Raw genomic sequence first — 144,179 nt, forward strand, 5'->3', positions numbered from 1 at the left:
AGATGAAAGTGAGGAAATGTCTTTCCGAATGCAAACCATGAGTTGAAGGAGGCACTTTCAGATCATTATGAAAAATCTCCAGTGTTTCTTTTACTTTACTTCTATTGTTTTCAAAAAATATATTGTGCATTTTGTTTTAGTACAGTCTTTACGCATCATAAATTCTGATTCTAACTTTGTTGGGTATCCATTTGCTAACTGATGTTTACACAATGTATTCAAATCATTAAAGTTTATACTGCCATTTCTCCTTCACTGACATGCTATCCATGTTATTGACACTATTTACATTAATCCCTTTCTTGTAAATTATACTTGCCATATTATACAGCCTATCTTCTTTCAAAGAAATTGCAAGTAAGTTATTGTCTTTATCAAAAACCTTTGAGAAATTGCCTGCATATACAGTTTTGTGTTTTCCCATTTTTTTATTTTTTTATTTTTTTTGCATAGCTAAGCAAATTTTTTCCCATTCCTTTGACATAAAATACATTTTTCATTTTGATTGGAATCTTGTCATCGTAAACTGCAAAATAACTAGACATATTTCCTACTTTTGTAGCTTGCAAAACTCCGCCATCCGCAGTTTTTACATTCACAGCTCTTTTAAGGTTATGCACAGAAAAATAATTTTCATCATTAACATCATCATCTGTTCAACCACTACCCAATAACCAATCGCTGTGTTACCTGACACATTGTTACACAGTACTGTAGGCTGTACATCTGTTACAAAACTGCTCATGCTGGTTCCACACTGTTGATATCCTCAGCATCCAGATTGATTACTACCTCTTGAACCATAATGTTCACTCCAAACATGTGACCAGTTGTTGTTGTTCACACTGAGCTGATCGCTTTGCCCATGTTTCAAACTAATGTGGCCACCTCCTCGATGATTGCCACCATGTGTCCATAAATTTCTGCTTGTTCCTAACTGGTGACAATGCCTATAGAAATGTCCTGGTTTGCCACATCCATAACACAACAGCTCCTGCTAGCTCGTACTGGTTTTCCTTTCAGTATGAAATGCATTGTATCTTTGTCCTTTTAATCCACCATCTGAAGTTTACTTTTAGCATATTCGAATGTCTGATCTTCCTGCAAAACACCAATCTTATCCCCATTGCAGCTCAAGGATTCTGGAAAGGTTCTCAACATGTAGTTTATCTTTCCTTTTTCGTCACTTTCGCACCTGCTAATTTCGATTCATTCAATGTTTTTTTCAAAAATACTAAAGAAAGTTGACATGTCACTATAGTCTTTTAACCTCAGTTTATCCAACTTGCTTCTGTACAAAATTGTGCTGTTGTTGATTCGAACTTTTTCATTGTTTCTAATGCAGTTTCTTTATCACTCGCAAATTCTTGTTGCTTGTTTGAGATTTCTCCATGTATGTAATTCATTTCAGACATTTTTTATCGCAAGTATCTGCTTTGTCTATGCTTGTTTACTCTCTTGAAGTCACTGTATAGCATTATTCCATTTTCATATACATATCCATTCTTTGTTTCCAGTTCCCTCAGTCTTCTCCATCAAACACTGGTGTCTTAATATCAGTCACGTCCAATTTCACAAAGTACACTTTCCGAACAACAATCATCTTTTTAGTTCAAAACCAACTACTGCTTTTCACAATTACACTCTTCTTTTTTAGTTTACAAACACAGACTGCTACCATGTTAAGAAAATCTAACGTAGAAAAAGGTAAATACAAATACATCTGTCCTTATATAGTGAAAACATCCATGGCATGGAACTGAAGCTGGGTTCACAATGCAACAAATGTGATGCCACAGGATCTGGTTTTCTGTAGCGGCATTGCAGGTTACCATTCACACAGAATGGCACAAAACCCACCACTGTGGCCGAGGTTGATAACACAAGCTTGTGGAGTGACACTCGACTCAGAGCAGCCAGATCAAATCCTGGTGATGGAAAAATTTTCACTGCCAGTATTTGCTCAGCAATAGAGGAGTGGTGGCGGTGTGAAGTTCGTAGTCATCAGACTTTGTGCCAATATCCTGGTTTAAATACCAAGCCCCTCTGCAGTGTCTCATGACGTTAGGGCATGTGACATTGTTGATGGTGATCCACTCATCTGATGGGGACGTTAAGTTTGGAGGCCCCGCAAGGAGTAGGTTACATGCCAGCACCAGGTTTCACCCTCTCCTTTGTCTCATCATCATCATACAAAACAAACATTATTATCATTACAGTTCGCTCTACACACACGCACACACACACACACACACACACACACAAACGCACACACACACGCGCGCGCGCGCTATGTACATGTCACGTTATTAATGTTGTGTTGGAGCATGTAGTAAATAAAAATTCTATGTAGTTGCTCAGGGGTAATGGACGTCATGGGATACCCATTAATATTTGTTGGACCTCCTTTTTCCTGGTGTAGTGCAAAACCTCAACATGGCATGGGCTCAACATGTCTGTGGAAATCTGCAGCAGAAATTTTGAGCCGTTCATAATTACGAAAGTGTTGCCAATGCAGAATTCTGTCCACAAACTGGCGTCTTGATTATGTCCCATAAGTTCGATAGGATTCATGTTAGGAAATCTGGGTGGTCAAATCATTCACTCAAATTGTCCAATGTCCTTCAAATCAGTCATGAACAACTGTGGCCCAGTGACATGACATCATTGTTTGGGACCATGAAGTCCATGAATGACTGCCGTACATAACCATTTCCAGTCAACGCTCAGTTCAGTTGGAGCAGACAACCCAGTCCATTCCATGTAAACACAGCTGAGCCACCACCAGCATGCACAGCGCCTTGTTGACAACCAGGGTTCATGGCTTTGTGGGCTCTGTGCCGCACTTGAACCCTGCTATTAGCTCGCAACAACTGAAATTGCGGCTCATATGACAAGGCCATGGTTTTCCAGTCGTCTAGGTTCCAACTGGCATGGTCACAAGAACAAGAGAAGGGTTGCAGGCGATGTCATGCTGTTAGCAAAGGCATTGATCTTGGTCGTCTGCTGTTATAACCCATTAACGCCAAATTTCGCCGCACTGTCCTAGCGGATATCTTCGTTGTACGTCCTACATTGAGTTCTGTGGTTACTCCATGTAGTGTTGTTGTCTGTTAGCTCTGACAATTCTAAGCAAACGTGGCTGCTTTCGGTCAGTAAATGAAGACCGCTGGCCACTGTGCTGTCTGTGCTGAGACATATTATCCGAAATTTTGTATTCTCGGCACACTCTTGACGCTGTGGATCTCGGAATACTGAATTCCCCATCGATTTCATAAATGGATTGTCCCATGCGTTTAGCTCCAACTACCATTCTGCATTCGTAGTCTGCTGTTCCTCGTCGTGTGGCCATAATCACGTCGGAAACCTTTTCACATAAATCACCTCAGTACAAATAACAATAATAATAATAATTTTATTGTCATTCGGCCACTACAGCAATAGACAACGTCATATACATACTAAAATACAATTAATAGTTTGAAAGAAACAACAGGTTTCTTGTTAACATTATAGTATTATATTACAGTTGATAAATTCTCTTATGTCATAGAATGGGTGGAGGACTAGCCAGTCATGAATTGTTTGTTTGAATAATTGTTCAGGTAATTCTTGAACAGATTGAGGAAGTTTATTAAATAATTTGTACCCCATGATTTCGTAGCTGTTGAGTGACTTTGACAACCTGTGGTAAGGAATATAGAGGCACCTATTCCTTCTTGAATTGTGGCTGTGTACATTTTCTCTGGTTTTTGTTTCTGGTAATTTCTTCTTCGTATGAATTAGAACATAGTATATGTACAAGTTTATGACAGTCATGATTTTCTGTTCACAGAACAATGGTTTACAGTGTGCCTTATATGCAGAACCTGTAATTATCCTAATAGCTTTTTGTTGCAGTATTAATATGTCATGTACACAGCTAGAGTTCCCCCACAAAATAATTCCATATGTTATTATACTCTGAAAGAATGAAAAATAGGATGTTCTAACATATTTTTCAGGAACACAATCCATAAGTCGCCTTAACAGGTAAATAACTCTAGACAATTTACCACTAATATATTGTACATGTTGACCCCAAGATAATTTATCATCAATGTATACCCCCAAAAATTTGACATAACTTGGATCGTCTGACAGAAGCTTGTCTCTAAGACTACAGACCATCTGCTGTGTTTTGTTTTCATTCAGCAGGAATCCATTTGCCTTGAACCAATAGGATGCTTGGTCAATTGTCTTTGCTGCACAAGTTTTAAGGCTATTGAAATCCTCACTAGCATGAAGAAATGTTGTATCATCTGCATACAACACAGTGGTGGACTTGATAAATGACGGCAGATCATTTATCATTTTCAGGAACAAAAAGGGGCCCAGCACAGATCCCTGCGGAACACCTACCTTGACTTGCTCTATACTCGACATTTCTCTCCCTACACAAACAACTTGCTTACGATTCTGAAGATATGACTTTATTAATTTAAGGCTGTTATGTCTAATACCATAGAATTCCAGTTTTTCTAGGAGTGGCTTATGCTTTACACAGTCAAAAGCTTTGCTTAGATCACAAAATGTGAGTTGAGCATAGCCCTTATCCTCAAACACTTGATGTAAGTATTTGACTACAAAGTCTATAGCATCCACAGTAGACAACTTTTTCCTAAAACCATACTGAGATTCACTAATTATTCCTAATTTTTCAAAATAGACAGATAGCTGTTGGTAAATTACACATTCCAGTATTTTAGAAAAAGCTGGGACTATGGAGATTGGTCTGTAACTGCAAGGTGAGTCCATATCTCCCTTTTTATATATTGGAATTACCCTAGCCACTTTGAGTTCTTCGGGAAAATATCCTTCAGATATGCATTTATTTATAATTCACGGACACTGTTTGATATCACAAACCATGATGTTTATTCGATTTGTTTTTCGGTTACATATTAAGTTTATTTATTTATTCATCCAAAAAGCCTTTTAATATTTTTGAGATACATCATTGCTTCTCAAATTTTCCACACACACGCCTACAGAAAATGAAACGTAAGTTGTTGTTCTTGTAGTTTTGGAAGCTGCGAAAGGGTACCTGCCGATCAGTGTTTCCACTTTTTTCAGTAATAAGATGAAGACACACTTATATCGGATGCATTACAGCAGTAGTTACTACACGATAACTGCAACAGAATGCTCGTGTTTCGCAATATAGCCACCAGGGAGCAGTGGTGGAAGGAAAGCGGCGCAACAATCTCATACAATGAAGTTGAACTTTTTGTGGCATGGCAAAAGTTGCGTCTGTGAAGATGCCTCACTAAAAAGTGGGTCTACACGCAAATCCAGTGTGGCACTAGCTGTGGTGACACTTCCGTTGCATCTGTCTACCCGGCTTAACTGACGAACTGTTGTGCATTAAAAATATATTACTCACTGTTGATATCTCTATCGACACAGTACTATCGATATAGATGTACCATATGACACAAACCACTGCTAACTGCTTTATTGTTATATATCTTATATGAGTTAAGCAGAGAGATTGGACATTTTGAGAAAATTAACAATGATACAGGCAGATAACATGTAACGCCTAATGAGGCAAAATAATGAAGCAAAATACGAATATGAATGTAGTGAATAAAATATTTGGTGGTTCTTGTATCTTTGTGCTATCAGCTATTCTGCTGAACTTCGACGAGAAGAGGTTTATTGATCCTATGAACGCCCTGTATCTCAGTAGTAATTACTCGCTTGGAGGTGTTTAGGATATACGGGAACAAAAAGCTGCGGCCTTCAGAAGTAAAGAGTGCAACTTAACTTTGCCTACGACAGTACAATTACGTGTTGCGCGGAGAAGCATTTCGTGCGGGTTGCTTGAAAGGTAGTAATGACAAATGTCAGTGAAGAAATAGGCTGATGTACCTGTACGTTTAAAGGAGAATGCTAAATCTTTCGATGCTTACGCTCCAATAGTAAATTGACTGACGCGTTTCATGGTTGTTAGTGTGAGCGGGTTGTGCGACTCGGTTCTGTTTTGTTTGTGAAGAACGTTATGTAATTTTGTGAATCACTGAAGTTGACGATAATTATCATTTTCGCTCTTAGAAAAAGTTGAAGCAAAATGTTTAAATTATAAAACCCTCCATGCCCTTTAATCAACCAGAACCAAGTGCGTCTGTACCACTGTGCAGTAATGATTTTTTTTTTTTTTTTGGGAATGTTAGTTTTACTTAGCCCTTTTGAATCGGGTGTCTGCGAACCTATTCATTCCTTTTTCAGTTAATGATGCATAAGGTATGATGATGTATTTCCGCACTGAGCGGAATGTGCGCGTTAGAACGCGTTTCACCGATCCAGGTAACACACTGGTAAGACTTTACTTGCATTCGGTAGGACTGCGGTTAAAATTACCGGTTTGGCCATTTACTTTAGATTTTCCGTTGTTTCAATCGTTTTAAGTCAAATGCTGGAATAGTTCGTTTGCAAACGACCGGCCGATTTCCAGCTTGTCCGAGCCTGTGCTGCATCAGTAACTACTAGACATTAGCACTTAATAAGACTTAAACCCAGATGTTCCTTACATGATTCAGAAACTATGCATAATATAAATTGCTGTTTACATACCACTTATTTGATGCCTTAAGTTAATTTCCTCCGTTAAAAATCATGGTTAGAATATGAATAACAATCTTGATATCGTGTAAGATAAAAATCAGAATTAAAGAAGATGAACAGAGAAATGTAAAACTTGGAACAACTTTCGTGGATAGATAAGCCTTCCAGACATTGTGAAAGATTCATACCAACATTCTCTGTCTGTTAGTTTTATTTATAATACAAACTGTGTGCTACATGAAACTGCAGTCAAATATAGATGGAAACAGTTCCACATCGCAGCAGCAGGAGACCATAAATACAGCCATGTAAACCAAATCTGTGACACATAAATAATAATGGTAGTGGGTAATTGTGCTCTGATGTAAGACTTGTACTTATGAAACTTGCTAGAATATTCTTAACTAATAAAACTTTCTACTAAGTTACTATTATCTTTTAATACAGAACTTTTAAAAAAATACACTTAAAATATTGTTTAGCATCAAGGTTTGATTTCTTGTCTTCAATTAACCAATTTGATATTTTATGTACGTTAGATTATTGAGATCCCAGCAAGAGTGGAGAACAATCTGATACAAAGTTTGCATACTGTATGTAGCTACTGTTTCAGTAAGTTAAAACTGGATTGTGATCTTCTGTTGAAAGTTTCTTTTGGAAAATCTCTAAATAGATATTATGAAGTACAGTTTTTTTTCCCCAGGGTTTTAGACTTCGTGATTAGAAAGGCACTTGTTTTCTGAGCATCATCTAAGATACAATGTTTAGTGACCATGATGATGATATAGCAATGGTGTGCAGAAAGGGCAAGAATTTCACTGTGAAAGCCAGGAAAATATTAGTTTGGTAGAACTAATAAATCGTCACTGACATTCTACTTAAAATATGAAATTGAAACAATTAGATCAGATCCAACAATTATAAAGATTTGTGGCCGAAGCTAAAATGATCATAAGTTGCACTCTATGTAAACATATGAAGGTTAAAAGACTACAAAGAACAATGTCAGCTTAAACATACCATTTGAAAAATGTAGTGAAAACAGTGACTATCATTCTAACTAGAAATGAACAGCACCACAGTCATCTTTATCAAAGATTTCTTACACAATGAACAGCCTGTGTGATGGTAAAATAAAGATGTGCACCCAAATTTATAAAGAAGAAAATAATGAAGACACAGCATCAAATAAGGTCCTGTTGCAGGATCCAAGAACATATTTCCACCTCCTAAAGTAATGTTCGTGAATGAAATTAAACTTCTCATGGAATATTAGTCCATGTCATGAAAAGCCACGCATAAAACATAGCCTCCTTTTTGCACAATCTGTATCTTGCAAATAGTAGATGCATTGAACAGGTAGACTTTTGCCTTTGTATGTTACTGAAAGCTAACTGGCACTGTGCAAAAATGTTGCACTCTTACAGAGCATTTTGGCTAATATTCAGTTGGTTTAAAGAATGTTTTACCGTTAGATCCCAATATGTTATACTGGATGGTGAATTTTCGGCAGAATGGAAAATAACATTGGAAGTTCCTCAAGGAAATGTAATAGGACTGTTTAATTTGTGCACACACAGATATTTATGAAAAAGAAAATTCCCTTGAGAAAACTATACAGCTATATCACAGAAAGGCTGGCCAATACTTAACATCAGGTAGAAAAATTCTCGGTTTTGGTGGTATAAGACAAGGGTCTTTCATCAACATTGATCTTCACCTCAGTGAAGCTCTCATTCTAATGTCAGTGCATATAAAACCAGCCCACGCGTGACAAGACCTATTGTTTGACATCAGCAACCCATGCTGTATCAGATGCTCCCTTCCCTACAGCCTAGGCATGAACAGCAAACATCTCTAACCCCACCACCAAATCCATCAACCCATACAACAACCACCTCTCCCAGGTTTACCTCTTGTGCAACTATCGTACAAATCTTATTCACAGAAAAATCTCCTGTGTAATCTCCTCCTTTTACTCTATGACTAGCACAACTTGCCTTGAGACATTTTGAAATGGCTTGTTGTGTCACTCCCACTAATTGTGCTAATTCTTCTTGAGTTTGACGTGAGTCTTCACTCATCAATGTCTCCAATTCTGCTTCTCTGAAAACATTCTCTCTGCCATCACTATGCCGGTCTACAACATTAAAAATCGCTGTTCTTGAAGTGTTGAAACCACTCATGACACGTTCTTTCATTACTTGCGTCCTTACTGTGTGTACTTGAGAGCATTCGATGAGACTCAGCCGCTGTTTTCCTCAGATTGAAACAAAACAGTAACACCTCCTGCAAATGACAAGAATTAGGCTCATAAACTGACCTTTTTGATCAAGAACAACTTTATGATGCAGACACAAATCGACTAATGTTTGAATGAGGTTATGTTGACTGAGGTCCAAGCTAACTGTCTGATGACTGCGATATGTTTCTTTCGGCCACTACTTACCGTTGTCGCCACCTATTGCCGGAAGCAAAGTTGTACACCTTGTATAAATAATGTTCAAATGGGATCAGTAGAAATATCCATTTGCTGATGATGCTAGTGTCTGCAGGAAATGTTTTTAAAATTATAATTTTAACTGATCAAAAGAGTGGTCCAAATTAGTTTAGTGTTACATTGGCTTAAAAGTACGTGTTAACAGGAATTGCATTACAGAAGAGTTTTCCAGCAGTGCCTAAGTAGTGCAGCTACATGTTGGTTACAGACATAGCTTGTATGTGAGGTAGGGCAAGTGAGCATAGGGAAACCGAAACATAAGGGCATTCTATGAAAACATTGAACATCAAACCGCACAGGGGTGTGTTAGTACTATACGTACTTGGCTTACTATCAGTCACTAATGCAGCTGACAACAGCTGATACCAAAATAAAGTGCAAAAAACTTGATAGTCTGGATAACCACAGCCACAATAAGTCATTGAGAAATAAAATCATTTCAGCTGTAATATTCTTTTATCGTTAGGCGCTACTGGTGTCTCAGCATATACAGGTGCTTCTTCAGATGCTAATCTACACTCCTGGAAATTGAAATAAGAACACCGTGAATTCATTGTCCCAGGAAGGGGAAACTTTATTGACACATTCCTGGGGTCAGATACATCACATGATCACACTGACAGAACCACAGGCACATAGACACAGGCAACAGAGCATGCACAATGTCGGCACTAGTACAGTGTATATCCACCTTTCGCAGCAATGCAGGCTGCTATTCTCCCATGGAGACGATCGTAGAGATGCTGGATGTAGTCCTGTGGAACGGCTTGCCATGCCATTTCCACCTGGCGCCTCAGTTGGACCAGCGTTCGTGCTGGACGTGCAGACCGCGTGAGACGACGCTTCATCCAGTCCCAAACATGCTCAATGGGGGACAGATCCGGAGATCTTGCTGGCCAGGGTAGTTGACTTACACCTTCTAGAGCACGTTGGGTGGCACGGGATACATGCGGACGTGCATTGTCCTGTTGGAACAGCAAGTTCCCTTGCCGGTCTAGGAATGGTAGAACGATGGGTTCAATGACGGTTTGGATGTACCGTGCACTATTCAGTGTCCCCTCGACGATCACCAGTGGTGTACGGCCAGTGTAGGAGATCGCTCCCCACACCATGATGCCGGGTGTTGGCCCTGTGTGCCTCGGTCGTATGCAGTCCTGATTGTGGCGCTCACCTGCACGGCGCCAAACACGCATACGACCATCATTGGCACCAAGGCAGAAGCGACTCTCAGCGCTGAAGACGACACGTCTCCATTCGTCCCTCCATTCACGCCTGTCGCGATACCACTGGAGGAGGGCTGCACGATGTTGGGGCGTGAGCGGAAGACGGCCTAACGGTGTGCGGGACCGTAGCCCAGCTGCATGGAGACGGTTGTGAATGGTCCTCGCCGATACCCCAGGAGCAACAGTGTCCCTAATTTGCTGGGAAGTGGCGGTGCGGTCCCCTACGGCACTGCGTAGGATCCTACGGTCTTGGCGTGCGTCGCTGCGGTCCGGTCCCAGGTCGACGGGCACGTGCACCTTCCGCCGACCACTGGCGACAACATCGATGTACTGTGGAGACCTCACGCCCCACGTGTTGAGCATTTCGGCGGTACGTCCACCCGGCCTCCCGCATGCCCACTATACGCCCTCGCTCAAAGTCCGTCAACTGCACATACGGTTCACGTCCACGCTGTCGCGGCATGCTACCAGTGTTAAAGACTGTGATGGAGCTCCGTATGCCACGGCAAACTGGCTGACACTGACGGCGGCGGTGCACAAATGCTGCGCAGCTAGCGCCATTCGACGGCCAACACCGCGGTTCCTGGTGTGTCCGCTGTGCCGTGCGTGTGATCATTGCTTGTACAGCCCTCTCGCAGTGTCCGGAGCAAGTATGGTGGGTCTGACACACCGGTGTCAATGTGTTCTTTTTTCCATTTCCAGGAGTGTATATACATATAAGTGAAAAACAATTATGTATAAAAATGTATAATCCCAAGCTAAGATGAAGCCATAATGATAAATGTACTCACTGGAGTCCATGTGTGATACACATAACATGTTAGAGGTAGATCCAGAATTCATAGTCACTCCGATGGAATGAATTATCCACAAAAAAGTATATGTCCTGAAAGTGATAAAATATGGTAGGGACCACTCCCGTAAAACCTATGGAGAAGGGTAAAAAAGAAAAAGAATAGTGGAGAACAATTTTACATAAGGGCACAATGCATAAAAAGGAGGTGTCAGAGACATCAAATGTCACCATGTAGATCTGATCAACTACTGTCACTTCCTATCTAGGTGACTGTTTCATTGGCTAAAAAGTTTTTGATTGCCGTAATAGCATCATGTCAATGAAAATGGACTGCTGTGTATGGGTTCCCATTAAAATCTATAATCGAACATGAAAGCAAGTATAATCCATAACCTGAAGGTTTAGGTAGCAACCCAAATAACTTTCACATGGCATGAAAATCAGGCAGATGGAAAGGGAGAAGCTGTTTGTAGTGCAAGAATGACAATATGTAAACAAAATTGTACCAAAGAAACAGGCTGACATGCTGCAGATATCGAAGGGACATTGATGACTGATTCCAAGAAAGGAACTTACCAAAAATACTGGTGGCCATTATTGTGCAAAAGTGCAAACCAGAATGCCCAAGCACTACTGAGAAACACAAGGAACTGACCAGCAAGCAGCAGGGGCATGTGCGATGGAATGTGCACGCAGACACAGAAGTGGGAACAATATGGAACTTATGTGTCAAACTCTTGCAGGGTAGATAAGAGGGCTGGGTGGATCCCTTGCAATTAACTTGAAGTACAAATGTTAATATGTCCCAGAGTGAATCTAGGGTGACATGCATATGATATCTACCTCTTCGAGATTGTTTAAGGTATTACCTTTATTTTCCCTGTGCAAAATCTGTAAATTATTTGAAAGATTCTTAAAAGAATGACACTGTTCCAAAAGGTGAGAACTTAAGGCTGATTTTGAATGTTCCAAGTAGACATACTCTTCGAATCTAACATCAAAGCTTCTGCCCATCTGACACATATCTCAGTGAGCAGTTGTCACATGTGGTATTGTACATAGCCATAGTTTTGAGTTTATCACAAGTGATGTGTCCTTTGTGCCTATATTTTTGACCTACAGTCATGGGTATAAAGTACGCAGCCTCAGTATTCTTCAGTCTTAAGCATCTGCCAACTTTGTCAGAAATCTTATTAAGATATGGTATTCTGTTATATGTACGCGTGCCAGTTCTGTCTTGATTAGCATTGGTGAGTATTATGGTCTGTTGTAAAGAGTCTTGAAAAGCATATATGGTAATAATATATATATATTTTCCCCCCTAAGGATGTCGTTATAAATGGAGTAACAAAATTTCCATCATACCCATTTTGATGCCATGTGCAATTTATTTGTGTTTGACGTGGATTACACCTGCTTGTTACAGTGCATGTTTGATTCTAGGTTTTAATGAGAACCCATACATGGCAGTCCATTTTTATTGATGTATTGCTATCATAGTGGTCAGTGGTTTTTAGCCAGTTGACTGTCACTTAAATAGTGTCTGATAGCGATTGTTTGCCTCTGCATCATGACGTATGATGAATGCCTCTTACACCTCTTCCTTAGCCATTGTGACAGTATATAAAATTTCTCTTCATTGATTTTACCCTTCTCCAAAGGTTTTAGGACATACCCTTTTTTGTGGATAAGCTATTTGATGGGACTGGCTATGAAAGCTGGGTCTTCTCATAATATGCTTTGAATATCATGACTTGATTCTAGTGAGTACATTTTTCATTACAGTTTCATCTTAGCTTAGAATTATACATTTTTCTACATAATAACTTTTTTGTTTATGTGCAGCTGTAAGATCTGTGAAACTGGTACTGCCTAACAATAAAAGGAGATTACACCTGAAGTGACTTTATTTCTTACCAAATTAATGGTTAATATTACTGGTCTTAGTGTCTTCCTTCCTGACTTGGCAGCATCAGTTGTGCCATCTCCTGCCTTCATCTAGCAGCACAACTTGGTCACTGTTGTTTGGATTATTTGCCCTTAACTGTTATACATATTGATAATCCAGATATTGCACTAGATTGATTTGGGATTGCTCTGTCAGATGGATATACAAAATTTCATTTAATTTTTTTTTTTTAACAAGGAAAAAACTTCCCATTGATAATGAGCTTTGCAGAAAACACTTTGTGATTAGTATTCTTGGACTGACTCCATTTACACACTACAAAATGAAAACTGCAAGTATCTGCCAAAATACTGGGGAGAATTGTCTGATGACTGTCCAAAGAGACACCCTATGGGTGTCCTTTTTTGAAGGCGAAGTTAAAATTGGTTTGTGATTTCAGTGGCAGCGGGTACTATTGCCAATGTACAGCCATCCATGCTTCACAAGGAACTGCACACACCTACCAAACAGGCAGCACTGCCAGCACTTTGCACTCAAGAAAGAACTGTGATTGGATGGTCGTTGGCCACTACCACTCGACTTGCTGAAACATCAGTCGCAAAGCAATTTTAACCAGAGTATAGTGAAAGGTATCTGCATGCAACCTTGCACAGTCTGCAAGTTTTTGTTGACCCTACAGCTCCCTAACCTTCTGTCTTTAGGAGTCTGGAGATGTTCAGAAACAGGATGACTGTGTCAGTCATGAGGAAACACAACACTGATAACTGATATTTTTAATGTAGTAATGTATACCATTGTGTGATTATGTTACTCCCTAAAGCAATATCAGTTTTGACTGTATGAAACATATACAGCTTAATTGTATTTTGCTTGTCTCTGATATTATTACATATGGGAGGCACAGGCTTGTTCCCTTCATTGTTTTTCTCTCTACATGGCACTGTATGTTAGTGTCCGAGTGCCTTTTCCCCACACTATTTCTGCAAACTGATGATGACAAAGTGCTTACTGTGTAAAAAATGCTTTTGACTTAAGAAACCACGCGCTAGTCTGGATTTGCAGGCATTTGGAGTTATGTTCTTCCCCAAGCATGACAAATTTTTTTGCCACTGTACCATCTTGTTTGACCAAACATCTGAATCAGCTGTGATTGTTACAGTTTTCTCCTCACTTATTGGCCCCATGCTAACAAAACTGTACCTCAAAATTTTTAATTTATTTTGCTTCAGAGGTAAGTGAATCTTTCTATTTTTCAAAATAATACAAGTGTAAATTGTGTAAAGAACTGCTGCAAGTGCCAGATTAACGTATAGTGCTCAATTTGTAAAAAGAAGTTGAGTTTTATTAATTTTTAGGTTTGTTAGTACCTGAGGTGCCCTTGCATCCAGTTTCACCTTCGTGTACTCCAGTTATCTAAAACTTCAAAACAGAATCCTCTGAGTGTGTTACAGTATATTCCATTTTCAGTATTGTTTCTGTAGTTTATCATGTAAATTTGAAATTATATTGTGCAGATAAAATAGTTGTTACTCTAATGTGAGAGGTCAGGAGTGGCTTATTAACTCAAAAGACATTAAAATTTTAGTCATTAAGCTTCATAAATTATTGTTATTATTATTAGTATTAGTCTTTATAACACTTGTCCAAAATTTTTACTGTGGTGATTATGAAATACTGTTGAGTAAACTTTGCAGAAGGCTGCTTTTTACCAAATTGTATAAGTGTAGAAGAGAGGGCAGGTAGATAACTCTAGTAAATCAAAGGTATGTGTGATGTATGAGGACTGTTCCACTGTGGGATGGATGTGAAAGAGAAATTTCTGGCAAAATATCAGTTCAGTAATGAGGTGAAGTGTCCACAGAGCATAGCACGACTTGAGATCACAGGAAGTCACAACATACCTTCTGAGTTCCTCAAACCAGTCAAATGTTTAAGGATTTTGAGCTAATGTCAAAAACTGTCATGTAAGACATCACCAAATATCCACACAAAGCATTATTGGCACCTTGCCCAAGACAGTATTAATTAGCTGATAAAAGTGAAAACTATTGGGCAGTAAGTGTTACATCTCGTGCTTGCGCTTTGTTGCCTATGGTAGTATGCAGAATAGGAAAAAAAAATTGAAGAGGTGCTGGTCATATAGGCCTACCAGTTTTATCTCAAAAAGTTAAACCTACCTGAGAAACAGTTGCCCTTTTTTTGCTGACATTAGGAAGAAAATCAGAATATTATCACAACATTTGTGGACGGAGATAAGCCTTCAACAATGTAAGGTGGTATAAGATCAAAAAAATGTGAGATGGACATAGCTTAAAGAACAGGAGGAGGAAAGTGATCTGCGTTTACCAAAATAAAATAGGGTAATAAATATGAAGAGCAAAAAAAAATGTTATTTAACTTGGATATTGAAAAGTAATGAGGGACATGAAAGTATCAAAAGGAGGAAAAAAGTGAAACTTCTTGGCAGATTAAAACTGTGTGCCGGATCGAGACTCGAACTCAGGATAAACGTGTTGGAGGAACAGATACCAATGGTAAGGTTTGTGAACTATATTGTTCATCTTTTGAGAAAGTTAGGAAGACATAAAATGTGTAGAAAATGAATGTTTCACTCTCAACTGTGCAGTGTGGTGCTTATTAAAGTTGTGTGTTGGATTGGTACTGAGTTTTGTGGAAAATGTGCTTACTGACTGAGTTACTGAGAACAGTAGGAGAGAAGTACTTGCCAACTTGAAGCTGTGAAGATGAATTTTACATCACACCTGAACAGAACAGTTGCTAAGAAGCTGTGGAGATGGGATGTATGTCATGCCTGAACAGATCAGGTGGTAAGAACATTGGCCACAAAAGGCAAGGGCCCTGGTTCAAGTCCTAGATAATTCACAGTTTTAATTTTTTGGTAAATTTAAGGACGCGGAGAAGATATACTAATTATGATGGATGCAAACACAAGACAAATATGGCTTAAGGATAAAAATAAGCTGAGATGAGAGTAATAAAGAATAATAAAAAGCAGAATAGTGCCTTGCTTATGATCAGAATTGAGGGATATCCAGTTGTAGAGGAAATGACTGAAGCAAGAAATAAATCAGAAGTTGGTTGATGCAAGTGAAGGAAAATTTATTGGACAAAATACATGTTGTAGTAGTAAATACTAAAAATTTGTGTCTTGAAATGCAGCAGTATATGAAAGTAAAACATGCACCTCAAGAAAGTCAGTGGGGGGGGGGGGGGGGGGGGGAAGTAAAGCCTTTTAATCAGACGATTTAGAAGAATAGTAAAAGTTAATTTATCAGACAGAAAGCACAAAATGAAATCAGTAATAATAGGTAAGAAAAGAAGTTTGTGGGATGCTAGAAGAACAATATATGGCACAAGCAGAGTTCTGTCCATAGGAATATTTTTTTGGCATCATCTAGGCCTACCAACTCATGTGAAAATATGCTTGTTTGATTTTATGATCAGTCATATTCATCCATGCATGTAATTGCCATCTCGATGCATAATCAGATCTTTCAGCAAGAAAAGTAGCCCAACTGTGCAGAAGTATACACAAATGGCTGGAAGGGCATGTTGAAGACTTCCTAGTGCTATGTCAGATTCCAAAGTCACCTGTTCTTAACTCTAATGAAAATCTGGGGATAACCTCAAATGTGGTGTTCACTTTGTGTATGTTCTGCCACATACCCTTCATTACACGAGGGAAGCATGTGAGGAGCATGGTTCCAGGTTCTTACAGGCACCTGATTGAGTGATTTTCTTGTAGTCTAGTTGTGTGCACTGCAAATGGCACTTTTGACACTACAACAATAATTTGGCTTGGCAGACTAGATGTAGCTTTTTTGCATGTAGTCAAAATGGAAGATTTAGTGGAATGCATATGGAAAGAGTAAGTAGAGTATGTATACAGAACTGTGTGAAGGGTCTATTGAATACACATTATGATAATAAATACAACATACAGATGTACAGTGCATACACAAACACAATTTTATCATTTTACAGCATTGGCCACAATATAGCCACAGAGAGGTTGGAAATTTTTTTTATTATATACAGATGAAAGCCACACTTAAAAACTACTTTTCTGCATAGTTGCCATTTAAATTAAGGCACTTATCGTAGCGATGGATGAGCTTGGAAATCCCTTCATCGTAAAATTCGGCCGTCTGCGCCTTCAACCACGTGGTTACCTCTTCTTTTGGGACAGAAAAGGTGTGATTTTTGTGGATTTCCTGGAAAGAGGCACTACAATAAACTCTCAAAGGTATTGCCAAACTCTGCACAACCTCAGAAGAGCAATACAAAACAAGCGCAGGGGAAAGTTGGGCTCAAAGATCTTGCTGATTCACAACAACGCCTGGGCCCACACGGCAAATGCCACTCATGAAGCATGAAGTTCTCGAATCTTTTGAGTGGGATTTGTTTCCTCATCCGCCGTACAGTCCCGACCTGGCACCGAGCGATTTCCACTTATTCCCAGCAATGAAGAAGTGGTTGACTATGCAGCATTTTGATGACGACGCACAGCTTCAAGAAGAGGTAACCACGTGGTTGAAGGCGCAGGCGGCCGAATTTTACGATGAAGGAATTTCCAAGCTCATCCATCGCTACGATAAGTGCCTTAATTTAAATGGCAACTATGTAGAAAAGTAGTATTTAAGTGTGGCTTTCATCTGTATATAATTAAAAAAATTTCCAATGCTTTATTTATTTTTAATTCCAAAACATAATGTACTTTGTGGATAGCCCTCATAGAAAACATACAGATATACTCCTTCAGCTATTTGTAGCTGATACATAACTTTGTAAACACATTTTATACAATACTGTTGTAATGTTACAGAATTTGGAGCTAAATAAGTTCTCATTTTATTCATTCATTCACACATTTTATTATTTAAATCCAGTCGAGAAGCAGAGCCTTCAGGGATGTGGAATGATTCAAGGGTACATTAGCAGGCATCCAGTGCAGGCCACATGAATTAAGTATATCAACAACCAGTCATAACTGATGACAACTACACACATTACCAGTTATAGGATTTTTATAATAGGAGAAAAGTAGCTCCTACGAGCAAAAAAGTCGCAGATGATTTTATTACACTCCTGAGTTGCTATTTCTATCTGGTACTTCAACAGCGTATACAGTGTGTTAAAGACAAGTATTGCATATTTTGAGGGGTGATAGAGTGGATCAAAACAAGAAAAATGTCCAGTAAACAGTGGTTCTAAAATGCATACCGTAAGAGTAATTAGCACTTCTTCATCATAACTACTGTGAAACACGTTTTCTGCTGCAAGCTCTTGGCTGTTATGAATGACCTGCAGAATGCAGTAAACAAATGGAACACATTCTTCTGTAACTGCAAAACAGCAGGACTTCTAATGTAACCTGTCTGCTGTTATTACTATTTTATTACTAGATCTGTATCATTCACCAGTCATGACTGGATAGGCTGCATCAAGATTACACACAAACACATGAGTTTTTACAGTTTTTCAAATACCATACCAAGAAAATTGTTCACAATGACGACATACACTGATAAACCAAAACATTATGGCCACTGCCCACTGAAACTTCAAATGCCACCTGGTGGCATTGTGGGCATGTGACATAGTAACAAAAGTAAGTAAGGTGGAGCAAACATGGATGGGGGATTGCCCTAGCGAAGATATGGGCTGCAAATGGGGAAATCCGTTGAGATAAGTGACTGTGACAAAGGGCAGGTTATTATTACACAGAGCCTGTGAATGAGTACCTCAAAACCAGCAAGGCATGTCGAATGTTTACGTGTTACTATTGTAAGCACTTACAGAAAGAGGTAGGACAGTGAAACTACCATGACTCTTTACAGATCATAGGGTTCAGAGGCTTGTCTGCTCTGAAAAATAGGATAGACGGTGATGTGTGGCATCTCTGCCAAAAGAGCATAATGCTGGTGCACTTACAGGTGTGTCAGAGCACCCCATTCATCACATATTGCTGTACATGAGCTCCACAGCAGACCACCCCTATGTGTTCACATGTTGACCCAACAACATCATCAATATGATTGGAGCGGACAAGGGACCACCCAGAGTTCGACAGTCGATCAATGGAAACGTATCGGCTCTCGGGTGAATCACAGTTTTGCTACACTAGATTGATGGTCATCTCCACAAATGTCATCATTGAGGTGAACAGCAATTAGAAACAAGCAGCATGCCATGGGTGCATGCTGGCGGGAGCAGTATTATGCTATGGGAGGCATTTTCCTGTGCTTCCATGGGACCTGGGGTAGTAATAAAAGACACACAGACATCTGTGAACCACCTGCATCCCTTCATGCTTGATGTCTTCCCCGACAGCAATGTCATCTTTCAGCAGTATAATTGTCCATGTCTCGGAGCCAGAACCATGCGCCAGTGATTCGAGGAGCATTGTAGTGAACCCATATTGATGTTTCGGCAACCAAATTCACTGGATGTAAATTCTTTGGAACCCATCTGGGTTGCTATCAGGCAACATTATTTATTTATTTTATTTACACATAAAGTGCCATAGGACCAAATTGGGGAGCAAATCTCCAAGGTCATGGAATGTGTCAGTACATAAAATTACAATGTAAAAATAATAACAGATATAAATAAATGGTTTATGAAACCAAAAAAAAGAGTCAAGCCATAAGTTTAAATAAACACAATCAATAACACAAAAAGAATCAGCTTAATTTTTCAAGGAACTCGTCGACAGAATGGGAGGATTGACCCATGAGGAAACTGTCCAGTTTCAATTTGAAAGTGCGTGGCTTACTGCTAAGTTTCTTCAATTCTTGTGGTAGCATATTGAAAATGAATGCAGCAGTATATTGCATACCTTTCTGCACAAGAGTTAAGGAAGTCCGATCTAAATGCAGGTTTGATTTCTGCCGACTATTAACTGAGGGAAAGGTGCTATTCATGGGAATAAGGTGCTATTTGTTAACAAGAAATGACAGCAAAGAATATATATATTGAGAGGCCAATGTCAAAATACCCAGACTCATGAACAGGGGTCGATAACAGATTCGTGAACTTACACCACTTATTGCCCGAATCACACATTTCTGAGCCAAAAATATCCATTTAGAATGGGAAGAGTTACCCCAAAATATAAAACCATACGACATAAGCAAATGAAAATAAGCAAAGTAGACTAATTTTCGTGTTGAACGATCACCTACTTCAGATACTGTTCGAACAGTTAAAATGGCAGCATTAAGTCTGTGAACAAGATCCTGAATGTGGCCTTTTCACGGCAGTTTACTATCTATATGAATAGAAATTTGAACTGTTCAGTTTCACTAATCATATGCCCATTCTGTGAAATTAAAGCGTTGGGTTTTGTTGAATTGTGTGTTAGAAACTGCGAACACTGAGCCTTACTGTGATTTACCGTTGTTTATTTTCTACAAGCCATGAAATTATGTCATGAACTGCACTATTTGGAACTGAGCCAATGTTGCACAAACATCCTTTACTACCAAGCTAGTGTCATCAGCAAACAGAATCAACCTGTTATACTAGATGGCATATCATTTATGTAGATAATGAACTGTGTATGCAAATCAGCAACCCATTGTTTATGTGAATTACATGGCCTGTATGTAGACATCTAATGCCACATACCTCCACAAACCCACCAACAAACTGTCGGATCCCTGATACACAGAATCAGAGAAGTATTTTGTTCCAAAGACAGACAGACAAGCTATTAAGCAGATGATCATAATGTTATGGCTCATCAGTGTATATAACAGGTGAAAACAACATTGTTTTGTCCAGTCAACTTTGATCACTGTTGAAAAATTCTCTAATAGAGTATAATGGATGCTGTTTCAAATCCTGTGCAATTTCTCTTTTGAATAATCCTGGCAGCAGACAGAATGTAAATTCTTTGGTCTTTTATTATTATTATTATTAATTATTTTTAAGCATTCACATGTCCTTGCAACCTGGAGTGTTTCCCTTTAACAGCAAGCTATAATTAATGTGGCTGTGAAATAGTGCATAATACACTGTTATCAGGTAATGGTCAGTAGGTATATTACACTGGAGAGCTTGAAGCATGTGTAAACTGTGTGCTCATTCATTGATCGTTTGCTGTTAATCATGGAGCCCAGCAGTTTGACAGCTCTCCTATTATCCTGGCATCCAGCTGAGGCTGCATATCAGATGATGCATTGTATCTTCATTCATTTTATTTTTGAGAAACCACTCTTTGATGTTTCAAAGGGCACATCTGTTGCTTGTAGAGCTTGTGCAGCAGTTTTTCCTTTGGCAAAAAGGGTGGTGTCATCAGCAAACTTAACATTTGGTTGTTGCAACCTATATCATTGACATCAAAACGATATGAGAGAGATCCCATGACAGATCCCTTGGTGTTTGCCATGCCCCAATTTTTGTTCTTCTGAGATTGTTCCATGGACTGACAATAACTACCTTCAATTTTAAAGATAAGCATGAGGAGGTGCCATAACACTCCAGCTTATTAAGCAGAATCTTGTGTGGGATGCAGTCAGATGCCTTGCCGATGTCACAGAGTGTCAGTGCCCCACTTTCTCTGTCCTCAAATCCCTGCCTTATCTTTGTAATTTAACTGTTGCTATAATTGTTGACTTTCCTTTGGAAAAGCCATACTACATGTCCTGGAAGAGGTTATTGTCTTCAAAGTAACTTAGTATTTGGCATTTTATCACAGACTCTATTACTTAAACTAATATTGCGATTATTGAAATTGATCTAAAACTGGACATTTCAAATGGGTCACCTTTTTTGTAGACTGGTACTGTCTGTGCTAGTTTCAGAAATTCAGGACCACACCAAAGGATGATCATTTGTTGATTACTATGGCTAATGGCTGGGCAGGCTCTACAATAATTTTCTTCAGGACTCTGCAGGACAAGCCACAGATACAAGGCATTTTCAGAAAGTAAGTACACTGTGACCATAGTGGGCAATGGTTTTTTGTTTCTTGAGGATTGACAACACTGAGTGGTAGACTGGAGTCTCCTCACCAAAGCGAGAATCACAGGAACACATTAGTACGTAAACTCATGTTGTAGTGCCAAGTTGTGTGAAAGCTGTCAGTAATTAAAACCCCTCCAAGTGCTAGCCAGGTGTTCGAAGATTTTCAACAAATGAGGATGTGATGTAAGCAGTTAATGGCTATTTTGAGGAGTTAGACAGTTTTAATTATAAAAAGGGTATTGAACTTATTGAACATTGCTGGGAAAAGTGTATAGAACTGAAAGGAAATTTTGTTAAAAATATATACATTGTTTCCAAAATTTTTGTGTTTTCTTTGTTGGATCGGGTACTTATGGGATCACTCTCATACATTTTAAAAACATTTCACAAACTTATGAAAATACAGACTGGTTCCATTAAAACTAATGTATACACTGCATGTACCCAGAACTCTAAATGTGGCCATGGGGCACAACAGGGGAATGTGTCCTCATTTGTTTACTGCAATTTGTAAGTCATTCATAGCAGCAAAGAACTTGCAGTACAAGTGTTCATAGCTCTTACGGTATGCATTTCAGAAATCTGTTTACTGGACATTTTTGTCTTCTTTTGGTCCATACTACCACCTCTCAGAATATGGAACACTTTTTTTAACACTGTATTTGTAACTCTGCAGGTGTCGGAGGACGCTAGGGTGGTTCCTCTGAAAGGGCGTGGCTGCTTTCCTTCTCTACCCTTCCCTAATCCGAGCTTGTACTCCATCTCTAATGACCTCATTGTTGATGGGACGCTAAACACTAATCTCTTTCTCCTAATGTACTCTAATCCACACATTCTGATAAATTATGGGAGGTGTAGCTAATAAGGTTCTCTTTTACTTTATTTTTGAGTGGCTTGGTGTTTCCAATTTCCTGCTTGGGGCTTACTAGCAGCCTGTTACAGAACTTTTCCCCATATTATAAAACATCATTCTGAACTCTAGACAGGGATGTAAATCAATTTAGGAATTTTTTATAGTTCTAGTATTGTAGCTAAATTTGCTTTTTTTTTATTAACTACAAATTCCATTTGGAGGTCAGTATGAGTGTAAGAATCCCTTGGTTCCATGAAGATCAAACAATGGAAAATCCAGGATGGAATGTAACAATATTGCTACTCACCGTATATCGGATGTGCTGAGTCTCAGATAGGCACAACAAAAAGATTATCACAAATAAAGCTTTCAGCCAGTAAGTGCTTCGTCAAAAATAGATCACTCACACACACACACACACACACACACACACACACACACACACACACACGACTGCAGTCTCAGGCAACTGAAGCCACACTGCGAGCAGCAGCACCACTGTATGATGGGAGTGGCGACTGGGAGGGTTAAGGAGGAGGCTGGGGTGGGGATGAGGAGGGATAGTAGGTAGTAGGGTAGGGGTGGCAGACAGTGAAATGCTGCTGGGGATTGTGCAGGGCGAGGTGGAGAGCAGGTAAGTCAGCTATGTGCTGTCGGAAGGGTAGAAGGAGGACAGGGGAGAGGTGAGGAACAGAGGGGTGTTGGTGGAAAAGGAGAGAAGTAGAAAGACTGGGTGTGATAGTGGAATGAGGGCTGTGTAGTGCTGGAATGGGAACAGGAAAGGGACTGGATGGGTGAGGACAATGACTAACGAAGGTTGAAGCCAGTAGGGTTACAGGAATGTGGGATATATTACAGGGAAAGTTCCCACCTGTGCAATGCAGAAAAGCTGGTGTTGGTGGGAAGGATCAATATGGCACAGGCTGTGAATCAGTCATTGAAATGAAGGATGTCATATTTAGTACCATGCTCAGCAACAGGGTGGTCCACTCGTTTCTTGCCCACAGTTTGTTGCTGGCCATCATGCGGACAGACAGCTTGTTGGTTGTCATGCCCACATAGAAAGCAGCATAGTGGTTGGAGCTTAGCTTGTAGGTCACATGACTTTCACAGGTAGCCCTGCCTTTGAGGGGGTAGATGATGTTTGTGACTGGACTGAAGTAGGTGGTGGTGGGAGGATGTATGGGACAGGTCTTGCATATAGGTATATTGAGCCATGAGGTAAGGGACTGGGAGCAGGGGTACCGTAAGGATGGATGAGTTTATTGTCTAGGTTCGGTGGGTGGCGGAATACCACTATGGTAGGGGTGGGAAGGATAGTGAGCAGGACATTTCTCATTTCAGGGCATGACGAGAGGTAATCGAAACCCTGACAGAGAAGTTAATTCAGTTGCTCTAGTCCTGGGTGGTACTGAGTTATGAGGGGAATGCTCCCCTGTGGCCAGACGGTGGGACTTGGGAGATGGTGAGAGACTGGAGAGAGATGGCATGGGATTTGTTTTAGTACAAGGTTGAGAAAATAATTACAGTCTGTGAAGACTTCACTGAACCCTCGGTATATTTTGAGAAGGAGTGCTCATCACTGCAGATGTTACAACCATGCTGCCAAACATATCATCCTTCATTTCAATGACTGCTTAATAGCCTGTGCCATATGGATCCTTCCCACCAACACCAGCTTTTCTGAATTGCACAGGTGGGAACTTTCCCTGCAATATATCCTATATTTCTGTAACCCTCCTGGCCTCAACCTTCGTTAGTCATTGTCTTCACCCATCCAGTCCCTTCCCTTTCCCATTCCAGCACTACACAGCCCTCATTCCACCATCACACCCAATATTTCTATTTCTCTCCACTCCCCACCTCTCCCCTGTCCTCCTCCTAACCTCCCGACTGCACACGGCTGCCCTACCTGCTCTCCACCTTGTCCCTGCACACTCCCCAGCAGTACTTCACTGCCTACCACCCCTACCCTACTATCCCTATCCCTATCCCTACCCACCCCAGCCTCCTCCTTACTCCCACCCATTCGCCACTCCCATCATGCACCGGTGCTGCTACTTGCAGTGTGGCTTGTTTCCTGAGACCGCAGTTATGTGTGTGCGTGTGTGTCATCTCTTTTTGATGAAGGCCTTACTGGCTGAAAGCTTTACTTGTGACAGTCTTTTTGTTGTGCCTATCTGTGACTCAGCGTCTCCGCTATATGGTGAGTAGTGACTTTCCTTTTCACAAATTTGGTTCCATGAAGAGAAGTACCACAGAAGTCCATAGAATAAACACTTAACCTTAACTGCATTGCCATGGGAGAAGGAGAATTAAACCGTAATACAGTAACACGCAAATGTATACAGTCCTACTGTGTCGCACAACTATTTGTAAGTCATAGACTTAAGCTGTTTGTAAATAATATGTTTGTTTGCAAGATACATGTTGAAAGTCTAATCAGAAAACTACAGAGAACAAAAAGACAGGACTATAAGAAACGCCACACAATTGATTCAGTGCATAAAAGACGTACAAGTTCCAGGCACGCCCACCCTCCTGTCATTTGATGTAGAAAATATGTATTCCAATATACCAATATCTGAAACAAGAAACATTTTAGAACAAAATCTTAAGACACACAGTGCACTTTCACATGAATATATCAAAGAAACAGCCAGGCTTCTAGAGCTAATAACAGAATAGAATTATTTTCAGTTCAATAATGAATTTTATTTACAAAGTGAAGGATTGCCAATGGGGTCTCCAGTGTCTGGAACCATAGCAAACATATTTATCAGTCATGTAGAACAGATTATGTTTAACAAAATAGTGTCAAATGGGTACAACATCCTATGCTGGATTAGATATATGGATGTCATCTTGTGCCTGATAGATGAACCAAACAATAAAATTGACCAGTTACACACAGACATAAATTCTGTTCATGATAAGATACATTTTACAATAGAGAAAGAGCAAAATAGACAGTTAAATTTCTTGGACATCACCATAAAGATTCAAAACAACCAACACACATTTGCCATATACCGAAAACTGACAACAACATTATACATGAGACATCATAACACCCCAATTCTCAAAAGCAGGCAGCACTTAGATAAATGCTCCACAGACTAAACACGGTACCATTAGATACAGACAATTACAAAAAAGAAATGAATACTATAATACAAATAGCCACAAACAATGGATACAAAGAGAACATAGTAACAAAGCTGAACAAGAAAATCAAGAAACAAAATAGGGCAAACACCCATCTGTCACCAACACGAGGACAAAATCACACACAAGCAAATACACAAAATACAAGAATAGAAACAACATAAAGTATGAAAGAAACACAGTAAAAGATGGTACACAATGACATACAACCACAAATACACACACATTCAAAAAACTCTCTCTCACCCACACACACAAAATTGTTCTATAGGTTGATAACACTCACAATGTGAACAAAACTAAACAAATAGCCATAAACACTGTCGCAGTGTTAAATGAAAAACGGTTAAGAAAGTCAGTTGTAAATAGTGCAGTGCAGGAAATAAAGCAAAATGACAAAAACTGCGAAGTGCAGATGTGCAATGAAGCCTGTTGACACCAGCCACTGCTAGCAAGAAGGGAATGAGTAGATTATGTAAAGAAACACCGTAAATAGCTTGCAGACCAACTTTATAAAGAAAAAGCTGTTTTTGACCCAAAACAATAAAAAAAAGTACCAGTACAAATGTGTATATCCAATTTACAGAACACCACAGAAGATGCTTTGTAAATAAAAGCAAAACATATCTGGTGTAATTCTTTTTAATTAGATTGCAGTCAGCTCAAGACAGATAACCTATGATGACAAGTGTTTGTAAATAATTTAGGAGTAAATGTAACAAATCACTGAATTGTAGATGTGTTGAGTCATTGACAGACACATCAACAAGACTAAACAATTTATTAGCTTTTAGATAAATTCTGTCAATGACTTAATGTCTCTGCTATCCAGTGAATTGTTTGTTATCTTTAGTCCCAAATTATTTACATTCTACTGGACATTCCATTATCATACTTCAGTCATGGGCAAATGTCTATAAGGTACATTACATATGTAGAATTGTGGACAGTTGGGAATGTGAGTCTCACGGGAAGCGTGCAAGGGATAAGTCCCTGCAGTCGCGCTATTCATCTGTGTCCTCAGTGGCTCAGATGGATAGAGCGTCTGCCATGTAAGCAGGAGATCCCGGGTTTGAGTCCCGGTCGGGGCACACATTTTCAGCTGTCCACATCGAGGTATATCAACAACACCTGTCGCTAGCTGAGGGTTTCAGTTAGTCATCAGTAAATGTATTAATTTTGAGGTCTTTAATAAGACCTGCAAGACATTCAATTTTCAATTCTGCATAAAATTTTAATAGTTTTTTATTCAGAATGAATGCTTTCTTGATATTAGCAACATCATACCAGGAAAGTATCTTGTAAGCCAATACTTTTGTCTGGAGGCCTGGGTAGTGAGCAGAATAAGGCTGAAATATGTTTTTTTGGTGTGCTGATTCCGGGTTAGTTTACCATTCACCTGTACTACAAAGAATTTTACCATTAATTTTCATTTAACAATGATCAAAATTATGTATTTATAAACCCTGCAAGTAATCAAGTTATTTCTTGTAAACTACTTACTTACCTATTCAGCTATTGCCTTCCCTGTGTCAATAATGATTATGTTCAAGGCACTTATTTATGAACTTGTGATTTCAGTGAACTTTGCAGATTTCAAAATATCTTTTAAATACTGTGATAGGTCAAAATCAGGAGCAGCGGAAGCACAAATCCTGTGCAGTGTCATATTTTATATTTGTTGTACTGATTCCAGCAATACAAGTGGAGACTATTAGTATCATCAGTACTACTGTATAAAGACAAGTCATTGATTAACATTATTATTAAAGAATTCAAATAGTGTTTGACTAATTCTCTTCAAATTTTGACACGATACTCTACTGAAGGTTCAGACAGACATGGGCTACATATTTGTAATATACAGGGTTGTCCATTGATCATGATCGGACCAAATATCTCATGAAATAAGCATAAAATGAAAAAACTACAAAGAACAAACTTGTCTAGCTTGAAGGGGGGAACCAGATGGCGCTATGGTTGGCCCATCAGATGGCGCTGCCATAGGTCAAACAGATATCAACTGGGTGTTTTTTTTGTAAATAGGAACTCCCATTTTTTATTACATATTCGTGTAGTATGTAAAGAAATATGAATGTTTTAGTTGGACCACTTTTTTTGCTTTGTGATAGATGGCACTGTAATAGTCACAAACATATGGCTCACAATTGTAGACAAACAGTTGGTAACAGATAGGTTCTTTTAAATTAAAATACTGAACTTAGATACGTTTGAACATTTTATTTCGGTGGTTCCAATGTGATACATATAACTTTGTGAACTTATCATTTCTGAGAACGCATGCTGTTACAGCGTGATTACCTGTAAATACCACATTAATGCAATAAATGCTCAAAATGATGTCTGTCAACCTCAATGCATTTGGCGATACGTGTAACTACACTCCTCTCAACAGTGAGTAGTTTGCCTTCTGTAATCTTCGCACATGCATTGACAATGCGCTGACGCATGTTGTCAGGCGTTGTCGGTGGATCACGTTAGCAAATATCCTTCAACTTTCCCCATTGAAAGAAATCCAGGGACGTCAGATCCGGTGAATGTGCGGGCCATGGTATGGTGCGTCGACGACCAATCCACCTGTCATGAAATATGCTATTCAATACCGATTCAACTGCACACGAGCTATGTGCCGGACATCCATCATGTTGGAAGTACATCGCCATTCTGTCATGCAGTGAAACATCTTGTAGTAACATCGGTAGAACATTATGTAGGAAATCAGCATACATTGCGCCATTTAGATTGCCATCAATAAAATGGGGACCAATTATTCTTCCTCCCATAATGCCGCATCATAAATTAACCCGCCAAGGTCGCTGATGTTCCACTTGTCGCAACCACCATGGATTTTCCGTTGCTCAATAGTGCATATTATAACGGTTTACGTTACCGCTGTTGGTGAATGATGCTTCGTTGCTAAATAGAACGCGTGCAAAAAATCTGTCATCGTCCCGTAATTTCTCTTGTGCCCAGTGGCAGAACTGTACACGACGTTCAAAGTCATTGCCATGCAATTCCTGGTGCATAGAAATATGGAACGGGTGCAATCAATGTTGATGTAGCATTCTCAACACCGACATTTTTGAGATTCCTGATTCTCGTGCAGTTTGTGTGCTGCTGATGTGCGGATTAGCCACGACAGCAGCTAAAACACCTACTTGAGCATCATCATTTCTTGCAGGTCATGGTTGATGTTTCACATGTGGCTGAACACTTCCTGTTTCCTTAAATAATGTAACTATCTGGCGAATGGTCTGGACACTTGGATGATGTCATCCAGGATACTGAGCAGCATACATAGCACACGCCTGGTGGGCATTTTGATCACAATAGCCATACATCAACACAATATCGACCTTTTCTGCAATTGCTAAACGGACCATTTTAACACGGGTAATGTATCATGAAGCAAATACCGTCCACACTGGCAGAATGTTACGTGATACCACGTACTTGTACGTTTGTGACTATTACAGCACCATCTGTCACAAAGCGAAAAAAGTGATCCAACTGAAACATTCATATTTCTTTAGATACTACATGAATATGTAATAAAAAATGGGGGTTCCTATTTTTTAAAAAACGCAGTTGATATCCGTTTGATCTATGGCAGTGCCATCTAGCGGGCCAACCATAGCGCCATCTTGTTTCCCCCTTCAAGCTAGACGAGTTTCGTTCTTTGTAGTTTTTGCGTTTGATGCTTATTTCGTGAGATATTTGGCCTGGTCACTATCAATGGACCACCCTGTATATGATATAAAGTATGTATCTAATAGTATATAGACTGGAAATGTTCTTAGCAAAAGTCTTGAAAAAGTTTTTGACCAATTTACTTCAAATTTTTAATGCAATATTCAAATGAACATTTGGATGTGTATATACTATATATTTTTATTATCTAAAAATATATGTAATATATAATATGGGTCTTAGCTAAAATATAGAGAAGTTTATTTATTTATTTATTTTGACCCAACATCAACACAAAAAAAGTTTTTTTTTTGTCCAGTCTTCTAGATAAGTCAGAGCCTTACTTACTAGAGTTATATATTATTGCCTGGCATTTTTATCTACACAACTTTTTCTAAATTTAGTTGAGAGAACAATGTTATATATATGGACAATTTATTATTGCAATACTTAGATTAAGGAATCTACAGTTTGTGACACAGTCTAAGATCTGAGATTACATATATTTTTAGATAGATGGTCTTCCATTATATGAGTGTACTAAATCTAGGCGCTCATCTATTGAATATGAAGGATTCTTTAGGAGCCACAATTTTAATTTCTTTCTTAGTTTGTAATGGGCAATTTGGAGGTAGTAGGATGGAAGCAATTCAGTAGTTTTATGCCTGCAAAGCGAGGGCTTTTCTCATAAAGTGTTGTTCTATGAGAGATGATGTGGGGTCTCTCTCTACCTCTAGTGTTGTGATCATGTATTTCTTTATTAAGTGTTTGTTACTGTTTACTGCCATAATGACTATCTTCAGTACATACACATTATGAATAGTTAGTATTTTAAATTCTTTAAACAAATTTCTGCAGGACTCCCTGGCAATTTTCTTTCCCATAATTCTAAGTGCCTTTTCATATTACCTTTACTGCTGTATCCCCATACCTCTATCCCACATCTTAGATGGGATTCAAATAGAGCAAAATATATTTGCCTGAGAGTGGTGATGTTACAAAAAGGTGTCAGTTTTCTTAGGACATATATGGTAGTACATAGCTTTTTGCAAATTTCAGTTTCACTCTGCATCAAGTGTCAGGCCAAGAAATTTGGTCGAGTATTGTTTTTTAATCTGAAACTAAGGAAAAATTGTTAGCCAACATGCTTCAAATTTGTACACAATATTCTAATAAAGATTCAAATGGACATAGGCTATGTATATTTTTTAGACAATAATGTATAGGTTTTCTGTTGAAACTGACTATGAGAAAGAAAATGTTGTGCTGTGAAAGTGTGCTGTTTTGTTTTCTTTCTCACTTTCGGTTTTAACTACAACAGCAGAGCATTTAAACCATTAGATGTATTGTTTCTCCCATATACATTCTTCCTCCCTATATATAATTTTAAATAAAAATTGTACACAACTGTGCACTGTTTTGTTTTCTATCATAGTCGCTTTTTAACACAAAATGTGAAAGTGATATGCATGGCTTATTGCCTTATGATTAGGACACTACTATGGAATCTCTATTGTGCAAAAGTCTGTAATGCTATCCATCTGCAGTTTAAAACTATGCAATATACTCTCAATGAAACTACTGTCCTCATAGTTAGAGCAGCAGGAGAGATCTCTCACATCCAGTATACCAATGATCCAATGATCCCAACCAGTTTACCCATTTATTTTAAGCAACTTAAATTCCCAGTCAAGTTTTTGTTGGCTGTGGACAGAGAGAAGAGGGAGAAGGATGTGGAGATAGGGGGAGGGGGAGATGGACAGAGAGAGGATGAGGAGCTGATGGACAGGGAGAAGGGGGAAGGAAAAGCAGACTATGACATACAACCAATTCCAAAACATATTTAGCAATTGCAGGTTTTGCTAGTAATAATCTAGTTTCCTAAGTGAGTTGTATGATCTCTACTATATCATAGAGAACTGTAATTGTGGTCATATGCTTATCTTTATGTACATAAATGTGTGGTCTTGCTCACATTTTAATTTATTTGAACAAATAGAACCTGTTACAGATTTGCAGCCATAATCAGTTAAAAATTCAGTGACAGAAAGAGTGTGGAGTCATAAATTTGACTGTGTGTTGCTGAATTTTTATGATATGGTGGTGGCCGTAAAATCAAAACCAGTTCTGTGTTCAGGTAAATTAAAATTTGACAATTGTACAGTTTATTTAGACATCATGGTTGCATATCTCCTCCAAAGGTAAAATATGATCTCATTTTATAAACAGATAACAGTCTTCGACCAGTTGCAGTGATAGCTCAAAATGAGAATGAGTCTCACAAACATTTCTAATATGGATAATTATCACTGATTTAATATTTTAAGAAACGTCTTTACTGGTTGTGCCCTGAAAGCTTGTTTATTAGCAATGCCTGTAGTGTCTACCTAAGTAAAATCTATATTTTATAGTTTTTTTTTAGTTACACTGAATCTTGAATTTTCTAGCTTCTTATGTTCTTTCTTACCTTCCTTTTCCTTTTAGGCTCAGAAATGTAGAAACTTTCAGTTTCTTCAGTGAAAAATTGTATCTTGTTGTTTATACAAGTAGTTCTTCCAGATGAAAAAAACTTTATATCTATTGTTTACAGCCATTCATTTGTGAGTTCAACAATAATATATTGTATTATGGTGTTTCTTAAAAGTCTCTGTTTTGTTTAACAGATCAATAGACTGTCCAGAGAGAATAATCGTGATGTCTGAAGTCAAAAGGAAATTAGTTTTGGGTATTGATATTGGAACAACATCTATAAAAGTCTGCATTGTTGATGCAGCCACAAAACAGACATTGTCTAAGCAGGCAAAGGATACTCAAGCAAATGTGCCTAGCGACCAAGGGTCAGAAGGAAACAAGCAAAATGTACCTAAAATTATTTCTGCACTGAATTTTTGCATATCTAGGCTTCCAAAGGATCAACTGAAAGATGTGAGTGTTTCATTGTGTACATTTCATTTATTTTATGGGTGTATTAGCAATTATATTGCCCTTAGAAATTAATGAGTTACTGTTTCAAATGTATATAAGTGAATTTGTTAGGTAATCATAAGAAGCTGAATTACTTCTAACAGCGATGCATCTGTATGCAGTTTAAGGTTTTAAAGACTTATCTAATCAGAAGTACAATATATTCTATATCTTCTTTTGTAATCAAGGAAAAACAAAAATAATTACAACTCAAAAATGTTATTCTAACTGACAACACTGACTGTCAGCCAACAACACATGTTACATATGTAATCCCGCTGTCTGCGGCATACTGTTGTAACACACTTGTTAAGAATCCTTGTTGTTTACATAAAATACAGCTTAGTTGGCAATGGAAGTCGTTTTATTTCAACAAATGACTCAGAAGTAGCCTCTTGAGTGTGATGATATTCAATCAAAATGTGGACCACACAAAACGGCAATGATGACATGTGTAAGTACAAAATGAGACAAAAACTTATTTTTTAACTTGAAACATATGAAAAAAACTGATGTGAGCTTTAAATGTGAACATTTTTAGGTTAGGCTTTACCGTGACTGTTACTGACATTAAATGAAACAACAAGTTCACTGTTACCAGTCACTGTTTTATTTATTTCCACGACGCGTTTCAAAGGTTTAAACTTCCATCATCGGGTGGATTTACATTAGTAAGTATTACATTTGTGTGTGTGTTGTGTTACGATTTTTGGAGGAACTTGTGCACTGCCTTCAATGGTCACAGGTTCCTTTTGCTGTCGTAACACATCACATGTATACTGCCACATTTGTAAACAAATATGGCTGATGATGGAGGTTTAAACCTTCGAAACACGTCGTGGAAATAAATAAAATGGTGACTGGTAACAGTGAACTTGTTGTTTCATTTAAAACTGATGTGTCTGTTTGTTAGAGCATAAATCATAACCATGTAATGTGCGATTACTCCAAATAGCCATATGTGACACAGTTAAAGATTTTTTTAAGCTCCAGTCTTCTAGCAGAGCTATTCCCACTGAGTTGGGAGTTTGGGGAGAAGTATTATGAATGCCAGTGCATCACATGGCAGCTTCTCTGGCATGCTGTAAGCAATCCAGATCAAGAGATCAAGCTGGCAAAGGGGTGCACTTTTTGTTTGCTTGTGAAGATAGTCATGTTGATGCCAACCAATGGGTCCACTGATTTTATTTGGTTGGTTAATGTAATCGGCTGCTGCCACAGCATGAGGTTGTTGTTGTTGTGGTCTTCAGTCCTGAGACTGGTTTGATGCAGCTCTCCATGCTACCCTATCCTGTGCAAGTTTCTTCATCTCCCAGTACCTACTCCAACCTACATCCTTCTGAATCTGCTTATTGTATTCATCTCTTGGTCTCCCTCTACGATTTTTACCCTCCACGCTGCCCTCCAATGCTAAATTTGTGATCCCTTGATGCCTCAGAACATGTCCTACCAACCGGTCTCTTCTTCTCGTCAAGTTGTGCCACAAACTCCTCCTCTCCCCAATTCTATTCAATACCTCCTCATTAGTTATGTGATCTACCCATCTAATCTTCAGCATTCTTCTGTAGCACCACATTTCGAAAGCTTCTATTCTCTTCTTGTCCAAACTATTTATCGTCCATGTTTCGCTTCCATACATGGCTACACTCCATACAAATACTTTCAGAAACGACTTCCTGACACTTAAATCTATACTCGATGTTAACAAATTTCTCTTCTTCAGAAACACTTTCCTTGCCATTGCCAGTCTACATTTTATATCTTCTCTACTTCAACTATCATCAGTTATTTTGCTCCCCAAATAGCAAAACACCTTTACTACCTTAAGTGTCTCATTTCCTAATCTAATTCCCTCAGCATCACTCGACTTAATTTGACTACATTCCATTATCCTCGTTTTGCTTTTGTTGATGTTCATCTTATATCCTCCTTTCAAGACAATGTCCATTCTGTTCAACTGCTCTTCCAAGTCCTTTGCTGTTTCTGACAGAATTACAATGTCATCGGCGAACCTCAAAGTTTTTATTTCTTTCAGCATGAGGATATCCAGAAAATGTGAAAACATTGTCAAAAAAGACATCTGCCAGTTCTACGTGGAAAGACATTGAGCTATGTACATGTATCTAAAGATATATCAACTTACATGCAGACACTGTAGTGCCTAGAGACAGTCCTTTGATGGATGTAATTGCCAAATCAGTATTAAAGCTGAACAGGGAATCATCTGTTAAGAAGATACACCAGTACTGATCTTCTGCCTAGTGTCCATGTTTGTACTGCAAATACTCCCTACTGTGATGAATGACACAGATCTCACTGGTCACCTCACATAAACACTAACTTCATGAAGCATTCTTCTTTCTGATAATACACTTCTTGAATTGGAGAAAAGGCTAATACTGGGATGGGGTGTGGTTCTATTCTTTGGAATGCACAGCTGGACGTATTGGAGACTGGAACTTGGAAAAGGGCTGGAACTTGTTGCAGTCCTTTTCCACTTGAGGCTGAATTTTCTGGATTTTAAAAATTGTTACGACATATTATGGACAACAGAAGGATGTACATTAACCACCTGACCACTTCTGTTTAACTTTGCCTTCCATTTTTAAATGGCTACCCATCACAATTTTTCTAGTAGATGATATCTCAGCACAGTCCAATCAAGTTAAGTATCTGTGTTGTCTTCCATCATTCTCACAGCACCAGCCAATATCCTACTACTAAACACAAAGCTGTTTCCCATATAGACGTAATGCAGACAGATTACTGTGCCATTGGCTTGCATATAGTGTTTTGAGTAGTGCTTTAATAGTGACAATGTGCGTAATATTTAGGTTAGGTGCTCTACATTTTTCTGAGTAAATGCTCATGTGATTTTCCCTAATTTATGAAAGTCAGTGTGATAGTTACACAGAAGTTGTCATTCACTTATTGTTCTTATTGACATTTAAGGTGGAGCATATTGGGATTTGTGGACAGATGCATGGTGTTATGCTGTGGACTAGTCAGGAAGGAGAAAAAGCTTGGGAACGAACAGAGGTGTTTACTGGTTGTAGATATGAAGCTAATGCCAAAGCTGTATCGGCACTATATACATGGCAAGACTCTCGTTGTGACCCACAGTTTCTGGCTACACTGCCAAAGCCTCAGTCACACCTTCATGTTTACTCTGGCTATGGATGTGCTACACTGTTCTGGATTGCTCGCAACAGGTACCAGAATAAGCTGTTTTTTCATACCTATATTTTTATGTTGTTTTAAAAGGATTTAACTTTGTTGTTGTTTTAACATTAGTAGTTTTAATTAATTTTAGACTTAGTAGATTTTAAAGTATTTTCAGAACTCTTTAGAAAATCTTCATAGTTTTACAATGTAGACTTACCTTATAAAATGTGGGCTGTCAGCTGAAGTTAAATTTTTCTGTGATAAGCCATACTGGAACAATTATGCCCTGGATAAGCCAGTATCATAAGTATTATGCGCTCACATCTTACAGGTAGTGGACTGAGGGAACGCAGGCATTTAAGTAATAAAAAGAAATAAAGTAGCCTCAGGCTGCTAGAATTGTTTTATTATTTCATGATCAATTTTGAGACTTTATGCCTCATCCTCAGATGTACCTGATCAATGTTATGTATTAATCTCCTATATCACAGCAGGCAGTCAGCTGAATTATAGGTGTGCCTGCTCTACGTCCATCCACAATACCACTCAAACAACACCTCATTGTTGAGGTAGAATGAAACTTGTAGGGATGTTTTCACTGTTTATCAAACAAAATTTGTATAATAACAATGGTTTGAGAAGAAGACAATCCCTCACAGCATAGCGCAAATGCTGAGCAGTAGATAGACATGTAAAAATGATGTAGAAACAATGTGTCAGCAACTTCCATTCTTCCTAAAATCACCTATATGTGGGGGACATCTGAACATAGTGATACACTTGCATGTGGGCACTGAACAGAAAACATCATATACTATAGTTAAATTCTTTTATCTTGGCGGCTCGCGCATGCCCGCCCAGACGCGGGAGATTGCTGCGTTGCCAGTTGCACACGACGCACGCGCCAATAGAAGCAGCGCCATAGTATAGCATAGTTCGCAAGCTTACCTGTAGGGGGGAGCGCGCAGTTCATGAAGTAAAGCTACCACGGCCGCATTAACCCTTTCGCTGCTACAAAGACGTGCTCCCTGCATTCCGCACTGTGGGCGATTTTGTCACTGCACTGCTCGCCTGTACAGACACATCGTGTTCCGACTGCTTTGACACTCTTATCAATCGATTCCACAAAAACAATTTGGCCCAAAAATTAGATTTTTACACATCTTCTTGACTGATAACTTCCCCCCATAAATGACGTAATTTTGTTTCTATGTTCAACGCAGTTATTATGCAGCATTAAATATAGTAAACCATTGCACGAAATTTTGAAGAGTTCGCAGAGGTAAAAGTCCATAGAGTATACAGTAAATTTTATATGAAATTTAGGTATCTTGTCCACATTTCACTCTCAACATTTTGGCAACTAAAATCGACGATACGGAAAGTATACGCTATGGACTTCTACCTCTGCAAACTCTTCAAAATTTCGTGCAATGGTTTACTATATTTAATGCTGCATAATAACTGCGTTGAACATCAAAACAAAATCAAGTCATTTATGGAGGGAAGGTATCAGTCAAGAAGATGTGTAAAAATCTAATTTTTGGGCCAAATAGTTTTTGTGGAATCGAATGATAAGAGCGTCAAAGCAGTCGGAACACCAAGTGTCTGCACAGGCGAGCAGTGCAGTGACAAAATCGCGCACAGCGCGGAATGCGACGAGCACGTGTCTGCAGCAGCGAAAGGGTTAATAAAGAGACAAAGCACTAGAAATTTCAAAAGATTGCATTCAAACGAATATAATTGGTGAAGGCACTTCGATATTGTTTTTAAATAATGAAAATATTTAGCACCACACAAGGTTTGAACTCATAACCTATTGGGTAGCAGCCCAACACCTTAACCGTTACGCTAACGCACCTCGTCTGACTATATAACGCCATGAGTGAGTACATAACGCAATGAGGACTATAATACGTCACGCAAAATATTGACAAACACTGTTGGTATGACTACGAATTACTCACGCTTCGTTGAAGTACAGTAGGAAATAAACAATTACCGCTGTTCTTTATTGCAAAAAAGCAGTTCGTGAGAGTGATACAAACACCTTTCCTTGCTATCGCCTGAATTAGGAGTCTTATTGCTTGTTTGGTTTAATTAATTAATAGAATATGAAGCAGTTGGTATAAAGAATGCTTTTTCCAAACTTTCTGTAAAAGAATGTCTGCTATCAAGACATTGCTTTTGTTCTATTACTTTATTTATGACTGAACGTTTCTAAAACTGAAGACACTCGTCCATGCTCTGCACTGCTGTCGAGATGTGGCAACGTCGTTCTCTGTTCATTGGCTGACTGTGTTTTGTGACGTCAGATGCGCAGAATGAACCTAAACTCGGCCGCCAACATAAATGACGCGCACTTTAGGGTAGAGGATATATAACGAGATGCAAGCGGTCCAAGGGCAGTCAGATGTGAACATACACACTAAAATTATAACTGAAATAAGGTTTGGGGGTAGGTTCTGGGAAGGGGGCAGAAGCAAATTCAGGATAAGGATGATCAAAGCCAGGTACTCGTAGTTATATGTGTGCAGGGGTGGGCGACACATGATGCACAAAATGTTTGGGAGTTGGGCTGCAGCCTACATAATCGTAGCTTGGACAAAATGTCCATCACCAGAGGTGGGTGAAAGGTCCACACATGCAACAGGACAATGCATGAACACAGTGCAGTGGAGTCACCTGGCCAGTAACGTAACACTGAGATACATGTTAGTTCATACTGTCAGGGTCATCCTGTGGATGAGCTGATGGGTGCTCCAGGGGGCAGTGTTGGAAGAGCCTTCTCTAACAGGCTAGGACTGGAATTGGTTAGGTGGACAGGAGTTGCACTTGAATTCTTCTTTGATTGTTGGAAGCAGGTATTAGATAATAATGCACAATGACTTTTCATTGATTTGGCAGAGGGCAGAACACTACTTTGAGATATGCGGGAGTGACATTGTGGAGCATGTTTCTCATTTCAAGGCACTGAAAAATGTAACTTACAATGGTATACTTGCTTTGTATTCCTTGGTTAGATTTTGATTAATCATTTACAAACAAGAAAACTACTTGGTATCTGGACAAAGTGCAACATAGAAGCATTTTTTGTCAGTGCCAAGCAGTATTTTTCTAAATGTTCAGTCAGTTGCTACATAGTTAGTTGTTTCTACATATACATCTACTTTTACAGCCATACCCTGAAAACCAATGTGTAGTGCCCAGCTGAGCATATGTTCCAGTGTACCAGTTATTATGGCTTTTTCCCATTTCATTCACATACGGAGTGCGGGGAGAGTGGTTGCTTAAATGCCTCTGTACTTGCTGTAATTAGTCTCATCTTGTCCTCACAACCGCTATGTAGTCATCAAGAAGGCTCTCCGTTTATTTGATTGTTAGATGTATTTTCTCTTCAGAATATATTTTTGAATTATTATTTTATCATATAATTGCTGAAGCTATGTTGTACTATACACAGATGAACCAAAAGCGAGGCTGCTCTGTTATTCTACCTTAACATCTCATTAATGTATGCTTGTAAAATTAATTCATAGTGTTTGTTGAAATCTTCAAGATATAGCAAAAGCTGTCAGATTATGGCAGTAAACTTTAACCTTTTTTGACTTCCCTGGTGCTTTTCAAGCTGTTCACAGCATGTACTTAACAGAACATCAGTCCAACATGTTAAGTGACACCCTCTCCACCTACAACAGCAAGAAAAAGAAACATCCACTGCGTAAGACAGCAGAGCAAATTTACATTCAGGGAAATGGTCTTGAAAATACAGCATCTGACAAGTCCTATATCATATCTACAGTGGCTTATTATATGCCATTTTGCATGCTGTTGAAGCACATGACCTGGTTACTGCCAAGAAAATGCTCTATTCATTAAATGATATCTTTTGTACCTATGGAAGAGACCAGTGACTTGATATCTAGATAAGCTGGTCACACTGGCTTTAAAAGCATCATCAGATTTTAAAATTAACAGTGCGGTTTAGGACTGATTTTGTTCTCTATTATGCATCCTGTGCATCACTGTTCTTTGTAAGATCTAGTGATGGCTGAAAGCCAAAACTGGTCATCTCTTATTTTGATTTTGTTCCCTGAGTATGTCTTACGCAAAACAAATTGTGCATCTGTACGCTTGTCAGTGAAAACGGGAGAGAATGAATGAAAATATAATATAGCCATTATACATATTTTATAATGTTTTGCTAAGAACATCATAAATTCAAGTGATTCTGAAATAAAGTGTGTGTTAGCAGTTTGTTGTCATCCACGAGCGTGCGCTGCGAAAGAGCAATACTGTGAACTTCTGACAGAGACCGCCACAGGCAAGTGTTTATTGAAACCCTGCCATGTTGTGCTTGTGCTCAGTTATCATATAATTACTGCTTGCATACATTTGCCGTATCTTATTATGTTCAGTGTATGTCAAGATTAGTGGTGTACACGCCACAGTCTAATAAGATTGTGCTACCATTCTTTGCTATGTAGTGTATCCAAGTTGCAACACAAGTGACAAGTATAGGATTGTTCTCCACATGGTTTTCAGTCTCTGATTGGTTCTCCATTGCGTCTACCATGTCTGATGGTGTTACTGATGAGTTTTTACACTGGCTGCTTGATCAGCAAGTGGTTCTTATTGCAGCGTTGCAGCGTCTCAGTCCACAGCAAGAGGCATTCATCACAGCGCAACACAATCAAAGCCACTTATTGCAAAATCTTGCCACAGTTTTGATCTGTTCAGGTCTATCTTCATCTACATCACCTGCCGTGTTGCCCCTTGCACCTCATGTTTCATCTGTTGCTTTCCCTTTTTTGTTTATCCCCCACCATTTCTGACTTAGGATGAGTCTGTCAAAGAATGGGAAGCCCACAAAAAACTGTTGCGACAGCATTTTCATGTGTTTGGATTGACTCATGTTACCTTATGACATGCTTTTTTCGTCTCTGTTATCACCTCGCATGTATCAACTCCTGTGCCAACTGTCCCCCCCCCCCCCCCCCCCCCCTCCAGGACCCGTAATGTGTGTGACTTTCTTTCGAAATACTACTGTAAACGGATTCAACATCATTGCCACTTAAGTTCTATTGGTATCACAGGAAACCAGAAGATTCCTATAAAACATGGGCAGCTGAGCTTCACGGTTTAAGCCATTGTTGTCACTTTGTCACTGGTGCACGGAAGGAGTCATATGCTAGTGATGCAATCATTTGGTTGACTCCCGATCATGAGGTTGGTGAGTGGGCCCTTCAATGTGAGAACCTCCCCCTCTACAATGTTCTGAATATTGCACAATATTTTGACCTTTTGAGGGCTGTTGGTACTTAAATTGAATCAATAAGTGAGGTTGCAGAAGTTCAACCCACTTCCCCCTGCTGTTTGTTGGACAGTTCACAGGGGGTGATATGGTGGCAGTGGTCTGTGTGTGTGTGCAGAATATCATGACAGCCGGGTCAGCTCACTGTGGCAGCCACAGTCGCAGCAGCAGCGCAGCTAGACCAGTAATGAACAACAATGCAAGTGCTCCACACTTCCCTCTTGTCCATCCTGTTTTGTCACTCATGATAGACAGGATGCCCTAATTGGTGGGCTGTTTGCCACCAGTGCAACAAAATGGGCCACATGTTTGTCATGCAAAATTCCAACAGCCTATTGCAGACGCTGACTTGGATGTCATTTGTGTATCAGCAATCTCTGTTGCACCCAATAAGCTTTTTATTGATATCAAGGTTTATCAGAAGGTTTTGCATGTGCAAATTGACATTGTTGCTGCTATGTCATTACTCAACTTTCTAACGTAAATTGACTTTGGTTCTCCCCCTTTAGCACCAGTGTCATGTACATATGTCACCTACAATAAACAAAGCATGCCGATGTTAGATGATTTATTAGCCCGTCATATATAAATCTGTGGTTCATCCGCTGAGTTTCCTGGTGGTGAACTGTGCATGCACAAAAAAATTTGGTTTGGACGCCTTCAGCCTTTTTGGGGTTATTGTCTCCAATGAAGTTGATCTTGTCTCTGATCAGGTGCCTTATACACAACTCGACCCCTTACGCTCTGAATTTTCTGCTCTGTTTTCTGTGGGCTTGGGTTGTGCCAATAATTTCAAAGCCCAAATTACCATTAAACCTTCAGTCAGATCCCATTCCTTTCAGGCTTGCCCAGTGCTGATGGCACTCTGTGACCAAGTCGAGGTGGAGCTTGACCCTCTCACAGCCTCTTGTGTTGTCCAACCAATCACATCCAGTGAATGAGGTACCCTCCTAGTCATTGTCAAGAAGCTATCAGGATGGTTACACCTTTGCAGCAATTTCAAACTTTCTGTCAATGATCAGTCTATTATAGGCATGAACTTTTTTGCTAAGCTCACCAGATTGACCTCTCATGTTGCATATTTGCAGCTTCCCATTGATGGTGATTCTTAGTGGCTCTTCGTTGTTAACATGCCTTTTGGCATGTGCCAATACTTGTAGTTATCATTTCGTGTGGCCAGCATCCCAATGGTTTTTGAACAGTTTCTTGAACAACACATGAGGTCTGAACCTGGCTGTGCCAAATATGTTGATGATATTGTGATCTCTGGCTTCTCCACTGCTGAAAATCTCAATATCTTATGTACACTCTTTTTGGTGTTACAGGCTGCTGGGTGAAGCGTTCTATCGTTTATCGTGGGTTTGAGGTCTGTAGTACTGATATCAAACCCCTTCATCAGAATCTCTCTGCCATTGTGGCCCTTCCATGTCCTACATCAGTCAAGGAACCCCAGGTGTTTTTAGTTAGGATTGCTTATTATCATCAGTTTTTGCCAGAGGCGGTGTTGGTTGCACAACCATTACATGCCTTGATGCATAAGGGGGCATCTATCCACTGGTTGCAAGCATGTGAAATGGGGTTTTGCAAAATGAAGTCTGTGTTACAATCTGCACCTTGCCACATAACCTACCATCCGGGTCAACATTTAGTGTTAGCAACAGATACATCCCAGCATGGCCTGTGGGCAGTATTAGCTCATTAATATTCTGATGGCTCTGAGCAGTCTGTTGCATAAGCATGTCAATACTTAATTTGGCTCGGACTAGATACTCACAAATAGAGAAACAAGCCCTTGCCATTGTTTATGCCTTAAAGACATTTCATGTTTTCCTGTATGGTGTAAAATTCCATTTAATCATGGAGCACAAGCCATTAGCTTTGCTGTTTAACCTCTCAGCGCCATTGTCAGGCAAAGCAGCGCATTGTCTTCAGTGTTGGGCGCTGTTCCTCTCTCAGCTCAAGTACGAGATTCACTTCTGCCCCATAGCTAAAAACATGAATGCTGACTTGCTCTCCTGTCTTCCGGCCAGTATGAACCCACTTTTTGATCAGCAAGGGTTACTTTGTTTCTACATTGATGACTGTGCTCCACAGACTGTCAATGGTTTTCCAATCACTAGCACTTGGGTCTTGCAGGCTCATCCTAATGATTCGATTTTACAGAAAGTGATACATTGTGTACAATGTGTCTGGCCCGAGGCACCTCCACTATGGGCATCTAACCCCCCTCTGTAACTACTATGTGTTTCAGCATTGTTTCTTGTCATTGATGGTATTCTACTCTTTGATACAGACTATTCAGCTCCTTGTGTAGTCATTCCCTCTGCTCTCTGTTCAGAGATCCTGCAATCCCTGCACACTGACCACTGGGGTGCAGTAGCATGTGACGCACTAAGGCATTAGCCTGCCTTCATGTTTTCTGACTTGGTTTGGACAGCAGCATCACTCATATGGTTATGGCGTGTACTCAATGCACATCATAGCCAGCTGCCCTGCGGGTAACGTTGTCTCCATGGCCACAAACTTCACAGGCCTGAGACTGCCTCCACATCGATTTTGCCTGCACTTTCCTTAATGCATGCTGGCTAATACTAATTGATGTATTCTGTTGGTTCCCTTATGTTGTTCATTGCCTGCTAACTTCAGCCTCTGCCACCGTGGCAGCTCTGTTGAAAATTTTATCCACTGAAGGACTTCTGGCAACTTTGGTCTCTGATAATAGCCCTCAGTTTTTTTCTCAGGAGTTTGTCTCCTCCTGCAATGCCCATGGGATTCATACATTTTTGCCCTGCCCTTCCACCTACAGTCCAGCGGTGAGGCTGAAAGGTTGGTTAGAATGTTCAAAACACATGTGAAAAGGTATGCAATTCACTCCCTGTTTGACGTTTCCTTGGATCAATTTCTGTCTCCTTATCAGTTCATGCTGTTTGGCAACAACAGCCCCACCCAACTGCCCCAGAGGCATCAACCCCAGATGCTCCTGCATCTCCTGTGGCCTGACCAGGATCGCCAACCCGTGCAACCGTTGTCCCATTTCCAGCCCAGGGTGGCTGTCCGGCCACGTGGGTCTACTCATCACCCAAAATGGATTCCTGCAGTGATCCCCCAATGCTGTGGCCACTGTCTCTGTGATGTCCATATGGAGGAGGGCCTCTGTGCACGTCATTACTACCAGTTGCTCCTGTGTGTAGATGACTGGACAACCCTGGCGAGAACACCGACATCGCCACACCAGTCTGCATCACTCGAAGGATCACCTGATGTGGATCACCTGATGCTGCCGCCGTCCACACCAGAGCCATCTTCTCTATCTCATCTGCCAACTGTGGGGCACCACCACCAGCAGGGCCTGCTGAACCTGATGTGGCCATGGAGCTCATGCCAATATCACCCATATCTCCATATGGGTTGACATGATAAGGTGGACTGTGACGATGCGCCCCAAGTTCTTCCGATCATAGATCCCAGTGTTAGCACATCATCTCGGTCAGAGCCTCACAGAGGAAGACACCATCTAAATCTCATGAATCTAAGCTGTTCTCTAAGGGAGGATGAATGAAGTAAAGTGTGCACTTGAAAGCCATGCAGATTAGCAGTGTGTTGTCATCCCCAAGAGTGCACCAAGGGAAAGCAATGCTGGGAACTTCTGATAGAGCCCACCTCGGGCAAGTGCCTATTTAAACCCTCCCGTGCTGTGATCATACTCAGTTATCATGGTATTACTGCTTGTATGCATTTGGCTTATCTTATTGTTTTCAGTGTATGTTATGGTGATTGGCATACATGCCACAGTCTAATAAAGTTGTGCTGCCTTTCTTGGTTGTGCTGTGTGTCCAAGTTTCAACAGATTCCTTATTTGAAAAGAAAACTCAGCAATTAACATCTGCTTTTAGGTAATGGAAGTTCATTTTGTCAAAAACTGGCATGGTGATACTGTAGATATACCATACATATGTTCATTTCTCTACGTAAAAAAACACAGTAACCAATTACAATTTTGAGCCTCTCAGAGTTCTTCAGAGAGCCTTATGAACACAAACTACCAGAGTTTGATACTGATAATGGTATTATTTCACCAAACTAAATAGAAATGCCAAATTGTGTTTTCTTTGCATATATAGAAAATAGGATGTTTTTAGTACTTTAAACATTTTAACTAAAAGTGTCTCATTGTGGCAGAATGTTCAGTCTTATTTTCAGTGCATAACTGAACGTATTTCATAATGTATGGTGAAAATCCAAAACTGGAGAGTTGGTTTCCTCTACGTTCAGTTTATAAAATTATGTAGGAGTTTGTCTAATTACTTTGTTAAGCAATATGAAAGTATCTTATCCAACCACGTGAATATAAAACCTAAGATATGGCTTCCCTGATAGATTTAAGCAGAGTGCCAGATGAGAACTTGAATTTTGCTTTGTGCTTCTTGGATGCAAAGAAATCCCATCTGTACCAAACAAGCACACCTGACAGATTGACTCAAAGCTCCAGTTTGCCAATACAGGTATTGCCTTCAGTCTGAAACCAAAGCTTCTTATTTGTAGCATACTATTTGAGGTGTCCCATGATGCAGCAATGAACTCTTGGATTTTGCAAGGTGGACTGGTAGCTTATCTATATTGCTAACAAGACTGCATAACAGGTATCCTTCACAAAATTTCCTCTTTCAGTATGGAGGTAAAAAAAGGCTGATTATTGTACATGAAGCCAAAGGATTTTATACATTACCTGAAGAAGTGCCAACTTGGAACTTCCAATAATCTTGTAAGCCTTAATGACATTCCTGTTTTCATGCAAGTGCATTTGTAGGACTTCTTACATGTTTTTAGTAGCAAGTTTTTTGTGAATTTTTAGACATGTGCTTACTAGTACTAATTTTTTATTTAACTGCTAATAAGGTGCATAATTTGACAATGTCACTGTGAGAAACCCTCTGTCAAGTAGATTAGTGGGGACTACAAGAAAGACTTCAAGGAAGGAACACTTTATCTGTCAGATTTGATGCCTTCCATTTTTATGCGATACTTTGATGTTATTTTAAATTATTAGGTAATATCATCGACTCCTTTGCAATAAATTATACATCTTAATTCCTTCCATACTAAGATTCAGCTCATCATAGAGACCGACAACTGTGCACAATCATTCTTTTTGTATATACTACTACATAGTAACATGCCTGCACCTTCACACAACGATCTGCCATCATTCATTTCAGCTCATCAGAGAACTGCAGGTGTTCTACATAGAGATCAACCTATCACACTGAGAACTTTTACAAAAATAACTAAATAATCGAAGGACACATTTTTCTGCACTGACTGCTCCGAACAGCAGAGTATGCCTTGAAACTCTGAATAAGAGATAAACCAGCCAGAAATAATAGTAACAATAATAATAATAATAATAATAATAATAATAAAATACCAGATAGCCTGGAAACATTGGTCATCCTGCTGTATCTGAGCAGAATTTCATTCAGCAGTACAGGTTCATTAGAAAACACAGTGTTAACTGTGTTTGTCACCACTTCACCCATGTACAAGCCGTCTCAGGTACTGTTGAGGATAGTCTGGTTTTCAGACTGTAAGGTGTTTCTGACATTCTTTGTTGGTAGTAAAAATCCTGGATATATCAGTGACTGCCACTGGTTTTTCAGTGACAAGATACTGGAAGATGCTCAGCAATTTAAGGGAAATTACTGCAAAGAAAACAAAATTCTTCTTTAGTAAGTCTGTTGAGTAGATTCATGGGATTAACAATTGATTCAGGTTGAAAAACCTTTCTGCTTCCTGAATTGTACATTTTATGCAAAGAGAACAGCACATGGTACTTGCAAGGTGTTTAGGGAGTTCATGGAGATGCACCAGTGGCCATTTTTCTCTGTGCTTCTTTGTGAACGTAACAAAAAGTTTAGTGATTGATGGTATGATATCCTTTTTGGCATCTGCTGTTGGTAACTCTCAGCTTATGATTGTAGATGCTATTTATAAATGAAATAATATAACCATTTATTCAGAATATAATAGTGCAGAAGCATCATTACAGCTGCAGTTGAATGCAAGAACATGACAAGAATTACTCTGCTACAGCAGCTCACAGGTTAAAGATAAATACTATAATGAACATTGTGAATGCCAAAATGGTGCACCATATGAAATATAAACATTAACCATGGATTTAATATGTTCAGTGCCAATGATGTTAGGAAGTTACACTTATTGACAGTGCTGGCCTTTCATTCATTCATTCATTCATTGTGTTCCACAAAACCTATCAAGAAGGAGAATCTTCAGGGATGTGGAACAGATCACTGTATACATTAAAAAAACACAGACAAATCATGGAAACTTAATCTCCTCAGGTACTGTATACAGGTTGTTGCAGAATGACATTTTAAAAACCTGTGAGATTGTAGAGGTTGAAATTCAGAACATTTTTTAATGAGAAACCTATAGCCAGAAATGTGAAATTAAGTTTGTACAGTATTATGCACTATCTTCGCATTTTGTAAGCTAAATGAGTTACAGCAGGCACAACAAAAGACTGCTAAACAAGTAAGCTTTCAGACAAAAGGCCTTCTTCTGAATTAGACAACATATACACACACATTCATGTAAACACAACTCACACACATGCACATGTTCAGTCGGTCATAACACAGCTGAAACTGATTTTTATCATCAGCGACAAAAACCAGTATGGAGTAAGTGTATTGAGTCTTTGTGAGGTAAAGACTTGAACTGTTAGCTGTGAACCACTTGCAGGTCTCTTCAGTTATCATCTGAGCTGTGTCTACTAAGGCTGAGTTTGTGGATGCTTAATTACTGGGTTGGTGCATAACTTTGTAGTGTTTTTACATCAACACATAACAGAGATTTTAGTCATCAATAATATATTATCCTTTACTATTTACTACAGTCTGCTAATGCTTGGTTACTTTTCAATTCCACAACAGTAGAAATCATGTGGTTTTGAGGTGACAAACTTATTGAGCCAAGTTCAGAGACCTTTTCATCCAGAAAGGTAGTTCCTTGGAGGTTGTACAATGCAGAGTGGAAAAGCTGAAAATTTGAGGGTAGAAGATGAGGTGAATAAGGTCAACTCATGGACAGTGTTTTTTGCCAGTCTAGCATAATGTGGGCAGGCATTGTTGTGGAAGAGCATCACTTCATGCAGTCCTCCTGGCCATTGTTCTTGGACTGTATGTACATGATGCCTCAGTTGTTGACAATAAAGTCAGCAATGAGGATTACACAGTGTGGAAACAATTCGTAGTACACTACACCATCGCTGCATAACATTATCTTTTGTGGGTGTGTGCAGGTCTTCGTATGGGGAGTTGCTGCTTTGTTTGGGATCAACCATTCCTTTCCCATTCCCTTCTTTTCCTTATGTTAGCATAAAGACACCATTTATTGTCACCATTAACAATACAGGATAGGAATGGTCAGTTTGTTCATGAGCTAGCTGATGACGACCAAGAAGAGATATGCATATGGGCACCTGCTGATGTTTGTTATTTTGGCTTAAAGCATGTGGTGCCCATGTGCCTAATTTTTGAATATTCCCCATTGCATGCAAATGTCACATGACAGTGGAATCATCACATTTCATCACATTTACCAATTCTTTAGTACACTGATTTGGATCATTGAGGATTAATGTATTTAAATGATCTTCATCGAACCCCGAAGCTATTCCTGAATGTGGAGTGCCACTAATGTGAAAATGATCCTCCTTAAAATGAGAAAACTATTCTCTTTCTGTGCTCTGTCAAGTGGAATTATCCCCATATATAGCACAAATGTTTCTGCCTGCCTTCACTGCTACCATCCTTGTATTGAACTCCATTTTCTAGTATCCATAGCTCCATTCACTATCTCCAGATGGCAAAATGACAACTCAAACAGCAACAGTGAACTACAAATAAAAAGTGACAATTGATAAATAAACCCATAGCAACCAGAATACCCAATATGCAAAACAGAAACACTACAGACTTATGCACCAACCTAATATAATGCTTGCATTGTCAGCAAACATGACAGGTTTTCAACAACACTTTTATTTCACTGGAAGATCATTTATGTAGGTTAGGAACAAGAATGGTGCAGTACTAACCACATGTTATGTGGTCCCCTCTGTTGTCAAAGTAAGACTCCACCCATGGAAGAGTGATGTCATAGATGCCATAACACTTCATTGTGTGAAATAGAATTTTGTGATCCACACAGTCAAAGGCTTTGGCAAGGTCTCATAATAAACTAACAAGATAATTTTTTGTCCAGCTTTGTTTGTGAGGTCTTGTGTTGCTGTCTCTATGCAGAATGATTTGGGAAAGCCAAATTGAGGGGAGCTAATAATTTCCACTCGATTGAAAGAGACACTTTATTCAGTCATATGCCACTTCCTCAAACCCTTTTGAAAAGATTGGACAGAAGTGATGTAGGTCTGTAAAAAAAGTTGCTTTACTTACTCCAGTTCTGTGGATTGGAGTTTCTACAGAATATTTATGTCTGGCAGGAAATATGCCCCAAGTCATTGGTTGATTACAAAGATGGCTTATGAGTTATTCTCTAAAGTCTGCTATAAAAAAATTACAGCAACCATAATTACTTTTTTCTTTGTTGGTGGCTTGATGAATTTTTGTGTTTTCCTTATGGTTTATATTTTTGAAACTAATATCTGTTGGTAGTGCATGCAGTTTCTGCACAACTAAAAGTAATGCAACTGTATTCAGTTGTTTACTAGTAAACAAAAAGTTTTTTGACCCTGTGTGGAAGCAATCATCACATTTGGTGGTCAGTGATTTGAAAGTGTTGCCATTTCAGCTGGAGTTATTTTTTGGGGGTTCAGTTTCATTTGGATTACTATTTTTGTTTGTTTTTTGTTTAATATTGTTCCAATTTGTTTTTTCCTTAGTTTTGGAGTGTTTTCTTTTTTGAGCATGGTTTATCTTTTTTGATGACATGTTGGATGGTTTAACAATACTGGTGGTTATGGCATTTCAAATCTTGACTAAAGCTTGTTCTCTAAATGTGGTAGAACTCTCACTTACTCGCAAAAGATACTTTAATCCTAGGACCAAACTGCCACTTACCCTGCTTCTGTTTAATTATGTCCTTATTTGTTTTAGAGGGAAACAAGACTCTAAGTGTAACAGAAATTTGCTTTAGAAAGAATTAAATGTGACATCTACATTGTCTCCTTTACACATATCTTCCAAGTTTCTTCCCCTTGATTTCTATCCAATTGTAGCACCTTCCTTCTACAGTCTGTATGATCTGTACCTAATTGGTCAGCAGATTTTATTTTTAACGTTTGACCATCATGGTTAAATAAACAGTTAAGGTTTTCAAGCTAAGTCTCTGCATGTTGTTGGGTCCATGTTGGGTCCACAAACAAATTATCAGCAGCAGTTGCATTAAGTCCTTCAATCCTTTTAGGGAATTTTACTGTAGAAATTGTTGAAGCCTTCTCTGTTACTGTTAAATTCGATTTGGGCAATGAGTCTCAGACTGAAGTTAGTAACACTTTATTCAAGGTACAGATAAGTAAAGTCCTATAACAACTAAAAGAGCATTCATGATCACTTGAAAGTAACAGAAACAAAGTTCACTGCCATTATACCAATTTTGGGGAAAGCTTCATCCTGAGTGGCTGTAGATGTGGTGTCCAGAAGGGCCATGTTGCACGGAGTGCCATGAAGCGGCATGGAGATGGTGCGGTTTTAGAGCAGAGAGTCAGGGCTGGTCTCAGCGAGTTCTGATTGCTGAGCGATGGGTGAAGGAGCAGTTGAATGCCGATGCTGTAAGCTGTGCTTGGCCTCAAGTATCCAGCAGGCAGAAATAAATATGTGTGACCATGTGATGTGTGGACAGTATTGTTTCCTCAACATCAGCACTGCTGGTTTCCTCGTGCGTGCACTGCTCGGATGTGTGGCTTGTGCCCTCTGGTGGCACCTGTAACAGATGGCATATCAACAGACTGTTTGTATACAGTGTTGCATCCATGACACACAATGCTCGTTTGGTATTAGTGATCAGTCTCTAGAGGAGAGACACCTGCAGGCCACGGGTAGGCAGGTAGGGAAACCTGCAGGGCAAAGACATACTGGCAGCATATGTAGCCGACCTGTGGCTGATATACAACAGAAAATATTCCAGAGCTTGTCATAAATCTCTCTAGGTGGCCTGGCAGAAAATAAACATTTAAGTTTCCACAAAAAATGATTCCCCATTTAAAATTGTAACCCTTTTAAAAAAATTTCCAACTGCTTTATGAAGCTTCTTTTGTACGGAACCAAGGAACTACCAAAAAAATAAAGATAGTAAAAACTCGTTGTGCACCTGTACTTTCCACATTTCTCAGTCTCAAACAGTATTGTGCTAAAAAGGTGTTTCACTCTCAAGTGTTAAATTATTCAGTAGCCTAACAAGTGATTTAAAACAGTAACAATATAACACAGCAGAGAATACAACCCACTGTGTCAGTCGTTAGGGTTTCTTCCTGTCCCATTCATGTATGCATCACAGGAAGAATGATTGTTTGAATGCCTCAGTGCATGCAGTAATTATTCTCATCTTATCCTCTCAATCCCTTTGCAAGTGATATGTAGGGGGTTGTAGACTATTCCTAGAGTAATCATCTAAATCCAGTTCTTAAAACTTTGTTAATAGACTTTGTTGGGATAGTTTACATCTTTCTTCAAGTGCCTGCCAGTTCAGTTCCTTCAGTACCTCTGTGACTGTCTCCCATGAATTAAACAAACCTGTAACCATTCATGTTGCCTTTCTTTGTATACATTCAATATACCCTCTTAGTCCTATGTGGTACGGGTCCCACACACTTGGCCAATATTCTACAACTGGTTGTAGAATGTTGTGCATAGCATCCTGTGAATGGATAAGTTGTTACTTTTTGATAAACATAAGTATAAACAACACTCACTAATTAGGCCTTAGGCCTGTTCAAACTGACCAACTGCTACCTACGAGATAGTGTCTACATCTATACTCTGCAAACCACTGCAAAGTGCATGGCAGAGTATACATCCCATTGTACCAGTTATGAGGGCTTTTTTTCTATTTCATTCATCTGTGGAGTGCTAGAAGAATGACTGTTTAAGTGCCTCTGTGTGTGCTGTAATTAATCTAATCTTGTCCTTGTGATCCCTATGGAAGTGATATATAGCGGGTTTTAGTTTGTTATTAGGCTCATCATTTAAAATCGGTTCCTGAAACTTAATAAGTATGCTTTCTCAGGGTATACATAAACTATCTTCAGGTGTCTGCCACTTCAGGTCTTTCAGAATCTCTGTGACACTCTCCATTGGGTCAAAGACACCTGTGAACTTTCATGCTGCCCTCCTTTGTATATGTTCAGTATCCCTTGTTAGTCCTATAGGTACAGGTAACTCACACTTGAGCAATATTCTAGGATGTGCCACATGAGTGATTTGTAAGCAATCTTCTTTATAGACTAATTGCATTTCCCAGTATTCTACCAATAAAGCAAAGTCTGCTATCTGCTTTAACCATGACTAAGTCTATGTGATCATTCCATTTCATGTGACTACAAAGTGCTACGCTCTGGTATTTATATGAGTGTACCAATTCCAGCTGTTATTTGTTGATACTGTAGTCATAAGATGTGATGTTTTTTCATTTTTTTAAATTGTACAGTTTTATGGGATCATGGGATGTGTGATCAGCACGTCACCAATCTTTCCAGCCATTATTGCCAGTACCAGTAGATCGATCCAAATGACGCCACTGCTTTATTCAAGCAGCTCCTCATTTTGTCTCACGAGGCTGAGTGGATCACATTACAGATGTCCCTGCCTCAGAAAAAGAGTAAGGAGCTTCCAGGATTTGAACCCAGGTTCTTCTGCACTGACAGCACCAAGGAAGTGTCCTTCAGCTACTTGATAAAAGCATCAATTTTCCAACATTAATATACATGTATAGCTGGGGTGTCCTCCCATCATCTCTGTGTATTAACAGTAAGGTAAAAGACAGTTGTGACTGTTGTTCAGTCTTGGTATCTCAGAACTTCCTGATCACTGTGAAAGATGTATGTGTATATTGAATTAGGTCCATCCTTTGGTCAGTATTATATGCAGATGATAAATCTCAGCTCATTTTTAATATGAGGTGTTGTTAATGAATTTAAATGCAAAAGAAACTAATTCACACATTTTCCCAGGAAAAAGCCAAGGTTAGAGAGGGGTTTTACCCCTTTTTCCAAACAATCTTGAAAATTGAACTGAACACACCAACAACCCTGCAGATTTCCATGCATTTTAAAATTTATTGGAAGTAATTGACGTGATGCTTCTTGACATTTACACAAAATATTACTGAAAATTGATAGCTACTTTCATGTATAATTTTCTATCCATCAGAAATTGAACATGTTGTTCTTAATGTTTTCGATGTATGTATTGCCTCCGAAGCGTAACTCGAGATAATGTTCCACCTCTTGTACATATGCCTCTTCTTCTCAATGCGTCCAGTGTTTGTACCATTTTGTTGTTGAAGAAATGTCTAAATTAGAGTGATAAGTTTAAAATATTCAGCAGACATTTCTGGCATTTCTTGAGTTAAAATTTATATTCCCATCCCCCCCCCCCCCAAACACACACCTCATTTCCTCTTGCATCTAGTACATCTACATTTATACTCTGCAAACCACCATGAGATGCTCGGCAGAGAATAAAACCCACTGTGCCAGTTGTTAGGGTTTCTTCCTGTCCCATTCATGTATAGATCACAGGAAGAATGATTGTCTGAATGTCCCGGTGCATGCAGTAATTATTCTCATCTTATCCTCACAATCCCTTTGCTAGCGACACATAAGGCATTGTAGAACATTCCTAGAGTAATCATCTAAATTCGGTTCTTAAAACGTTGTTAATAGACTTTGTTGGGATAGTTTACATCTGTGTTCAAGTGTCTGCCAGTTCAGTTCCTTCAGTATTTCTGTGACTGTCTCCCATGGATTAAATGAACCTGTAACCATTCATGCTGCCTTTCTCTGTATATGTTCAATATCCCCTCTTAGTTCTGTGTGGTATGGGTCACACACACTTGGCCAATATTCTACAACCGGTTGCACAAGTGATTTGTAAGCAACCTCTTTTGTTGACTGATTACACTTTCCCAATATTCTATCAATAAACCAAAGTCTAACACCTCTTTACCCATGACTGAACTTATGCGACCATTCCATTTTATATCCCCACAGAGTGTTAAACCAAGGTATTTGTATGAGTTGGCCAATTCTGACAGTGACTCATTGATATTATAGTCATAGGATACTACAACTTTTCATTTTGTGAAGTGCAAAATTTTACATTTCTGAACATTTAGAGCAAGTTGCCAATCTCTGCATCATGTTGAAATCTTATCAAGATCTGACTGAATATTTATGGAGCTTCTCTCAGTTAGTGCTTCTTTATAGATAATTGCAAGGTCATTAAATATACAACATAAACAGCAAGGGTCCAAACACACTTCCCTGGGTCACACCCAAAGTTGCTTCTACATCTGATGAAGACTCTCCACCTAAGATAAGTTGCTGTGTCCTCCCTACCAAAAAGTCCTCAATCCTGTCATAGATTTCACTTGATACCCCGTATGATCAAACTTTTAACAATAAACATAGGTATGGTATTGAATCAAATGCTTTTGGGAATCAAGAAACACTACGTTTAGCTGGTTGCCGTGATCTAAAACTTGCAATATGTCATATGAGAAAAGCGCAAGTTGGGTTTTGCATGATCGATGTTTTCGAAATCCGCACTGGTTGGCATGGAGGAGGTCAGTATGTTCAGGATGCATCATTATGTTTCAGATGAGAATATGTTCTAAGATTCTACAACAAACTGACATCAAGGATATTGGATGGTAGTTTTGTGGATCACTTATACTACTCTTCTTCCGTACAGGATGTGACCTGTGCCATTTTCCAAGAACTGCGCACAGTTTTTTGTTCGAGGGATCCATTATAGGTCATAGTTGGAAGAGGGGATAACTCAGTCACAAATTCAGTATAGAATCTGACAGTAATTTCATCAGAACCTGGAAATTTGTTCAGTTGTAATGATTTCAGCTCTTTCTCAGCACCACTGATACTAATAATTATTTCGTTCATCATTTCAGTGGTACTTGGATTAAATTGCAGCAATTCTCCTGGGTTTTCCTTTGTACAGTAACATTTGAAAATGGAGTTAAGCATTTTAGCTTTTGCTTTGCTACCCTCGATTTCAGTTCCTGTCTCATTAATTAGTAACTGGACACTGACTTTTTTGCCACTAACCTTTACATCACCAGAATTCCTTTGGATTTTTTGAAATGTCATTATACAATATTCTGCCATGGTAGTCGCTGAAGGTATCGTGTATTGCTCTTTTGACAGCCAGACACGTTTCATTCAGCATCTCTCTATCAATAGCCCTACACTTTGTTTTACAGCTACTATGCAGTAATGTCTGTTGCTTTAGAAGTTTCTTTACAGTGACTGTATACTATTATGAACTGTTCTACTGGGTACATATCTATCCAGTGTGTAGTCAACTATTCTTTTAAAGTTGAACCAGAGTTCTTCTACATGCTCTTGACCTGTGCTGAAGGTTTCAAGGTCCTCATTGTGATACAACTCTGCTGATTCTTGATCTAGTTTACTAAGCATATATATCTTTCTGCTTGTTTTAGTTGTCCTTTGTACTTTGGTAATCATTGTTGCCACAACCGCATCATGGTCTCTGATATCAGTTACGATGTGGGCATTCTCAAATAAGTCAGGTCTATTTGTTGCCATTAGATCCAATATATTTCCACCATAAGTGGAGTTCTTAACCATCTGTTGTAGGTGGTTTTCAGGGAAGGCATTTAGTAAAGTTTCACAGGATGTCTTATCATGCCTACCACTAACAAAACTGTAATTTTCCCAATTAATTGTTGGTTGATTAAAGTCTCCACTGATGATTACGGTAGGACTGGAGAATTTACATGTAAGAGAACTGAGGTTTTGTCTAAAGTTTTTGGTTACATCAGGAGATGAGCCTGGTGAACAATAGAAGGATCCACTTATCATTTTATGCCCACCCCTGTTACTAAGTCTTGTCCAAACAATCTCACGTGCAGCCTCAATTTCTGTCTTGGTGGATTTAAGTTTCTTGTCTGCTGTGATAAATACACCACCTCCACTTGCCATTTGCGTAACCTTTCGATATACAAAATCAGAGCAACATGATCAGTGCTGGGAAAAATGCTACAAATAATAAGCTTCCTTGAAACCCCATGTGCAAGGTTGGTCTTCTCAACCTTCTCTGCCAGTTGCTGGAATGATCCAAGAATGACCTCAGAGCCCAGTCAACAAGCATCATTTGTTCCAACATGCACCACAATTTGCAGCTAGTTGCACCCTGTTCCCTCAACGCCTCTTCAGCAAGATGAATGAGGCCTCCAGGCATATACACTGTTTGCACCTGGTGTTCTTTCCTGTCCGTTGCTGCCATTTCCCTAAGGGCATCACTTGCTGTACGTTTGAACTGCCAATGATTAATAGACCTCTATGCTTTTGCATTTTCCTCCTCCTGACACTGGACAAAACAGGTTTTCCCAAAACAGGTGAAGTGAGTCCCACTGGCTCAGTTTCAGTGAAACATAGCACCTCAGCTATATAGCATAGCACACTCTGAGTCCTTGCTGTTCCCCATCCACACTGTACAGGATGCCCAGATCTACCATTGACATGCCACTCAGAGTCAAATGGATGGGTAATGAGAGATCCTGTACTTTCTGCAGAAGAGGCTGGATCCATGGGAGAGGATAGTACTTGAGGTATCTCTGGTACAGGTATCATGGTACACGAACCTTGGAAGATCTTCCAACACACCAATTCAAAGCAGGTGCCAATCATTTGACCATTGTCAGGGCAATTTCCTGCTGGTTATGAATGTCAACCAACTCATCCCATGTTTGAGAACAGCATTCACAGTCGGGCTGCATTTTGGCTGGTGTAATGTATTACAGGGCAGTGAACAAATAACTTTAAATTGAACCTGCTGAGTATCTTTTAATCTGTTTAGCTAAAAGGTTGTTAATTCCATGTAAGAATTGAAGCAGATATGCAAAACAAGATTTCTATCAAGGTGACACAAGAACTTCTGGTAAAATATCTAGTTTCCTAAAACATTTTTATGTTTTTTGTTTGTTTATTTACACATCTGGTTCCATAGAACTAAAATGTGGAGCAAATGTCCAAGGTCATGGAACATGCCAGTACACAAAACTACAAGATAAAAGTAATAATAGATGAAATAAAATGTTTATGAACCCAAAAAAAGTCAAGCCATAAGTTTAAGTAAATGCAATCGACAATATAACATAGGAATCAGCTTAATTTTTCAAGGAACTCCCTCACACCACTTATCGCACAAACTGCCCATTTCTGAGCCAAAAATATCCTTTGACAATGGGAAGAGTTATGCGAAAATATAATACCATGTGATATAAGCGAATGAAGATAAGCAAATTCATGTCGAATGATCACTTACTTCAGATACTGTTTGAATAGTAAAAATGTCAGCATTAAATCTCGGAACAAGATCCTGAATGTGGGCTATCCACGACAGTTTACTATCTATCTGGACACCTAGAAATTTGAACTGTTCATTTGCACTATCATATGCCCATTCTGTGAAATTAAAATGTCGGGTTTGTTGAATTATGTGTTAGAAACTGTAAAAACTGAGTCTTACTGTAATTTAGCATTAGTTTGTTTTCTACAAGCCATGAACTTATGTCATGAACTACACTATTTGAAACAGAGCCAGTGTTGCACACAGCATCCTTTACTACCAAGTTAGTGTCATCAGCAAACAGAAATATTTTAGAATTACCTGTAATGCTAAAGGGCAGATCATTTATATAAATAAGGAACAGGAGTGGCCCCAACGCTGATCCCTGGGGCATCCCCCCTTTGACTGTGGCCCTCTCAGACCCCATATCACAGCCACTCTCAACACTGTGAATAATGACCTTTTGCTGTCTGATGTTAAAGTGAGAGGTGAACCAATTGTGGGGTACTCCCCATATTCCATAATGGTCCAACTTCTGGAGCAATATTTTGTGATCAATACTGTTGTGTCTAGACAAGACAGCCTAGACACAATGAGAGGAAGCCGAAAGGCACGCGCTAAGTTAGAGCAGGATGGCGTGAGGTCTGAAACAGGATACGTGATAAATGCTATAAAGAAAAGTACGTAGCTGCTGGAATACTTAACTTTAATCCATCCTTGTGGTACATCTGGAGGTTGTGGCGATGCAAGTGAGACTCTTTAGATACATGCAATGTTACTAATGGCGCCTTGCTAGGTCATAGCCATTGACTTAGCTGAAGGCCATTCTAACCATCGGCTCGGCAAAGGAGCGAGGCTTCGTCAGTATAGTCGCTAGCTACGTCGTCCGTACAACTGGGGCGAGTGCTATCCCGTATCTCGAGACCTGCCTTGTGGTGGCGCTCGGTCTGCGATCACACAGTGGCGACACGTGGGTCCGACATGTACTAATGGACCGCGGCTGATTTAAAACTACCACCTTGCAAGTGTGGTGTCTGGCGGTGACACCACAAATACAATCAAACACCTTAGTTAAATCAAAAGATATGCCTAGCATTTGAACCTTTTGTTTAATCCATCCAGTACTTCACAGAGGAAAGAGAATATAGCATTTTCAGTTGTTAAACTACTTCTAAAGCCGAACTGTAAATTTGATAGCAAATTATGTGATATAAAATGTTCAATTATCGTTACAGACACAGCCTTTTCAATAACTTTAGCAAACACGGATGGCATAGAAACAGGTCTAAAATTGTCTAGAATATCCCTTTGTCCCTTTTTATGAAGGAGCTTTGCTACTGAGTACTTTAATCATTCAGGAAACTGACCATTCTTAAAGGAAAAATTACAAATATGGCTTGGTACAGAACTAACATGTGCAGCACAGTACTTTAATATTCTGCGAGGCACTCCATCATATCCATGAAAGTCCTTAGTCTTCAGTGATTTAATAATTGACTCAATTTCCCCCTTGTCAGTATCACAATGAGTATTTCAGACATCAATCTCAGAAAGGCATTTTCTAAGAGAGTTATATGATTCCCTGTAGAAACTGAGTTTTTATTGAATTCACCAGAAATGCTCAGAAAATGATTGTTAAATACTGTACATATATCTGACTTATCAATATCAGAAATATTTTTACTACAAACTGACGTAATATCGTTGACCTTGTGCTGCTGACCAGAGACTTCCTTCACAACTGACCATATGGGTTTAATTTTAACCGGTGAATTAGCTAGTCTATTTGCGTACCACATACTCTTTGCCTTCCTGATAACATTTTTAAGCACCTTAAAATACTGTTTGTAATGGGCTACTGTAGCTTGATTGTAACTACTTCTAACATTTTGATATAATTCCTGCTTTGTTCTGCATTATATCCTTATCTCACTAGTCAGCCACCCAGGCCACCTTTTACTGCTAGTAACCTGTTTAGAGCATTCTAATGAAAAGCAACTCTCAAAGAGCATGAGAAATGGTTGAGGAAAGCATTGTATTTGTCATCTATGTTATCAGCACTATAAACATCCTGTGCTCTTAACAATGTTAAGAAACTCTGTATTGCCATTGGATTAGATTTCCTACATAATTTGTAGTTATATATAACATTTCTTTGAATACAGAAGCCTTTTAGTGTTAAAATTTGTGCATCATGGTCTGAAAGGCCGTTCACCCCTGTACTAACACAGTGCTCATCTAGTAATGAAGAATGAATAAAACTATTATATATGGCTGTGCTTTTGTTCCCCTGCATCCTGGTTGGAAGAAATACAGTCTGCATCAAATCATATGAGTTTATGAGATCTACCTACATCCTTTTTCTTGCCTAATCATATACAAAATTAATATTGAAGTCACCATATATAACTAATTTTTGGTATACTTCATATAAAGTTAGCCAAGAACCCTCTCTAGCTTGAGCAGGAATGCTTTGAAGTCAGAGATAGGGACCAATAAACAACAACAGTTAGAAGTTTTGTTTCACTACATTCAACTGCCCCTGCGCTACATTCAAATACCTGTTCAGTGCAGTGCCGTGATACGTCTATGTACTCAAATGGGATACTGTTTTTTACATAAATGGCCACTCCCCCATTCCACAAAGACTTGCTTGAAAAACAGCCAGTTAATCTGTATCCTGTAAAGAAAGCCTCTGATCTGCCAAATCATTAAGTGGTGCTCCGATACACCAATAATATCAAAGTCAACATCTGTAAGCAGTTTACTGACTTAATCTCTAATACCTCTTCTACTTTGATGAAATATGCTACTTCCTACTCTATTTGGGTACTTGACCACCTCTGAAGGTGATTACTTTGTTAGAAGGACTTCCTTTAAACAGGTATACCTATCATCTGACTTCAATTTAAAGAATGTTGTAGCTCTAACACCAACTACTACAGGAATTTTTCCATTAGTGATGCCACCACCACCCACTACACTGTCACCTATAAGCTCTGCAAGCCTCACCTTCCCATACCTATTGAGGTGCCGTCCATGTCTTGTGAACTTCATTATATTTGTTAGCAAACTCAAAACCAGAGTTAATTTATGATAAATGCAGATAATATATGGGACTACCTCTCTTAAAGGGGAAACTAAATATAACACAATACATTAATTAGAAAATCTACTACAGTGACTAAATCACAATTGCTGATTTGTTACAATTTGCGTATAGATTATCCAAACGATAATGGTAGCTCCCAAAAATTCTCAAAAACACACTTTTATTTGTGTTGGTATACAATGAAATTTAGGGGTGATGTATACTTTGGCTGAACTGTGAACCACAAATGCTGATTTGCTACAAATTAAATTATGTATCCAAATCACTGGTACTGCTAGCTTATGAAAATATACTTTTGTGAGCGTCCAAAAATTCTGCAACTAACCTATTTCTCACATAATTGTACAGTGAAATTAGAGAAAGATTGTTTTGAATGAGGATGGGCCTACTGTCCTCAAAAATTATTAATGAGCACAATTTAGTTTAGCCTACAATTGATTATAATAGTACTAGTTTGTCCTTTCTCATGGTGATGTATTATTTTCTCAAAACTGGCTAAACTTCTCTGATTTATTTCCAGACCTGATAAACTTGACAGATATAATTGTGCTGGGACAGTCCAGGATTTTGCTGTGGCCATGTTATGTGATATGGATAAGCCTGTTATGTCTGTGCAGAATGCTGCAATGTGGGGCTATTTTGACACAAATACATCTGAATGGAATACTGATATTTTACAAAATGCTGGATTTCCAACCCATATACTACCAAGAATTGTCAAAAGTGGAGAAGTTGTAGGAAGTCTTGCAAACAGTTGGTATGGGATTCCCAGTGGTACTCCTGTAGGTATGTTGCCAAATGTGGGCACATATGATTCCACCCTACATTAGATTCTCAATAACATACGTTATCTGTATAATAGAAAAAAATTATTTTTAATATAGTAGCATGCTACGCATTTGAGAGACTCGGATAGAAAAGTGTTTCTGTTTTTTCTATAATTCAGAGATTTTATTACAGCAGAAAATTTCTTGTTGTGATTTATTGCTGTCATACTCAAAGTGATAAGCATATTTACACACAATATTAGTTTTATCGCACTGCTTAGTTAAGAGGTATATATTAAATGGAAGCAAGATTAATTGTTTGTATAAAAAAAAAGTTACCAGTGGTAGAAGTGCATCTGAAAAATAAGACAAAAATGGATATTACTAGAGGGAAGTGATGCAGTTACTGTAAGAACTTCCATCAAAGGAGACAGAAGTCTGTGATTTGTTGAGGGGAAACTTTTTTTACTTAACTTGTGAAAAAAGTAGATAACCCGAAAACATTCAAAACATTAAAGATACCAAACATTGCTATGACCATGAAGTTTTTCTGTGCTGCCATACAAAGCATATATCAGGACCTGTATTCCACAAGCCACCTTTCCATATCTGATGGGTACTTCTGGTACCACTGTAATCTACTTTCATTCCTACTACAGTCGTGATTGGTGAACGGAAATGATGACTATCAATAAGCTCCTATAAACTACTTGAATTACTCTGATATTCCCATCTTGCTCATTTTGTGTGAGACTGGCATGGGAGGAAGTAATATGTTACCTGATTCTTCCAGGAACGTACTCAGGATTTTAAAAGCAAACGTTTCGGTGACAGGCAACTCTTCTCTTGAGTCTTCTGCCACTATAATTTGATGAGCATCTCTGGGATGCTCTCATACTTGTTAAGTATATCCTTGATAAAATGCAATGCCCTTCTTTGGATCTTTTCTCTTTCCTCTACTAATCCTACATGGTAAGCATCCAGTATGACAAGCAATAACCATTCAGTGCTAGATTTCATGATTGGTATTTGCATTTTTTGTGATTTTTAAGGGCATTAGGCTGTGGTTCAAAGCATATTGTATCTCTACCTAATGTTTTGTCTTCCAGTGCTGGTGACATAGGTGGACCAGGCTGAAAGAATCTGCAAACCACAATACATGGGGGATGAGCTTGATCATTTAAGAATTGCATTCACAAGAAACAGCTACTTTGACAAAGTGATAAATAGAGCACTACACCCAAAAGGTCTGTAGCTTATAAGGAAAAAGAACCAACTAAATGGTTATAGATGACATAGCAGAGTACCATTGTACTTAACTCAAAAAGAAAGACACTTGAATATTTGAACGCTGTAAAGGACCTATGCTCTGTGCTTGCCACAGTAGGAGTATATAAAATCCCCTGCACATGAGGTCAAGTGTACATAGGAACTACAAAACGAAACGTAAACACTCACTTTAAGGTAAACAAGAGCAATTGTCATGTGGCAACACAGATAAATCAGCAGTAGCAGATAATGCACTGGAACTAGGGAACTACCAAAGTCATTTCTTTGATACTACGGTTTTCTCAAGTTTTTAATCATTACTACTCTAGAATGTTTGAGGGCTGTGCAGAAAGTAACAGATGTTTCACTCTGTCATGGCTATGGGCAGGGCTACAGGTGCCATCTTGGAGCCATAGTGTTCCTACACTCAGTACGCATCCAGCACTGCTAGTGTGTGGTCTGTGTCTCTGTTACTTTGTTTTCTGTGATGCATTAAAATGTGTGCTGCATTAAAAAATCCTGCCACTTGTGACATGCATTCTGTGATTAGGTTTTTGTTGCCAAAAAACTACAAACCAATTAAAATTTCCAGAATGAGATTTTCACTCTGCAGCGGAGTGTGCACTGATATGAAACTTCCTGGCAGATTAAAACTGTGTGCCCAACCGAGACTCGAACTCGGGACCTTTGCCTTTCGCGGGCAAGTGCTCTACCATCTGAGCTACCGAAGCACGACTCGAAGGTAGGAGACGAGATACTGGCAGAAGTAAAGGTGTGAGGGCCGGGCGTGAGTCGTGCTTCGGTAGCTCAGATGGTAGAGCACTTGCCTGCGAAAGGCAAAGGTCCCGAGTTCGAGTCTCGGTTGGGCACACAGTTTTAATCTGCCAGGAAGTTTCAATTAAAATTTATCGCAATCTTTGTGATATGTACTGAAAAGGAATAATGAGTGAAAGCCGAGTGATACTGTTGCATTGGTTTTAAAAATGGCCATACTAGTGTCTACAATGAGGACTGGAGTGGTAGGCCTAGCCTTCTGATTGACGAACTGGAGATGAAAATCAACAACATTCATAAAAATTCTCGTTTCATGATTATGGAATTTTCATAAAATTTTCCCAAATTTCATGGAGTTTGGTGCATGAAATTTTGCCAGAGAAGCTTCATTACCACAAATTTTATGTTATGTGGGTTCCCAATCTCATAACAGAAGCTCACAAAGAAACAGATTGGCTGCAGCACTGATTGTCCAGAAGATTACAAGAAAAATGGTAACAAAGTTATCAATCTTATCATGACTGGGACAAGACTTGGGCGAAGCATGTCAGTTGTGAAATGTAAAGCCAGTTAATGAGACACGAAAATTCTCCCAAGAAACCAAGGAGGTTTATACAAATGCTGTCAGCAGAAAAGATCATGGCTACTTTGTTTTGGGACTCTAAGGATGTGATTCTCATTGATTTACTTGGTCATAGCACAACATTTAACTCAGAGAGGTATTGTCAGTCACTGAGAAAGTTAAGGTGAGTGATGCAAAACAAGTGTCAAGCAAAACTTAGCACAAAAGTTTTGTTTTTTTCGTGACAACATGTTCATACATGGCCAATTGTACCTGAGAGCTCCTACAGGATGTTGGATGGGAGGTGTTTGATCATGCACCATACAGCCTGGATTTTCTTCCCAGCAATGCAGACATGTCTCATACGCAATACTTTGATACTGATGCTGAACTGCATGCCAGTATAAATCGATAGTTGCAGTCACAGGTGGTAGATTTCTACAGAGATGGTACTGTGACACAGTATGATAAGTGCCTTAGTTTGAATAGCAGTTATGTAGAAAAAAATGTACTAAATAAAATTTAGTTTTTCTATATTGTTAATATTTTATTTCAAAAAATCTGTTACTTTCTCGATAGCCCTCATACCAAGGCCGTAGAAATTCAGAAGCACAAAAATAAAAGTTTAACAGGGAATGAAGAGGATTGAAACTAGACAAGTTAAGGGCATTAGTGCTAAATAAAACAAACAACATTAACTCTTCCCCACAAAAGCTCCACCATCTTAGGCAGCAGTCTGATGATGTCATGAACTGACCATTGCATGGATACATATAAACTGTTTGGCTTGTTGAACTTGTTTATGACAGTAACTGCTTTCTGAGTCCTATATTTCTCCAGCATTGGAAGATGAAACGTTAGGAAAAGAAATACGCCTTGGACCAAGACCTAATGCCCATAAAACAAACATGACAAGCAATAGTCAAGAATAAGTTCAAAGGTTTTAAGCTACCTCTTGTTTTTGTTCTCTTTTATATCATTCCAGATGTTTACACCCAGATATTTTACTGTTGTTAGATGAAGAATATCTTGCAGAGTGCATTACTAGGGAAAGTTTCCAGAATTGGAGCAGTGTGTTATGCAGTATGTGTAAGAGAAATGCAATGATGGCTTCCCAGTTATTTAAGAAATTAACAAAATCTGGCCACACTTTGCCAAGACACTGGTGCATCATCATTTGCCAGCCACTGTAATTGATGAACTCTGCCACAGAGTTGAAGTACCATGGAATGATGTAGGCCTACCCTCATCTGTCATCTGATCTCTGTTCAGCTCCTGCCCAACTAGATTACAGGCATTGTTGCTGCCAGAGACAGCATATCTGAGTACTAAATTTTTACCATGCATACACCCAAATTACATACAAATTTAATGAAGTTGTCTTCCTACTGTACTATATTGTATAACTATCATTAGTAAAATTTCTTTGTTTGGTATCCTAACTTGTGTTGCAGTTTTTATGACCAACAGTATGTTGAGGAGATCAGGACCAGGCAGAAGAAAGATTGCCACATTATTAGCATATATTTCATCAAGCAGTATCTGCGACTAGTTCATATGTTAGTGGTACTTACTAGTTATATACCATTTTAAGCCAAAATATTTAATTTATTGTTGGAGTTCAAATGCTACAACTCTAGACAGAGTTATAGCTCTGAAACACATTGGAATTAAAAAAGTAAATAAACTGCTGTAACTGAAGGTGGTGTATTACTGGCAAAAATATCCATAACCTAGAAAGTTTGTCAACAATGAATCTCTGTGTTCAAAGACTGCAAATTTTATGTAATTATTTACAGTTTTGCTTTCAGCTAGTCTTTAATGCCATTTTCCATTGTTACATGTTGGTTTGTAAATTTACTTTTATAATTAAAGCATAAAAGTTATTCTTCTTTAACTTCCAATTTTTCAATACCAGGAGCAGCATTGGGGGATCTTCCATGTTCAGTTCTTGCCACACTGGAAAAAGATGATGATGCTGTGATGAATATATCTACATCTGCACAACTAGCATTTGTTATGAAACCAGATTTTCAACCTAGCCATCAATCTCCAGGTACTTTTATTAATAGTTTAGATCTCATTAACATAATACGACTGAAAAACAAATGCAGCCTCTTACGTACCACTTATTTCTGTAGTTTTCACTTACCATTGTCAGTTTTGAACTTAAGCGTTTGTAAGAGTACTGTATCTTGTGATACCAACCTCAGTGTGGGGTAGGTTGATTTATTTAGCATCAATGCTTTTCAGAAAAGTTGCATGGGTTATTTGTTGCTTTTAAAATGGTCATTGATGAGCACTTCTGACAATTCTTGTGCAGTATGGGAATCATATGTGGTCAGCTGCGATGAAAAGATATGTATCAAGTATGTGGGTGTGAGGAAACAAGTAGCCCAGCTTTTTTGTAATGTATAAAATTGAGAGATGTTCTAAAATTATTCATTGATGCCTGAGGTTAAAGAGTTATGCAGCTGACAGGAACTATAAATTAAGAAGGTGTATGCAGTGCTCAATCTGTGAAAAAAAGAAGTTGTGGTACAGTAATTTTCCTGGAAGGAGGGTGTGTTTGAAATTTATACTTCTTAAAACATTATTTTACCACTTTCTTGAGCATCTTAAAAGTGTGAATACAATATTAGCTTCACATCGCTTCAGCCACAATAGAAGTTCAATCGTACATCTCAAAACCTGCAGTTCTGATTTTTGTTTCCATCAGAGGTACTAGTATGGGATACCAGTGTGTACCATCACAAATGAAGCATTGGGTGCATGTGTAGCAAAGTTAAGAGAAAGGGGGAGAGCACGGGGGAAAGTAAAAGATGCATAGCAGGAGAAAAAGATAGAGGGATAAGGAAAGATTCCAATAAATTATCTGGAATGGAGTAGAAAAGTAATCTTGGGATTGGGTTATGTTGGACAGATGGGATGGGGCAGGGCAAGGAAGGGGAGGAGGGTGAGAAAACTGTCTCATTCTGCTCTCTCTCACCCCTCCCCTCCCCCCCCCCCCCCTCACTCTCCTGATCTCTTCCATTTCCCCACACTAAAACTATCTAAGATCGGTATTCCCTCCATCCAAGTTGCAGCATTTGAAGGCAACTGCAACTGTGTGTTTGAGAGAGAGAAAGAGAGTGTGTGTGTGTGTGTGTGTGTGTGTGTGTGTGTGTGTGTGTGTGTGTATGTGTGTGTGTGTGTGTGTGTGTTAAGTAAGTCCTTACAGAGCATTACTCACAGGTGGTTCAAGACCAGTCCAGTTCACATATTTAATCTGACAAGAATGGTTTAAAAAAATAACCAGACCTGCAGAAATATGCTAATCCAAGGGTTCAAATTCCAAAACACAGCCATTTGCAGCACAACAAACTTACTTACCCTCTGTTTAGTGAATAATAGTTTTTAACTGTTTGAATCTGAGATTGATGAGCATAGAATTAAGAATGTCATTCAGATAAATCACTTGGCATTTGAAAAGTGATCACTCAAGATATGATGAACACATTCAACAACTACTCATACAAATTTCAGCATATTTTTGCAAAGAGTAACTGTGCTGTTGAGCATTGTAAATGTAAGAACAACGGCAACAAAATTGTGTCAGAATAGTGTTTCCTGCTATTATGTGAAGATATTAAAATTGTTTTCACAGCTTATACAGTTTCATTGCCTATTGCTCAATTGAACATAAATCCAGGGAAGCACTACTGCGAATGACAAAGTTTATGTACTACAGAACCCAGTGCAGTAATGTGAACCAGAATTCTTCTAATTTTCATGTCTTCCCTATGGGAACTATAATCTCTGTGCATCTCTATATGAACATAAGCACTCTCCTTGTAGTTTCTTCCCACCAAAATTATGTGATGGCTGCGCACTGTACAAAGCTAAAAAGCTGTTCTGAATCTTTTTAGTCCCTTCTGCAAGTCTCCTTTGATAAGAATCCTAGACATAGAACGTGACTATACAGTTCACCAGTTGCAACTTTTGTAAATGATTTCCGTTCATAAATAAGTAACAGCTTCTTGCAGTGTTCCCAGTGACTGAATGTGGTGTTTTATTTATCTGTTACCAGATTTGTGTGTTAATTCCATTATAAATTACTTTATATAAAGTACTACCAAATATGTAATTCCTGTGATCTACTACTGATGCTCTAAATAAAAGTGTTTATGTGTACTATAGTCATGGGAATCCACAGAAATTTATCCCGGGGGGAAGGAGAGGGGGCACAAGACTTAAAATTACCAGTTTTTTTGAAAATGAGTTGGTCAGTTTTGAAACAAGTCATGCCACAAGAACAAAATTTTATAGGTGGCACAAAAAATTTCGGGGAACTCATGGTCTTCCACTCATTTGTAGAAGTGTGCAAGAATTCTGTAATGGATAAAAACTCTAGTACCATTGTATTTGCTGCTTGTATTGAGGGCCAGCTGGAATTTATCTGTAAATCTGCCTGAATCTTAAACTTTTTGTGTAATGCCATATTTATAGACAACAGCATGGTCTAAAGAATCAAGATTTACTGACATTAACTTCTGATGTTATAGCACATTTTGTGTGATGAAATGAATCCTTCCTGTTAGGAAGTTCCCGATCCAGTTCTATATCTACAGGGTGTTTCAAAAATGACCGGTATATTTGAAACGGCAGTAAAAACTAAACGAGCAGCGATAGAAATACACCGTTTGTTGCAATATGCTTGGGACAACAGTACATTTTCAGGCGGACAAACTTTCGAAATTACAGTAGTTACAATTTTCAACAACAGATGGCGCTGCAAGTGATGTGAAAGATATAGAAGACAACGCAGTCTGTGGTTGCGCCATTCTATACGTCGTCTTTCTGCTGTAAGCGTGTGCTGTTCACAACGTGTAAGTGTGCTGTAGACAACATGGTTTATTCCTTAGAACAGAGGATTTTTCTGGTGTTGGAATTCCACCGCCTAGAACACAGTGTTGTTGCAACAAGACGAAGTTTTCAACGGAGGTTTAATGTAACCAAAGGACCGAAAAGTGATACAGTAAAGGATCTGTTTGAAAAATTTCAACGGACTGGGAACGTGACGGATGAACGTGCTGGAAAGGTAGGGCGACCGCGTACGGCAACCACAGAGGGCAACGCGCAGCTAGTGCAACAGGTGATCCAACAGCGGCCTCGGGTTTCCGTTCGCCGTGTTGCAGCTGCGGTCCAAATGACGCCAACGTCCACGTATCGTCTCATGAGCCAGAGTTTACACCTCTATCCATACAAAATTCAAACGCGGCAACCCCTCAGCGCCACTACCATTGCTGCACGAGAGACATTCGCTAACGATATAGTGCACAGGGTTGATGACGCCGATATGCATGTGGGCAGCATTTGGTTTACTGACGAAGCTTATTTTTACCTGGACGGCTTCGTCAGTAAACAGAACTGGCGCATATGGGGAACCGAAAAGCCCCATGTTGCAGTCCCATCGTCCCTGCATCCTCAAAAAGTACTGGTCTGGGCCGCCATTTCTTCCAAAGGAATCATTGGCCCATTTTTCAGATCCGAAACGATTACTGCATCACGCTATCTGGACATTCTTCGTGAATTTGTGGCGGTACAAACTGCCTTAGACGACACTGCGAACACCTCGTGGTTTATGCAAGATGGTGCCCGGCCACATCGCACGGCCGACGTCTTTAATTTCCTGAATGAATATTTCGATGATCGTGTGATTGCTTTGGGCTATCCGAAACATACAGGAGGCGGCGTGGATTGGCCTCCCTATTCGCCAGACATGAACCCCTGTGACTTCTTTCTGTGGGGACACTTGAAAGACCAGGTGTACCGCCAGAATCCAGAAACAATTGAACAGCTGAAGCAGTACATCTCATCTGCATGTGAAGCCATTCCGCCAGACATGTTGTCAAAGGTTTCGGGTAATTTCATTCAGGGACTACGCCATATTATTGCTACACATGGTGGATATGTGGAAAATATCGTACTATAGAGTTTCCCAGACCGCAGCGCCATCTGTTGTTGATAATTGTAACTACTGTAATTTCGAAAGTTTGTCTGCCTGAAAATGTACTGTTGTCCCAAGCATATTGCAACAAACGGTGTATTTCTATTGCTGCTCGTTTAGTTTTTATTGCCGTTTCAAATATACCGGTCATTTTTGAAACACCCTGTATTTGGATACTCTAACAATCCCAGAGCTCTCTCATCTTACACAATATTTTTCCCCAGTGAATGGTTGAAACTTATGATATAAACTAATTTCCCTTAATTTGATTTTTTATTTGGTCCTGCAGATTATATGTTGTACAGAAGTGTTCTACTAATATAGCACATGTTGAGTTAAAGAATATAGTATTAACTGACATGAACATTTTTCTACACAAACATTTTAGATATCATATAGATACTGTTTTAGCTAGTTTCTATCTACAGTTGGCTACATATAATATTACACTCTGCAATTTTTTGGCATAAATTTGTGTGAATGATTAAAAATGGATGCTTGTTTTTGAAGCCTGAATATTTTCTCGACTCCTACAGCCATAGTCTAAAAGTTTGTGTCATAGGAGAGTATCGATAGAAATATGAAAAATAAGGCACTAATATTATTTCTCCAGCAATGAAGTGAGAAATAGCGCTCAGTTAAAAGCATGCTGAGCAATGTTTCTTGAGCAGCTTATCAGTCTGCTCATTTGTTCATAGCTGATTGTCCATCTGGATGCCTATGAATTGTATATTAATTTCCTGCTAGTCAGTATCCATTTCAGGAACTTGAAGTGTTATTTGTTCTCTAACATTGCTTAATAGGAGTTTTTGACAAATTTAAGGCTAGACTACTTGCTGTTAACCATTCATATACATGTTTAGTGACTATAAGGGATGTATAGTGTTTTGAACCCTTTGATCAGGATATTTGTGTTATTAGCAAATATTACTATTTTCACACTGTTATAAATTGTACTTTGTAAATCATTAATGTAGATCAACAAAATCATTGCTCCAAGAAACAAGTCTATGGAGACTCCTTATTGGTACACCTGTCCTTGTTAGGGCAACTCTTTGTTTCCTGCAATATATGTTAGTGACATAATCTCAGTCACTTGAAAATGCCATAAAAGGCCAAAACCTGGTTCATAATTAAATAAATAACAATACAGTCAAGTGGCAGTGTGTTCATTTAAAAATTATTGTATGACTGTTGCTCAGCAACATCAAAAATTGTTTAGGAAATTTAGTTCAGCTAGAATTCTTATTAAACAAAATATAGCTCTCTCTGTGGAGAATCCCTTCAGGAAGCCAAAGGTGTCAGTAAGGTGTTTTGTGTATTGTGGTTGTAAATCCTGTCATACACTATTGTCTCAAAACAGTTGAGAATGCTGGCAACAGAGAGATTGACTAACAGTTGGCTATTACATGCCACTCTCCAGTTTTGTGAATTAACATCACTACCCTTTGTTCTACTCTATCACGAAATATCCTGGTTTACATCAATTTGTTACACATGTAGCACAATATGTAACTGGTTAAGTCTGCACATGATATGAAAATCTTATTTGGTACATCACACAAAGAGGATTGAATACTTATAAGTAATTTTATGGGGTTGCACTTTTGAAATTAAGTGCTATGTTTGGTATTTGTGATTAAGCAGCTCTTGGCTTCTATGAGAGGCTGATAACTGTAGTTTCCTGTTTTTTCAGTAGTGTGAGAAAAAAATTCATTGAATTCTAATGAGGCAACTTTTGACTATTCTGGCCCATTCTATCACCAGAGAACTGGGACATCCTGCTTATTCTGGTTTTTTGTTCCTGCTGGTATCACTTCTATGGTGTTCCACATGGTTTTTACTTTATTGTTTGACCTGCTAATTTTTTGTGCGCAGTGCATGTCTTTGGCCTTCTTGGTTACACATGTTTATATTTTGCAATATTTCTTTTGATATAATTTTACTGACAAGTTTACACTAGCCCTCTGTTCTACACACAGGTCCCTTTTTTGACCATATGATATTCTAATTTCAGTTGTTAGCCCCTCTTTCCTAGCACTTGGGGTTGGTTCGATTTTACTCTTGATTTGGGAGAATCAGACTTCAAAGTGTTCGAGAAAGAAGTTCAAGAATGAATTGAATTTCTAATTCAAGGTGTCTGCCTGATAAGCTTGTTCATGTTGTAAATTATTTCCAAACAAACTAATAGATTCTGTATTTATTATTCTAACATGTTTGACTAGGATCTGACCATTTACCATTTCTCTGCTGGTAACTTTTAAGGCTATCGTTTGATCATACTTCATTATAGTGTTTGGGGTCCAACAACAGGTTATCAATAATCATCTTGCTGGGCCCATTTACTAATATCAGAAAATGAGATCATAGAGAATAAATTTAAAGGTAGACAATGATGATTCCAACTGTTTATGACTGTTTTTATTTGCAATAAAATTAATATTAAAATTTGTACATAATATGCTCTTACTGCTGTTCCTATAAAGTTTTTAAGGAATTGTTTTTAACTGGACAAAGACCTGTGGAATATTGTATTTCCTGTAGGTGGCCAAGAACATTTGGCATGAAAGTTGCCATCACCCCCCTCCCCTTTTCCTTATCTCCTTGTCTCCCATTGGTCCTACAGAGTAGCAAGAACCAATTAAAATGTAACTAAATAATTTAATAATTCATGTAGCTTCAAGATGATGTCCAGCAAAACAAAACATATCAATTGTTGCATATATATCAGCTGTTTCTAAAGAGAAAGCAACAAATCTCCCTTTGTCATACTTTCACCAACTGTTTTTAATGAATAGTGCACTCAGACATAAGGCTGTGCAAAGTTCACATAAAAATTATTAACTTACTAGGGATGACACTCTTTAGTGTGATTACAGGCTTAGAACAACTGATGGGTTCATCACTACAATGATCTGGTTAGAAGAAGAATTACCCACAAAAAATACAATGTAATGGTGGTGATGATGATTATAGGTTTAAATCTCAGTTGTCAGTCACTCATTCCACTGGAAATTCATGTCAAGTAAAGGGAAATGGTTGAAAGAGAGACAAAACCCAGGCAGCTAGAAATTATAGCCAATCACCAGGAATTGATGCTGACATAGAAGCAGAATTGGCCACACCTGGACGATTCTGTAGCAGATAGTGCACCCTCTCACCCATCCCATACCAACGTCACTGAAGAATATGCCGAGGAGGGTCATCGTACACTGCATGACCAAAATGGAGTGAGAAAATGAAGATTTATATGAAGTAGAGAGCTTATTAGCTTAAATGGATATATAAAATATGTGCATAAAAATTTAAAAATGCATGATACTGTGGGGGGAGAAAGCTGCTTGAGGCCTCTCAGGGTATGAGTCACAGTGAGAGGTTCTCTGTCCTCATCCACCCCTGAAAATTAAGTTATTTAGATTTTGTTATAATGTTCACTTTCCCTCAGAAAATGTATAACTTTTTTGGCTGCTGTGACATCATGTGCAAGTATCTGGAGTAAGGAGGAGAGGTAGATAGGTTCATGGCTTGTCTCAGGTTAGTCAGCTGGATAACACTGTGAGAATATAGACTGTTGTTGTATGATTACCACAGCTGCACGGGCAAGTCCTCTTGATGTAAAAGGAACTCATGGATAACAACAATGTAGGAAAACATAGATTGCTACTTACCATAAACAAGACACATCGAGTTGCAAGGTGGTCACTATACTAGTGATTGCAATGGCAAAGAGGGCTATGCCTGAAGCTGATCCTCTAGAGAGTCCATTTTCCTGTACACTTTGGTTATGAGGGACTGGACCCAGAACAGTTGGACCTTCTGCAGGTCAAAGAACATGATGGTCAGTTGTTGGTGCTGTGCAAAAACATTGCACTTCAGATTCCAGACATATTAATTGGTCTGTAGTGGGTCAGAGTACACAAAAGCTGCTTTGAAACTATGGTAAATATCACTAAAGAGATTGGTCAATAATTAGTCAAAATTTGTGAGAAATTTCTTTGTTTCAGGATAAAAATAATGACAGGATAGAAATAATGATACTCTCCCTCCATTGGCAGAGAAATTCCCCTTCTCGTCAGCACTGCTAAAAAACCAAGTACGTGTTTGATGCTGTCATTACTAAGATGTTTAAGCATTTGACTGTAGATTTTATTTGGTCCAGGGTCTGTGTCTCACCATTGCTAAACCACAATGAAGCTCCCATTCACTGTAAGGAACATTATATGACTCAAGTCCTTGCACACAGCTGGATAATTAGTTTTGGTCTGCTGGGTGTTTACAGATCATATAGTTACTGCATGCAGATGGCGTGGCAAGGTACGCTTCAAAAAATTCAGCAACAACTGAGGGATTGGCATAGATGTCACCATTTAAGGAGATGTCAGGAGCTGCTGTGGATGGTTAGTGGGTGCAAATTTGGCAACGTTTAGTTCATACTTGAGATGAGGGGATGTGGGCTCTCATGGACTATACATACTGTTCCCCACACTCCTGCTTTCTCCTTTTTTGTATTAAAAACCATGCCTTTGCTCAAAATCTCTTGAATGCTATTACATGTTCCACAGAAGAATAAAATTTGTGCCATTGAAGCACCCTTCTGACAGCTGTGCCTGTTTCTTCTAATTACCACAGTAAAAGTTTCCTGTGAGGAAGGCCTGGAGAATGGGATATTGTTGCTTTTGCAGCACATATAATTGTATCAATAGTGTCTTCTGTTACTCATTTGAGATCTTTCTGTTGGCTGTCTTCAAACATTGCATTGGAGGTGAAAGACTGCTAGTTGGTTTTCCAAAGCAACCATCATGGTGCGCATTCAGCGGTTGGAGAGTTGACAAAGACAGAGTGATAAGAAAGTGGTCCCTGTCACAGAGATTGCCATGGTCATTCCTCTGAATCAGTGATGAGATGCTTGGGCTGCAGGCTGTAATGTCTATAGCTGAGTATGTTCCATAGGGTGTACTGAAATGTGTTGGAGCTCCAGTGTTAAGTAAGAACACTTCCAGTCCTGAGATTAATTTCTCTTTTATTTGACACCCTGCTGGATGTGTTTTAGTGCCCCCCCCCCCTCCCCCCAGAGAATTGCAACCATTGAAGTCCCCTAGTAAGAGAGGGGACTGATGACCTCAGATGTTAAGTCCCATAGTGCTCAAAGCCATTTGAGCCTAGTGGGAGGTAGGGTGGAGGCAGCTGTTCCAGTAGCTTCACCAGTTCTTGATACAGCATGTACTGATTTGGGAATAAACAGATATTACATACTGCTACTGTAACTGACAAGTGCATGGACTACCATAGCTTGTAATGCAGTATTTACAAGCATCTGCTCACTGAAATTGTCTGAATGTATAAGTGCACAGACTCCTCCAGTAACCATCTCAGTGTTACACAATTTTTACAGTATAATTCGTAATTTTTTATTTTAGGGAGTTGGGTTTCTGAAAACTGTCTCTCCTGAATTGCCATGCTGGTCAGTTTATGCTTGTAGGAGGATTGTAAGGTCTGCCCCAATGTGTTGTCCTTTCGTGTGCTTCACAGGTAAATTCATTGTATAGCAGAAGGACATGTGTCCAAAGCTAAAGTATTTCATAAATGGAGGAAAATATAAACTTAAACCTTGTTTTTCATAGGTGAAACATTTCCATTGAAAGCAAGGCTGGGAGCTTCAGTGTCCACTATGTTATCCTTAAGTCTTCTCTAAATGTGAGGAACAAAATGTACTCTGTAGTGCTGTAGGTTAATGTATAGTTCTTTGCCTGTTTGTAATGTTAGATGTGATGGGAGATGATGCCTTGAATCCTGTTGAGTTTGTAATGAGGAGAGAAAGTTACTGGTATACATGGTCTGTTGAACAAATTCTAAAACATACACAATTTCGCACCAATGGTGTATTGGAGCAAGATGCAGTTGGCATCCCTGCACATGCCTGTGTTTAACGTGTAAGTGCTGGAAGTTTCATTGTTGTATGTCTGTTACTTAATGTTCAGTGCCTTATTTATTAGAATGTTGTGTTGCACAGTTTGCAAATTTTGAGATGGTGGGGTTAGAGGAGCAATGCATATGCGTTAAATTTTGTGTGAAACTCAAGAAAACCTTAACAGAGATGGACCAAGTCATGCAGGAAGCGTATGGTGATGAGTGCTTCAGCCATACTCAGGGTTACAAATGGTTCACACATTTTAAAAATGGCTACACAGATGTTAAAGATGACCATCATTCAGGACACTTTTTCATGTCTACCGACAGTGCTCTTGTCAGGAACGTCAATGAAATTGTGCATGCCAATTGAAGACTGACTGTCTGAGAGGTTGCAAAAGAATGTAACATTGCAGTTGGATCATGTAATGAAATCCTGACACAGCATCTTGGAATGCATCATGTTGCTGCCAAGTTCATCTTGTGGCTCATGAGTCAAGATCAGAAAGACCTTCACCTCACAATCTCTGAAGAGCTTTTGGATCACGAATATGAGTACAAGATGTTCCTTAAGAGAATTGTAACTGGTTGGTTTGTTGGCTGGTTGATTTGGGGGGAAGGGAACCAAACAGCTAGGTCATTGGTCCCATCGGATTACTGGGAAGGATGGGGAAGGAAGTTGGCCATGCCCTTCCAAAGGGACCATCCTGGCATTTGCCTGAAGCAATTTAGGGAAGTCACAGAAAACCTAAATCAGGATGGCCAGATGTGAGTTTGAACTGTCATCCTCCTGAATATAAGTCCATCTGGCTCAGTCCTTAACTGGTAATGAGATGTGGGTTTATGGTTATGATGTTGAGACCAAGGTTTAGTCTTCACAGTTGGTCAGGAAAAGTTCTCCAATACCAGGTCCGGTCAAATGTCAAAGCCATACTGGTAATTTTCTTTGGTTTTGAAAGATTAGTTCGTCATGAATTCTTGCCACAGGGCAAACTTTTTAAATGATGGTACTATGAGGATGTGTTGTGATACCTGCAAGAAAATGTGAGAGTAGTCTGAAATGTGTGAGACAATTCATGGCTCTTGCATGACAATAATGCACCCGTACCTTCATCTCTTTTGGTGCACGACTATAGCACAAAAAACGAAATCACTGTGGTGCCTTAACCTCCATACTCTCCAGACTTGGCCCCTGTGTTTTTTTTTTTTATCTCCAAAGTTGAAAACCCCTTTGCAAGGATGAAGATTTGCAATGATAGACAGGATAAAAGAGAATTTGCAGATGGTGCTTCACTTGATCGAGCAAGAGGCGTACCAAGACTGCTTCTGGAAGTGGAAATGGCATTGGGAGCGATGTATCAATTGTGGAGGAGATTATTTCGAAGGAGACCATGCACAACAAGTAAAAGGTAAACGAAAAACATTTTGTGGACAAAATTCTGGAATTTTTTGAACAGGCCTCATATCCCTACACTTGTCACAGCCCTGAAGTGCCTGTGATTGGTTAGCAGTCAAGGTTGTGATCAGCAGAAATCCATTTCTCATTTCCTCCTTCACACAACTTCTCCAAACCTATACTCAGTACTTTCAATGAAAAACAGTTACTTCATTTTTGCAAAAGAATTTCCATCAGTTCTTGAGCATACCAAGAACTGCCTGAATTATCTATCTCCATTTCTTCTTAGCCTGACTCTCATCCCATAACTTGAACAAAGATGGAAATACCATGGTATTGTAAGTCTCTGCACTGAAATCTTGTTTCCTATCTATTGAGAATGTTTTGTTGGCACAGCTACTGGTAAGTTTGATTTATTTCATTGTGGATTGTCCACTCTGATGCCACTCACTCTGATGAAAGAATCTCCACATGGGCACCATGCCACCATGGCAAAGGCTACATGGCATAGTAGCTGCTGCCCAGAGTCCTGGTACCCTGATCGGACATATACCTAATCCTCGTGATACATATGGAGTTTGCAGTTCAGGTATCAGCTGTGGGACCCTGTGTTATCAGGAGGCTACAACCACAAGGGTACATGATGACCACACTGGACTTCAGGCGCAAACATAAATACACTCTGATAATAAGTGCATGAGATCACAGTGCATAGTGAACAGATTATGGACCATACAAGGAGATGATAATCTAATAACTGGGGGGGGGGGGACTGGAACATGACATTAGAAAAAGATGCAGAAGAAAGGATCACTGAAGAATATGGGCTTGGTAGTAGGAATAAAACAGGGGAAAGAGTAACTGAGTACTGCAATAAATTTCAGCTAGATATAGCACACTGTTAAAAAAATCACAAGAGGAGGAGATATACATGGAAGAGGCCTGGAAATACGGGATAATTTCAGTGGAACTATATCATGGTCAGACAGAGATTCTGAAATTGGATATTGGATTGTGAGGCATACACAGGAGCAAATGTAGACTTGGATCCTAATTTAATAATGATGAAGAGAAGACTAAAATTTAAAAGAATTGTCTGGCAGAAACTGTGTGGAAAGAAATGGGATACTGATGTACTGAGGAATGATGAGGTGCATTAGAATAATCAGTACCACAGTAGGCAACTCAGCTGAAGAGGACTGAGCAGCTCTGAAAAGGGTAATCACAGAAGTCAGACAAACATACATAGGTACAAGGAAGGTAACTACAAAGAAACCATGGGTAACAGAAGAAATACTTAATTTGATTGAAAAAAGAAGTAAATACAAAAATTTTCATGGAAATTCTTGAATACAGAAATATAAGTCAGTTAGGAATGAAATAAGTAGGAAGCTCAGGGAAACCCAGTGAAGTGGCTGCAGGAAAAATGTGAAGAAATAAAAAAAAATGGTAGATTGAAGGACCGATTGAGCATATGGGAAATCTTGGGTGAAATTAAAAGCAAGAGTGTCAACATTAAGAGTCAGTGGGAATTCCACTGAATCACAGAGGAGAGAGTGAAGGCCTCTAAGAGGGGGGAAGGACTTCTCTGATGATGTGATTGAGGAAGAAATGAGATTTGATGTGGAAGGCATAGAGAATCCAGTATTAGAGTCAGAGTTCAACAGAGCTTTGGAAGATTTGTGACAAGTAGGGCAGAAGGAATAGATACATTCTTTCAGAATTTGTGAAATTGTTGGTGGAAGTAGCAACCAAGTGATTATTTAAGTCTGTGAGTAGAATCTATGAGTATGGAGGAATACCATCAGACTTCTAAAAAAATGTCATCCACACAATCAAAGATAGCAAGGGCTGGTAAGTGCAAGAAATATCAGGCATTCAGCTTAACAGCTCTTGCATCCAAGAGCTGACGAGAATAATACGCAAATGAATGGAAAAGAAGATTGAGGACCTGTTAGATGATGATCAGTTTTGCTCTATGGGAAGGCAAGGGCACCAGAAACATAGTTCTGATGTTACACTTCATAATGGAAGCAAGACTTAAGAAAAATCGAGTCACATTGATAGGATTCATTAATCTGGGACCGAGCGAGGTGGCGCAGTGGTTAGACACTGGACTCGCATTCGGGAGGACGACGGTTCAATCCCGCTTGCGGCCATCCTGATTTTCGTTTTCCGTGATTTCCCTAAATCACTCCAGGTAAATGCCGGGATGGTTCCTCTGAAAGGGCACGGCCGACTTCCTTCCCCATCCTTCCCTAATCCGATGAGACCGATGACCTCGCTGTCTGGTCTGCTTCCCCAAAACAACCAACCAACCATTAATCTGGAAAAAGCATTTGTCACTGTAAAATTGTGCAAGATGTTCGAAATATTGAGAAAAATATGAGTAGGTTATATATTATATACAATATCTACAAGAAAGCTAGGTGGAACAATTAGAATGGCAAAAAAGAATTAAGTGCTTAGTTTTAAAAGGGTTTAAAACAGGGATGTAGGCTTTGTCCTACTGTTAAATACACACATTGGAGAAGTGGTGTCAAAAATCGAAGAAAGGTCAAGAGAGAGATTTAAATTCAGGGTGGAAGGATATTAATGGTAAGGTTCACTGGTGATGGCATTGCTGTCCTCGGTGAAAATGAGGAAGAATTACAGGACGTGTTCAATGGAATGGACAGCCTTTGAGGACAAAATATGGATTGAGAGTAAACTGAAAAAAAGATAAAAGTAATGAGGAGGAACAGAAATGAGATGAATGATAAACTTAACATCAAAACTGATGGCTGTGAAGTAGGAAAAGTGACGAAATATTGCTACCTTGGAAGCAAAAATCAAATGATGAAGCAAGGGTGACATAAAAAGCACAATAACACAGGCAAAGAAGGCTTTATTGGCCAAGAGAAGTCAACTACTAGAAACATCAGCCTTAACCCGAGGAAGAAATTTCTGAGAATGTGTGCTTGGAGCACATTATTGTATGAAAATGAAACATGTACTGCGGGAAAACCAGAAAAGGAGACAAACCAAGCACTTAAAAAATGATGGTGTAGAAGGATGTTCAAAATTTGGTGACCTGATAAGATAAGGGATGAGGAGGTTCTCTGCAGAATAGGTGAAGAAAGGAACATAAGGAAAACATTGACAAAAACAAGGGACAGGATGACAGGACACATTAAGATGTGAGGGAATAACTTCCATAGTGCTAGAGAGAGCTGTAGAAGATACCTCTACATCTACATGGATACTCTGCAAATCACACTTACGTGCTTGGCAGAGAGTTCATTGAACCACTTTCACAATAATTCTTTATTATTCTACTCCTGAACAACATGTGGGAAAAAACAAACACCTGTTTCTTTCTGTGTGAGCTATGATTTTCATTATTATTTTATTATAATCATAGTTTCTCTCTATTTAAGTTGGCATCAACCAAATATTTTTGCTTTTGAAGGAGAAAGTTGGTGATTGAAATTTCATGAGAAGATCCTGTCGCAATGAGAAATGCCATTGCTGTAATTATGCCCACCTCAAATCCTATATCATGATCATGACACTCTCTCCCCATTTCTCAATAATACAAAACATGCTGCCCTTCTTTGAACTTTCTCAGTGTACTCCGTTAACCCTATCTGGTAAGGATCCCACACCATGCAGCAGTATTCCAAAAGAGAACAGACAAGAGTAGTGTAGGCAGTCTCTTTAATATATCTGTTGCATCTACTAAGAGTTCTGCCAATAAAGTGCAGTCTGTGGTTCACCTTCCCATAACATGTTTTGTGTGTTCTTTCCATTTCAAGTTGTTCATAAGTGTAATTCTTAGGTATTTAGTTGAATTTACTGTTGTTAGATTTGATTGATTTATCGTGTAACTGAAGTTTAATGGATTCCTTTTAGCACTCATGTGGATGACTTCACAATTTTCATTATTTAAAGTCATCTGTCAATTTTTGCACCATACAGATATCTTTTCCAAGTCTTTTGCAATTTGTTTTGATCTTCTGATGACTTTACTAGGCAATAAATTATAGCGTCATCTGGAAAAAACCTTAGACTGCTGCTCAGATTGTCTCCCAAATCATTTATATAGATAAGGACCAGCAAAGGGCCTATAAGACTGTATTGGGGAATGCCAGAAATCAGTTCTGTTTTACTTGGTGACTTTCCATTAATTACTATGCACTGTGACCTCTCTGAAAGGAAATCAAGAATGCAGTTGCATAACTGAGGTAATATTCTGTAAACACACAATTTGATTACAAGCTGCTTGTGAGGTACGGTGCTTCCGGAAATCAAACATATGCAATCAATTTGAAATCCCTTGTCAATAGCACTCTACACTTGGTGTGAGTAAAGAGCTATTGTGTTTCACAAGAATGATGTTTTCCAAGTCGATGTTGACTTGTGTGCCAATAGACCTTTCTCTTCAAGGCAATTCATAATGTTCGAACACAGTTTATGTTTCAAAATCCTGCTGCATATCAACATTAATGATATGAGAGCATAATTGAATATTGTTGCGACCTGTGCAACTTTCCAGTCTTCAAGTGTGGATCTTTTGTTGAGCAAGCAACTGTATTCAATTGGTAAGTATGGAGCTATTGCATCAGCATACTCTGAAAGAAACCTAATACAGTCTGGATTGGAAGACGCTTTTATTACGTGATTTAAATTACTTCAATCCTTCAAGGAGATCTAATTCTCAGTTACTCATGGTGGCATCTTAATTTGAATTGTGGGATATTTACTCCACATTCTTTGATGAAGGAATTTTAAAAGGCTGCGTTTAGCACTCTTCCTTACCAGCACTGTCATTGATGGTATTTCCATTGTCATCACACAGGTTTCGTTGTGGAAACTGTTATAAGCATCTCGCATCTGTGCTAAATTTTGAGCTTCTGTAAAAGATCACCAATCCTGGGAATCTTGCATTCATTTAAATTTGGCATGCGTTTTTAGTTGTTTCTGCAACATTTTTTTGATCTGTTTTGTGTACTATGTGGAATCGGTGCCATTGTTCATTAGTTTAATTTTTATAAATCTCTCAATTGCTATCAGTACTTCTTTGAATTAAAAGCCACATCTGGTCTACACTTAGATTGTCAATTTGGAAGGAGTGGAGATTCTCCCCCCAGGAAGCTGTCAAGCAAATTTATATCTGTTTTTTGGAATAGATGTATTTTTCATTTAGTTTTGGAGGATCTGGAAGTTACAGTACTCAGTCTCTCTGTGACAACCTGGTGTTCACTAATCCCTGTATCCATTTTGATGCTCATTATTAGCTATGGTTTATTTGTTGCTAAGAGGTCAAGTGTGTTTCCACAACTGTTTACTGTTTGGGTGGGCTCATAAACTAATTGCTCGAAATAATTTTCAGAGAATGTGTTTAGGACAATTTTGAATGATGTTTTGTGTGTACCTCCAGATTTAAATGTGTATTTTGACCAAGAATTTAAACATGTATTTTCGCCAACATATCAAGGGTAAATCGAAGTCAACATCAACTATAATTCTATGAGTTGGGTACGTGTTTGAAATTAGACTCAAGTTTTCTTCTATCCTTTCACAACTGTATCACCTGAGTTGAGAGGTTGGTAAAAGGATCCAGTTATTATTTTATTCCAGTTGCCAAGGGTAAAAACTGGAGAGACAAACAGAGATTGAAATACATCCAACAAACAATTGAGGACATAAGGTTCAAGTGCTACACTGAGATGAGGAGACTGGCTTATGACAGAAATTTACGGAGGGCCACATTGAGCCTATCAGAAGACTGAAGGAATAGTGGTGGTGGTGGGGCTGGTGGTGGTGCTGGTGGTAGGAGTAGGATGGGGGGAAGAAGGCATCCATCACCAAATGGCCTGCATTTCTGTCAACACTGATTATTGTTCAGGTGATAGTGGAGTCTTCAACCTGAAAGGTTGGGTATGTATAGCACTCCTTTTAGTTACCTTTTATGACAGGCAGGAGTTACCATGGGTCTGTTGTAGCCCCCTACACCGCAGGAAGAAAGTAACACATAATTAATCAACTAGGTTTGAAAAAGACGGTAAGAATGGCTATCATTAATTACAAATTCACTACATTCTAGAGTGATATCCAGTTTACACTGCATAGGTACAGAAATACCATACACAAACAATAGGTAATTGTACTGCTCATTTTAATAAAACTGTAGTGTGTTCATTTTGAAATATTTTAGTCTTTGTAGAATCACAAAGTGTGAATTTGTAGGGAACAATATCACCAGTTACCATCAGCTGCTGTGTTCATGTGAGCTGTCAAAGAGTTCCCACTCCAGCCACTAAGGTGGTGGGTTTTGGTTTGTTCTCTGTGTGCAGTGTTATGTTCCACAAGTGCTACATAGAGTGATGATTTCTTGCCAGTTATAAACAGTCTCGTGAAATTCTTCTCTAGTGCCAACTAGTACCAAGTATCACCAAGCGTATTTTCTGTTTTTATAAATTAGTAAATGTCATTTACTCCTGGTACACCGGAGTTCATATTTTATGCAATTGCCTGAGTGTCTCAAATGCACAGTTATAGTTGTTTGGATAGCTTACACCTAGTTGTACTGACAAACTGAAATAAACTTGAAATCACAACCTCTGTTAAGGTTAATATCATGGACATAGCAAGAATTGTTTCAATATTTTTCAATTCTGCGCGCTTTTAAACTATTGTGTGTTAATCATGGTACACTGCTGGACCTCTTAGGAGTTGCTGAGGTAAGATGGAATGGATGTGGAGAGTTACAGTCAGATGAATATGTATTGTACTACTCAGGAGGAGAAGTAAAAGAAATGAATGGAGTAGGAATGATTATGACAAAGGAATTGGCTAAACGTGTGGAATACGTGGACTATGCAAATGATCGGGTTATTGGTGTAAGGCTGAAACAAGCATGAAAAAATTTATTGATTGTCCAGATGTATGTGCCAACTTCAGAACATGATGACCAAATTGTAGAGAAACATACAATGTAATAAAGAGAATAATGGACGAAAATAAAAAATGCTGCAAAATAGTAATGGGAGACTGGAACGCCGTTGTGCGAAAAAGGGAAAGAGGGAAGCATAGTAGGCAGTCATGGTCTTGGAAAGAGAAATGATAGAGGTGAATGGCTAATTGACTTCTGCAGGGACAGGCAGCTGGTAGTGGTAAATACATGTTTCAATAACCACAACAAGAGGCCCTACACTTAGAAATCACCAGGGCATAAATACAGAAACCAAATTGATTTTATACTGATAGCAGAAAGATACAGAAATGGTATCAAGAAGATTCACACATTACCAGGTGTAGATATTAATACCAACCACAACTTACTTATGGCAGAATAGAAATAAGAATGAAAAACCATGGTGAAGAAGTGGAATCTAGAGAAGATAAGATCCAACAAATTACAAATTACAGAAATGCTGTCACTTGGGTTTCTAGACACATTACGAGACAAAGAACCACCTGATAATGTCGATGAGTACTGGAATATGCTGAAAGAAGGAATCATTAAAAAAAAACATGGCTTATGCAAGAAATGATTTGCAAGATGGAGAAGAGAAGAAAATTTAAAAACAAGAACACTGAAGATGCAAGAAAGATGTACCAAAGATTAAATAGTGAACTGCGAAGAGCAGGCTAGGAAAAAATGGCTAAAAGAGGAATGTGATGCAGTTGAAGAACTGGACAGGAAGGGAAGATACAACTTACTATACAACAGGGAAAGACTATGACATGGGATCAAAACAGAGCAGGAAGTGCTACTATGGAAATTTTGAGTACAGATGAAGAGGTAGTGTACAAAGATCATGACGATGTCTTCCAGAGATGGGAAGATTATCTAAAAGAGCTATGACACAGATCGTAAACCAGAAACTCTGGAACTTGAATCACTCAACAGTGTAAGTGATGACAAGAAAGGGCCAACCATCATAATGGAAGAAGTAAAGTTTGCCATTGCTGCAATGAAAAATGGCAAAGCAGTAGGTACAGATAAAGTACCAAGAGAAATACAGGGTGTTCATAAATGAATATCGGGGTTTTAATGCTTTATAATATTTATTATATTAAACTTACAGCTAAAATGATATGTCAAATGAAAGAGCAACTCAAACAGTTTTACCAAGAACCTTATAAATGTTCAATGAGAGCACCTTTTGTCACATGATACACATCAAGTCTATAGCTGAGTTCTTCCCAAACGTTGATAAGTGTGTCTTCAGTAGCAACAGCTGCTTTAGTCCAGTTTCTTAGTTCAGGGAGGTCTGCTGGTAGTGGATGCACATACACACAATCCTTGATGAAGCCCCAAAGAAAAAAATTGCATGGTGTTAGGTCAGGTGAACGTGGAGGCCATGCAAAGCAAGCCCTGTCATTGGGCCCCTTGCGGCCTATCCAGTACTTGGCTATAGACTTGATGTGTGCTGTGCGACAAATGGTGCTCACATTGAACATTTATAAGGTTCTTGGTAAAACTGTTCAAGTTGCTCTTTCATTTGACATATCATTTATAACTGTAAGTTGAATGTAATAAATGTTATAAAGCGTTGAAACCCCAATATTCATTTATAAACAGCCTGTATTAAAATGCTTGAACCAAGATGGAATAAGAGAAATATTCAGGTTATGTAATAAAATATATGACAGTGGTGAATGGCCTGAGGACTTTCTGACAACAGTAATGATTCCATTACCGAAAAAACATAGAACCAAAAAATGCAGTGAGCACAGGACAATCAGCATCATTTCACATGCAGCCGAAGTGATGTTAAGAATAATTAATAAGAGACTTGAAAAAGTAATGGAGGAGAATCCTGGTGAGGAGCAGTTTGGCTGTAGACAGAATACGGGCACCAGAGATGCAATAGGGCTCCTACGAATCGTGGGAGAAAGATTTATTGAAAAAAGAAGAGACCTCTATATGTGCTTCATCGGTCTAGAAAAGTCATTTTACAGTATGGCTTGGGAAAAGCTGGTGACTATAATGAGGGGAAAGAGAGTGGGCTGGAAAACCAGAAGACTTGTAAACTCATTACATCTGAATCAAAAAGCCTCATTTAAAGTGTGAGGAGAAAGTACAAACTGGATCAAACTAGGCAAAGGAGTAAGTCAAGGATGCTGTTTATCACCTACCCTTTTCAATTGCTACTTGGAAAATATGATTGACCAATGCTCATTAGATGACTAAGGAATAGAAATTGGAGGAAGAAGACTAGGTTGTTTGAGGTTTGCTGATTACATGGTCCTTCTAGCCACAGGGGAAAAAGAATTACAGGATTTAGGGGACACCATTGAAGATAACGGAAAAAATTATGCAATGAAAATGAACACAAAGAAAACAAAAGTATTGGCACTAGGAGGAAATAAAGAAATAAAAATTATACTTAATGGAGAAATATTAGAACAGGTGCCAAATTTTAAGTATCTTGGAAGCTGGATGGACACCAACTGGAAGTGCAGCACAGAAATTAAAACAAGGGTAGCAATGGCAGAAGGCATTTTATAAGAAAAGGAGAATTTTCTGCACCAATCTGGACAGAGAACTGAGGAAAAGACTCATAAAATGTATTGTATGGAGTGTTCTTCCGGATGGCACTGAAACATGGACTTTGAGGAAGAAAGACAAAAAAAGGCTAGAGGCTTTTGAGATGTGGACATGGTGGAGGATGGAAAGAATAAGTTGGATGGACAGAGTAAAAAATGAAGAGGTACTGAGAAGAGTGGGAGAGAAAAGTCAGTTACTAGATGTAATAAAAAGAAGAAAAAGAAATTGGGTTGGGCATATATTAAGAAAGAATGACAGACTGATAAAAACAGTTTTAGAAGGTTATGCACAAGGGAAAAGGAAGCGAGGAAGGAAGAGATTTCAGATACTGGATGACATGATGGACAGTACAACATACAGCAGCAGTAAGAAGGAAACAATGGATCACAGAAAATGGGGAGGCAAAGGACCCGCTAATACAACAGAAAACTGATGATGATGATGATGATGATGACACTGCTATAATTTTATGTTACTTAAAATGACAACAATTTTATTGCAGTTGTACGTATTAACTGTGTTTGTGAGTAGTCACTAGGAAATAAACCAGTGGGTATAAACTGACTCAGTAAATGACAATTTGACAGTGAATCCTGTGAAACAATGACTTTTCTCTCAAATAATGGACTGCTTATATGGTATGAGACATACAACAATTTCATTAAAGTGTGTGTGTGTGTGTGTGTGTTTGTTTGTTTTATCTCTCTCCCTGTGCTTGAAGGAAAGATTGAAATTTTTAGAACTTAAGCTCTTTCAAAAAGTGTGTACAAAAGGTAGTAACATTTAAGAAAAAAACTGTTTCTCACAGAAGACAGGAAACAATTTTTTTTTATGATTGAAGTGTTTCAGTTACTCTGCTGATCTTCAAAATTGCAACACCAAGAAAGTAGCAAGCAACATTTTGTAAAAATTCTACATATACATTCCAGTAACAATAATACATAATTAAATTTTGTAGGTGTGCAGGGTTACCACCTCTGGCAGCAACAGTGGCTCCAGCCTCACTAGACATTGAGTCAAACTGAGCTTGAATGACAGATAGGAGTTCATCAGTCATGTTGCTTCAGCTCTGTGAGTGATAGATCTGGAGACTGTATTGTCCAGGGCAACAACTGAACACTGTAGTATCAAGGAAGGTGACGGCAACGTGGGAAACATACGGTCTAATGGTATCTAGTTGGAAGATAATCTCAGACAGCCCTCAGAAGTAGGGCACAGCCATTGTCCTTAACACATCAGAAATGTATAGCTGCTGTCCAAATTACTGGCTGTGTGAACCAGAGCTGACTGTGTTGTGGCTGGCCATCGTGGCTAGCAGTTCTAGGCACTTCAGTCCGGAACCATGCTGCTTCTATGGTCATAGGTTCGAATCCTGCCTCGGGCTTGGATGTGTGTGATGTCCTTAGTTTAGTTAGGTTTAAATAGTTCTCAGTCTAGGGAACTGATGACCTCAGATGTTAAGTCCCACAGTGCTCAGAGCCATTCAAACCATTTGACTGTGTTGTGCACCAAATGGTATCATGCTGGGGCCAGATGATAATGACAAATGCAGTCTGACAGTTTTCATTCTCCTTTGAGCTTCCACTCATGGATTGTGGTGTAGTATGCAGGATTGAGGCTCATCTAAAAAGACAACATGTAATCATTTCTTGGTATCATTGGGTGCACCACTGTTCATACACCTCTTTCTGCTGCTGTATTAAGGAAAATCGCAAAAGTGGTACCTTTGCTGACAGCCTGTGCTGCTCCAGATGGCATTGCATTATCCATGTGGATACTTGTGTTGCTACAAACAAGCCCCTTTTCTGAGTCAGTGTATGTGACTGTAACTCTGTCAGAGCTTACGTATGTGATGCTGTACGAGCCTGCACAAACAAACAAACAATATGTTTCTCCTCTCAGGTACTAGTCACATGGGGTCATTGAGATGCTGCATCATGTTGAGTATGGTCTTCCAGAACCCATAAATTCCAAAGTTGCATGACATTCATGATATCCCAACTAATACAAGCAGCAGTATCACAGAATAATAAACCATAGCCGTAATGTTCCACAATCCTACTGCTGTCAAATTCTGATGTGTACTGGTTGATGTATCTTATACTTGAAAGAGGAATAAAAAGATCTTCTCACAAACAAACAACATTCAGATGTGATTTCTGAATTTGAAAACAACTGTATAATCTTTCCTTACATGTAAATGGCACAAAATGCAGATAGCATGTAGATGGTATTGCTCCTACTACTCGTGGAATTGTGCTGAAATGTTAATCTTTTACACATCCAAGTATGTAGCACACTTTATACTTACTTGACATTTGTTGTATGCTGCCTTCATGGTACTGCAGTTCTGATGGGCAGCAAAGTACATTGTGTATGCTTTATAAGGTGCCCACTACTTCCCTAAATACATTTGTGGAATATTAATCTCAAATTGGAGCACTTTATAACTGTTAATGGGACTGATAATGTGGTGCTCCTATTTATTTGCAAACACCATACACCTCATATTTTACTTAGTCCAGTTAGGGGATTATTTTGATCCTGGAAACTTGATGGCATGGCTTAAAGATTGTGTTTCAGTTCTCATGAAAATTGTATTAAATCTTCTCAAACAATTCATAACAGCTCATAATAGCACTGACTCAAAAACTGAGTCATAGACTGAGATATACTGAGTCACATACTGAATGACAATGAACCATGCTGTCACAGCCACAATCACATTTATATTCTTTTGATAATTAATACAAGTCTTACTTTATTAAAATGTATTTGTAGGTAACTTTGTCATACTCAGACATATTTACAATAGACTTCCTGCACTTCATTATTTAATATTTTCTCCCCAAATTATTACCATTAGGTTCTTTTGCAAATTTTACATCTCAGATGTAAATATGTGATCTTTTTAATAGGATTTACATATTATTTTTATTTGATAAAATTTCTTGTTTATCTTGAGGTTTGTTATATGTTTGCATGGTTTCAATGACAACATAAACTGGAATACAAAATTAATTTTTGCCTTTTCACAGCAATGTCACATTTCACAATAACTTTAAAATTTAATTGACCCAAACAATGGACTACCCATGCATACATATTTTTATCAGAAATTATTAATTTCAGTGATTACATTAATTAATCACAAGATGAAGTAAAATACTCAGACTGTTAATCAGAAATATTTACTGTCTATTCAAAATTATTGCTGAAACCCTGGACTGACAACTTACAGGATTTTTTTTTTTTTAAAAGGTGTATCGGGTTGTTCATTGATCATTTACACTCAGTAACATATTATAAGCTGTCGAAGGTAGTTATGTTGCAACATCATTTAGTGCTCTTCATCTAATTACTTTTAATTATTGTTTCAGAGAAACAGACAGTGCTGTATTTCCCTTACTTTAGTGGGAGATACTTAGCTGTGGCTGCATCATTAAATGGTGGAAATGCACTGGCTACTTTTGTTCGTACCCTTCAACAATGGACATTAGAACTTGGCTTCAGTGTTCCACAGTGTGAGTTATTTTTATTGTATGAAAGAATGTATGTTGTGCTTTTTCTCTTGTCACCTTTAGGTATAGTATAATAAATCATGATTTGCAATGCAAATTTCTCTTTATTGGGTTGCATATTTTATCCTTTAAGCTAATATTGAAGTTTGTCTGATAGTAGGTGTAGCACTGATATGGAGAGTGTTGTAACCCTATAGAGTGAGTGTGCATAATCAAACAGCGCACGAAACAAGTGCATCCGCAACTGGCCTAGAAAGGTTGCCTTGCAACTTGGACAGATGGTGTAGGAAGTGTAGTGCCATGTGCAGAAAAGCCAATATAAGCCCGGTGTGCCAGGCTTTCAGCCTCACTTATGTTATTTACTTATTGATGCTCACCAATGAGACTATATATTGATGCATTCTACAGTTATGATACTTTGTATCATTCTGTACTTCATTCAATGTTATTGTGAATCTCTTCATGTGGAAGAAGAATAAAACTTGTTGTTTTATTTCTGATATTGTGTCTGTAGAATGTTACAAGATAGTTGGCAATATTCTATTCCGTGTGTTTTGTTTCTTGGTGCAATATACAGCCAACATGTCAGTGGAAGAAATTCTTGAATTTATTGTTGAACAACAGCGAGCACTCACTAACCATCATCAGGCTCTCTCCATGGCACTAAACAATTTGGCAGCTTCATTGATCCATCTGCTTCTAATATCGTTGACTCAACCCCCACCATTTCCTCCATATATTGTGTCTGTGGAAGATTGGGATGCTTACGGAAAATGACTTTGGCAACATTTTCAAGTTTTTGCCAACCAAAGTTTGTGTAAGGCTTTATTTTGGTTATGGATTTATCCTCATTTTTATCACATTTTGGTCAGCTAGCTCCTCCTCAGGAACCAATCAGTCTCTCTTTTGATGGAATGTGTCAGTTGCTCTCTAATTGTCATTGCAAACATATCCATGCTATTGCTGCTTCTGCTGTTGTCAGAAGTGGCTGCAACAGTCATACAGAGCTTGGGCAACAGAACTTTATAGTCTTAGCCATAATTACGTTTGTTACTAAGGCCCACTGGGACTCCAATGTTGATTTGATGGTTCATGATGCTACAATACAACTGGCCCCGAAAAGGGAAGTTTGTGAAAGTTCTTTACAGTGTGAAAATACCTCTCTCACAGATTTTATGAACACTGATGATTCTTTTGAAGTATCTGTGGCACAAAGAAATCAGATAGAAGCATAGTGTGAAGTAGCCGCCATTGATTCCTCTACTCCTCGGCTGCCGTCAGTTAGCTCACGGGGGCAAGAGGACGTTGTGGTCATACAACTGCAGCCTCAATGCTGTGTGGGGCAGCACCATCGAAGCAGCAACAGCAGTCAGCATCACTACTGCTGGCGCATGCTCCTCTTCTATCATAGCTTATTATTTTGTTGAACATGAGTGGGCTGCATGCCCGAAGAGTTGGTCAATATGCAACCATTGTATTTACAAAAAAAAAAAAAAAAATACTTAGTGCATCCTTGTAGAACTCGCAGCCTCCTTCACAAGACATGAACATGGATGAGAAGTGTTTCCCAAGTGATGGTAGCCCCAAAGTAAGTCTACATTGAAGTACGTGTGATGGACTAGATGTTAAAAATGCAAATGGACATGGGTGCAGCAGTGACCATTAAATTTTTAAACCTATGTGGATCCTGAACCACTGGCCCAGCCACTTAATGTTCTCTTATGCAAAGATGTTTCTTTTCACTGTTCGCCCACTAGCTAGTAAGTTTTTGCCCTGTTAAGGTCAAAATTACACTTGGGACCTTGCTCGGTTACCTTCCAACCAAGCCAACATTTTGTTGGCCACAGACACCTCCCAGTATGACCTTGAGGTTGTACTTGTGCACAAATATGTGGACAGTTCTGTACACCCTCTTGTGTACACTTCCAAAACTCTGAATCAGGTACAACAGCACCACTTGCAGATAGAGAACAAAGCCCTTGTTAAATTTACATGCTCAAAAATTTCATGTTTTCATATAGGGTTCCATATATCATTTGACTACTGATCATAAACCTGTGTTTTCTCTTTTCAGCTGTTCAGCATATTTACAAGACAAAGTGGCCCATTTCCTGCAATGCTGGACTCTGTTTTGTCATGCTGTAACTATGAGATTCATTTCTGACCCAGAGCACAGTACACTAATGCAGATGCTCTTCCTCGATTGCCGATTGGCCCCAATACACGATCTGATCAAGATGAACTGTTGTGTTTCTATTTACATGTTGAACCTCAAAATGCTATGGATGCTTTTCCCATTCTTGGATTTTGGTGGCTGTCATGACCAATCCTGTCTTATGTCAGATTGTTCAATTTGTCAACAACAGCTGGCTAGACATCGACTGGATCGAGCATCAGATTCTTTGCGTGATTATTATTTTGAGGGGCCATTCCTTAACTTCTTTTGGCTTGTAGTAGTGGATAAATTCTCAGAATTTCCTTATGTGATTTGTTGCCTGTCCACATCCACAGTCAAGGCCCTTTCAAAGATTTTTTCCTTAGAAGGGTTGCCTTATACACTGGTAACGAACAATGTCCCACAGTTTGTGAATCAAGATTTTGAATATTTTTGTACAAAGATCAGCATCTGGCATGTTATGCCCCCTCCCTTTCATCCCCTGTCCAATGGAGAAGCAGGGCAGCTGGTTCATACATTCAAAACCCAGATGAGAAAACATATCACTCAATCTTTTCCCAAGGAAGCCTTCAGTAGGTTCTTGAGTTCATATAGGTTTCACTCCAGTTGGCAAAGTGACTTCATAGATGTCAGTCCTGTATGCTGATTCATCCATTCCAGCCACCACATGCCCACCTGCCAGCACCAGCCTCGTTGCGATTCCAGCTGTGCTCTGCCATCGGGGCCTGCAGGTTTTGCCAGCATCCTAAGTGCATACCAGCGGTCATCCATCACTGCTGAGGCCACCCTCTCTGTGTTATGCTCAATTCCAATGGCTCAGTGTCACAACACCATGACTAAGTTCATCCACGTGTGGCTGACTGCACATAGGAGAACCCGCCTCCACCATTTGTTTTGGCCCCTGGAAAAGGGAGGGTAGAGAAGTAGAGAAGAGGAAAGGACTTCTAGGTGCACTGGTGGGATACAAGGCACATGCACTGTAATGGAATCGGGAAGGTGTTGGACAGGTGGAGCACAGGGGTTAACAAGGGTTGAGGTCAGGAGAGTTACGGGAATGAATAATATGTTGTAGGGAGAGTTCCTACCTCTGCAGTTCAGAAAAGCTGGTGTTGCTAGGAAGAGTCCAGATGGCACAGGCTATGAGCCAGTCATTAAAGTGAAGCACATCTGTTGTGGGCAGATTTTTCTGCAACTAAATGGTCCAGCTGTCTCTTGGCCACAGTTTGGCAGTGCACATTCATGCAGACAGACAACTTGTTAGTAGTCATGCCCACGTAGAATGCAGCACAGTGATTGCAGCTAAGTAGCAGCTGGAGACAGTAATCATGTGTGTGTGTGTGTGTGTGTGTGTGTGTGTGTGTGTGTGTGTGTGTGCGTGTGTGTGAATTGTTGTTGTTGTTGTTGTGTGGATGTGTGACAGTTCCACTTCTGAGGAAGGACTTTGTCTGAAAGCATATATATTTTTAGTATTCTTTTTATTGTGTTTGTCTGCATCTCATTGCCTCCAGTACCTGCAGTTCTCTAGTTGTAGACTCTGAAGTCTGAAACTTCTGCATTGAACACAACCCATTTAATATTTGAATGCACCGGAAAAGAAATTTTATTCTTTAATGCTACCATTTGTATAATTATCTAACCATTGTGCACCTAGCTAAATAAAAGTGTGGGGACAGAATCAAAATTTTTGGAATAACTGAATACAGTAACCACATTTATCTTATGATTTCTTATTCACTACTTTTTCTGACTGGGACTGTTCAAAATGAATTAAAATACTGTCATAGCTTCTTTTAGTTTCAATCCCATTTTTAATTATGGTATATTCCATCACCCAGGATTTTAATGAATGTGTGGAATTGCTGTTCAGCTAGCACAATCTATATACCAAATTTATCATAAATGTAATTTACAGAACACAAGACTAACTAATCATCTAACCAACCAGATGTCTCCCATAATTTTGCTTGATATCATTTGAGCTCTGCTAAGAACATTGGTATAAATATAAAATGTTTTTCATCTCTTGTGATCTATGAGTAATACATGAAATATTTCATCTTCTTACCTTCATGTTGTTTTAAATTACATTAATATTGTTGCTTCAATACATTAGTAGGTACTCATTGTGGTAATAGTGTAGCAAATTTATGTAGTAGATCTAAGTTTTATATCTTTTATTATTAAAGTTGTAAACACGATAGTCTTTTATTATTTCTAATAAAATAAAAACCCCATTATCACATTGGTGAAAGTATTATGTTGATTGGTTCTATTTAAACAGAGGCACTATTTTCATTTCGACATCCGGATATTACATGTATAAATTTGACAGTATCTTTATAGTTCAGTTCTTTATGGCCATAGCTTAGAATGATACATCTGATTGTAACTGCTGAAACATTTTTGTTTACAGCTAAAGTGTGGGAAAAAATACTGGTTTTGGCTGCTGAGGAAAATGCAGTTTCATCACTGAAAGTGATACCAACATTGTTGGGAGAAAGGCATAGTCCTGAACAAAATGCAACAGTTACAAACATTGATTTAGGTAATCTGTCATTGGGACAAGTATTCCGTGCATTATGTAGTGGTGTTATTGAAAATCTACACAGGTAAGCTTTATATTGATGTATGTATTCTCCAGTTGCACATAATTAGAAAAGTGTCTGTTAAAATACTGAGAATGCACAACAAAGCTAAAATCATCAGAACACACCTACAAAATTAATGATAATAGTTGTACATGAATGTAGGCCATCTCAGTGTGTACCATTGGTGAAAAGCTCTCTGGTTTCCACCTGACATCACCAGAAGATGATGAACATGACACTCATCAAAGTGTCATAGTATTTTAACACTGCTACTTGGCTGGAAGCCTGACAGTTTTCCACCAATAATAGCTTTTTTAGTAATAGAATTTGATGATATGTATAGCAGCCATAGTTCCTGAGAATTATTATATAAACCTCATTTTCACTAATTAAACTGTAGAGTTCCTCTAGCATAGCGATTTCAATGAGAATAATTTGCATGCAACTCTAAAAAAAATACAGCAAGTAGTTTTCAGCAAATAAGTACCTTTAGAAAGTATGTACAGGGTGTGATTGTATATTAAAGTTTCAGAAAGTTGTAAGAAACAAATCACTGCTCAGAATGATGTCAAATTTGAATGTAATATTGTTGAAGAAGGGTGAAACGTTATGGAAACAAAAAACTGTAATGGAACCCCTAGATGGTGCTGTAAGCAGTAGATTACAGTTAAAAAAATTACAAGACGCTTAACTGTGCATCAGTAGCTCTGCGGAAATTTCAGACACTCAAGGTTATCAAAAAAGGTGGTGGGCCATTCCTGCCAAGGGTCTGGAGAAAATAATTATGAAACCTGAAAAGCCAGGTTCTTTTTTTTAAATGGTGTGGCAGAGAGAGGAAAACATCAGTAGAAGAAGTGACCACAGCATTGCAAGAGGAGCCAAGCAGTTGTGTACTGTGCTCGGGGAATTGCCTGAACTTTGGATGTGCCTGTGAGCATGGTTCATAAAATTCTATAAAACATCCTGCATTGCTATCCGTGCAAAATTACTCATGATCAGGAGTTGCTTCATGTTGACCTGCTAGTAAGACAAACATTTGTTCTATAATTTCTTGTTCACATGGAAGTTGACAATGAATGGCCATGGAACATTCTGTGGACAGAAAAAGTCCATTTCCATCTCTAAGAACATGTGAATTCACAGACTTTCAGAATATGAGCTATGAAAATCCATTTGCACATCAATTGGTACCACTTCATTCTGCAGAGGTAACTGTGTGTTGTGAGTTGACAACTTCATTTGTCGTAGGGCCATATTTTTTGAGGAAGTGGATCCTATCAGTCCTACTACTTGTACTGTAATTGATAAATGCTAGGAGAGTCTTCTATGCACCAAAGTGATTCCAATCCTTCAACAATGTGGCTGTGTGTATAGGATCATGTTTTGCAAGATGACGCTCCTCTGCACATTATACAGTCATTGGAGCAGCTGCTGCAGAGGCATTTTAGAAATGTTAGAATTATCAGCCATCATCTCCCTATAGCCACTGGGATATCCAGATCATGTGATCTTAATCCATGTGATTTCTGGCTGTGAAGCTATCTCAGAGATGCTGTTTCAGTGCTTTGAATATAAACATAGCTGAACTGAAGGCATGCACTGCACAACACATTCTGAACATGAGCTTGAGACACTCTGATCTGTTGCAGAAGGTGCCGTTTCTCAGTTTCAGACTGTGGCAGAAAATGGTGGACAGCATAGTGAAAATGTCTTGTGCGCATCTCACAACAATTAAAAACCAATTTCATTGTTGCTTTTTATGCAAGTTTTGGCCTCAGGACAATTAAAAACTGATTTTTCCCTTCCAGTGTCGTACAATCTTGTCATAGTGAACAGGCTTACCAAACTAATTGTGCCTCAACTATTGAATGCTGAAGCTCTGTGTTCATGCACATTGCACAGTGTGTTTGGTTCAATGTTCAGCCCACACCATACCATTGTATTGCAATTCATCCGTCAATTGTAGTCAATCCCATTTACATTATGATGCTTACAGCACTTTCTAACAGAAAATTTTCATTAATTTTTTTTTTTTGTTTTCGCAATGTTCCCCCCTTCTCCAACAATATTCTGTTCAAATTTGATGCCATTCTGAGGAGTGGTTCCTTTTTTACACTTTTTTGATACTAGGACTTCAGTTATAATCATCCTGTATATCTAGGAATGGGAATTTCTCTAACTCAAGAAGAGTCTCAACAAAAATAGTCAAAATCTCAGGACTTCCAGTAACCGTCTTCAGAGAAAGTGAATAGAGCTGTGCTTTTTTGAGTGCACATACATATCATAAAAAATACCACTGCTTTTGGGAATGGTTTCTTGAACCATAACAGTTGGATTTTTAAATTCTGTTGATCTGCTGTGATATGTCTTAAACATCTGCTTCAACTTTACAATGAAATTAATATCAAAAAAAGTTCTTGATTAGAAAAAAGAATGAGATACAAAAAAAATCATAGGGTAGATGATTTTACGAAATGGAAGCAGCGTACTGTTTTCCATAAAACAAAATTGTATGTTACCGTTTCCTTAAATTATCATGTAATTTGTCCTGTCTTTGTACTAAACTACTTATGAGAAAACTCAGAGCATCACTCAGTTCACAATATCGTTGTCGTCGTCTTCAGTCCTGAGACTGGTTTGATGCAGCGCTCCATGCTACTCTATCCTGTGCAAGCTTCTTCCTCTCCCAGTACTTACTGCAACCTACATCCTTCTGAATCTGCTTAGTGTATTCATCTCTTGGTCTCCCTCTACGATTTTTACCCTCCACGCTGCCCTCCAATGCTAAATTTGTGATCCCTTGATGCCTCAGAACATGTCCTACTAACCGGTCGCTTCTAATTGTGAAGTTGTGCCACAAACTCCTCTTCTCCCCAATTCTATTCAATACCTCCTCATTAGTTATGTGATCTACCTATCTAATCTTCAGCATTCTTCTGTAGCACCACATTTTGAAAGCTTCTATTCTCTTCTTGTCCAAACTATTTATTGTCCATGTTTCACTTCCATACATGGCTACGCTCCATACAAATACTTTCAGAAACGACTTCCTGACACTTAAATCTATACTCGATGTTAACAAATTTCTCTTCTTCAGAAACGCTTTCCTTGCCATTGCCAGTCTACATTTTATATCCTCTCTACAACGACCAACATCACTTATTTTGCTCTCCAAATAGCAAAACTCCTTTACTACTTTAAGTGTCTCATTTCCTAATCTAATTCCCTCAGCATCACCCGACTTAATTCGACTACATTCCATAATCCTTGTTTTGCTTTTGTTGATTTTCATCTTATATCCTCCTTTCAAGACACTCTCCATTCTGTTCAACTGCTCTTCCAAGTCCTTTGCTATCTCTGACAGAATTACAATGTCACCGGCGAACCTCAAAGTTTTTATTTCTTCTCCATGAATTTTAATACCTACTCCAAAGTTTTCTTTTGTTTATTTTACTGCTTGCTCAATATACAGATTGAATAACATCAGGGATAGGCTACAACCCTGTCTCACTCCCTTCCCAACCACTGCTTCCCTTTCCTGCCCCTCGACTCTTATAACTGCCATCTGGTTCCTGTACAAATTGTAAATAGCCTTTCACTCCCTGTATTTTACCCCTACTACCTTCAGAATTTGAAAGAGAGTATTCCAGTCAACATTGTCAAAAGCCTTCTCTAAGTCTACAAATGCTAGAAACATAGGTTTGCCTTTCCTTAATCTATTTTCTAAGATAAGTTGTAGGGTCAGTATTGCCTCTCGCATTCCAACATTGCAACGGAATCCAAACTGATCTTCCCTGAGGTTGGCTTCTACCAGTTTTTCCATTCATCTGTGAAGAATTTGTGTTAGTATTTTGCAGCTCTGTCTTATTAAACTGATAGTTCGGTAATTTTCACATCTGTCAACACGTGCTTTCTTTGGGATTGGTATTATTATATTCTTCTTGAAGTCTGAGGATATTTCACCTTTCTCATACAGCTTGCTCACCAGATGATAGAGTTTCATTAGGGCTGGCTCTCCCAAGGCTGTCAGAGTAGTTCTAATGGAATGTTGTATACTCCCAGGGCCTTTTTTCAACTTAGATCTTTCAGTGATCTGTCAAACTCTTCACGCAGTATCATATCTTCTATTTCATCTTCATCTACATTCTCTTTCATTTCCATAATATTCCCCTGTAGTACATCGCCCTTCTACAGACCCTCTATATACTCCTTCCACCTTTCTGCTTTCCCTTCTTTGCTTAGAACTAGGTTTACATCTGAGCTCTTGATATTCATGCAAGTGGTTCTCTTTTCTCCAAAGGTCTCTTTAATTTTCCTGTAGGTAGTATCTATCTTACCCCAAGTTACATGTGCCTCTCCATCCTTACATTTGTCCTCTAGCCACCCCTGCTTAGCCATTTTGCACTTCCTGTCGATCTCATTTTTGAGACATTTGTATTCCTTTCTGTCTGCTTCATTTAATGCATTTTTATATTTTCTCCTTTCATCAGTTAAATTAAATATCTCTTCTGTTACCCAAGGATTTCTATTAGCCCTCGTCTTTTTACCTACTTGATCCTCTGCTATCTTCACTATTTCGTCTCTCAAAGATACCCATTCTTCTTCTACTGTATTTCTTTCCCCCATTCTTGTCAATCGTTCCCTAATGCTCTCCCTGAAGCTCTCTACAACCTCTGGTTCTTTCAGTTTATCCTGGTCCCATCTCCTCAAATTCCCACCTTTTTGCAGTTTTTTCAGTTTTAATCTGCAGTACATAACCAATAGATTGTGGTCAGAGTCCACTTCTGCCCCTGGAAATGTCTTACAATTTAAAACCTGGTTCCTGAATCTCTGTCTTACCATTATATAATCTATCTGATACCTTCTAGTATCTCCAGGCTTCTTCATGTATACAACCTTCTTTAATGATTCTTGTACCAAGTGGTAGCCATGATTAAGTTATGCTCTGTGCAAAATTCTACCAGGCGGCTTCCTCTTTCGTTTCTACCCCCCAATCCATTTTCGCCTACTATGTTTCCTTCTCTCCCTTTCCCTACTATCGAATTGCAGTCCTCCATGACTAATAAATTTTTGTCTCCCTTCACTATCTGAATAATTTCTTTTATCTCATCATACATTTCATCAATCTCTTTGTCATCTGCGGAGCTAGTTGGCATATAAACTTGTACTACAGTGATAGGTGCGGGCTTCGTATCTATCTTGGCCACAGTAATGCGTTCACTATGCTGTTTGTAGTAGCTTACCCGCATTCTTATTTTCCTATTCATTATTAAACCTACTCCTGCATTACCCCTATTTGATTTTGTATTTATAACCCTGTATTCACCTGACCAGAAGTCTTGTTCCTCCTGCCACCGAATTTCACTAATTCCCACTATATCTAACTTTAACCTGTCCATTTCCCTTTTAAAGTTTTGTAACCTACCTGCCTGATTAAGGGATCTGACATTCCATGCTCCTATCTATAGAACACCAGTTTTCTTTCTCCTGATAACAACGTCCTCCTGAGTAGTCCTCGCCTGGAGGTCCGAATGGGGGACTATTTTACCTCCTGAATATTTTACCCAAGAGGACACCATCATCATTTAACCATACAGTAAAGCTGCATGCCCTCAGGAAAAATTACGGCTGTAGTTTCCCCTTGCTTTCAGCCGTTCGCATTACCAGCACAGCAAGGATGTTTTGGTTAGTGTTATAAGGCCAGATCAATAATCATCCAGACTGTCGCCCCTGCAACTACAGAAAAGGCTGCTGCCCCTCTTCAGGAACCACACGTTTGTCTGGCCTCTCGACAGATACTCCTCTGTTGTGGTTTCAGCTACGGTGTGGCTATCTGTATTGCTGAGGCACGCAAGCCTTCCCACCAATGGCAAGGTCCATGGTTCATAAGGGGTGGGGGAGTGGGTGGGGGGGGGGGGGGTAATCACCATAATTTTATAAAATTTAACTTTTTGGGTGTTGTAGTTAATTGTTTTGTTTATTATCCCACACATTGCTAGAAATTTTTTAACTTTTCATCCACATTGTTATCATAATTGTAACTCATATCACAGCCTAGAGATTCAAACTGTAACAGCTATTCAATTATCTTGTTGTTTACTACTATTTTTTACCACATTGGGAATTTATGACCATAACTTTAGTCGTATGCAATGAAATGTCTAGATTAAGTTCTCTATATATTTAGTCTGGCTAAGGTGCTGCTAAATTGAGATCATTTTCACTTTCAATTATCACTTTATCATCTGCAAATAATAATGCACATATATTAATGTGTTTATTCAATTTAGTTCCTGGCTAATTAGTTGATTTCCAACTTTTAAGTACATTGTGAATTTTCTCTCTCTCTCTCTCTCTCTCTCTCTCTCTCTCTCTCTCTCTGTGTGTGTGTGTGTGTGTGTGTGTGTGTGTGTGTGTGTGTGTGTGAAGTTAGCGAAGTTTGCAATCTTGGTTAAGTGCCTGCTGATGACTCAGTGCCTCTACTATTTCATGAATTGTTACCTTTACTCCTGATAAACTAGTTCACTATTCTATATCCTACTGTTGGAGGTAATATTATTTCTTAGTTTTTTTAGCCAATTCTGCACATTAAACTTACATTAATATTTAGTTTATACTGAAGTTGTGCTGACAGTATATTAATCTTTACTCGAAGAGATGTAAATTATGATGTAATATAACAAATGGTAGACTGTTGGGTTCTTTTCTTACACTAGTAAATCTTTGGTGCCATACTTAGTGTAGTCTGCTTGCAGACATCCACTGTTGATTTGTTGGCCTTTGGGAAGAATGGTTCAAAAACAGAATGGAACATAAAAGGGACAAAATAAAAACTATAGCATTGGCTAAGAAAATATCTTCTGAAAAATTCACAAAAGAAGTAGAAGAGAACTTTAAGGATGGCAAGAAGATCTTGTAACACATATTAGGTAACAGGAAGAAGCAAAAAGAAAAGAGTTTACAAGTCATCAACAAAGAAGGAAAATGCATGTCAGAGTAAGAAGTAGTTTTGAAAGTATAGAAAGAATACTTCCAGAATTTGTATGAAGAATAGGATGAAACAAATACCACAATGAAATGGAGGGAGACGAAAGAAATAATACCATTACAGAGGAAAAGATGTATAAATGACATGGTGAAATAGAAAGAGAAGATCTGCAGCTAGTTGTAGAGAAAGCATATTATAAATGGAAAAATGGCAAACCTCCTGTAAGAGTCTGGATTGGAATTCAGACACTGTTTATAATAATAAGGATAATATGAACCTATGGTGAGATTCCTGATGATTGGTTGGTTGGTTGGTTTGTGGAAGGAGACCAGACAGCGTGGTCATCGGTCTCATCGGATTAGGGAAGGATTGGGAAGGAAGTCGGCCGTGCCCTTTCAGAGGAACCATCCCGGCATTTGCCTGGAGTGATTTAGGGAAATCACGGAAAACCTAAATCAGGATGGCCGGACGCGGGATTGAACCGTCGTCCTCCCGAATGCGAGTCCAGTGTCTAACCACTGCGCCACCCCGCTCGGTCATCCTGATGATTGAACAGAGGGAATTATGTACCTATATTTAACAATGGTAACAAGGCGTTCTGCAACAACTGCAGGGTAATAGCGTTACTGCAACATTGCATGAATATTTACAAAAAGATAATTGCACAGAAAATCAGGAACAAGATAGAACCACAATTAAGAGAAAAACAACAAGTATTTAGGCCTTGAAAATCAACAATGCCATTTTTAGAGCTACGCAGGTAGCAGAAGAAAATGGGAATTGAGAAAAGTTAGTTACATTCAGAGCTACACAAAATTCTTACAACACTGTTAGAAGGGAAGAGATATTGCAAGATCTGAATAGACTTTAACTTTCAAAAGGATGCAACTCAGAATCAGAAACACGTATGACAAATGCCTGCACTGTGTTTTAATAAATGGCAAAAGTCGGAATGATTTAGAACAGATAGAGGATTTTGACATTGAAGTGTGCTCTCACCATTACATCTACATCTACATCTACGTGGATACTCTGCAAATCACATTTAAGTGCCTTGCACAGGGTTCATCGAACCACCTTCACAGTTCTCCATTATTCCAATCTTGTATAGTGCGTGGAAAGAATGAACACCTATTTCTTTCCGTACGAGCTCTGATTTCCCTTATTTTATCTTGGTGATCATTCCTCCCTATGTAGGTCGGTGTCAACAATATATTTTCGCATTCGGAGGAGAAAGTTGGTAATTGGAATTTCGTGAGAAGATTCCATTGCAATGAAAAACACCTTTCTTTTAATGATGTCCAGCCCAAATCCTGTATCATTTCTGTGACACTCTCTCCCATATTTCATGATAATACAAAATGTGCCGCCTTTCTTTGAACTTTTTTGATGTACTCCGTCAGTTCTATCTGGTAAGGATCCCACGGCGCGCAGCAGTACGGACAAGCGTAGTGTAGGCAGTCTCCTTAGTAGGTCTGTTACATTTTCTAAGTGTCCTGCCAATAAAACGCAGTCTTTGGTTAGCCTTCCAATTGAAGTTGTTCATAATTATAATATCTAGGTATTTAGTTGAATTTACAGCTTTTAGATTAGACTGATTTATCATGTAACCGAAGTTTAATGAGTTCCTTTTAGCATTCATGTGGATGACCCGACACTTTTCGTTATTTAGGTCAACTGCCACATTTCACACCATTAAGATATCTTTTCTAAATCATTTGGCAGTTTGTTTTGATCTTCTGATTACTTTATTAGTTGACAAACGACAGTGTCATCTGCAAACACCCAAAGACAGCTGCTCAGATTGTCTCCAAAATCATTTATATAGATAAGGAACAGCAAAGGGCCTATAGCACTACCTTGGGGAATGCCAGAAATCACTTCTATTTTACTTGATGACTTTACTTTTAATATAGCCATAGACAATGTCATAAGGAAAGTTCACCCAGGGTCAACAGCATATGCTATGAAAATCATTGAATGGTGTGATAATATCAGAAGACAATGAGGAGAAATTGAACGAACAACTAAATAGCTGGCAGACGGTAATTGAAGAAACAGGCATGGAAATAAGCTTAACAAAAAGTAAGGCTATTAAATTGAGTAGGGAAAATGAAGAAATAAAGGGTGTAATTTTCAATGGAAAAATTATTAAAGAAGCAAATGCTTTCAGATATATAGGAAGTAAGCTAACCTGGAAAGGAAACATCCAGAATTTGGAGAGGATAGAAAATTGCTCAAAATTTTATTACTGTGAATCAGACGTAATCGGGAATCATAAAATAACTGCCAAAGTAAAGATTATGATATATAAATCACATTATCTATTAGTTTTGGCCTATGGCTCAGAATGTTGGACCTGGACAAAGAAAGATGAAAGAGAGATGCACTTTCTGCAAGGAAACCTGGGTAATATGAGAATCATCAAGATAAGAAATGAACCAATACAAAAAACGTTTCATATAAATCCTGTAAAAGAAACTATAGACATGAATAGGCTGAAACGGTTTGGCCACGTTAAAAGAATGGGAAAAGAGAGACTAACTGAAACAGCCTTGGAGTGAACAGAAACTGGAAGGAGATGAGTTGGAAGACCACAAACGAGATGGAGTGACCAGGTAAAAGGTAATGTGAATTGGAAAGGTCTACAGTGACAGGATATGCTGAACAGTAGACTGGGTGGGGGGAAGAGAAAATATTGAAAGAGACTTTGTGGCCAACTGTCATAAACAGAAATGTTTCATGAAAAGAAAGAAGAAGAAATTGCTTTCCTCACATTATCTTTGTTCCTTATGTAGAACAAGTATTGTACTGCTGTTAAGAAATCTCTGATGTGTTACTGTTACTTGCTTATTCATTAATATCATGTATCAAATTCTTTAAGGAATAATGGCCACAGTACAATAATAATGTATTAATCATAAAAGTGTTGATCTATTATTTTGCATGATAATAATTCAGTTAGCTACCTAATCGATTAATAGAATATAATTAAAATCAGCTTTCTTATACGTATTTCTTCTGGCACACACACACATAAAATATATATATATATATATATATATATATATATATATATATATATATATATATATATATATATATAATGGAAGGAAACATTCCACGTGGGAAAAATTATATATAAAAACAAAGATGAGGTGACTTACCGAACAAAAGCGCTGGCAGGTCGATAGACACACAAACAAACACAAACACACACACAAAATTCAAGCTTTCGCAACAAACTGTTGCCTCATCAGGAAAGAGGGAAGGAGAGGGGAAGACGAAAGGAAGTGGGTTTTAAGGGAGAGGGTAAGGAGTCATTCCAATCCCGGGAGCGGAAAGACTTACCTTAGGGGGAAAAAAGGACAGGTATACACTCGCACACACGCACATATCCATCCACACATACAGACACTAGCAGACATATTTTAAATATGTCTGCTAGTGTCTGTATGTGTGGATGGATATGTGCGTGTGTGCGAGTGTATACCTGTCCTTTTTTCCCCCTAAGGTAAGTCTTTCCGCTCCCGGGATTGGAATGACTCCTTACCCTCTCCCTTAAAACCCACTTCCTTTCGTCTTCCCCTCTCCTTCCCTCTTTCCTGATGAGGCAACAGTTTGTTGCGAAAGCTTGAATTTTGTGTGTGTGTTTGTGTTTGTTTGTGTGTCTATCGACCTGCCAGCGCTTTTGTTCGGTAAGTCACCTCATCTTTGTTTTTATATATATATATATATATATATATATATATATATATATATATATATATATAAGGATATGTTAAGAGAACAGAGAGGAAGGGGGGAATGAAGGTAAAAAATGATAATACCATTCAAAATAACTGATATCTTCTTTAAAAATGTTGTCATATAATCTTTGTTTTTGAAAGTTGTGTGTGATTGTCTTCTCTTCTTTATCTTTCTTTTTCTCCCTTTCACCCTGTCTTCTCATTGAATAGTAATTTAGAAAGATGATCCTTTTACAATCATAGACTTAGTTCTGGTGTTAAAAATTAAATGTACTTTGAAACAGTGATTATTAATAAATTACTTACAGGAGAGATAATTAATAATATAAAATTTATAATTCTTCACTTTGCCTTCCTAAAATATAGCATGATGCCAAGAGAAGTGCTGTTGGATTCAAGTATAAAGCGGATATTAGGTATTGGCTCTGCACTAACTCGTAATAAAGTTCTCCAGGCAGAAGTTCAGCATTGGTATCAATTGCCAATTGATTTTGTATCTGGAGGAGATGCTGCTATGGGAGCGGCTTTATCAGCCTTGTCTGTGTCTTAGCTGTAACTGGTCAAACAATCTCTGTCAGAGTAATATTTTTTGTCAAAAGGCAATTTGTATGACATTTGTCATACAGATTTCCTGATTTATGCTTGCATGGAAATGAGTAGGCCAAGAAATTAAAATGAAGATAGTGCTAGTTAGAACTGCTCAAACTATATTTTGAGCAGTAATATTGATTTTAAAAACATATCATTATACGTAATGTGGGTCGAGGAGTAGTTAACTACAGAAATAGGTTATGTACTGTACCAATCAAAAGAAATCAAGATGGAGGCCAGAAGCATGATTAAGCATGTGAAAGTTTATAAGTGAAAAAGTAAATTTGGCTGTTCTCATATAACAGAGAAATTAAACTCATTCTAAGAACTGCACAACAAGAATGAATACCAAGCTTCTGTTATCTGAGCTGAAGGGAGTACAAGAAAACAATAAGATAACCAGGAAATGCAGATTTGATTTGAGGGTGGAGGAGGGATGGAAGAGGAGAGAAGGTTAATTGGGGTAGACTATTTATACAGCTGTAAATGTTGCCATAGTGTCACATAATTTAGATTTTCACCACTGAGTGTGGTCAGCATTTTCAGATAGATTTTTCTTCTCTACAATCAAGCTTGTGAATACTGGAGGTTACAAGTAGTAAATTTGGCAGATGTACTTCCAAGAGAACAAGAGCAGTTACTTGAATGCTAGTAAAGTTTCTGCTATTACGTTTGTTTATGCACCATGTACCAATCTGCTTCAAGTGAATGGGTTGCCTTTCCTAATTTTTGTTTTGTTACATCTAAATATTACACAGTTTTCCTAGGTGATCAGAATTGGTGACACACAGCCATAGCAGATGATTCCATTTGTTTCAGATCTCAGCTATTTGAAAGAGTCAAGATATCATCAAATTGTAATCTGGTTTCATTTTTTAGATACTCTCATGCATTTACATGTGGTGCTCTCTGATATGTGCTCAGTTCTATGTATCACAGTGTAATCAGGTTTCATTTTTTAGATAATCTCATGCATTTTCCAAATTTTGATGGATTTTATTTTACATTTCTCTGATATGTGACCAGTTCTATTTATCACTGTGTAATCTAGTTTCACTGTTTAGATAATCTCATACATTTGCCAAGTGGTGATCACCAGAAAGCCTTGCCTGACATTAATCCATCCTTTGTTAGCTAAAGCTCTCTTAGGGCAACAAATAAAAATGTATAAGATTGTCTCAGAGAGACTGGAAACCAGCATTTTGGTTAATGTTGCTGTTAATGCCCTGCTGTCCCCTGCAGTGTATGATTTTGTTTGTTCTGCTATAAGCTTAAGGTCTCATTTCATATGGTAACAGACATTGGTATTTATTACATGGAACAAACATGAATCATAATTCAATGTAAAAGTTATTGGGTTTACAATTTCTTCACAGCTTGACGTGCTTCAGATATTGTAACAGGAAATTTTAAAGCAGAGTACTGCATGTAAAACAGTTATGTAGGAAACTGTTACCTAAAAAGCTTTAAAATAGTTTTATAGTTCTTTTGTAATGCAGCAAAAATATAAGGTAATTTGCCAGTTTCTTGCCTGTCAACATTTATACAGGATTGTATTTGATTGACCTGTTAAAATTTTATCATTATATGTAGAATCATAGTTAGTTTTGATGTGCATGAAGAGCATGTATCAATGCATTAGAGAATTAGAAAACTTTCTGTAATGGATGACTGTACCTGTCTTATATTCTTGTTCATGTAGCATTACGAGCTTCTAAAGACAAGTACTCATGTACCAAGTGCTACAGTTAAAAATTTTCTTCCATGTAAATATTTTGGCATCTCACCATGCTCAGTATCTTATATTACTTTGTTCTCTACACTTAATAATGTCTAATAGTAATCTCTAATGGTTAGCAGATTTGATAACACATGGAAAAAAACTTTTCAGTTGTTTCTCAGTCCATAAAGTTGTGAAATTATTCCATCCACTCTCTTTATGTCAACTTCTGATCAGCTATCAGAACTTAGATAAATGACACTGTACAAGTTGTTAGAATCAGATCAAATGAAACCTTTCTGGGCAGTTGTCATCTACTATAAGCTCACTTATCCACTAGTTTTTTATGCTTTCTTTGTGTCTCTTCAAATTGAAGGGTACATCACTCACTGTTTTACAAAACAGTTTCAGGCTTATCATATTTTAACTGAAAAACTGTGAGTGTTCCATGGTTCTCAGATGTATACCATGCTATGCATTACAGAATCCTCATTGCTGTCTTTTATTTGGCATACAGTGTGTTTCGTATGAGATCACACACTGTTCTTAAAACTAAAACTCATATTCGTTATTTTTTATTCATCTTGGGGTATCTGTTTTCTGTTAGGTGCTTTTTCACTTTAATCTATGCAATATTTCCATCATATATTTGCTTATCAGGTTATCTATCATGATTTACCACAAATAAACATTTTTTGTAGCCTGCAGTATTCATTATCTTTTTCTTTTCCCCCACACAAACTAAGATATTCAGTAGGATTCATGTTCTAGATCATTTACTGGTTCTTCACTCAGTATTTGACAGAATTTCTTGTTTTTCCTCAAGTATATAAAGAAAGCCAACTTTGCAAGAAGACTGAAGTGTCCAGGAATTTTCTAGTGCTCACTTCTGATAAAAATTTGCAGTATATGTACTGTGTGCCAATTAATCTTCTGCAGCACGAATTAAACATATCAGTATATTGTGTGCTAATTGTGACTTTACTGTACAGTAATCTAAAATATACTTAATCTTATGCAGTAATAAAGTGAATATTTTTCCAATGTAAGACTTTAATGAGACAGGGATGACAAATACACAAAATGAATCTAATACAGTTAAGCTAACACACAAATGTATTTCCTATTGTTTGAGAGATATCACACATTACTATAGCAGAAACATCTTTGTTCCTATAGCCACAGCTTTCAAAATTAATTTTCTCAGAAGCAAAGAGGATTCTTTATTATAAGTTCAGCTACAGAGGCTTTGGTATTTACAAATACTGATTTATCTGAATTCAGGTTTTCAGCATGTTGCATAACCTACGTGCCTAATGTTATTCCAGGTGCTACAAAGATTTATTAATCCTTTGTTTCACTAAACTGGAAAGTAAGTTCCTGTAAATTTAAAATCATATTCTGGAAACTCTAGGTTGGAATATCAACAAGATTAGGAAAAGGACAGATTGCTACTCACCATAAAGTTGGCCCATTGAGTTACAGATGGGTATAACAAAAATACTGTTGTGTATTATAGCTTTTGGCCAAAGTCTTCTTCAGCAAGGGAAACACACACACACACACACACACACACACACACACACACACACACACATTCACATAAGCAAGGGCTCCTCATGCAAATGACCACTACCACCAGTAGCTCCGACCGGAATCACATTTACCAGTTTTAAAGGCCCTTTTAATGCCATTCAGTCACTGACATTTAACAGTCTCAAAATCCAGTTTATAACTTCAGACACAGCAGTGCAGCAACATTTAAACAACACCTATTCTCTCACCCTCCACCTCCATAGCCGAGTGGTCAGCATGGTGACTGCCATGCAGAGGACCTGGGTTCAATTCCCAGTACTGCCAGGGGTTTTTCCTTGGTGGGAGGGCTGGAGCGGGGTCCTCTCAGTTTCTTGAAGCCAGTTGGGGAGCTACTTGAATGACAAGCAGTAGTTCCAATGTTTGTAAAACTGACAATGGTCTGGAAAGCAGTGTGCTGACCCCACTCCTCTCCATACTGCATCCAGATGACATCATTGGCCGAGAATAACATGGCGGCTGGTCAGTCCCAATTGGCCTGTCTGAGCCCATAATGATGGAGCATTTAAACAACACCTATTCTCTCACCCTCCACTATTCTCTCACCAAAATCATGCATGTTACACATTTAATGGCCACTTTTTATCTAAAAATTTCGAAGTAAAAATTTATTGATGATGATAATTTATTGGACTTTAAACTTATTATATAATGAGATTTCTTCCCACCATTAATTTTCAGAAAATCAATGTTTCGGGAGTGAACAATATTTGCAATCAATAGAAAATTTGGAACAATACATTTTTAATTGTTGCTGTGATTACATGCCCCTTTATTCTGTAAATGGTGAGCTGTAGGTGTGCATAAATTTTGGGGGTAATGACCAGAAAGCATTAAGATTAAGTTAAGGTGTAAGAACTTATAAATCAGTAACAGATAAATTACTCAATATTCACTATCATAACAGAAGACCAATAACAAACAAAATCACTACAATCCTTTAATCAGATTATATAGCAAACACAGTGAGAAAAAGTCCACCACTTCTTTAAACAAGTATCAGCAAATGACATATCAGAAGGATTTACAACAGAATCATAGTCTCCTCTTATCTTTTGGTTCTCAGTGACAAATTGCTTTGTTTACCAGTAATTAACAGATATTTTCTGTCTGTCTTTGACTCCCGATGGAAGAATTTCTTTTGTAGTCACAGTCCTTACTCTTACAAAAATTATTGGTCTGTGCTAGCATATTGTTCCCTTACAGGGTTCTGTGCTGTAAGAAGTATATTGCTTTCTTTATAAACTCGGCTATAATTTTTTGTTAGCTCATTGTGTATTGCAACCACCTCCAGACATACACTCTGTACCATAAACAAATGTTTGGTAAGCTATTTGTGCTTACCAGTATGTTCTTAGCATCCTCACTTATACAGGTCTTCCATATTTGGTATCACTAATTTCATAAATATCTTAGTTACAAGTGCGCACACACACACACACACACACACGCACACACACACAGAAACAGAATCTTCTTTTTAAGAAAAGTGTAATCATATTGCTGCACTTGTACTTCACACTGTGGTGCATGGTTGTGTGTGTGTGTGTGGGGGGGGGGGGGGGGGGGGTGAAGCCGAACTACAACAATTTTTTAATATATTGAATTGTATTGTTGTTAGTTTCCATAACTGGTATGACTGAAAATCACACCGTTTGTTATTTGGAGCTAAGCTGTGCTCAGCTCTTTCAGTGTGTATACAACTGTATTTTTATCTATTGTTATTGTATGTTATATGACGAAACCTTGAAGAACTCCCAAAATATTCTATAAGTGGGAGAGTGGATATTGCAGGTTATAAATTAGTTCCTCTATATATTTATTTATAAAAAGATTTATTTGTAGTTTAAGGATCAAAAGTTAGTTGCAATTATTATATTTGAAATGCAGATAAAAGAAATTAGTTATATCAGTGCAACACAGCATTAAATTGAAACTGATTATGGTATATTAAAATTTGAAGGGAGTTTAAACTTCTTTTTATGAAGGGAGTGATGTTGTTGTTTTTGTACTTCCACTTCATATAAGATTGTGATATAGTACTGTTTTGGAGATATTTGTATTTATATAGTGTTTATTATGTTAGTTCCTATTGTTTCCACATGAAGTACAAATAATAACTATATGCACAACATGCATGGACCATGTATTACATGAGTAATTTACAATACTTATTATATTGTTAGAAATTGTGCATATTTTTGTAATATGTCACATAAAAAGAGGGAATGATTTGCATCTGCTTGAAATTGTTATTATTGTAGCTACTACTATTATCATTGTTATTGTACTCATGAAATGTCAACAATTTATTCTTATTTCAATAGATTTTCATTTCACAAACACAGTGTTTCATTCCAACTCACAATCTAGATTCAGTATGCTGAAATTTGTTAAAATTTAGGGTACATTCTTTTCATTTGATAATAACTTGGTGTTGAAACTTGACTGCAATGACTATTGGGCTAAGGTAACTAAGGATTTAAGAACATGCTGTCTTCCTGTCTCTTTTACTTTGAAATACTACAGATCATTTTTTATTGTACAAAAAATCCATCCATGGCTTAAATGTCACAGTGCCTTTAAAAACAGACCATAGTAGCTACAAAAATATAAGTTTTGAATGGGCTTGTTGTGCTAAAGTGGGATATATTACTTTCATAAAATGCTTTGAGAATCTCAGGTCCAAATCATTCCCAAGATTTTATTCATAGCTGTTATTTGTTCAGAACTGTGGTCCCTGTTTTTTCAAAATAAAAATCACTTGTAAGGTGCTCAATTGTGCACCTCATGACTGAATTTTATTTTGAAAAAAGCATTCCTAATATTTCATATTTTATACACAGCTGAATTCATTCAGAAACTGTAATATTTTAGTGTTATTGGTTGCAATAATTTCCAATAAAATTTTTGCCAATAGAAATTGTCTGTCTGTTATGTCTCCTGCAATGTTTTGAGACTGTGTGCCTAAATGTTTTGAGACTGTGTGCCTGTTGAAATACTTGTTGATATTTAATTATGATATTCTTTGAGCAGTAAGCTTATTAAGGAGTTGTCAGCATAAAAATGGTTTTCTTGTATGTACCTAAAGTGTTCATTCTGCTGGACTAAAGCAGATTTGAGTTACTTGGCACCAGAAATTACTACTAGATATGGAGGGGGGGGGGGGGCAGCATATCAGTGCATACATGCTGGATAGAAGACTTTATAAGCACTTATTTATTATATCTGCTGCTCAGCACTTCATCTTCATAATTCACTATTTATTCCATTTGAATGTCTTAATTATTTCTATTCATATTGATTTGGTTCCTACATATCTTACCAAAAGCATCTGGACACTCCCAGATAATGTGTGGTTGAGCTCTAGATGTCATGGGAAGTGGAAGTGCCATTATAATCAGAGGCAGGGAGAGTTGTGTCATTAGTAGAGAAGCAGTAACAGCAGAATTGGTTTGTCAGGAGAGCTCAGTGACTTTGAACATTGACTCATCATTGGATGTCACCTAAGTAATAAATCCACCGAGGGCATGTCAACCCTTTTAAAGCTGCTGAAGATGACTGTTGATGATATAATTGTGAAGCGAAAATGCAAAAGAACAACTACAGCCAAACCAAACCAAGGCGAAGCAGGTCTCAGGTACAGATGAACAGGAACCATCGAGCATTGCAGAGAGTGGTTGTAAAAAATTGCATTAAATCAGTGCAAGGGATCATTCATGAGTTCCAAAGTGCTACCAGCAGTCTAACTAGCAAAATGATTGTGTGTATGAAGTTAAAAAAAGAGTGAGAGACAAAGGTCGAGCAACACCTTATAAGCCACACATTCCTGGAATCAGTGCTAAGTGACACTGGAGGTAGTGTAAAGAGGCCACTGGACCATGGGCGACTGGAAATGAGCCTTTTGGAGTGATGAATCACAATAGACCTTGTGGCAGTCCGATGGAAGGGTCTGAGTTTGGCAAAAGGCAGGAGAATGTTACTTGTCATTATGTATAGTTCTGAAAGTGAAGTAAAAAGGAGGTGGTGTTAAGATACAGGAATATTTTTCATGATTAGAGTGTGGTTCCTTTATTTTGTTGGAAAAAAAAACCACTAAATATAGAAGGTTGTGCACATTTTACAGCATTGTCTATTGCGTACAGTAGCGGAACAGTTCAGAGCTGAAGATTGATTGTATCGGCTAGACATTGCATCCTGCAGTATCTGGGAGGCAACAGTATTTGGACAATAACATTCTTGAAAGGGCTGGCCTGCCTGGATTCTCGGCCTGAACCCAATGGATAACCCCTGGGATGAGTCAGAATGGCAACATCACTCCAGACCCCAGCCTTCAACATCACTACCTTCTCAGGTTTCAGTTCTTGAGAATGAGTGGGCTACTATTCCCCCAAATACATTCAGATGCATCACTGAAACTGTCCCCAGCAGAATTGAAGCTTTCATGAAGGCAAAAGGTAGACATACCCCATATTAATGTCCACTAATAAGTGTCCAGATATTTTGATCACATATTATAAATATTTTGTCTTTTCTACTTGCCACGACACTCTGTCCTTATTCAACATTCTTATGGCTTCTCAGAATCTTTTCATATGGATGCCAGAACAGTTCATTGTTTAAAGTCATGCAAGTTTTTTTTTACTGATATTGTTCATTTCAAATAAACACAAGTTCCAGCAGACATATTGACATTAAAGCACCACCTGCTAATAACAAATTTTCTTTTTAACTGGTGACCAATTTTTGCAGTAATAAACAGCTAAACTATTATATTATAAAAGTATACTAATATTGCTGTGCAGCCAGCTCTCTGTTTACCAACCATATGACAGTGTTAAAGAGGGCTTTTCATCACTAGTATACACCATGAAATTCACATTCACACATACAAACTATAATAAATTTACAAATCTAGGCTTTAATCTGGCAAAGTTAACCACTCACACTGTAGTAGGGAAGTTTATCAGTAAATAGACACAGAAACATGGATTGTACCACAGTAAATTACACACTTACTGTTGGGCATCACTATGAAAACATCAGCAAGTCAATATAGCAGTGTGTAGCAACTCGTGGCTGTGCGCAGCAGCTTGTGACCAGCAGAATGTGGGTGGTTTATTATGTTCCACTGTGTAATTGAATACCATAATTAAACAATGGGAAATCCAGGATGGAATGTAACAGTACTATGAAAAAGAAAGTTGTCACTCACCATATAGCGGAGATGCTGAGCCGCAGATAGGCACAACAAAAAAACAGTGTGGCTTCAGTTGCCAGAGACTCCATGTGAGTTGCGTTTGTGTGTGTGTGTGTGTGTGTGTGCCGTCTATTTTTAACAAGGACCCTATAGACTGGAAACTTATTTGTAACAGTCTTTTTGTTGTGCCTATCTGTGACTTAGCATCTGTGCTATACGGTGAGTGGCAACTTTCCTTTTTATAATATTGAATACCATAATTGTTATTTTGCAAGGTAATTACTGAATGATCATTATACTATTTATTACAGTAATTATTTATAGCAGTCAATAAAATGAAGCCATGTGAACACAATATGTTTTGAAAAATGATAAGTATTTTTGAATAAATCTTACATCTAAAATCATTTTAAAAATCACCTAAGAGCATTACCACATATCTAAAAATTTTCCTTCCTCCAGAAAAAAACCAGACCTGAAAGAGCTAAGGGTGATAAAGATACAGGTAGGGAGGCAAGAGCATTAAATTAAATTTGAGAACTAGACATGGGAGAACCTGGGGAGATAAAAAGTGGCAAGGGAAAGATTTTCTTAGCTACTGTTTTGGAATTTTTTCACCTTTCTACAACTTTTGCTATTTTAAGTTTTTCAATTTTCATGCCAAAACCTAGCATTAAAAAATATTCTTAAACTCTAGTAAGCAGAATCCGACATGGCTCAGAGACACAGGCCAACCTGCTGGGGGCGTCGATGGTGAGTCGCCAAAACCACAGAGAGACAACAGCTAAGGACAACAACAGACGTGATAACAACAGCTATGGACAGATATAACAGAACAGCAAGTCTGAAGAGTGAATCAAATTGAGAGCCTAGATGTAGCAAGAACAGGAACCAAACAATGATGAGTATGGTGTATAACAACAGAGCGCAGTCCAAACACAGCTGATCTCAAAGCCCTGCACTGCCAGCATTATAGGGCTGCCATTAGTGCCAATAGGCTGGCATGGTGGGTGTGGTCCGTACACAGCACTGTGGCAGCGACAGCAGCGCTTGCAGGGCATCGCCTAGCAGCTGTTGTCTACATCCTTGCCATCTGTCGGGTCATCCAAATTGTGAGACCAGGATACTGGATCCCCCTACACCTGAAATGGGTGCATGGGGCCTGAAGTGCCCTGGTTGATGTTTTGGGATGTGAAAAGGTGGTGTACCGTCAGTGGAGGCCACCAGCTGGGAGAAGGAACTCAGGGCTTCAGGCACTGTGCTGGAGAACTGCAGAGTGGGGGATGACCGTGGAGCAGTTGGAGGTTGTAGTGACATCTCTACCTCCATGCTTGTGCCTACGGGTACTGCTGATGGTGTCCTGGAGTGCAAATGGTACTTGTGAGATGGACAGAGGTGCGGGATGGCGACTCCAACTCAGAGTTATCTTCTGCTAGAGGGGGAAGGTGGAGTTGGGGATGGAGTTGGTTCAAGTGCCGATGTTCCAAACCTTTCAGGGTATCAACTGCCATATGGCACTGCCCATGAGTGGCCATTACCATAGCTGGCAGCCATGAGGATTTTGCCCCACAGGAACATGCCCTAACATCTGAACCAGAAGGGTACCATCCAGCATATTGGGTCTGGGGTTCCTTGGGTAGGGGGGGGGGGGGGGGCAGGGTATTCGGCTGTCGACCATGTAGAAGTTCTACTGGGCTGCAGTCATGGATGGGGGTAGATCTGTAGGTGCTTAGGAGCATAGTGAATGCCTATATCATAGTAGATGCAGCCATGGCCTTCAACATTTATTACTTAAATAGGTGCACCAATCCACTCTGCTACACCATTGGAAGAGGGGTGAAATAGAGGGTTCCATAGGTGTGTGATGCCATTGGCAGTGCAGAACTGTTTGAAGGCCCTAGCTGTGAACTGGGGCCCATGGTCAGTTACGATGTGCAAGGAAGCCCTGCAGTGGCATGAATCTGCTGAAGGGCATTGAGTGGGACAGCTGTGATGGTGGATGCCATGTTGACCTTTTAGTGGTAGTTATAATAAGTGTCCACAACAATAAGCTACATTGAGCTGAGGACGGAGCCAGCAAAATTTAGATGAATGCGAACCCAAGGGTGATTGGGGAGAGAGAGAGGGGGATGGGGCGGGGATCAGGTGGTGAAAGACTGAGGCAGAACAGCTGTTAGTAAGCACAGGCAGAACAGCTGCACACCATAGCCTCCATGTCCTAGTTCAGTCCTGGCCTAAAGACATATCACCTGGCAAATGCTTTCGTCCATGACACATCCCAGTGCCTGTGATGGAGGAGTTCCAAGACATGAGTGCATAAGGTAGTTGGAAGGACAACACGGTGGGTACCCACCTCTGCATCCAGGAGGAACACATCAGAGACAACAGACAAATGAAGAGAGGTGAGCCGAGGCCTGGAGCTTGGTAGCATCTGACTGAAAAATAAGTGGGCCACTCATGGAGTATATAGTGTATGACACCCTGGAAGATAGGGTCACAGCCATTAGCAGATACATATGGGGGGTGCATGGAGGATGTGTCCCCCCCCCCCCCCCTTGTGAGGCTGCCTGCATTGCCACCTGCACCACCCACGCCAGTCAGCCCACACACTATTAATCCATTTCTTTTGTCAGCCGACGTGACTGAATCGAGTTAGCGAGTAGTTGTGCTTTCCTGCGTAGCACATGAGTCCACATCATCATATTTTACACATTCCTGTCTGGCACACAGACACCTACAAGAAAAGTCGTGGCCATCCTAGTGATCTCGATACTTTATTCTGTCTGGCATTTGTTCAAGAAAAGTTGTGAACATTCTACTGTTTTCTTGTACAGAGAACCTTCGATACGTAGCATTATAAATACATACTATTCGCTTAGCTCTGTGGAACACTCACCCTAACATTGATTGGTCTATTGATGATGTAATTAACCAATATAACAGGAAGAATAGACCCATATAATTCATCATTTAAGGAAGAGAACCACAATTGTAATTTTTTTATATCATAAGATGGCATTGTCTGGTATAGCTGCATACTCAATTTAAATAAAACTTTCTTAATCTTTGCATGTGACTTGATTATTTTTTATTGCGGTAAATGTAAAGGTAGCTCAAGATATCTTTAGTGCCTCCTTCAGGTTTTTCTGTATCCACCACTGGTCACAGCAGATGTCTGCCGCAATGTGAGTAGTGGTAATGGGAAACCAACTCAATGTGTGTGGTCGTTCCATGTCGATGTGAAACCATGAGGGCTCCAGTTGGCCAAATCCTGAGTCAGCTTCTGAGGGTAAACATGAGAGGGCATTGATTCTTGACTGAAAATCTCCACATAGCCAAAGGGATCCATTTGAATTCTAAACCACAACCAGGGGTGTGGCCCAAACACTAGTTTTGACTGATTCTATGACCCCATCATCATGAAGATGATTGAATTTGAGTGTAATGGCCATTCATAAGGAGACTGAAAGAGGATGTGCTCGAAACAAATGGGGCACCACATCTATATGTAAAGAAATATGAAACTCAAAATTGGTGGTACACCCAGGCCAGGCTCAAACAGAGATGCAAAAGAGGTGCTAGTTCATGGAAGGGGAGTGTGTTCAAGGTGACCTGAACTTTGTCCATAATGGAGAACCCCAAACAGTGAGAAAGCATCCAGGCTGAAAGTGTTGCGAGCTGAATGACTGTTGCCAACATACACGTAACCATACTGTATGCTGCCGTTGTGGTGAATTGATCTCTGTGGTCCAACTTGCAAGAGGGCGGGGCCAATGGTGGGTAACCCAGATGAGCATATGTTGGGAGATTGACCAGGGATCCATTGATCCTGTGTTGACTTGCAAATGAGCATCCTGACGAGCAATCATGAGATCAATAAACAACTTGGGGGGTGCCAGGATTTCCCTAGGGAATCTGTGTAAAATTGAACTGGTATCCCATCAGGTCCAGAGGCCTTTCCTCTTTTGAGCGATTTTAATTGTTTCTCTATCCCTCTGTCGTCTATTTCGATATCTACCATTTTGTCATCTGTGCGACAATCTAGAGAAGGAACTACAGTGCAATCTTCCTCTGTGAAACAACTTTGGAAAAAGACATTTAGTATTTCAGCCTTTAGTCTGTCATCCTCTGTTTCAGTACCATTTTGGTCACAGAGTGTCTGGACATTTTGTTTTGATCCACCTACCGCTTTGACATAAGACCAAAATTTCTTAGGATTTTCTGCCAAGTCAGTACATAGAAGTTTACTTTCGAATTCATTGAACGCCTCTCGCATAGCCCTCCTCACACTACATTTCGCTTCGCGTAATTTTTGTTTGTCTGCAAGGCTTTGGCTATGTTTATGTTTGCTGTGAAGTTCCCTTTGCTTCCGCAGCAGTTTTCTAACTCGGTTGTTGAACCACGGTGGCTCTTTTCCATCTCTTACGATCTTGCTTGGCACATACTCATCTAACGCATTATGTACGACAGTTTTGAACTTTGTCCACTGATCCTCAACACTATCGGTACTTGAGACAAAACTTTTGTGTTGAGCCAACAGGTACTCTGAAATCTGCTTTTTGTCACTTTTTCTAAACAGAAAAATCTTCCTACCCTTTTTAATATTTCTATTTATGGCTGAAATCATCGATGCCGTAACCGCTTTATGATCGCTGATTCCCTGTTCTGCGTTAACTTTTTCAAATAGTTCGGGTCTGTTTGTCACCAGAAGGTCTAATATGTTATCGCCACGAGTCGGTTCTCTGTTTAACTGCTCAAGGTAGTTTTCAGATAAAGCACTTAAAAAAATTTCACTGGATTCTTTGTCCTTGCCACCCGTTATGAACGTCTGAGTCTCCCAGTCTATATCCGGCAAATTAAAATCTCCACCCAGAACTGTAACATGGTGGGGAAATCTACTCGAAATATTTTCCAAATTATCCTTCAGGTGCTCAGTCACAACAGCTGCTGAGCCAGGGGGCCTATAGAGACATCCAATTACCATGTCTGAGCCTGCTTTAACCGTGACCTTCACCCAAATCATTTCACATTTCGGATCTCCATCAATTTCCTTCGATACTATTGCACTTCTTATCGCTATAAACACGCCTCCCTCTTCACTGTCCAGCCTGTCTCTGCGGTATACATTCCAATCTGAGTTTAGGATTTCATTACTATTTACATCTGGTTTCAGCCAACTTTCTGTCCCTAGTACTATATGGGCGTTGTGACCGTTTACTAATGAGAGCAGTTCTGGGACCTTTCTGTAGATGCTCCTGCAGTTTACTATTAGCACATTAATATTGTTATTCCCTGTTGCATTTTGCCTACTCCTACCTTGCTGCGTCTCAGGAAGCGTCTTGTCGGGCCTAGGGAGGGGATTCTCTAACCTAAAAAACTCACATGTGCACTCCACACGTACTCCGCTACCCTTGTAGCCGCTTCCGGCGTGTAGTGCACGCCTGACCTATTCAGGGGGACCCTACATTTCTCCACCCGATAGCGGAGGTCGAGAAATTTGCACCCCAGATCTCCGCAGAATCGTCTGAGCCTCTGGTTTAAGCCTTCCACTCGGCTCCAAACAAGAGGACCGCGATCGGTTCTGGGAACGATACTACAAATAGTTAGCTCTGATTTCACCCCGCGAGCGAGGCTTTCCGCCTTCACCAATTCCACCAGCCGCCTGTACGAACTGAGGATGACCTCTGAACCCAGACGGCAGGAGTCATTGGTGCCGACATGAGCAACAATTTGCAGTCGGGTGCACCCAGTGCTCTCTATCGCCGCCGGCAGAGCCTCCTCCACATCTCGGATGACACCCCCTGGCAAGCAGACAGAGTGAACACTGGCCTTCTTCCCCGAGCTTCCCGCTATTTCCCTAAGGGGCTCCATCACCCGCCTAACGTTGGAGCTCCCAATAACTAATAAACCCCTCCCCCCGTGTGCCTGCTCGGACCTTGCTGAAGGAGCAGCCACGTGTCCACTCACAGGCAGAGCGGGCGATGCCACACGGCCAGCCTCCACATTGACCCTCCGCCTCGTGCGCTGCGAACGCCGCTGAACCCGCCACTCCCCTTGGGGAGAGGGTGGCCCAACCACGCCCAGTACACGCGAAGATGTCTCGACAGGAGGGACAGTGGGTGAAGCATGTAACACCTGGGGTGTACCTTGCGACACACCAGACTTCCCACTGCCGCTACACTCCGAGGCAGCAGCCTGAAGATGGCTGACCGCGGCCATCAACACGCTCAGCTGTTCGCGAACAGTGGCCAGCTCCTCCTGCGTCCGTACACAGCAGTCACACATCCTATCCATCCTAAGGAATCAATTTACTGAAGAGAGTTAATCAACCTTTAACTAGACTGCTAATTCACTAAAGGCGGCTGTTTATTAACTAAACTGTGGTTGCTAGGCACTTCTTGTAGAAAACAATGAAAATAGCACTACCTGTCTCTGGACTGTATTGAAAACAAACACTAGCACTACTGGCACTATGGCTGACTAAAGGGACTCTCTCTGACTGTATTCAAAACAAACACAAAATCTATGGAACATTATTAATAGCACCCGACAATTAAAGCTTCCTAAAAGCAAATACATACGGAAGAAGAAGTGACAAGTAAGAAAAATACAGTTAATACTTAAATTAAGGTAGCTCGCTGCACAGCAGACGTGAAGCAGATGGCAGGATGCGGTGCCGTCATTCCACTAAACTGTTGCTTTGCGGGTGGTGGGCTGTTGCACGAATTTTTTTAATACCACAAAGGTTACATAGAATTGTGAAAAGTGCATACTCAAACAGTGAACCCTGGTCGGTGGTGATGGTGGATGTGCAACCGAACCTAGTGATCTATGATGAGACGAATCCCTTGGCCACCTTTTCTGCTGTGATGTTGGGTAAAGGAACAGCTTCCACCCAACGAGACATGCGGTCGATTGTGGAGAGGATATATCTGTGGCAGAGGACGCCATGCTGGGCGAGGTTATGCAAGGTGTCGAAGGCTTGTTGGTGCAACGTGGGAGGGAGCAACGGCCACAGAGTACCGGTAGAAGAGTCACACCACACTTCGTCCAAAATCCCGGGGAACTTGACTTTGGTAAACACAAGCAATTTCTGAAGATCCATGAGGAGAGCTTGAGATTCCTTGTCACAGACTTGGAGAGTGGCAAGGTCAGATAAATCGACGATGTGTGAGACAGTATTGATCCGAGAAAGAAATCAGTGGGGATGTTTTCCGTGCCTTTGATGTAGCATGCGTCTGTAGTAAATTGAGAGACCAGGTCGAAAAGGCCGAGGGTGGGGGGGGGGGGGGGTTGCAGAAGGCGTACAGCAGTGGTTTGTGGTCAGTAAGGATGAAGGAAGAATGGCCCTCCATGTCAGGGCGAAAGTTTTTGACAGGTTCATGGATCGCCAGAAGTTCTCTATCAAAAGCGGAATATTTCTTCTGTGCTGTAGACAGTTTTTTAGAGAAGAAATGAAGGGGTGAAACTGTGTCACCTTTGCGTTGCTGTAATATTGCTCTGACCGAAATGCCACTGGCATCCGTAGTGATGAACAACTTGGCAGACAGATTGGGGTGGGCGAGTACGATGGCGTGAGCTAATGCTGTCTTTAGAGCCCTGAAGGCCTCTAGCATAGGTTCAATCCAACGGACTGGCTTAAGGCCTGAAATCTGTTCGCTGGCCAGTGAGTCCTTCAGCGGGGCCTGCATGGCGGTGGCAGAAGGTAGATGTTGGTGGTAATAATTTATAGTACCCAGGAAATGTTGGAGTTCTTTGTACATAGCCAGGGGTGGCAATGGCGTGATAGAGTGATAGCCTGCACGCGGGATTTGGGAGGCTGTATTCCGTTTGCGGAGACAGGGTAACCCAAAAATGTCACAGAAGACTGGCGCAATTGGAATTTATTGTTGTGGACCTCAACACCATTGGAGTTCAAGGTCTAGAGGACCTGGGATAAATGATCTTTGTGTTCCTCAATCGACTTGCTAAAAATGAGGATGTCATCCAGGTATGCAAAGCAGAACTCGAACTGTCGTAAGATTGAGTCAATGAAATGTTGCCACATTTGTGCCGCATTCTTTAAGCAGAATGGCATGAAGTTGTATTGGAACAAACCAAGCAGCGTGATGATAGCAGTCTTTGGAATGTCTTCTGTTGCTACGGGAATCTGGCGATAGGCATGTTTACTGTCAATCACACTGAAGATTGTGGTGCCCGATAACATATGGGTGAAATCATTTATGTTCAGCACTGGGTAATTGTCCATGACGGTATGAGCATTTAAGTGTCTGTAAACACCACACATTCGAAAAGAACCATTGTGTTTGGTGACAAAGTGAATTGGTGAAGACCAATTGCTGTCCGATGGCTGTAGCATGCCTGCCTCCAGAAGTTCGTTAATTTGCTGCCGGGGCGTGCGCAACTTAATGGGGTTGAGGAGTATAACCTTGTGCTGAATAGGAGGGCTGGCAGTGGTAATTATCTTGTGTGTCGTTCTGTCAGTGATAGAAGAGACTGAGAACTGAACACGAGGCTGAGTAACGTCCTGACATGAAGTTTTGGGACAAATGGTGCGTGATGAGGTGTAGCCATTAGTGCGATTGGGGAAAGGCAGCACGAAAGTCACATGCCTATTACATGAGCGTGGCGTGCGCTTGTTTGGAGAGGTCGGCTGCGCACACAGACAGAGCGGATCGAGGCGCACAGTGACTGTCTGTTGTTAGCTTTGTCTTGAGTAACCGGTGCGGGCGAGAGAGGTATTGGCATTACACGGGGAATGGCGATGGCTGCTGAATCATGTGGTTGGCGTGCAAGAGAGGGGGAATGTTTATCAACATGGGAGGCGGCTGCCTCCATGGTGGGCGTGTTCGTATCGTACACGCGACTGTCATTAGAAGCACTGTTTGAAACACGTGGCACTGCACGTAGTGGGCGTCTGGCCGGTCCAGAGATCACTGAATGCTAATTGTCACACACAATGAATGTTTTTGAACTAACCTGATGAGTGTCCATGCTGGTGTCTGCTGACGAAGGTCGATCAGGTGAAGGAACTGTGGATTGCAGTTGCAGCAGCGAGGTACAAGCCATGGTGAGCTCATTGAAATGTGAGCAATGTGTTGTTTCAACTCGTTGTTTTGCTGACGGAGTTGTGCTGCTGCATCATACTCTTACAGCAGATTAGTGACACAGGTCACAATTTTGTCCCCGAGGGTGGAGCACTCACGAACCAAATCACATGTCATGAAGGAAATGGAACAACGAGCATAAGTGCCTGAGCATGGTAACTCAGTGTCAGAAGAGTGGTGTAGCACTGAACCTTGGACTATGTTTGGGGAGAGTTTGTAATGGGACAAGAAATCCATGCCGAGAATTGGTTCGTCAATGTTGGTGATGTAAAAAGTCCATGGGAAATGTAGAGAAGGAGATAGATGCACCATAACTTTAGCAGAGCCGACAGTTTGTAATGTTGATTCGTTGACAACGCTTAGAAGTGACTTTGTCAGTGAAAAAATGGGAGGAGCCAAGGATGTATGTATGATGGATATGTCAGCACCTGTGTTGACTAGGAAAACAAACTGCGATGAAATGTCGGTCATGTATAAATGACTGCTCGGCCGAGAGGACAACTGGAAGGAGTGCAATATTTGAGGACACCTATGAAGTTCCCCACAGGACTCAGCGTTTTTAGATCCTGCAGTTGGCGTTTGGGTGCTGGCAAGGTAATCTGCACTTCTTGGCCTCATCCCCGAAAATCTTGTGGTACCAACAGTACGGATGAGCCGGATGTGGCAGTGGCAGTGATTGTGACAGCGGAGGAGGTTTGTCTTTGTTGATCTATTCTGGAATGTAAACTGGGATGTATGGTGCATGTGCAATTCTAGAATGCTTGGAAAGAGGAGAGAGTGAACGAGTACTGCCCAGTGGTGTAGATGGCATGGAGGCAGAATGAGCCTGCCTCTGGCTGCAGAAGGCTGGTAAACAGGCGGCGGAGTGCCAACCAGCAATGAGAGGTGTGCTGATTGTTTTTGTTGCAGTACTGCATACAGCCAATAGACTCGAAGGGGTGCAGTAGCAGGTGTATCTGCAGGTTGGTAGGTAACTTGGCACACCATACCACCCACAGGGTAACGTACGGCATTGTATGTTCACTCACAAGTATCCAAAGGCGGCACCAGAGTTGTGACGGAGTGAGGTCCCCTAGGTGTTCCTCGTACAGAATCTTGATTATTAATTCCTGTGGCGAGCTGGTGATACTGTCTTCTTGGGAAACTCGTATTTTGGCAGCAGCAGTGGCAAAAGGAGGAGGTCACAAATTAAATCTGAGTGGCCACGGAGGTGCATAACGAGACATAGAAATTTAGAGTTGTTGTCAGTCACCTGATGTGCTCCACAAGCATGAACCATGAAATGGGGTAGTTTCGGCAGATGGCCAGGGGTTGGGGGGGGGGGGGGGGGTGGCTTTGGCGTTGGCATATCTTGGAAGGCCTGCTGTGGGATAGGCTGTCCTGTAACCTGGCGCTACTGGTGTGGGCGTGTTACTAGCAAACACACTCCCAACAACAGCCAGTTGCAATGTCCCCGATGAGTCACGGAAGCACGATGCAGCTGGTACGGTCGGTACCGTGGGAATGAGCAGGTGAGTGGTGAATGAGGTAGACCCGTAAACTGGACCAGAGGTTAAAGGCACAGTGCTTAAATTGTCCATCTTGGAAAGGACGCAGAAGGCTGGTGCAGCAGGCACAGACGGTACTCTGCAGAAGGAGCGAGTGGCTGTATGGTTGGAATCGGGGCCCCCGTGAGTGAGGGGGGGATAGGAGGTGGGGGAGGGGGGGGGGGAGGGGTGGTTTGGTTCTTGGTGTGGCAACAGTGAGAGTTTTCTGTGCACATTGGAGACACACCCCATGTGATAGGACTACAAATCACTGGTGAAACCTGCTGGCAGACACAATGTCGTGGTACAACATTCCTGGATGGCGAACCCACATGGTAGAGAAACTGGGCGACAGATCTGGTGGTTGAGCCTGGTGAAATTGATGTATAAAAATGACCGTTATTAAATTGTGAGGAAGGCAAAACTGGCATAGCTTGATAGCAGTTGACCGCATGTGCGTTTTGCATGAATGGCGGCATTGTACACGGCACTACTGTGACCGACGTTGTGGCGCATAGAGGATCAAAGCATGTGTGCGAATTTGGATCCCTTTGAACACTACACGAGTGATCAATCAATACACAATTCTGGAAATCATCCACTTCACCTTTGACATGTTGGCATGCACAGTTCCGTGACATGTAACCAGATTCCATTGTTTGAGGTAATGTCATAGCACTCGGCCATTGTAGTGCTGCAGAGTTTGAGGTTAACTTCATTGGAGATTGCGAATCACTGTTCGTTAGTGGTGAAACAACCATTGACAGGGGATTGGAGGGGCCTGGTAGTAGTAGCTGAGCCTCCAAATCCTTGTATAAAATGTTGGGTGAGGCAGCCATGGCATCGAACGTAAAACCTGTTGATTCCACACAGCTGGCACAGAAGTCGCGGAAGATGTAGACACTTCGGGATCACCAATATGGGAAACAGGACTATGGATAACTATATACACAACAAATTTTTCCCATAAATGTCTATACATACATATATTTCAGTACAAAGAAAGATACACGTATACACTGTACAAGGTACAAAGGCTGACTGGAACATTAACATGGCAACGCGTCAGAGCAGTTAGAGTTCAAAGATCATGCTTTATGTGGTCGATGTGACCTATCGACTCCACAAGTTGAATATCTGGCTGGCTGGCTGGTATCCACATCCTGTCTCAGATACTTGCTACACATTTAGAAATTTTCTCACATTTGCACATAGAATTTACATTAGACACAGGCTGTAGAGTACACTGATTCACCTTGGAGGGTGAATAGGGAGACAGATAACCTTAGATGTTTAGTCTCCTTTAATGCATAATTGTCAGTATGGATGCAGTTGTAGATATATTTTAAAGCCGGAGTTATCCATGCCCTATCCATGCTTCTGTTCAATTTTGTACTTATTTGTTTGAATCAACAATTCATTAGAGAACAAATGTTTTCTTTGAGCATGTTGCAACAAACAGGTTTATTTAACATCATGTGATATTAGTAGTTAAGTGTCATATTTGTAACGATAGTACTGCTGTACATCATGCTATGGCAACATCAGAAGAGTTGAAAGTAAACTATCAAGAGCAAGTATTTAAATTTACAATTTAATGTGTAAATAAACTAATTTTTCTTTTACGTTGTAGAAATATTTCATTCCTTTTCCTAATATAAGGTTGGGCTGGATAAGTAACTGGTCAACACTTGGTGATCATCTAGTCTAAAATACTGGACAGTGCTACAGCAAACAATAGCACATTTTATAGTGCAAAATAACACAGCAAGGATAGGTGAAGGTTTACAAAAACAGCAATAGCAAATTTTATAGTGTTTTTGTGTTTTTCTTTATATTTCCAGCACTTTGGTTATGCATGTCATACTAAGCTAGTGTTGTTGTAAACTGACATGTGGACATCAGAGAGCAATTTATACACATTAAGTATACCATCAACAGTACAGACTATGTATACTTCAATTTTAAACTAATAAAACATGATGTGCCAGAGGTATCAGCTCTGGCGCTAAGCTTATTATTCCAATTTGCAAGTGATATATCTGCAGCAATTACAGTGCACATCAGATTGGAATGGACAAATTTTGAACAGTTCTCTGTGTCTACTCCCATACAAGAAATTTAGTCTTCTTGTCATGAATAATTCTGTGCAGCAATAATTGTTATCCTCCAGTTTGGTGGCCATACTTCAGCGACAATGTAATGTCACTCATTATTGTCTGCAGCAACACTTTGTGAGATCCACACACTACGTGTGTGTTGGGGTACACCTTGGGATGTGGCAAGCTCTATAGTGACAATGTGATGATGGATGGATCCAAATTATTGAACACTATACTGTGTCTAATCCCATACAAGAAATTTAGTCTTCTTGTCATGAATAATTCTGTGCAGCAATAATTGTTATCCTCCAGTTTGGTGGCCATACTTCAGCGACAATGTAATGTCACTCATTATTGTCTGCAGCAACACTTTGTGAGATCCACACACTACGTGTGTGTTGGGGTACACCTTGGGATGTGGCAAGCTCTATAGTGACAATGTGATGATGGATGGATCCAAATTATTGAACACTATACAGCATGGACTCATCAGTGCCTTTTCTCAAGCTTGTGGTACTGGTGTATAAATAGTCACTCATGTTAAAATGAAAATAAAAGGCCATAGAACTACAGCCACAATAATAATAAAAATCACTTAGAGTACCTAGTATATCTATTCATATTGTGGTGATCTGTTAATAATATTGATAAAACAGTGGATGCCATTCAGATAGCTGGTTGATCATGGGACTGATAGGATGAGCCAGCCACCCCAAAAGCACATCAAACCCTTCATCGAATTAAATTTCACAGGAGTCCAGACATGACGCAAATACAATTTTCTTGCAATTGCTTCATCATCACCTAAAACTAAGGGTAAGTCCCTCAGTAAACCAAAGGCTACCCTGGTATTAGCATAGAAAACACACAACATTAAAAACATGATGCATCATGGGTGGGATGCCATAAACAATGCATTCTGGTGGGTTCTCACGGTCCAAGAGATAAGCATGTGTCACTAGGCAGTGTCCAATATGAAGTGGAGTGAGGACAATTTTTCCCATTCTTGGAGATTGAAAGAAAGTGCACAATGGTCAAATAATTGGTTTGACCAATGGCAATCATATATGCAACTGACACACCTCTAATAGCAATTGCTGGGTCAAGAGAAGAGCTGGAAAAGTGAGATTCTAAATCCTTCACACTAGTACATTACTGACAATAATTAAACAATGAAAAATCCAGGATGGATTATCTTTCCAGTCACCAATCGCCTCCCAAGTCTCATGGCCATAGAGGAGCATTTCCCTCGTAACTCAGTACCACCCAGGACTGGAACAACTGAAATACATTCTCCACCAGAGTTTCAACTACTTTTCATCATGCCCTGAAATGCCACTATCATTTCCAACCCCCCTCCTCCCACACCAGTATTCTGCTGTCCACTGAAACTACACAGTATCCTCATCCATCCCTACACAACCCGCGCTCCCAATGCCTTGCCTCATGGCTCATATCCCTGTAACAGACTTAGATACAAAACCTGTCTCACACGTCCTCCCACCATCACCTACTGCATTCCAGTCACAAACATAACCTGTCCCATCAAAGACAGGGCTACTTGTGAAACCAAAGCTAAGCTGCAACCACTGTGCTGCATTCTATGTGGGCATGACAACCAACAAGCTGTCTGTCCACATGAATGGCCACTGACAAACTCTGGCCATGAAACAACTGGACTAGCCTGTTGCTATACAGGCTGCCCAACATGACATTTCATTTCAATGACTGCCTCAAAGCCTGTGGCATATGGATCCTTCCCAACAACACCAGGTTTCCTGAAATGTGCAGATGGGAACTTTCCCTGCAATATATACTATGTTCCCGTAACCCTCCTGGCCTCAACCTTTGTTAGTCACTCCTTTTCCTCATATACATAAATGATTTACCTTGTAACATAGACAGTGAATTGATACTCTTTGCAGATGACACAACAAGCATAACTATGAGACCGAGCTTACAGGAGGCCATAAGTAAAAGTAATCAAACAGTTGAAATGACCACCCACTGGCTTGAAGTGAATAGGTTAATTCCCAATTATGAGAAAACTAATGCAATCCTGTTTAGGAACAACAAAAGAAAAACAAGTGTACTAACAAATTTGCAAGAGCTAGATGTAAGAGTAGTTGAAACAGCACAATTTCTAGGGATCACCTTGGACAGTTGTTTAGGATGGAAAGGTCATATTTCCAATATAAGCAATAAACTTAGCAGTGCTGTTTTTGCTCTGAGACAAATCAAGCCACTAATAACTGAAGATGATGTGTGCATGGTGTATTTTTCATACTTCAATGCTATAAAGAGCTGTGGTATAGAAATCTGGGGGCCACTCGACTGAGGCAATTAAAATATTCAAATTACAAAAGAGAGCAATTAGAATAATAGGAAATAAAAGAACAATGGATAGTTGCAAGCCTCTTTTCAAACAATATAAGATTCTAATCTTCTACAGCTTATATATATATATATATATATATATATATATATATATATATATATATATATATATATATATATGATTATAATAGAGGGAAACATTCCATGTAGGAAAAATATATCTAAAAACAAAGATGATGTGACTTACCAAATGAAAATGCTGCCAGGTCGACAGACACACAAACAAACACAAACATACACACAAAATTCAAGCTTCCGCAACAAACTGTTGCCTCATCAGGAAAGAGGGAAAGTGGAAAGGATGTGGGTTTTAAGGAAGAGGGTAAGGAGTCATTCCACTCCCTGGAGCGGAAAGACTTACCTTAGGGGGAAAAAAGGACGGGTATACACTCGCACACACACACATATCCATCCACACATATACAGACACAAGCAGACATGGGACATATTTAAAGGCAATGAGTTTGGGCAGGGATATCAGTCGAGGCGGAAGAGCAGAGGCAAAGATGTTGTTGAATGACAGGTATGAGTGGCGGCAACTTGAAATTAGCGGAGATTGAGGCCTGGTGGGTAACGGGAAGAGAGGATATATTGAAGAGCAAGTTCCCATCTCTGGAGTTCGGATAGGTTGGTGTTGGTGGGAAGTATCCAGATAACCCGGACGGTGTAACACTGTGCCAAGATGTGCTGGCCATGCACCAAGGCATGTTTAGCCACAGGGTGATCCTCATTACCAACAAACACTGTCTGCCTGTGTCCATTCATGCAAATGGACAGTTTTTTGCTGGTAATTCCCACATACAATGCATCACAGTGTAGGCAGGTCAGTTGGTAAATCACGTGGGTGCTTTCACACGTGGCTCTGCCTTTGATCGTGTACAACTTCCGGGTGTACCCACCAGGCCTCAATCTCCGCTATTTTCAAGTTGCCGCCACTCATACCTGTCATTCAACAACATCTTTGCCTCTGCACTTCCGCCTCGACTGATATCTCTGCCCAAACTCTTTGTCTTTAAATATGTCTGCTTGTTGCTGTATATGTGTGGATGGATATGTGTGGTAGCGAGTGTATACCCGTCATTTTTCCCCCTAAGGTAAGTCTTTCCGCTCCGGGGATTGGAATGACTCCTTACCCTCTCCCTTAAAACCCACATCCTTTCGTCTTTCCCTCTTATTCCCTCTTTCCTGATGAGGCAACAGTTTGTAGCGAATGCTTGAATTTTAAGTCTATGTTTGTGTTTGTTTGTGTGTCTGTCTACCTGCCAGCACTTTCATTTGGTAAGTCACATCATCTATGTTTTTATATATATATATATATATATATATATATATAGAGGGAAACATTCCACGCGGGAAAAATATATTTAAAAACAAAGATGATATGACTTACCATACGAAAGTGCTGGCAGGTCGATAGAAACACAAACAGACACATACATACACACAAAATTCAAGCTTTCGCAACAAACTGTTGCCTCATCAGGAAAGAGGGAATAAGAGGGAAAGACGAAAGGATGTGGGTTTTAAGGGAGAGGGTAAGGAGTCATTCCAATCCCGGGAGCGGAAAGACTTACCTTAGGGGGAAAAATGACGGGTATACACTCGCTACCACACATAGAGTCTGGTCCAGTCCCGGAAAGTATCCTGTCACAAGTGGGGCACTTTTGTGGTTCTTCTGTGGGGGATTCTGGGTTTGAGGGGATGAGGAAGTGGCTCTGGTTATTTGCTTCTGTACCAGGTCGGGAGGGTAGTTGCGGGTTGCGAAAGCTGTTGTCAGGTTGTTGGTGTAATGGTTCAGGGATTCCGGACTGGAGCAGATTCGTTTGCCACAAAGACCTAGGCTGTAGGGAAGGGACCATTTGATGTGGAATGGGTGGCAGCTGTCATAATGGAGGTACTGTTGCTTGTTGGTGGGTTTGATGTGGACGGACGTGTGAAGCTGGCCATTGGACAGGTGGAGGTCAACGTCAAGGAAAGTGGTATGGGATTTGGAGTAGGACCAGGTGAATCTGATGGAACCAAAGGAGTTGAGGTTGGAGAGGAAATTCTGGAATTCTTCTTCACTGTGAGTCCACATCATGAAGATGTCATCAATAAATCAGTACCAAACTTTGGGTTGGCAGGCCTGGGTAACCAAGAAGGCTTCCTCTAAGCGACCCATGAATAGGTTGGCATACGAGGGGGCCATCCTGGTACCCATGGCTGTTTCCTTTAGTTGTTGGTATGTCTGGCCTTCAAAAGTGAAGAAGTTGTGGGTCAGGATGAAGCTGGCTAAGGTGATGAGGAAAGAGGTTTTAGGTAGGGTGGCAGGTGATCGGCGTGAAAGGAAATGCTCCATCGCAGCGAGGCCCTGGACGTGCGGAATATTTGTGTATAAGGAAGTGGCATCAATGGTTACAAGGATGGTTTCAGGGGGTAACACATTGGATAAGGATTCTAGGCGTTCGAGAAAGTGGTTGGTGTCTTTGTTGAAGGATGGGAGACTGCATGTAATGGGTTGAAGGTGTTGATGTACGTAGGCAGAGATACGTTCTGTGGGGGCTTGGTAACCAGCTACAATGGGGCGGCCGGGATGATTGGGTTTGTGGATTTTAGGAAGAAGGTAGAAGGTAGGGGTGCGGGGTGTCGGTGGGGTCTGGAGTTTGATGGAGTCAGGTGAAAGGTTTTGCAGGGGGCCTAAGGTTCTGAGGATTCCTTGAAGCTCCGCCTGGACATCGGGAATGGGGTAACCTTGGCAAACTTTGTATGTGGTGTTGTCTGAAAGCTGACGCAGTCCCTCAGCCCGGTCGTGGAACCCTTGTCCGCTGGAAAAATGACGATGGATCGGTCAGCCTTCAGATCACGGATAGCCTGGGCTTCAGCAGTGGTGATCTTGGGAGTAGGATTAACGTTTTTTGAGAAGGATTGAGATGCAAGGCTGGAAGTCAGAAATTCCTGGAAGGTTTGGAGAGGGTGATTTTGAGGAAGAGGAGGTGGGTCCCGCTGCGACGGAGGATGGAACTGTTCCAGGCAGGGTTCAATTTGGAAGGTGCCTTGGGGAGTTGGATCATTAGGAGTGGGAGTAGGATCATTTTTCTTCGTGGCAAAGTGATATTTCCAGCAGAGAGTACGAGTGTAAGACAGTAAATCTTTGACGAGGGCTGTTTGGTTGAATCTGGGAGTGGGGCTGAAGGTGAGGCCTTTGGATAGGACAGAGGTTTCGGATTGGGGAGAGGTTTGGAGGAAAGGTTAACTACATAATTAGGGTGTTGTGGTTCCAGATTGTGTTGATTGGAATTTTTAGGTTTTGGAGGGAGTGGAGCTGGAAGTGGGAAATTGAGTAGATGGGAGAGACTGGGTTTGTGTGCAATGAGAGGAGGTTGAGGTTTGCTGGAAAGGTTGTGAAGGGTGAGTGAGTTGCCTTTCCGGAGGTGGGAAACCAGGAGATTCGATAGTTTTTTGAGGTGGAGGGTGGCATGCTGTTCTAATTTACGGTTGGCCTATAGGAGGATGCTCTGAACAGCCAGTGTGGATGTGGGAGAGGAAAGATTAAGGACTTTTATTAAGGATAGGAGTTGACGGGTGTGTTCATTGGCTGAGTTGATGTGTAGGTGAAGGATTAGGTGGGTGAGGGTAATGGATCGTTCAGTTTGGAACTGGTATAGGGACTGATGGAAAGAAGGGTTGCAGCTAGAGACGGGAACTTTTAGTGTGAGGCCTTTGGAGGTAATGCCAAATGACAGACAAGCCAGAGAAAATAGAATATGGGAGCGTAATCTGGCTAGGGCGAAGGCATGTTAGTAGAGGGAACGTAAATAAAACTTAATGGGGTCGTTGTGGGGGTGTTGTGAGGGTGACATGGTATTAGAAGGTGGAAAGTGTAACATGAGGAAATGAAAATGAAAATAAAAATGTATGGGGAAGGATAAAGGTGGACTGGAAAGTAACTGGAGATCTGCTGTGAAAAAAGGCGAAAAGGTGTTGGTTATAGCTGGGCTATGTTGGACTTGGGTTGGTAGACAACGATGTGCACAAAGGTTAGGTGGTTGTGTTGCCGCCAAAACACGTTAGAGGACGGAGAAATTCGGGAAAATTTCGAAAAAACTGCGTGTAATATATTAAAAGCAGTGGTTTTGTGGTGGCAGATTATGAAAATGAGGCTAACAATTGTCTGACGAAGAAATAATGACGTTGAAACCTGTGGGAAGCGGCTAAAAATTATCAGTGATGTGGGAAAAACGGAAATGGAAATAAAGCGAAAGTTATTACAACTAGCCAAAATGGTTGTTTACAAGGTGAAAGGAACTGTTTGTGAACTATAAATGGTGGATTTTAGAGCGGCGGTAGTGTTGAAAGCGGCAAAAAAAGTTTTTTGATTATGGTTTGGAAGTGGGTTACGTATTATTGAGTATATATAGGGGGGATAAAATTGTATAGCTGATTACGGTAAAAAGGAGAAGGTGAATACAAAGTGAAACTACTGTCAAAAACAGAAAGAGAAAATAAGACGACAGAAAAGATTTCGAAATGCAACAGTGACAATAACAAACGTAATTGTTGGGTTCAAATTAATGATATCAATATAATAGAGGGAAACATTCCACGCGGGAAACATATATTTAAAAACAAAGATGATGTGACTTACCATATGAAAGCGCTGGCAGGTCGATAGAAACACAAACAGACACATACATACCCACAGAATTCAAGCTTTCGCAACAAACTGTTGCCTAATCAGGAAGGAGGGAAGGAGAGGGAAAAACGAAAAGAAGTGGGTTTTAAGGAAGAGGGTAAGGAGTCATTCCAATCCTGGGAGCGGAAAGACTTACCTTAGGGGGAAAAAAGGACGGGTATACACTCGCACACACACACACACACACACACACACATATCCATCCACACATATACAGACACAAGCAGATATATTTAAAGACAAAGAGTTTGGGCAGAGATGTCAGTCGAGGCGGAAGTGCAGAGGCAAAGATGATTTTGAATGACAGGTGAGGTAAGAGTGGCGGCAACTTGAAATTAGCGGAGATTGAGGCCTGGTGGGTAACGGGAAGAGAGGATATACTGAAGAGCAAGTTCCCATCTCCGGAGTTCGGATAGGTTGGTGTTGGTGGGAAGTATCCAGATAACCCGGACGGTGTAACACTGTGCCAAGATGTGCTGGCCGTGCACCAAGGCATGTTTAGCCACAGGGTAATCCTCATTACCAACAAACACTGTCTGCCTGTGTCCACTCATGCAAATGGACAGTTTGTTGCTCGTCATTCCCACATAGAATGCATCACAGTGTAGGCAGGTCAGTTGGTAAATCACGTGGGTGCTTTCACATGTGGCTATGCCTTTGATCGTGTACACCTTCCGGGTTACAGGACTGGAGTAGGTGGTGGTGGGAGGGTGCATGGGACAGGTTTTACACCGGGGGCGGTTACAAGGATAGGAGCCAGAGGGTAAGGAAGGTGGTTTGGGGATTTCATAGGGATGAACTAACAGGTTACGAAGGTTAGGTGGACGGCGGAAAGACACTCATGATGGAGTCGGGAGGATTTCATGAACGATGGATCTCATTTCAGGGCAGAATTTGAGGAAGTCGTATCCCTGCTGGAGAGCCACATTCAGAGTCTGGTCCAGTCCCGGAAAGTATCCTGTCACAAGTGGGGCACTTTTGTGGTTCTTCTGTGGGGGATTCTGGGTTTGAGGGGATGAGGAAGTGGCTCTGGTTATTTGCTTCTGTACCAGGTCGGGAGGGTAGTTGCGGGTTGCGAAAGCTGTTGTCAGGTTGTTGGTGTAATGGTTCAGGGATTCCGGACTGGAGCAGATTCGTTTGCCACAAAGACCTAGGCTGTAGGGAAGGGACTGTTTGATATGGAATGGGTGGCAGCTGTCATAATGGAGGTACTGTTGCTTGTTGGTGGGTTTGATGTGGACAGACGTGTGAAGCTGGCCATTGGACAGGTGGAGGTCAACGTCAAGGAAAGTGGCATGGGATTTGGAGTAGGACCAGGTGAATCTGATGGAACCAAAGGAGTTGAGGTTGGAGAGGAAATTCTGGAATTCTTCTTCACTGTGAGTCCACATCATGAAGATGTCATCAATAAATCTGTACCAAACTTTTGGGTTGGCAGGCCTGGGTAACCAAGAAGGCTTCCTCTAAGCGACCCATGAATAGGTTGGCATACGAGGGGGCCATCCTGGTACCCATGGCTGTTTCCTTTAGTTGTTGGTATGTCTGGCCTTCAAAAGTGAAGATGTTGTGGGTCAGGATGAAGCTGGCTAAGGTGATGAGGAAAGAGGTTTTAGGTAGGGTGGCAGGTGATCAGCGTGAAAGGAAATGCTCCATCACAGCGAGGCCCTGGACGTGCGGAATAACACCCCCACAACGACCCCATTAAGTTTTATTTACATCCCCTCCGCAAACATGCCTTCGCCCTAGCCAGATTACGCTCCCATATTCTATTTTCTCAGGCTTGTCTGTCATTTGGCATTACCTCCAAAGGCCTCACACTTAAAGTTCCCATCTCTGGCTGCAACCCTTCTTTCCATCAGTCCCTATACCAGTTCCAAACTGAACAATCCACTGCCCTCACCCACCTAATCCTTCACCTACACATCAACTCAGCCAATGAGCACATCCGTCAACTCCTATCCTTAATAAAAGTCCTTAATCTTTCCTCTCCCACATCCACATCGGCTGTTGAGAGCATCCTCCTACAGACCAACCGTAAATTAGAACAGCATGCCACACTCCACCTCAAAAAACTATCCAATCTCCTGGTTTCCCACCTCCGGAAAGGCAACTCACTCACCCTTCACAACCTTTCCAGCAAACCTCAACCTCCTCTCATTGCACACAAACCCAGTCTCTCCCATCTACTCAATTTCCCACTTCCAGCTCCACTCCCCCCAAAACCTCAAAATTCCAGTCAACACAATCTGGAACCACAACACCCTAATTCAGTAGTTAACCTTTCCTCCAAACCTCTCTCCCAACGGAGCAAGGTGGCGCCGTGGTTAGGCACTGGACTCGCATTCGGGAGGACGACGGTTCAATCCCGCGTCCGGCCATCCTGATTTAGGTTTTCTGTGATTTCCCTAAATCACTCCATGCCAATGCCGGGATGGTTCCTCTGCAAGGGCACGGCCGACTTATTTCCCCATCCTTCCCTAATTCGATGAGACCGATGACCACTCTGTCTGGTCTCCTTCCCCAAACAACCAACCAACCTCTCTCCCAATCCGAAACCTCTTTCCTATCCAAAGGCCTCACCTTCAGCCCCACTCCCAGATTCAACCAAACAGCCCTCGTGAAAGATTTACTGTCCTACACTCGTACTCTCTGCTGGAAATATCACTTTGCCACGAAGAAAAATGATCCTAATCCTACTCCTAATGATCCAACTCCCCAAGACACCATCCAAATTGAACCCTGCCTGGAACAGTTCCATCCTCTGTCGTAGCGGAACCCACCTCCTCTTCCTCAAAATCACCCTCTCCAAACCTTCCAGGAATTTCTGACTTCCAGCCTTGCATCTCAATCCTTCTAAAAAAACCTTAATCCTACTCCCAAGATCACCACTGCTGAAGCCCTGGCTATCCGTGATATGAAGGCTGACTGATCCATCGTCATTCTTCTGGCGGACAAGGGTTCCACGACCGTGGTACTTGATCATCGGGAGTATGTGGCTGAGAGACTGCGTCAGCTTTCAGACAACACCACATACAAAGTTTGCCAAGGTAACCCCATTCCCGATGTCCAGCCGGAGCTTCAAGGAATCCTCAGAGCCTTAGGCCCCCTGCAAAACCTTTCACCTGACTCCATCAACCTCCTGACCCCATCGACACCCCGCACCCCTAAAATCCACAAACCCAATCATCCCGGCCGCCCCATTGTAGGTGGTTACCAAGCCCCCACAGAACGTATCTCTGCCTACGTACATCAACACCTTCAACCCATTACATGCAGTCTCCCATCCTTCATCAAAGACTCCAACCACTTTCTCGAATGCCTGGAATCCTTACCCAATGTGTTACCATACTTGTAACCATTGATGCCACTTCCTTATACACAAATATCTCGCACGTCCAGGGCCTGCGATGGAGCATTTCCTTTCACGCTGATCACCTGCCACCCTACCTAAAACCTCTTTCCTCATCACCTTAGACAGCTTCATCCTGACCCACAACTTCTTCACTTTTGAAGGCCAGACATACCAACAACTAAAGGGAACAGCCATGGGTACCAGGATGGCCCCCTCGTATGCCAACCTATTCATGGGTCGCTTAGAGGAAGCCTTCTTGGTTACCTAGGCCTGCCAACCCAAAGTTTGGTACAGATTTATTGATGACATCTTCATGATCTGGACTCACAGTGAAGAAGAACTCCAGAATTTCCTCTCCAACCTCAACTACTTTGGTTCCATCAGATTCACCTGGTCCTACTCCAAATCCCATGCCACTTTCCTTGACGTTGACCTCCACCTGTCCAATGGCCAGCTTCACACGTCCTTCCTCATCAAACCCACCAACAGGCAACAGTACTTCCATTATGACAGCTGCCACCCATTCCACATCAAACGGTCCCTTCCCTACAGCCTAGGTCTTTGTGGCAAACGAATCTGCTCCAGTCCGGAATCCCTGAACCATTACACCAACAACCTGACAACAGCTTTCGCATCCCGCAACTACCCTCCCGACCTGGTACAGAAGCAAATAGCCAGAGCCACTTCCTCATCCCCTCAAACCAGAATCCCCCACAGAAGAACCACAAAAGTGCCCCACTTGTGACAGGATACTTTCCGGGACTGGACCAGACTCTGAATGTGGCTCTCCAGCAGGGATACGACTTCCTCAATTCCTGCCCTGAAATGAGATCCATTGTTCATGAAATCCTCCCCACTCCACCAAGAGTGTCTTTCCGCCGTCCACCTAACCTTCGTAACCTGTTAGTTCATCCCTATGAAATCCCCAAACCACCTTCCCCACCCTCTGGCTCCTATCCTTGTAACCGCCCCCGGTGTAAAACCTGTCCCATGCACCCTCCCACCACCACCTACTCCAGTCCTGTAACCCGGAAGGTGTACACGATCAAAGGCATAGCCACATGTGAAAGCACCCACGTGATTTACCAACTGACCTGCCTACACTGTGATGCATTCTGTGTGGGAATGACCAGCAACAAACTGTCCATTCACATGAATGGACACAGGCAGACAGTGTTTGTTGGTAATGAGGATTACCCTGTGGCTAAACATGCCTTGGTGCACGGCCAGCACATCTTGGCACAGTGTTACACCGTCCGGGTTATCTGGATACTTCCCACCAACACCAACCTATCCGAACTCCGGAGATGGGAACTTGCTCTTCAATATATCCACTCTTCCCGTTACCCACCAGGCCTCAATCTCCGCTAATTTCAAGTTGCTGCCACTCATACCTCACCTGTCATTCAACATTATCTTTGACTCTGCACTTCCGCCTCGACTGACATCTCTGCCCAAACTCTTTGTCTTTAAATATGTCTGCTTGTGTCTGTATATGTGTGGATGGATATGTGTGTGTGTGCGAGTGTATACCCATCCTTTTTTTCCCCTAAGGTAAGTCTTTCCGCTCCCAGGATTGGAATGACTCCTTACCCTCTCCCTTAAAACCCACTTCTTTTCGTCTTTCCCTCTCCTTCACTCTTTCCTGATGGGGCAACAGTTTGTTGCGAAAGCTTGAATTTTGTGTGTATGTATGTGTCTGTTTGCGTTTCTATTGACCTGCCAGCACTTTCGTATGGTAAGTCACATCATCTTTGTTTTTAAATATATTTTTCCCGCGTGGAATGTTTCCCTCTATTGTATTGATATCATTAATTTGAACCCAACAATTACATTTGTTATTGTCACTGTTGCATTTCGAAATCTTTTGTGTCGTCTTATTTACTCTTTCTGTTTTTGCCAGTAGTTTCACTTTGCATTCACCTTCTCCTTTTTACCGTAATCTGCTATACAAATTTATCCCCCCTATATATACTCAATAATACGTAACACACTTCCAAACCATAACCTAAAAATTTTTTTTGCCGCTTTCAACACTACCGCTGCTGTAAAATCCACCGTTTCTAGTTCACAAACAGTTCCTTTCACCTTGTAAACAACCATTTTGGCTAGTTCTAATAACTTTCGCTTTATTTCCATTTCCGTTTTTCGCACATCACTGATAATTTTTAGCCGCTTCCCACAGGTTTCAACGTCATTATTTCTTCGTTAGACAATCGTTAGCCTCATTTTCATAATCTGCCACCACAAAACTACTCCTTTTAATATATTACACGCATTTTATTTCGAAATTTTCCTGAATTTCTCCTTCCTCTAACGTGTTTTGGCGGCAACACAACCACCTAACCTTTGTGCACATCGTTGTCTACCAACCCAAGTCCAACATAGCCCAGCTATAACCAACACCTTTTCGCCTTTTTTCACAGCAGATCTCCAGTTACTTTCCAGTCCACCTTTATCCCTCCCCATACATTTTTATTTTCATTTTCATTTCCTCATGTTACACTTTCCACCTTCTAATACCATGTCACCCTCACAACACCCCCACAACGACCCCATTAAGTTTTATTTACATTCCCTCCGCAAACATGCCTTCGCCCTAGCCAGATTACGCTCCCATATTCTATTTTCTCAGGCTTGTCTGTCATTTGGCATTACCTCCAAAGGCCTCACACTTAAAGTTCCCATCTCTAGCTGCAACCCTTCTTTCCATCAGTCCCTATACCAGTTCCAAACTGAACAATCCATTACCCTCACCCACCTAATCCTTCACCTACACATCAACTCAGCCAATGAACACACCCGTCAACTCCTATACTTAATAAAAGTCCTTAATCTTTCCTCTCCCACATCCACACCGGCTGTTCAGAGCATCCCCCTACAGGCCAACCGTAAATTAGAACAGCATGCCACCCTCCACCTCAAAAAACTATCCAATCTCCTGGTTTTCCACCTCCGGAAAGGCAACTCACTCACCCTTCACAACCTTTCCAGCAAACCTCAATCTCCTCTCATTGCACACAAACCCAGTCTCTCCCATCTACTCAATTTCCCACTTCCAGCTCCACTCCCTCCAAAACCTCAAAATTCCAATCAACACAATCTGGAACCACAACACCCTAATTCAGTAGTTAACCTTTCCTCCAAACCTCTCTCCCAATCCGAAACCTCTGTCCTATCCAAAGGCCTCACCTTCAGCCCCACTCCCAGATTCAACCAAAACCCTCGTCAAAGATTTACTGTCCTACACTCGTACTCTCTGCTGGAAATATCACTTTGCCATGAAGAAAAATGATCCTAATCCTACTCCTAATGATCCAACTCCCCAAGACACCATCCAAATTGAACCCTGCCTGGAACAGTTCCATTCTCCATCGCAGCGGGACCCACCTCCTCTTCCTCAAAATCACCCTCTCCAAACCTTCCAGGAATTTCTGACTTCCAGCCTTGCATCTCAATCCTTCTCAAAAAACGTTAATCCTACTCCCAAGATCACCACTGCTGAAGCCCAGGCTATCTGTGATCTGAAGGCTGACCGATCCATCATCATTCTTCTAGCGGACAAGGGTTCCACGACCGTGGTACTTGATCGTCGGGAGTATGTGGCTGAGGGACTGCGTCAGCTTTCAAACAGCACCACATACAAAGTTTGCCAAGGTAACCCCATTCCCGATGTCCAGGCGGAGCTTCAAGGAATCCTCAGAACCTTAGGCCCCCTGCAAAACCTTTCACCTGACTCCATCAACCTCCTGACCCCATCGACACCCCGCACCCCTACCTTCTACCTTCTTCCTAAAATCCACAAACCCAATCATCCCAGCTGCCCCATTGTAGCTGGTTACCAAGCCCCCACAGAACGTATCTCTGCCTACATACATCAACACCTTCAACCCATTACATGCAGTCTCCCATCCTTCATCAAAGACACCAACCACTTTCTCGAATGCCTTGAATCCTTACCCAATGTGTTACCATTCTTGTAACCATTGATGCCACTTTCTTATACACAAATATTCCGCACGTCCAGGGCCTCACTGCGATGGAGCATTTCCTTTCACGCCGATCACCTGCCACCCTACCTAAAACCTTTTTCCTCATCACCTTAGCCAGCTTCATCCTGACCCACAACTTCTTCACTTTTGAAGGCCAGACATACCAACAACTAAAGGGAACAGCCATGGGTACCAGGATGGCCCTCTCGTATGCCAACCTATAAATGGGTCGCTTAGAGGAAGCCTTCTTGGTTACCCAGGCCTGCCAACCCAAAGTTTGATACAGATTTATTGATGACATCTTCATGATCTGGACTCACAGTGAAGAAGAACTCCAGAATTTCCTCTCCAACCTCAACTCCTTTGGTTCCATCAGATTCACCTGGTCCTACTCCAAATCCCATGCCACTTTCCCTGACGTTGACCTCCACCTGTCCAATGGCCAGCTTCACACGTCTGTCCACATCAAACCCACCAACAAGCAACAGTACCTCCATTATGACAGCTGCCACCCATTCCACATCAAACGGTCCCTTCCCTACAGCCTAGGTCTTTGTGGCAAACTAATCTGCTCCAGTCCGGAATCCCTGAACCATTACACCAACAACCTGACAACAGCTTTTGCAACCCGCAACTACCCTCCCGACCTGGTGCAGAAGCAAATAACCAGAGCCACTTCCTCATCCCCTCAAACTCAGAATCCCCCACAGAAGAACCACAAAAGTGCCCCACTTGTGACAGGATACTTTCCGGGACTGGACCAGACTCTGAATGTGGCTCTCCAGCAGGGATACGACTTCCTCAAATCCTGCCCTGAAATGAGATCCATTGTTCATGAAATCCTCCCCACTCCACCAAGAGTGTCTTTCCGCCATCCACCTAACCTTCGTAACCTGTTAGTTCATCCCTATGAAATCCCCAAACCACCTTCCCTACCCTCTGGCTCCTATCCTTGTAACCGCCCCCGGTGTAAAACCTGTCCCATGCACCCTTCCACCACCACCTACTCCAGTCCTGTAACCCGGAAGGTGTACACGATCAAAGGCAGAGCCACATGTGAAAGCACCCACGTGATTTACCAACTGACCTGCCTACACTGTGATGCATTCTATGTGGGAATGACCAGCAACAAACTGTCCATTCGCATGAATGGACACAGGCAGACAGTGTTTGTTGGTAATGAGGATCACCCTGTTGCTAAACATGGCTTGGTGCACGGCCAGCACATCTTGGCACAGTGTTACACCGTCCGGGTTATCGGGATACTTCCCACCAACACCAACCTCTCCGAACTCCGGAGATGGGAACTTGCTCTTCAATATATCCTCTCTTCCTGTTACCCACCAGGCCTCAATCTCCACTAATTTCAAGTTGCCGCCACTCTTATCTCACCTGTCATTCAACATCATCTTTGCCTCTGCACTTCCTCCTCGACTGACATCTCTGCCCAAACTCTTTGTCTTTAAATATGTCTGCTTGTGTCTGTATATGTGTGGATGGATATGTGTGTGTGTGCGAGTGTATACCCGTCCTTTTTTCCCCCTAAGGTAAGTCTTTCCGCTCCCGGGATTGGAATGATTCCTTACCCTCTCCCTTAAAACCCACTTCCTTTCGTTTTTCCCTCTCCTTCCCTCTTTCCTGATGAGGCAACAGTTTGTGCTGTTTGAGGCTTTCCCGGCGCTGCATCTGCTTGATAGGTTCTCGGGACTTACGCCGGATAATATTGTAGAAGCCGCACAATATTTCAGCGAGACAACTGCCCGCCATCTTCAGGTGCTACTGTCGCGTCGCTG

The 144,179-nt window shown here is 40.0% G+C and overlaps 1 protein-coding gene across 1 annotated transcript; it reads left to right on the forward strand.

The window, feature by feature from the left end:
* The first annotated feature begins 5,657 nt into the window (after positions 1–5,657).
* Positions 5,658–112,922, forward strand: LOC124603273 (sedoheptulokinase-like). The gene is made up of 8 exons (XM_047136385.1): positions 5,658–5,875; positions 32,427–32,688; positions 35,680–35,939; positions 61,428–61,693; positions 66,198–66,335; positions 90,493–90,636; positions 95,223–95,418; positions 106,501–112,922. Exons 2-8 carry the CDS (start codon positions 32,458–32,460, stop codon positions 106,682–106,684), a joined length of 1,419 nt encoding a protein of 472 aa, XP_046992341.1. The 5' UTR covers positions 5,658–5,875; positions 32,427–32,457; the 3' UTR covers positions 106,685–112,922.
* Positions 112,923–144,179: the final 31,257 nt, after the last annotated feature.

Source organism: Schistocerca americana, chromosome 1, assembly GCF_021461395.2.
Source record: "Schistocerca americana isolate TAMUIC-IGC-003095 chromosome 1, iqSchAmer2.1, whole genome shotgun sequence".
NCBI lineage: Eukaryota > Metazoa > Arthropoda > Insecta > Orthoptera > Acrididae > Schistocerca > Schistocerca americana.

Coding starts and splice junctions, on each gene's coding strand:
- LOC124603273 (XM_047136385.1), top strand. CDS start 32,458: ATGTCTGAAGTCAAAAGGAAATTAGTTTTGGGTATTGATATTGGAACA. Junction 66,336..90,492: donor ACCTAGCCATCAATCTCCAG/GTACTTTTATTA, acceptor TTATTGTTTCAG/AGAAACAGACAGTGCTGTAT. Junction 90,637..95,222: donor TGGCTTCAGTGTTCCACAGT/GTGAGTTATTTT, acceptor TTTTGTTTACAG/CTAAAGTGTGGGAAAAAATA.